At 44.0% G+C, this 144,179-nt stretch overlaps 2 protein-coding genes across 4 annotated transcripts; both read right to left on the reverse strand.

The window, feature by feature from the left end:
* Window positions 1–9,408: 9,408 nt before the first annotated feature.
* Window positions 9,409–112,280, reverse strand: LOC106591138 (receptor-type tyrosine-protein phosphatase H). 3 transcript variants are annotated; one of them, XM_082978576.1, is made up of 11 exons: window positions 112,215–112,280; window positions 100,800–100,890; window positions 95,157–95,426; window positions 85,008–85,277; window positions 84,183–84,452; window positions 73,666–73,935; window positions 72,927–73,010; window positions 11,313–11,438; window positions 11,082–11,224; window positions 10,152–10,246; window positions 9,409–9,962 (listed from the first exon to the last, which is right to left on the reverse strand). In XM_082978576.1, exons 1-11 carry the CDS (start codon window positions 112,215–112,217, stop codon window positions 9,818–9,820), a joined length of 1,767 nt encoding a protein of 588 aa, XP_082834702.1. In that variant the 5' UTR covers window positions 112,218–112,280; the 3' UTR covers window positions 9,409–9,817. The 3 variants fall into 3 exon arrangements, with proteins under 3 accessions (XP_082834702.1, XP_082834701.1, XP_082834703.1); XM_082978575.1 differs by lacking the exons at window positions 9,409–9,962; window positions 10,152–10,246; window positions 11,082–11,224; window positions 11,313–11,438 and adding exons at window positions 60,345–61,281; window positions 66,981–67,090; window positions 67,187–67,326; window positions 72,455–72,847; XM_082978577.1 differs by lacking the exons at window positions 9,409–9,962; window positions 10,152–10,246; window positions 11,082–11,224; window positions 11,313–11,438; window positions 85,008–85,277 and adding exons at window positions 60,345–61,281; window positions 66,981–67,090; window positions 67,187–67,326; window positions 72,455–72,847.
* On the reverse strand, window positions 40,161–45,249 carry LOC106590986 (uncharacterized). The gene is made up of 7 exons (XM_045712282.2): window positions 45,109–45,249; window positions 44,578–44,653; window positions 44,359–44,460; window positions 43,413–44,273; window positions 43,154–43,296; window positions 41,896–41,990; window positions 40,161–41,478 (listed from the first exon to the last, which is right to left on the reverse strand). Exons 2-7 carry the CDS (start codon window positions 44,636–44,638, stop codon window positions 41,331–41,333), a joined length of 1,410 nt encoding a protein of 469 aa, XP_045568238.1. The 5' UTR covers window positions 44,639–44,653; window positions 45,109–45,249; the 3' UTR covers window positions 40,161–41,330.
* Window positions 112,281–144,179: the final 31,899 nt, after the last annotated feature.

Below are 144,179 nucleotides of genomic sequence, written 5' to 3' on the forward strand. Positions count from 1 at the left end.
TGGTTACTACTCTTGCCCAGAAACAAGAATATGCATATTATTAGTAGATTTGGATAGAAAATATTCTAAAGTTTCTAAAACTGTTTGAATGGTGTCTGTGAGTATAACAGAACTCATATGGCAGCCAAAAACCTGAGAAGATTACAAGCAGGAAGTGGCCTGTCTGACAATTTGTGGTCCAACTGTTGCATCTCTATCAAAATTACAGTATCTTTGGGGTTACGTGACATGTTCTAAGGCTTCCATTGGCTCTCTGAAGGCGCCAGAAAGTGGATTGGGGTGTCTGCTGTCTCTGGGCAAGGTACAGGAACTCTGTTTGAGAGTGGTCTGCCTGGTGGCTCAGAGCCTGGAAATGCACGGTCACGAGAGATCACCATGTTTTTCTTTCCCTATTTGAATGAATACAACGTTGTCCGGTTGGAATATTATCGCTATTTTACGAGAAAAATCGCATAACAATTGATTTTAAACAGCGTTTGACATGCTTCTAAATACGGTAAAGGAACATTTTGAAATTTTTGGTCACGGAGCTATTTGAATATAACTATGGATTATTTGGAACCAAAACAACATTTGTTGTTGAAGTAGAAGTCCTGGGAGTGCATTCTGACGAAGAACAGCAAAGGTAATCCAATTTTTCTAATAGTAATTCTGAGTTTACTGAGCCTCGACGTTGGCGAGTGTCTAAATAGCTAGCCGTGATGGCCGAGCTATGTACTCAGAATATTGCAAAATGTGCTTTTGCCGAAAAGCTATTTTAAAATCTGACACCGCGATTGCATAAAATAATTGTTATGTATTTTGTGAACGCTTATGCTGAGTAATTTAGTAAATTCACCGGAAGTTTTCGGTGTGTATGCTAGTTCTGAACATCACATGCTAATGTAAAAAGCTGGTTTTTGATATAAATATGAACTTGATTGAACAAAACATGCATGTATTGTATAACATAATGTCCTAGGAGTGTCATCTGATGAAGATCATCAAAGGTTAGTGCTGCATTTAGCTGTGTTTTGGGTTTTTGTGACATATATGCATGCTTTGAAAATGGCTATGTGATTATTTCTGGCTGGGTACTCTCCTGACATAATCTAATGTTTTGCTTTCGCTGTAAAGCCTTTTTGAAATTGGATAATGTGGTTGGATTAAAGAGAGTCTTATCTTTCAAATGGTGTAAAATAGTCATATGTTTGAGAAATTGAAGTTATAGCATTTTTAAGGTTTTTGTATTTTGTGCCACGGTCTTCCACTGGCTGTTGAATAGAGTGGGACGCTCACGTCCCACGTTTCCCATAGAAGTTAACCTCTCTAGGGTATGTCGTCCCACCTACTGAAATAATCAGACACCCATTTTTCAAGCTAGCATATAATGTCACATAAACCCAAACCACAGCTAAATGCAGCACTAACCTTTGATGATCTTCATCAGATGACACTCCTAGGACATTATGTTATACAATACATGCATGTTTTGTTCAATCAAGTTCATATTTATATCAAAAACCAGCTTTTTACATTAGCATGTGACGTTCAGAACTAGCATACCCACCGCAAACTTCCGGTGAATTTACTAAATTACTCAGCATAAGCGTTTACTCAGCATAAGCGTTCACATTTTGCAATATTCTGAGTAGATAGCTCGCCATCACGGGCTAGCTATTTTGACACCCACCAAGTTTGGCCCTCACCAAACTCCGATTTACTATAAGAAAAATTGGATTACCTTTGCTGTTCTTCGTCAGAATGCACTCCCAGGACTTCTACTTCAATAACAAATGTTGGTTTGGTTCAAAATAATCCATAATTATGTTCAAATATCCTCTGTTTTGTTCGTGCATTCAAGACACTATCCGAAGGGTGACAAAGGGTGACGCGCCCGATGAGTTTCGTGACAAAAAAATTCTAAATATTCCATTACCGTACTTCGAAGCATGTCAACCGCTGTTTAAAATCAATTTTTATGCGATTTTTCTCATAAAAAAAGCGATAATATTCAGACCGGGAAACCCTGTTTTCGTTCAAAGACGAAAAAATAAAAACATGGTGTCGGCTCGTGCACGCTCCCCCAGTCTCATTGTTCTCTGATCGACCACTATCCAAATGCGCTACTGTTTTTCAGCCATGGCCTGCAAAGTCATCATTCAACGTTTTGCCGCCTTCTGAGAGCCTATGGGAGCCGTAGGAAGTGTCACGTTACAGCAGAGATCCTCAGTTTTCAATAAAGAGAGTGTAGAAGGCCAAGAAATGGTCAGAGAGGGCACTTCCTGTAAGGAATCTTCTCAGGTTTTTGCCTGCCATATGAGTTCTGTTATACTCACAGACACCATTCAAACAGTTTTAGAAACTTTAGGGTGTTTTCTATCCAAAGCCAATAATTATATGCATATTCTAGTTTCTGGGCAGTAGTAATAACCAGATTAAATCGGGTACGTTTTTTATCCGGCCGTGCAAATACTGCCCCCTACCCTAGAGAGGTTAACAACAGTATTGACTACTTCACGATTGCATTGGGCAGACATAAAACAAAGCTTTCATTGAAAGGAGGGGAGGCTATGCTTGGTTTCTAATCAAATAAAACGAAATGGGGATTTGTTTTTGTATGTTTCTAAATATGAAGTATACAGGCACCAAAAGCACATTAGGCAACTATTGTTCCATGTGCATATGGGCAGTTTGAGTCACGGCGGGATAGAATGCGTTTCTACTGTCAAAATTCATGACATAACTAACTGCATCACCGCTAAAACCAGCTTTTGGTTGGTTTTTGGTTGGTCTTCGGTTGGAAAATGCCAGTACGCCAGTTTTTAAATGAGGAAATTGCAAACTAACGTGGGTTTGACACTAGCGCCGTCTTAACGCCGGCCAAAAATAGAGCATTAACATCCTAAGAACCGTTTTTGGACCGTTGGTTAACTGTAATATCTGTGTTTTTGCATTGATTGGTTGTGTCACGTCCTGACCAGTAAAGGGGTTATTTGTTATTATAGTTTGGTCAGGACGTGGCAGGGGGTATTTGTTTCATATGGTTTTGAGTGTGGCTTTATGTAGAGGGGCGTTTTATTTATGTTTCCGGGGGTTTTTGGTTTAGTTCTATGTTGTACAGTTCTATGTCTGTTTCTAGGGTGTTTATTTCTATGTTTAGTATTTGGGATTGGGGCCTTCAATTGGAGGCAGCTGGTTATCGTTGCCTCTGATTGAAGGTCCTATAATTAGGAGTTTGTTTGTTTTGGGGATTGTGGGAGATTGTTCTTTGTACTGCTGTGTGAGCATACAAGACTGTTTGTCGTCCGTTCATCGGTTTCTTGTTTTGTTTTCGTGTTAAATAAAATGAGCATTCACATACCCTCTGCATTTTGGTCCATCCATTGTGACGACCGTGACAGGTTGATTAATTTTATGCTACACAATGATAAATAACATAATATTTCCTAAACTAATCCAATCTGTTAGTAATTGTATTTATTGTACCTATTACTGAGATGGTTGTTCCAGTTAAGATTATTGAGGTAGTCTCAGTATTCAATCTTCATTACCCTGGCAGTCATTCTGAATGCAGGTTGCGTGTGAATAATAACCCCACTTGTTGGATTTCCTAACTCTGGTTGTATTCTAATTCGAATTACACATCACTTTGCAAGCCAGCATAATGTGACTTGCAGGCCTGATGTGGCTTGTAAACCAGGAAATTCCAAACACCACTGTGTCAGGGTATAACTAGGCCCTCGAAAGGCCTTATATACTGTATGTAATATATTGTCATAAATAATACAAATTGTACGGCTAATATGGATTGTGAGTGCTGTTATCAGTGATTTTCAACGTGGCCATGTGCAATGCCAAGCATCGGGTGGAGTGGTGTAAAGCTTGCCGACATTGGACTCTGGAGCAGTGGAAACGTGTTCTCTGGAGTGATGAATCACGCTTCACCATCTGGCAGTCTGACGGACAAATCTGGGTTTGGGGATGCAAGGAGAATGCTACCTGCCCCAATGCATAGTGCTAATTGTAAAGTTTGATGGAGGAGGAACAATTTTCTTTACTGTTTGAGCAAGACAATGCCCCCATGCACAAAGCGAGGTCCATTCAGAAATGTTTTGTCGAGATCGGTGTGGAAGAAATTGACTGGCCTGCACAGAGCCCTGACCTCAACCCCATCGAACACCCTTGGGATGAATTGGAACTCCAACTGCGAGCCAGGCCTAATCACCCAACATCAGTGCCTGACCTCACTAATGCTCTTGTGGCAGAATGGAAGCAAGTCCCTGCAGCAAAGTTCCAACATCTATTGGAAAGCGTTCCCAGAAGTGTCTGACACACAGGAGTTTGGTAGCAAGTCCTCAAAGTATGAGTGAAATCACTGCCCTTTTAACCAAATTAAAGTGGAAATGCACCCCCAACCTGAACAAACATTTCTTAGCACATTTCTAGTAAAGATAAAATACAGGAACACACACCCAGATTCTAATCTAATCAATTTGAATGTTCTGACCAGATAACAGGGATGTTCCTGATAACCAGTCTACCCAACATACAATTTCAATCCAGTCACTTTAAAAATACATCAACCAGAAAACATACAATTGAATAAATATCCAAATGTGCAGCTCTTTAAAAAACCAAATGCAACAATTTGATTCACACAGTAATATACATTTTATCAATTAAAGTTTTCATGAGTCATTACACCTCTCCTGGCATCAGTGACCCCAGGACTTCTGTGGAAATGTCTCTTCCCTGAAACCTGGTCTCAGTGCATTTTGTATTATTCTTTATCTAAATCCGTGACACTCCATTTAGTATGATATGTTAGGTATGGATAAGTAATATAGATGGTTACTTAAGGCATAAACTAAAATAGGGTGGTTGGTTAGTGTGGATAGGTAGGCAATCATCTAGCAACCCAAAGGTTTGGATTTGGACAACTTTAGCATTTTCATCATGGACAACATTTGCATTTTAGCTAATTGGCAACTTTTCATCTATTTTCATCTACTTACTACATTTTAGCTACTTTGCAACTACTTTGCATGTTAGCTAACCCTTCCCCTGACCCTAAACGTTTTAGCTAACCCTTACCCTAACCTTAACCCTTTTAGCTAACCCTTCTCGTAACCCTATCATTAACCTTAATTTCAGCTAACCCTTCCCCTAACCTTAACCCTTTTAGCTAACCCTTCACCTGACCCTAACCTTAACCCTTTTAGCTAAACCTTCCCCTAACCTTAACCCTTTCAGCAAACCATTCACCTAACCTTAACCTTTTAACCCAACATTCTGTAAAAGGGAAAAGTTAATGAAACACTAACTATCACACCATTGAATCTGAGAAATGGTTCAGTCAAAACAAACAATAACTCACTATTAATGTATAGCAAACTTGCAGTAGACAAACGAGACTATGACCCCAGTACAGAAACTCCAGAGGGTATCTTCCCCCACAGAAAATGTTCTGAATGACAGAGTATTATAACAGATATTTGTGGCTTTTCTCTGGTTGTAAGGGTTTAGTTGCTATATTGATCTGTAAGAAACATTATTTACTGCAGTACTCTCACCTGTTAAAGTGTGTGTTTCCATCTGTGTGCATTGATTGATAGTTTAATATTTAACACAAACACCATCATCCCTTTTCCTGGGCTTGTTGGCATACATTTTTTTTTATTTATCCATTATTTTACCAGGTAAGTTGACTGAGAACACATTTTCATTTGCAGCAACAACCTGGGGAATAGTTACAGGGGATGAAGGAGCCAATTGGAAACTGGGGATTATTAGGTGACCATGATGATTGTGGGCCAGATTGGGAATTTAGCCAGGACACCAGGGTTAACACACCTACTCTTACAATAAGTAACATGGGATCTTTAATGGCCTCAGAGAGTCAGGACACCCATTTAATGTCCCATCCGAAAGACAGCATCCTACACAGGGCAATGTCCCCAATCACTGCCCTGGGGCATTGGGATATTTTACTTTAGACCAGAGGAAAGAGTGCCACCTACTGGCCCTCCGACACCACTTCCAGCAGCATCTGGTCTCCCATCCAGGGACTGACCAGGACCAACCCTGCTTAGCTTCAGAAACAAGCCAATAGTGAGATGCAGAGTGGTATGCTCCCAGACATGTATGTGTCATCATCAATATCCAGTCTGCGTTGTTGGATTCTCCACTTCCTCTCCACCTGCATTTGCATAGATCGTTGTTTCTATGTATTTCTTATGTAAATAATTGAGCTTGACTTAGCTTAACCAGTACTAAGTGTTAGGTTCTAAAAGAGTAAAGACTCGACGGACGATTAGTAAATCTCAAACCAAGTTTATTCCCCCACTGGGTCAGACAGCTGAACAGACCAAGACATACTATTCCCACAAACACTGGTATTTAACCCTCCCTCCTATGCTGAGTCTCCTCCTTACACATCTGAACAGCCAATACACCTCTGTTGCTAGACAGGACATGAGTATTATCTGTTCTTCCTCACTTCATCGGACCTGACCTCGGCCCAAATTCCTCACTCCTCCCCAACTCACGGTGGTCCTGTTGACTTGTATCAGACTGTGGTTCTTCTCCTTCCAATAGGATTCCTGAAGTCTAACAATAACATTTTCTGACAGACTGTACATGTTCTGCATTCCCCTCTCTCCCTCAGTGATATGAATAAGGATGTTTCATATTTTCAAGTTTAGAACCCATCATAAGAAACCAATGGGATAGTCCCAAAAGTGCAAACTCTGCGCAACTGTCAACAGAATACTGTTATTGAGTAAAATATATTTAAAACACTTAGTTCTACATCTCTAAAACCGATTGTCCTGTACATATTCTGCCCCCCAATCAAGTATATTCAGTATTTGACATAGCTATGTACTTTGGCCGTAGCCATGAAGTGCTTTGAAAGGCTGGTAATGGCTCACATCAACACCATTATCCCAGAAACCCTGGACCCACTCCAATTTGCATACCTCCCAAATAGATCCACAGATGATGCAATCTCCAATGCACTCCACACTGCCCATCACCAACAAACTAGAATGGTCCAAACACACCAAGACAGTCGTGAAGAGGGCACGACAAAGCCTATTCCCCCTCAGGAAACTAAAAAGATTTGGCATGGGTCCTCAGATCCTCAAAAGGTTCTACAGCTGCAACATCGAGAGCATTCTGACTGGTTGCATCACTGCCTGGTACGGCAATTGCTCTGCCTCCGACCGCAAGGCACTACAGAGGGTAGTGTGTACGGCCCAGTACATCACTGGGGCTAAGCTGCCTTCCATCCAGGACCTCTACACCAGGCAGTGTCAGAGGAAGGCCCTAAAAATTGTCAAAGACCCCAGTGATAGACTCATAGACTGTTCTCTCTACTACCGCATGGAAAGCTGTACCGGAGTGCCAAGTCTAGGACAAAAAGGCTTCTCAACAGTTTTTACCCCCAAGCCATAAGACTCCTGAACAGGTAATCAAATGGCTACCCGGACTATTTGCATTGTGTGCCACCCCCTCCCCCGCCCAACCCCACTTTTACGCTGCTGCTACTCTCTGTTTATCATATATACATAGTCACTTTAACTATACATTCATGTACCTCAACTGGCCTGACCAACCAGTGCCCCCACACATTGGCTAACTGGGCTACCTGCATTTTGTCCCGCCACCCACCACCCGCCAACCCCTCTTTTATGCTACTGCTACTCTCTATTTGTCATATATGCATAGTCACTTTAACCATATCTACATGTACATACTACTTCAATCAGCCCGACTAACCGGTGCCTGAATGTAGCCTCGCTACTGTTATTTTTCACTGTTTTTATTTCTTTACTTACCTATTGTTCAACAAATACCTTTTTTGCACTGTTGGTTAGAGCTTGTAAGTAAGCATTTCATTGTAAGGTTGTAAGTAAGCATTTCATTGTAAGGTTCATTGTACCTGTTGTATTTGGCTCACGTGACAAATAAACTTTGATTTGGCCCAGTTGTGGTTCCACCTGCTAAGTCCCCAAGAAACACTAACACATTACAACATAATCAGACAGTGCACAACATTATCATATCTGGTGACATGGAGAAAATACATCTTACCAGTCCTTTAGAGTTGGAGAAAAAAAACATACTTTTTTGTATATTGGTGTTTGTCAAAAGGAAGATAAATTGTACTGAGTGAGGAAGAAATGTAATATTGGAGTAAATTGTCCTTCTGGGTCAGTAGCCTACACTGGGTGTAATATTGGAGTAAGTGTCCTTGTGTGTCAGTAGCCTGCACTGGGTGTAATATTGGAGTAAGTGTCCTTGTGGGCCAGTAGCCTACACTGGGTGTAATATTGGAGTAAGTGTCCTTGTGGGCCAGTAGCCTACACTGGGTGTAATATTGGAGTAAAGTGTCCTTGTGGGCCAGTAGCCTACACTAGGTGTAATATTGGAGTAAAGCATTTTTTATCTCTAAAACCCATTGTCCTGTCCTGTATGTATTCTGTCTGCCCAATCAATCATACTCATTATTTGACATAGCTATGTACTTTGACCCAGTTGTGGTTCCATCTGCTCAGTCCCCCCAAACACATTCCAAAATAATCAGATAATGCATAAAATGATAATTTCTGGTGAAATTGAGAAAATACATTTTACATTTTATAGTCTTTGAGGGTGGAAACTGGATGAATCCAAATATGATATATTGGTTTGTAAATAAGACGAGGGTAACAAAATGTACTGAGTGATCACAAAATGTAAGACTGGAGTTGTTTCCTCATGTGTTATTAAAGATCAAACAAGCCCACATTCTGTCAACATCAGTATAGACATTACCTTATTTGGACAAACAATTATGAACTAATAATAACTAATATACCACTGGACGAAAGGTTCAGATACAAGGTAACATGTGGTTAATTTGGGCTTCTCCAGAAAACGTGTGGGTGGTTGGAATCAGGAAGTATGAGGAACTAAAGTTCAGTCAACTGAAAGTTCATGTTACAGAATATTGCAGATTTTTAAATGTGAATATGTTATCCAACAGGAGTATTGTGTTGCTGGTTGGGCAGTTTGCACTTTTGGGACTATCCCATTGGTTCCTTTGTACTGGGTAAGCTAAGTGAAAAATATATGCTAACATTACCAGAGAGGTCAAAGACCAAACTGATCCTAGATCAGCATTCTTATTACTCTGGGACGCTTTGTGAATACATGCTCTGGTCACATGTCCATGCATGACACAACACATCTAGTGGTCAATTATGGTACTGCTGTAACTTTACTGATAAGGAATATTTTCTATCTATTAACTAAAATGTTTTTACTGTGCTATGTCAACTAATAACTGACACCATTTAGAAGAAACACACTGGAGTTACTATTAGTACGTTACAACACTTAGTAATACAGTATACCAGACAAGTAAATTAGATACCTGGATCACAGTATATAGATGTATTTAATCAGTAGAATGAACACATGGTACATATGGAACAGAATGGAAGCAAACATAGAACACGGCTGCATTTGAAATGTATTGATAGCTGTAAAAACTTCAATGAAAACAGTATCTTGTTAAATTGTTATGTGCACACCATAATGGTAAAAATTGTAAATATGGTAAAGACATTTTTTTATTAACCAGAGTTAGAGCCAACTAGACCACAGTTCCACTCCCCAGGGCCTGATGAATGGTGGACAAACTCCACATAGACATGGTCTCTTTAAAGACATCAAATACGTCTTTCAATGTAGTTACAAATAGAAACAAAAACAGGTTCAGCCTAACACAGGGAAAACCAGTTCAACTCTATAAGATAGGGAATTACATTTAGCTATTATAATTAGACTACGGGGTGAACGGTTTTTCACACACCCAGTATTTTGGAATAGCACATGGTGCAAACTTCCAACTCTTCAATGGGTCTGATGCCGTCTGTGAGATCTCAACACACTCGTCATGCATGTTATTTGGTTCCCCTTCCATCCAATAGCTATAAACAACACAGAGAATCAGAGTTGAAAATCATCCAATACAACAGAGAATATTAACCTAGTCCCCAGGCTCAGTTGTTACCATTCGACAGAGGGAGAGGGAGAGCTGGCTGAGGACGAGATTATCAGACTGTAAAAAGTCATTTATTACAACAGAAAAAAAAATCCTCCAGAACCTGTTCACTCACGTAGGTTTAAATAGTGTTATGCCAATCCACTCCCAGATTCCGTCTTTTTTATATGTACCAATCCAGACATTCTTCTTAAATCCATGGATAAATATCTATAATAGAATTTTAGAAGAAAAACAATGGCCATCATTTAATCTCCACAGCAGAGAAACACTTTTACATGTTATAAATAATAGTAGAGGTAGTATAGTAGTAGAAGTAGTCTAATAGTAGTAGTAGTAGTAGTAGTAGTAGTAGTAGTAGTAGTAGTATAATGTACTCAGCCTGGTAACTAGAAATACAAGGGGATTTAGGATGTTTGAAAAGGTCCTAAGTACTTCCCTTTATTCCTTCCTCGGCGCTCACAATGTTTTTTATTTTTATTTTGCCGAGCACTGGTGCAAACTCATGATGCCCAGAAGCGTGCTCAGACCACACAGACCAAGCACTCTGCTCTGACGACTGCACCATGGCAGTTCACAATGATCTAGCAAGCTGGGAGAGTACTTGACGGAAACAGCCCATAGCCCTAACCCCGAACCATTTGAGTTGTTTCTGTTTCAACCCTGTTACCACACAGAATGAACCCTGTAACCACACAGAATTAACCCTGTAACCACACAGAATTAACCCTGTAACCACACAGATATAACACTGTAACCACACAGAATGAATGCGTCAAAACTAGACTTTCATCCAGATTAGGTCGAATTTCAAAGTGAGACTATTAGATCAAGTTTCAGCCTCAGCTACTTCACTGTAGTATAATTAGAGATATCTCAAGCACACTTGCTTTGCTGACAGGAAGTATATTTTATAAATTGACAGTGACATGAACATTGGTGATACAATCGGTTACACATGTTGAATACTAGTCAGAGAAGTAGAGAATAATCATAATAATAATGAAAAGTAGTATTATAGTATTACTAATGTATTATCTATTACCTGTTCTTCTCTGCTGTTTATAATAACATCATCTGCACCCATTGCTCTGCATGCCTTCTGACCTCCCCCACCTGTGTCCATCGTGGAGGAGACAAAGTAACAGCTGGTGCCAAACTTCCACCATCCATCCAGACAGGGTTTCTCTGAGATAAACACAACAGAGCAGCAGGCATTTAAAAGTATGAATTAAAATTATACTTCTAAAATAAGAAAATTAAAGACTGCACTCACCATAGAACCAAAGCCTGGTCTGTAACTGGTCTCTCTCAGTGGTCCTGGTATTTAGACTATTCTGTAGCTGGTCTCTCTCTTCAGTCAGGGTGTTGTAACTGGTCTGTAGCTGGTCTCTTTCTGCATCTGTAAAAGGGAAAAGTCAATCAAATTGTGTAACAGTCAAAACATTGACTACAATTATTTTTAATACATTTTTTCACTTACAGGAATCCCACAGGCCTATGATCACAGCCAGTAGAACACACACTGCAGCAACTCTGGAGGGTCTCTTCCACCACTGAAAATGTACTGAATAACAAGTTATTAAAGTCAGATCTTTGGTAATGTGTTAATGTGTTTTACTTGTATCATCAGTGCTTTATTTGAGCTGGATCCTGCGGGAACAGGATCCGGCACCTCTCTGTTTTGGACTGATGTGTTCCAGAACCTATTTGGTCGGATCCGCTACTTCTCATGGCATGAAAAATTATTGTTACTGATTGCAACGTAAAAATTCGAATTAAAGCGCTCAAAGTTAATTTGAGTTTCTTCCTCGTTAATTCTCCTGCCCCCTAATAAAAAATGTAATGTAAAAACGTAGATTTTCAGCCCGTGCCTGATTTTCTGAGAATACTAAACTTTTCACTACTTTATTACACATTACGCTGTTATTTATAACCCGATATGGATCAAAATACCTTAAAATTAAAGCTGACAACCTCAAAGTCATGATTTTAAATCCAAACTTTTGGAGCATAGAGCCAAAAGAAGAAAACATGCTTGACAGTGAAGCAATAACTACGGAGGGCACAGTACAGAAGGTACTGTAGGTAGGGGTAAGGTAGAGGCAGGTAGTCTCAATATTAACAGAGGGTACTGTAGGTAGGGGTAAGGTAACAACAGGTAGTCTCAATATTAACAGAGGGTACTGTAGGTAGGGGTAAGGTAACAACAGGTAGTCTCAATATTAACAGAGGGTACTGTAGGTAGGGGTAAGGTAACAACAGGTAGTCTCAATATTAACAGAGGGTACTGTAGGTAGGGGTAAGGTAACAACAGGTAGTCTCAATATTAACAGAGGGTACTGTAGGTAGAGGTAAGGTAGAGGCAGGTAGTCTCAATATTAACAGAGGGTACTGTAGGTAGGGGTAAGGTAGAGGCAGGTAGTCTCAATATTAACAGAGGGTACTGTAGGTAGGGGTAAGGTAACAACAGGTAGTCTCAATATTAACAGAGGGTACTGTAGGTAGGGGTAAGGTAGAGGCAGGTAGTCTCAATATTAACAGAGGGTACTGTAGGGAGGGGTAAGGTAACAACAGGTAGTCTCAATATTAACAGAGGGTACTGTAGGTAGGGGTAAGGTAGAGGCAGGTAGTCTCAATATTAACAGAGGGTACTGTAGGTAGGGGTAAGGTAACAACAGGTAGTCTCAATATTAACAGAGAGTACTGTAGGTAGGGGTAAGGTAACAACAGGTAGTCTCAATATTAACAGAGGGTACTGTAGGTAGGGGTAAGGTAACAACAGGTAGTCTCAATATTAACAGAGGGTACTGTAGGTAGGGGTAAGGTAGAGGCAGGCAGCCTCGAGGTTACAGTGTTGGGCCAGTAACCGAAAGGTTGCAGGTTTGAATACCGGAGCGGACAAGGTGAAAAATCTGTTGTGCCCTTGAACAAGGCACTTCATCCTAATTGCTCCAGGAGCGCTGTATGTTGGAGCCATTGTGATCATTGTCAAGAAGTCACACCCATCCCACTGGAGTTAGAAGTTCAGTAGTGAGAAAGTTTAGACTATATTAGAAATAATTACGCTCAAATTGAAAATCATCAAATTATCGAGGATTTCTCTCCCTCTTTAACGAGGAGGAAAAGTAGAATAGTAGTCAAAGATAATGTACCTTTACATCCCATGCTGACACATCCATTATGATTACTTCAGTCATTTGATAACTAGTTAAAATGTAATATACTTTGACACCAAACAATACTTTAGTAGGGTACTTCCTTACTTGTGGTGAGGGTTGTTGACACCAGTTGACTTTTCTTTCCATTTTCCAGCACAGTACAGACAGTGACAGAGTACTTAGTATCACGTTGCAGGTCAGAGAGAGTGATGCTGTGTGAAGATGTGGTAGTGATGTGTGGTTCTGTCCCTGGACAGTGGTAGGAGATCTGGTAATGATGTTGGGTTTGGTCCAATCCTGGTGGCTGGCTCCAGCTGACAGCAGCTGATGTGGTGTCCACTGAGTCAACAGTCAGCTGGTATAGAGCAGGAAGTACTAAGGGAAAATACATTATTGTCAGGGTTACAGTTTAACTCCAGAAATATATTACAGGAGGAAAAGTAGAAAAGGCCAGCTTCCTTTTGATATGGAAAGAAATAAGCTAAAAAAATATATAAGTCACACAACAGAAGTAGGATTTGTAAAAGTAACACAAATTTTGAGTTTCTGTATTCATTTAGCAACGTTCGCTGCTGCCGCTGCTAAATTGTTGATGAAACACCAATTTCTTAACATACAAAATAAAAACAACGATTTGCAGTTATAAATCCTCTCCTCAACAACAACGTGTTTTAAACACTGTACTACTGATAAAGTTAAAGCAAGCAGAGGCTGATCAACTCATTGACGTAATGACTGACACTAATGGAGAAAGCATGAATTCAGACACTACAAAACATTTATGAATTTCAGCAACAAACTTCATGATGACATCTGGGAATTCACCATCATATATTTCTCATCAGGGAGATACTGGACCTTTACATCCCATCCTGACACATCATTACGATTCGTTTATAGCTTTTTTGATCACTAGTTACGGTTTGATAATATATTAAGTCTGGTGTCAAACTTGACGTATTTTACTTCCTTACCTGTGGTGAGGGTTGTTGACACCAGTTGACTTTGCTTTCCATTTTCCAGCACAGTGCAGACAGTGACAGAGTACTGAGTACCACGTTGCAGGTCAGAGAGAGTGATGCTGTGTGAGGACGTGGTAGTGATGTGTGGTTCTGTCCCTGGACAGCGGTAGGAGATCTGGTAATGATGTTGGGTTTGGTCCAATCCTGGTGGCTGGCTCCAGCTAACAGCAGCTGATGTGGTGTCCACTGAGTCAACAGTCAGCTGGTCTGGAGCAGGAAGTACTAAGGGAAAATACATTATTGTTAGTGTTACAGTTTAACTCCAGAAATATACTACAGGAAGAAAAGTAGAATAGTAGACAAAGTAGAAAAGGCTGCTTGTAATTCCTTGAGATATGGGAAGAAACAAGCTAAAAACAGACGTCACAACAGAAGTTGGATTGGAAAAGTAACAAAAATGAAGGGTTTCTGCTATATTCATTTAGTAACGGTGCTGTCCCGCTGCACGATTGTTGCCGCCACACCAAAAATAAATGTATAAATGAAAAGAATGTTGTAATTATAAATCCTCTACACAATAGCAAAGTGTTTATACTGTACTACTGATAAAGTTAAAGCAAGCAGAGGCAGATCAACTCCTTGACATAATGACTCACAGGAATGGAAGAAAGCCTTGGGTTTATCTATCCATTTCGAGGTTTACTAGGTTGGGCGCTCTGATTGGAGTCACCTCGTTATTCAGTATGTGTTACAACTGTGCTGACCCTTCTGGTGTTTAAAAGCCGCTGGCCCAGCTGGTATTTAAGAGCCGCTGGCCCAGCTGGTATTTAAGAGCCGCTGGCCCATGATGGTATTTAAGAGCCGCTGGCCCAGCTGGTATTTAAGAGCCGCTGGCCCAGCTGGTATTTAAGAGCCGCTGGCCCAGCTGGTATTTAAGAGCCGCTGGCCCTGATGGTATTTAAGAGCCGCTGGCCCTGATGGTATTTAAGAGCCGCTGGCCCTGATGGTATTTAAGAGCCGCTGGCCCTGATGGTATTTAAGAGCCGCTGGCCCAGCTGCTGGTATTTAAGAGCCGCTGGCCCTGATGGTATTTAAGAGCCGCTGGCCCTGATGGTATTTAAGAGCCGCTGGCCCAGCTGCTGGTATTTAAGAGCCGCTGGCCCAGCTGCTGGTATTTAAGAGCCGCTGGCCCAGCTGCTGGTATTTAAGAGCCGCTGGCCCAGCTGCTGGTATTTAAGAGCCGCTGGCCCAGCTGCTGGTATTTAAGAGCCGCTGGCCCAGCTGGTATTTAAGAGCCGCTGGTCCTGCTGGTATTTAAGAGCTGCTGGTACTGCTGGTATTTAAGAGCTGCTGGTCCAGTGCATCAGATGGAGGGATGTTGGGAGACCTACACCTCATGTTAGGGTGGACACGGGTTTTAGACAGAAACTCCTGTTTATTTAGCTCCATTTCCTTTTTACTCCAGATCCTAAGTTGATGTGGGTTTTTCTTTTAGTTTGTCTTTTCAGAGGTAAACCTTAGTGGGCATCCATGGTGGGTGTCTTTAGAACCCCTTACTAGTGGCTTTGCCATCTTTCAGTGGGAACCCCCATTGTGCCTTTTAGAACCCCTTACTAGTGGCTTTGCCATATTTCAGTGGGAACCCCCATTGTGTCTTTTAGAACCCCTTACTAGTGGCTTTGCCATCTTTCAGTGGGAACCCCCATGGTGTCTTTAGAACCCCTTACTAGTGGCTTTGCCATCTTTCAGTGGGAACCCCCATGCTGTCTTTCAGAACCCCTTACTAGTGGCTTTGCCATCTTTCAGTGGGAACCCCCATGCTGTCTTTCAGAACCCCTTACTAGTGGCTTTGCCATCTTTCATTGGGAACCCCCATGGTGTCTTTAGAACCTCTTACTAGTGGCTTTGCCATCTTTCAGTGGGAACCCCCATGCTGTCTTTAGAACCCCTTACTAGTGGCTTTGCCATCTTTCAGTGGGAACCCCCATGGTGTCTTTAGAACCCCTTACTAGTGGCTTTGCCATCTTTCAGTGGGAACCCCCATGGTGTCTTTCAGAACCCCTTACTAGTGGCTTTGCCATCTTTCAGTGGGAACCCCCATGGTGTCTTTAGAGCCCCTTACTAGTGGCTTTGCCATCTTTCAGTGGAAACCCCCATGGTGTCTTTAGAACCCCTTACTAGTGGCTTTGCCATCTTTCAGTGGAAACCCCCATGGTGTCTTTAGAACCCCTTACTAGTGGCTTTGCCATCTTTCAGTGGGAACCCCCATGGTGTCTTTCAGAACCCCTTACTAGTGGCTTTGCCATCTTTCAGTGGGAACCCCCATGGTGTCTTTCAGAACCCCTTACTAGTGGCTTTGCCATCTTTCAGTGGGAACCCCCATGGTGTCTTTCAGAACCCTTTTTGAAACCCTTTCTGTATTTGGTTGTTGAAGTGATTATCTTTGTTAGTTCCCTTTTCTGGGAGCAATGACATTGTGTTTGTCTTTTGGGAACGTAAAACTGACACATCCATTATGATTTCTTAATTTGCATTAGTCATTTTGATAACTAGTCAAAGTTTTGCACCAGACATAATAATTAAGTAGGGTACTTCCTTACTTGTGGTGAGGGTTGTTGACACCAGTTGACTTTTCTTTCCATTTTTCAGCACAGTGCAGACAGAGACAGAGTACTGAGTACCACATTGCAGGTCAGAGAGAGTGATGCTGTGTGAAGATGTGGTAGTGATGTGTGGTTCTGTCCCTGGACAGTGGTAGGAGATCTGGTAATGATGTTGGGTTTGGTCCAATCCTGGTGGCTGGCTCCAGCTGACAGCAGCTGATGTGGTGTCCACTGAGTCAACAGTCAGCTGGTCTGGAGCAGGAAGTACTAAGGGAAAATACATTATTGTCAGGGCTACAGTTTAACTCCAGAAATAAACAACCGGAAGATAAGTAGAATAGTAGTCGAAAATTAGAAAAGGCTGCTTGCAATTCCTTTAGATATGGGAGGAAATAAAAACAGGAGTCACAACAGAAGTTTAGGGGTTTCTGCTGTATGGTGCTGCACCGCCGCCAGATTGTTGCCGCCACACCAATTTTTTTAAAAAATATAAATGAAAAGAATGTTGTGATTATATATCCTCTCCACAATAACAACTATTTAACACTGCACTACTGATAAAGTTAAAGCAAGCAGAGGCAGATCAACAGCTTGACATAATGACTCACAGGAATTGGGAGCAAGCAGTAATTCAAATATTATGAAAAAGGTTTAATGATTTAAGCATCAAACTGCATGATGAGATCTGGGGAATTCACCATCATATATTTAACACCAGGGAAGATACTGTACCTTTACATCCCATGCTGATACATACATTATGATTAGTTAAATTAAATAAGTATGTTGTCTAGTTATTATAATGATTAAAGCAGGGTACTTACCTGTGGTGAGGGTTGTTGACACCAGTTTACTTTTCTTTCCATTCTTCAGCACAGTGCAGACAGTGACAGAGTACTGAGTACCACATTGCAGGTCAGAGAGAGTGATGCTGTGTGAAGATGTGGTAGTGATGTGAGGTTTTGTCCCTGGACAGTGGTAGGAGATCTGGTAATGATGTTGGGTTTGGTCCAATCCTGGTGGCTGGCTCCAGCTAACAGCAGCTGATGTGGTGTCCACTGAGTCAACATTCAGCTGGTCTGTAACAGGAAGTACTAAGGGAAAATACATTATTGTCAGGGTGTCACGACTCCCACCGAAGGTGGCTCCCCCTCCTGCTCGGGTGGCGCTCGGCAATCGTCGTCACCGGCCTACTAGCTGCCACTGATTCCCTTTTGTTTTCCCCCTTTCCGTTATTGTTTGCACCTGTTCTGTGTTGGGTTGATTAGCGGGGCTATATTTTTTTATTTATTTATTTCACCTTTATTTAACCTGGTAGGCAATTTGAGAACAAGTTCTCATTTACAATTGCGACCTGGCCAAGATAAAGCAAAGCAGTTCGACAACACTATTAGCCAGTAGGCCCACCTGCTCTTTGTGCGTGATTGTTATTGTATTGCTTGTGTACACGCTGTTGGTGTTTTGCGCTCTTGCATGTTTTTGCGCCGACTGTGTTTGTCCCCTGTGTTTGGGTCACTTTGTTTTGTGTGCGCTCATATTGCTATTTGGGGTGGCTTGTGTTTTCGCCGTTGGGCTCATTAAAAGCCATTACCCTATATCGCTGCTTCCTGCGTCTGATTCCTCTCCCACAACGCTCAAGCCTTACACAGGGCTATAGTTTAACTCTAGAAATATATTACAGGAGGTTGAAAAGGCAGGCTTGCAATTTCTTTTGATATGGGAAGAAACAAGCTAAAAAAAATAGAAGTCACACAACAACAAAAAGCAATGTTTAAAATCCAAAAACAAGGAGTGGATACCAAAAGTTGTTTTCAACTGATTTCAGAAGAAATAGGGAATTATTTAAGAAAAGTGCAAAGATGCCAATATATTTGGCAGCAACTTTATATCAATTAAAATAATGCTGTGATAAATCCTCTGCACAATAATATTATAATTTTAAACAATTTCATGGCATTTTAAGATATTTCAAGGCACGTTATATTTATACTGTAGATGCCGTTGTCTAATAAGGAGAGGGCTGCACGGCACAGACTAAAGATTAACGCAGATCCAGTTGCTAGGAAGGAAAGACTAGCCAGAAGAAAAGCAAGGTATTGTTTTCATGGTTTCATGCTACTGTCAGCAACAGAATAGGATATAATAGGATATAAAGCTGGGTGGATAACACTTAACATTAAGTTGCACTATTGCACTGTAGTTAATGTTTTACTGAACTGCAGTTAACGTTTAACTAATGGATTATATCAGTTAACATAATATTACACACACACACACAATTATGGATTAAAAATGGATCATGATTTATATCAGTTAATACCTACTTCACAAATACACTAGATATACAAAAGTATGTAGACACCCCTTCAAATTAGTGGATTTGGCTATTTCAGCCACACCCGTTGCTGACAGATGTATAAAATCAAGCACAAAGCCATGCAATCTCCATAGACAAAAATTGGCAGTAGAATGGCCTTACCGGAGAGCTCAGTGACTTTCAATGTGGCATTGTCATAGGATGCCACCTTTCCAACAAGCCAGTTCGTCACATTTCTGCCCAGCTAGAGCTGCCCCGGTCAACTGTAAGTGCTGCTATTGTGAAGTGGAAAATTCTATGAGCAACAACAGCTCAGCCACGAAGTGGTAGGCCACTCACTACTGAGTTCCAAACTGCCTCTGGTAGCAACGTCCGCACAAAAACAGTTCATCGGGAGCTTCATGAAATGGGTTTCCATAGCCGAACAGCCGCACACAAGCCTAAGATCACCATGCGCAATGCCAAGCATCGGCTGGAGTGGTGTAAAGCTCGCCGCCATTGGACTCTGGAAGAGTGGAAACACGTTCACCATCTGGCAGTCCGACGGACGAATCTGGGTTTAGCAGATGCGAGGAGAACGCTGTCTGCCCCAATGCATCATGCCAACTGTACAGTTTGGTGGAGGAGGAATAATGGTCTGGGGCTGTTTTCATGGTTCAGGCCAGGCCCCTTAGTTACAGTAGTGGGAAATCTTAACGCTAGAGCATACAATGACGTTCTAGACGATTCTGTGCTTCCAACTTTGTGGCAACAGTTTGGGGAAGGCCCCTTTCCTGCTTCAGGATGACAATGTCTCCGTGCCAAAGTGAGGTCCATAAAGAAATGGTTTGTCGAGATCTTGTGGAAGAACTTGACTGGCCTGCACAAAGCCATGACCTCAACCCCATTGAACACCTTTGGGATGAATTGGAAAGCGAACCGGGAGCCAGGCCTAATCGCCCAACATCAGGACACGACCTCACAAATTCTCTTGTGGCTGAATGGAAGCAGGTGTCACAAAAGGTGCCGTGTTGAATAGACCAAACTGCAGCGGGAATATGGATGCTCATGTTTTAATTCAAAAAAGGAGTAAAGCATCCACTGGAAAAAACAATACACACGACAGGAACAGTCTTACAGGCATACAAAAACGCAGTGCAAGAACAACTACCCACAACCCCAAAGAAAAACACACACCACTATATAGAACTCCCAATCAAAGGCAACTCAACACACCTGCGTTCAAATGGGAGTCTAATCACCAACACAAACCCCTTAACATACAAAAAACCTGCCACATCCTGACCCAAAACTGATACCATACCTCCCTCTGCTGGTCAGGACGTGACAGCAGGTCCCCGCAGCAATGTTCCAACATCTAGTGGAAAGCCTTCCTAGAAGAGTGGAGGCTCTTACAGCAGCAAAATGGGGACCAACTCCATATTAATGCCAATGATTTTGGAATGAAATGTTCGATGAGCAGGTGTCCACATACTTTTGGTCATGTAGTGTATATAATACATACATTTGTTTAAGTTAATGATGAATGCAAAAGAGAACCTGATCATTCAGAATTCATGTTCAAAGTGAAGTTTACTGATGTATGTAATGCTGCATTTAAATTCTTAGTCTACTTGCGAGAGCTAAAAAGTTATTTTAGCCAAATATAAAAAGTAGGCAACAACACCAGCTTTGTTTAAAGCATAGACCTATGATATGATGGAAAAACATTTCTTATCCCAGACCATTATTGTCCTTGTTTTTTCTCCTTATATCCTATTGATACATTCATAAAAGTATATTTTACGTGTAAAGGCTAATAAGCATACTGTCCTCCTTCACGTCACACACAGGTGAGGCGACGGTCGTTTTCCTTGTCATGGAGTAATAACAAATGTTAGACTTTGACCCTGTTGCAATGTATGTTGTCATGGTTACCCAACTGCTACAGCAAATAGACAGTGCAAAATACATTTCTCCTGTGGAATGCCCTGCTTTTATTTTGTCACACAACCCAAGCCTAAGCTATTTTCTGTAATTAGCTCATCATTACCTTGTAAATAATTACATTGTTATCAGTTTCTTTTCCAGTAATAATGAATACAATGAACTTAAACATTGTTTAGAAAGTTGCTTTTAGTTGCCTGGCTTGCTGGATTGACATATGTTATACTGAACAAACATATAAATGCAGCTCACAACAATTTCAAAGATTTTACTGCTTTAAAAAAGAGGTAGTGGTGTGAATCAGAAAACCTGTCCGTATCTGGTCTCACAACCATTTGCCTCATGCAGCCAACACATCTCCTTTGCATAGAGTTGATCAGGCTATTGATTGTGGCCTGTGGAATGTTGTGCCACTCCTCTTCAATGGCTGTGTGAAGTTACTGGATATTGGTGGGAACTAGAACACGCTGTCGTTCATATCGATCTAGACCATCCCAAACTGCTCACTGGGTGACATGTCTGGTGAGTATGCAGGCCATGGAACAACTGGGACATTTTCAGCTTCCAGGAATTGTGTTCAGATCCTTGTGACATGGGGCTGTGCATTATCATGATGAAACATGAGGTGATAGTGGCGGATGAATGGCACGAGAATGGGCCTCAGAATCTCGTCAGTGTATCTCTGTGCATTCAAAATGCCATTGATAAAATGCAGTGGTGATCGTTGTCCATAGCTAATGCCTGCCCATACCATAACCCCACTGCCACCATGCAGATTTTGTTCACGACTTTTACATCAGCAAGCCGTTCTCGCACACAAAACCTACACACTGTCTGCCATCTGCCCGGCACAGTTGAAACCGGGATTCATCCGTGAAGAGCACACTTCTCCAGCATGCCTGTGGCCATTGAAGGTGAGCATTTGCCCACTGAAGTCTATTACGACGGCGAACTGTAGACAGGTCAAGACCCTGGTGAGGACGATGCGCACGTGGATGAGCTTCCCTGAGATGAGAGAAATTATTTAGTTGTGCAAACCCACACGTGGTCTGTGGTTGTGAGGCCGGTTGGATGAACTGCCAAATTCTCTGAAACAACGTCGGAGGTGTCTTATGGTAGAGGAATGAACATAAAATTCTCTGGCAACAGTTCTGGTGGACATTGCTGCAGTCAGTGTGCCAATTGCACGCATCTTCAAAACTTGAGACATCTGTGGGATTATGTTGTTTGACACAACTGTACATTTGAGTGGCCTTTTATTGTCCCCAGCACACTACATTTTGCTTTTATATTTTTGTTCAGTCTAAATTCATTTTTAAAATACAGCAGTTTTTGTGTTTTATATTTTTTCATAACGGCAAGGACAAGTTTAATGTCATATGACAATATAATGTTCATTATGTCACTGTGAAAACTGGCTCCAGACATGTCGATAGACCAACTGTAAACCAGCCTATACTTATAACCTTTAAATAGTTTAGAAATGCTTATTAATAAAACATTTATGACAGTGTTACCAAGTCATATGTTATTGAAAGTGGAGTATGTCGTGGTAAATATTTACATTTTAGTCATTTAGCAGACATGAGGTGTAAGGCCAATGAATGGAGCTGGTATGAAGAACTTTAACAGGAGACAATACCTTGGGATGTTTCCCTGTTTCTTCCTGAGAATCCCTCCTCTGGTTTCGACTCATCTCTGACTTGTTTCAGTGGCTTTTCCTCTTCACAGTTCTATAAAAAGTAGAATTCACAGGTTAACATGTTTAGTACATTATGATGTTGAAAATACAACTCCAGGTCTCTTGAGAATAAAGCACAACAGGTTCAGAATTAGGGATATTGTCACGACTTCCACCGAAGTCGGCTCCCGTCCTTGTTCGGTCGGCGTTCGGCGGTCGACGTCACCGGCTTTCTAGCCATCGCCGCTCCATGTTTCATTGTTCTATTTGTTTTGTCTTGTTCCCCGCACACCTGGTTTATATTCCCCAATCACACTGCATATATATATTCCTTTGTTACCCCCGTGTCTTTGTGTGGAATTGTATTGTGTTACGTGTTTGTCTGACGCGCCAGGCTGATTTCCCAGTTCCGTCTTTAATTCACGACGTATGTTTATATGGTGAACCATTGCTTTTGGTACTGTTTTCGCACTTTGCACTTATTGCCATTTGGCTGGAGGATTTGACGCAGTTGCGTCCGTCTGTTTTGTTTGCTCCTGCCTAAATAAAGTGTGCGCTTGTTCACAACTCTCTGCACCTGACTTCGCCACCAGTACGCACACCCGTGACAGAATTCCACACTCGCTATGGAGTCAGCAGGAGTAGATACCCCGGTCAGAGGAGTCGAGGAGTGCGTCCGAGAACACTCGGCTATGCTGCAACATCTCCGTGCCACGATGGATCGCGTTGTCCAGACCATGGACCACTGGGAGAGACAGGAAGTCTCTCCAGCGCCTCGACCAGTGCAACCGGGGTTACCTCTATCCGTCCCTCCTGAATCCAGTCCCAGTGGGATGCGTCACCCCTGGTGAGTCTGCACCACTCTTATCCAGAATCCTTTGTTGTCCACCTGTTTGTTTTCCCACAATCCCAGCATAAGGCGCTCGTCGATACAGGTGCGGCTGGGAATTTTAATCGACAGATCGTTCGCCCTTAGTTTAGGGATCCCCATTGTTCCTGTGGTTAGACCTTTCCCGGTACACGCTCTGGATAGTCGACCATTAGAGTCCAGGTAGACTACACTGGGTGTAATATTGGAGTAAATTGTCGTTGTGTGTCAGTAGCCTACACTGGGTGTAATATTGGAGTAAAATGTCGTTGTGTGTGTCAGTAGACTGCACTGGGTGTAATATTGGGGTAAAGTGTCCTTGTGGGCCAGTAGCCTACACTGGGTGTAATTGTAACGTAGAGAGGGGACCAAAGCGCAGCGTGTTGATTGCTCATGATGAATATTTATTTTAACTCAGAACAATAAAGAAAAAATAACAAAGAGAAAACGAAAGTGCACAGTTCTGTCAGATACATAAACTAAACAGAAGACAACTACCCACAAACACAGGTGGAAAAAAACCCTACTTAAGTATGATCTCCAATTAGAGACAACGAGGACCTGCTGCCTCTAATTGGGGATCATCCCCCCCCCCCAAAAAGAAATCTAGATCCTAAACATAGATAAACAAAACATAGAAAAACACAAAACACGCCCTGTCACGTCTGACCTACTCTACCATAGAAAATAACATCTTACTATGGTCAGGACGTGACAGTAACCCCCCCCTCCCCAAAGGTGCAGACTCCGAATGCCACTAAAAAACTAAAACAGAGGGTAGGGTAGGTAACTCCTGTCTATGGCGGCTCTAGTGCAGTCCACATAACCTTATCCTCCAGCAGAGGAAGCGGCTCCGGTGCGTAACCCCCGCTCCACCCTCTGCTTTAGTACCACCGGACCGTGGATCGTCGTCAAAGGAACCGGACTGTAGATCATGGCTGGAGGTTCTGGGCTGCAGGCCGTCGCTGAAGACTCTGGGCTGTCTCAGGAAGCTCCGGGCTGCAGGCCGTCGCTGGAGGCTCCGGACTGGGGAGCGTCGCTGGAGGCTCCGTGCCATGGATCATCACTACAGGCTCCGCGCCATGGATCATCACTACAGGCTCCGCGCCATGGATCATCACTACAGGCTCCGCGCCATGGATCATCACAACAGGCTGCGCGCCATGGATCATCACAACAGGCTCCGCGCCATGGATCATCACTACAGGCTCTGCGCCATGGATTATCACTGGAGGCTTCGTGCCATGGATAATCTCTACAGGCTCCGGGCCATGGATTATTCCTACAGGCTCTGGGCCATGGATTATCCCTAAAGGCTCCGGGCCATGGATCATCACTGGAGGCTTTGTGCCATGGATCATCACTACAGGCTTCGGACCATAGATCATCACTGGAGGCTTCTTTCGTGGAGCTGGAATAGGTCTCACCGGACTAGGGAACATCGCTGGAGGCTCCGGACTGGGAAACGTCGCTGAGAGTTCTGGACTAGGGAACGTTGCTGGAGGCCAGGTGCGCAGAGCAGGCACAGGGTATACTGGGCCATGGAGGCGCACTGGAGGTCTGGAGCTTATTGCTGGCACAACCCGTCCTGGCTGGATAAGCCCCGTAGCCCGGCAAGCGCGGGGCGTTGTAACAGGTCGCACAGGTTTGTGCTGGCGAACTGGGGGTACCGTGCGTAGAGCTGGCGCAGGATAACCTGGGCCGAAGAGACGCACCGGAGACCAGGAACGCTGAGCAGGCACAATACTTCCTAGATGAATGCCAACTCTAGCACGGCAACTGTGGGGAGCTTGCACCGAGCGCACTGGGCTGTAGCTGCGCAATGGCAATACAGTGCGCATCCCCGCACAACACCGTGCTTGCTCGATCACTCGCCCCCCACGGTAAGCATGGGGAGTTGGCTCAGGTCTCCACCCTGACTCTGCCAATATCCCCGTGTGCCCCCCCAAAAAACATTTTGGGGCTGCCCCTTGTGCTTGCCTCCACCTGTTCCCATGGAAGGCGATCCCATCCAGCTTGGATCTCCTCCCACGTCCAGGATCCCTTGCCGTCCAGAATTTCTTCCCAGGTCCATTCCTGATCACGCTGCTTGGTCCTTTGGTGGTGGGTAGTTCTGTAACGGCTGTCGTAGAAAGTAGACCAAGGTGCAGCGTGTCGAGTGCTCATGATGATTTTTTTTTTTATTACTCAGAACACTAAAGAAAAAATAACAAAACGAAAGTGCACAGTTCTGTCAGGTACATAAACTAACCAGAAGACAACTACCCACAAACACAGGTGGAAAAAAACCCTACTTAACCTCTATGGGCTAGGTGGGACGCTTGCGTCCCACCTACTCAACAGCCAGTGTAATCCCGTGGCGCGTTATTCAAATTCCTCAAAAATGCAAAAACTTCAATTTTTCAAACATATGACTATTTTACACCATTTTAAAGACCAGACTCTCGTTAATCTAACCACACTGTCCGATTTCAAAAAGACTTTACAACGAAAGCAAAACATTAGATTATGTCAGCAGACTACCCAGCCAGAAATAATCAGACACCCATTTTTCAAGCTAGCATATAATGTCACATAAACCCAAACCACAGCTAAATGTAGCACTAACCTTTGATGATCTTCATCAGATGACAACCCTAGGACATTATGTTATACAATACATGCATGTTTTGTTCAATCAAGTTCATATTTATATCAAAAACCAGCTTTTTACATTAGCATGTGACTAGCATGTGACTAGCATTCCCACCGAACACTGCCGGTGAATGTACTAAATTACTCACGATAAACGTTCACAAAAAGCATAACAATTATTTTAAGAATTATAGATACAGAACTCCTCTATGCACTCGATATGTCCGATTTTAAAATAGCTTTTCGGTGAAAGCACATTTTGCAATATTCTCAGTAGATAGCCCGGCATCACAGGGCTAGCTATTTAGACACCCAGCAAGTTTAGCACTCACCAAAGTCAGATTTACGATAAGAAAAATGTTATTACCTTTGCTGTCTTCGTCAGAATGCACTCCCAGGACTTCTACTTCAATAACAAATGTTGGTTTGGTTCAAAATAATCCATTGTTATATCCAAATAGCGGCGTTTTGTTCGTGCGTTCAAGACACTATCCGAAAGGGTAAATAAGGGTGACGAGCATGGCGCAATTCGTGACAAAAAAATTCTAAATATTCCATTACCGTACTTCGAAGCATGTCAACCGCTGTTTAAAATCCATTTTTATGCAATTTTTCTCATAAAAAAGCGATAATATTCCGACCAGGAATCTGCGTTTAGGTTAACAGACGAAAGAAAATAAAGCATGGGGTCGACTCGGGCACGCGCCTAAGCCCATAGTACTCTGATCGGCCACTTGCCAAAAGCGATAATGTGTTTCAGCCAGAGGCTGCCTCGATATCGTTCAGCTTTTCCCGGGCTCTGAGAGCCTATGGGAGCCGTAGGAAGTGTCACGTTAGAGCAAAAATCCTCAGTCTTCAATAAAAAGAGCCAAGATGAAACACAACTTGTCAGACAGGCCACTTCCTGCATGGAATCTTCTCAGGTTTTGGCCTGCCATATGAGTTCTGTTATACTCATAGACACCATTCAAACAGTTTTAGAAAGTTTAGGGTGTTTTCTATCCAAAGCCAATTATATTCATATTCTAGTTACTGGGCAGGAGTAGTAACCAGATTAAATCGGGTACGTTTTTTATCCGGCCGTGTCAATACTGCCCCCTAGCCCTAACAGGTTATGTATGATCTCCAATTAGAGACAACGAGGACCAGCTGCCTCTAATTGGAGATCATCCCAAAAAACAACATAGAAATAGAAAACTAGATCCTAAACATAGATATACAAAACATAGAAAAACACAAAACACCCCCTGTCACACCCTGACCTACTCTACCATAGAAAATAACATCTTACTATGGTCAGGACGTGACAGTAATATTGGAGTAAAGTGTCCTTGTGGGCCCGTAGTCTACACTGGGTGTAATATTGGAGTAAAGTGTACTTGTGGGCCAGTAGCTTACACTGGGTGTAATATTGGAGTAAATTGTCCTTCTGGGTCAGTAGCCTACACTGGGTGTAATATTGGAGTAAAGTGTCCTTGTGGGCCAGTAGCCTACACTGGGTGTAATATTGGAGTAAAGCATTTTTTATCTCTAAAACCCATTGTCCTGTCCTGTCCTGTATTCTGTCTGCCCAATCAATCATACTCATTATTTGACATAGCTATGTACTTTGACCCAGTTTTGGTTCCACCTGCTCAGTCCCCCAGAACCACGAACACATTCCAAAATAATCAGATAATGCATAAAATGATCATATCTGGTGAAATTGAGAAAATACATTTTACATTTTATAGTCTTTGAGGGTGTAAATTGGATGAATACAAATATGATATATTGGTTTGTAAATAAGACGAGGGTAACACAATGTACTGAGTGATCACGAAATGTAAGACTGGAGTTGTTTCCTCATGTGTTATTAAAGACCAAACAAGCCCACATTCTGTCAACATCAGGATAGCCATTACCTTATTTGGACAAACAATTATGAACTAATAATAACTAATATACCACTGGACGAAAGGTTCAGATACAAGGTAACATGTGGTTAATTTAGGTTTATCCAGAAAACGTGTGGGTGGTTGGAAACAGGCAGTATGAGGAACTAAAGTTCAGTCAACTGAAAGTTCATGTTCCAGAATACTGCACAGATTTTTAAATGTGAATAGTTTATCCAACATGAGTATTGTGTTGCTGGTTGGGCAGAGTTTGCACTTTTGGGACTATCCCATTGGTTCCTTTGTACTGGGTAAGCTAAGTAAAGAAAAAATATGAGCATTACCAGAGACAGGTCAAAGACCAAACTGATCCTAGATCAGCACTCTTACTCTGGGATGCTTTGTGAATACAGGCTCTGGTCACGTCCATGGATGGCACAACCCATTTAGTGGTCAATTCTGGTACTGATTTAACTTTAGTTAATAGACAGAAAATAGTCCTTATCAGTAAAGTGTTTTTACTGTGCTATGACAACTATTAACTGACACCATTTAGAAGGACAACACTGGAGTTACTATTAGTACATTACAACACTTAGTAATACAGTATACCTGACAAGTAAATTACATACCTGGATCACAGTATATACATGTATTTAATCAGTAGAATGAACACATGATACATATGGAACAGAATGTAAGCAAACATAGAACATAGCTGCATTTCAAATGTATTGATAGCTGTAAAAACTTGAATTGTAAAAATTGTTATGTGCACACCATAATGGTAAAAATTGTAAATATGGTAAAGAAAAAAATATATAAACCACTGTTTAAAGCCTACTAGACCACAGTTCCTCTCCCCTGGGCCTGATGAATGGTGGACACACTACACATAGCTCTGTTGTCTTTAATATATTGATATTTCAACCCTAGCCTACTAGACCACAGTTCCTCTCCCCTGGGCCTGATGAATGGTGAACACACTCCACATAGCTCTGGTGTCTTTAAATATACTGCTCAAAAAAATAAAGGGAACACTTAAACAACACAATGTAACTCCAAGTCAATCACACTTCTGTGAAATCAAACTGTCCACTTAGGAAGCAACACTGATTGACAATAAATTTCACATGCTGTTGTGCAAATGGAATAGACAACAGGTGGCAATTATAGGCAATAAGCAAGACACCCCCAATAAAGGAGTGGTTCAGCAGGTGGTGACCACAGACCACTTCTCAGTTCTTATGCTTCCTGGCTGATGTTTTGGTCACTTTTGAATGCTGGCGGTGCTTTCACTCTAGTGGTAGCATGAGACGGAGTCTACAACCCACACAAGTGGCTCAGGTAGTGCAGCTCATCCAGGATGTCACATCAATGCGAGCTGTGGCAAGAAGGTTTGCTGTGTCTGTCAGCGTAGTGTCCAGAGCATGGAGGCGCTACCAGGAGACAGGCCAGTACATCAGGAGACGTGGAGGAGGCCGTAGGAGGGCAACAACCCAGCAGCAGGACCGCTACCTCCGCCTTTGTGCAAGGAGGAGCAGGAGGAGCACTGCCAGAGCCCTGCAAAATGACCTCCAGCAGGCCACAAATGTGCATGTGTCTGCTCAAATCGTCAGAAACAGCCCAACACCATGCAGGACGTTTGGCATTTGCCAGAGAACACCAAGATTGGCAAATTCGCCACTGGCGCCCTGTGCTCTTCACAGATGAAAGCAGGTTCACACTGAGCACGTGACAGACGTGACAGAGTCTGGAGACGCCGTGGAGAACGTTCTGCTGCCTGCAACATCCTCCAGCATGTCCGGTTTGGCGGTGGGTCAGTCATGGTGAGGGGTGACATTTCTTTTTTAGGACATTACATCAAAGTTGGATCAGCCTGTAGTGTGGTTTTCCACTTTAATTTTGAGTGTGACTCCAAATCCAGACCTCCATGGGTTGATAAATTGGATTTCCATTGATTATTTTTGTGTGATTTTGTTGTCAGCACATTCAACTATGTAAAGAAAAAAGTATTTAATAAGATTATTTCTTTCATTCAGATCTAGGATGTGTTGTTTAAGTGTTCCCTTTATATTTTTGAGCAGTGTACATTAATACATCTTTCAATGTAGTTTTTACATTTTGTTTATTTAAAAAAATATTTATTACAAAAAACACAAGGAAGGGGTAACATTAAAGTATTAGAACATGAAGGACAAACAATACAGCATCAAGACACTATCAGACATATATCAGTCTTTCCACAACAGAGCCATCCTTATGTGTGAGGGTGTGTGTGCATGATAGTGATATAAAATATATCTCATAGTTTCCTTTTTCATGATCACAATCTTGTGAAACCTGAACCCTCCAAGATCCCTCCCGGAAGAAAAAATTAAAAATACAATTAATTCCATTCCCCACCCCCAAGAACGCGCCAACAACCAAGAGAATGAACTAAAGAGAAAAAAGGAAAAAACTGAAGAAAACAGCAAACAATGCTAAAAAATATAACAAAGTAATACATTTAAAACAAAGGACATCAAGGACAACTGAAATCATAACAGCAATGCCAACTGTTACATGTACGTATGTGTTCTTGTATGTGTTTATTTGAATGAGAGTGTGTGTATATGCATGTGTACAAACACCTGAACGGCATCAGCCTCAGGCAAACTGGCATTAGTTGTAAAAACACTGCCACTTAGTGTCATTCAAATGTACTTTTATTATGTTTTATTTTGACTTTTCTTTTTCCTTTATCTTCTGACCATCATTCTCTCTCTCACACAGCAACTCCACTCCCACTTGTCTCCAATTCCACATACCAACCCTCAGCTTCCCTCAGCTCATCCCATCTATCTCTGCTGGCCACCAACTTTCACACAAAAAATGGAAAACAAACTTGCAGTCCCAGCCGTAAAGGCTAACCGTGTCGTGGAATCCTTACCTGGAGGGCAGTTAGTTTTCCCCGGGTGATGCGTTGTGCAGACCTCACTACCCTCTGGGGAGCCTTACGGTTATGGGCAGAGCAGTTGCCATACCAGGCGGTGATACAGCCCGACAGGATGCTCTCGATTGTGCATCTGTAAACGTTTGTGAGGGTTTTTGGTGACAAAAGCTGAATTTCTTCAGCCTCCTGAGGTTGAAGAGGCGCTGCTGCACCTTCTTCACCACGCTGTCTGTGTGGGTGGACCATTTCAGTTTGTCTGTGATGTGTACACCGAGGAACTTAAAACTTTCCACCCTCTCCACTACTGTCCCGTCGATGTGGATAGGGGGCTGCTCCCTCTGCTGTTTCCTGAAGTCCACAATCATCTCCTTTGTTTTGTTGACATTGAGTGTGAGGTTATTTTTCTGACACCACACTCCGAGGGCCCTCACCTCCTCCCTGTAGGCCGTCTCGTCGTTGTTGGTAATCAAGCCTACCACTGTAGTGTCGTCTGCAAACTTGATGATTGAGTTGGAGGCGTGCATGGCCACGCAGTCGTAGGTGAACAGGGAGTACAGGAGAGGGCTGAGAACGCACCCTTGTGGGGCCCCAGTGTTGAGGATCAGCGGGGTGGAGATGTTGTTACCTACACTCACCACCTGGGGGCGGCCCGTCAGGAAGTCCAGGACCCAGTTGCACAGGGTGGGATCGAGACCCAGGGTCTCGAGCTTTATGACGAGTTTGGAGGGTACTATGGTGTTAAATGCTGAGCTGTAGTCGATGAACAGCATTCTTACATAGGTATTCCTCTTGTCCAGATGGGTTAGGGCAGTGTGATTGCGATTGCGTCGTCTGTGGACCTATTGGAGTGGGTCTAGGGTGTCAGGTAGGGTGGAGGTGATATGGTCCTTGACTAGTCTCTCAAAGCACTTCATGATGATGGAAGTGAGTGCTACGGGGCGGTAGTCATTTAGCTCAGTTACCTTTGCTTTCTTGAGAACAGGAACAATGGTGGCCCTCTTGAAGCATGTGGGAACAGCAGACTGGGATAAGGATTGATTGAATATGTCCATAAACACACCAGCCAGCTGGTCTGCGCCTGCTCTGAGGACGCGGCTGGGGATGCCATCTGGGCCTGCAGCCTTGCGAGGGTTAACACGTTTAAATGTTTTACTCACGTTGGCTGCAGTGAAGGAGAGCCCGCAGGTTTTGGTAGCGGGCCATGTCAGTGGCCTGTATTGTCCTCAAAGCGAGCAAAGAACTTGTTCAGTCTGTCTGGGAGCAGACATCGTGGTCCGCGATGGGGCTGGTTTTTCGTTTGAAGTCCGTGATTGACTGTAGACTCTGCCGCATACCTCTCATGTCTGAGCCGTTGAATTGTTGCTCCCAGCCTATAGACAGAAACTAAAACAGGAAGCACCCGCGTTCAGGTCTGTTCAACGCTGGTCTGACCAATCGGATTCCACGCTTCAAGATTGCGTCGATCATGTGGACTGGGATATGTTCCGCATAGCGTCGGATAACAACATAGATGTATACGCTGATTCTAAAGCGCGAACCACTGCTTTTAATCATGGCAAGGTGACCGGAAACAAGACCGAATACAAATAGTGTAGCTATTCCCTCCGCAAGGCAATCAAACAAGCTAAGCATCAGTATAGAGACAAAGGTGCAACAAAATGGAGTCGTGGTCAGCTTTTCCGAAAGGAGGGCGGGGGAGGGCCATATATGCATCACGGAAGTTAGAATAACAATGATCTAAGGTTTTGCCAGCCCGGGGTCGCGCAATCGATATGCTGATAGAATTTAGGTAGCCTTGTTTTCAGATTAGCCTTGTTAAAATCCCCAGCTACAATAAATGTAGCCTCAGGTTATTTGGTTTCCAGTTAACATAGAGTCGAATTAAGTTCTTTCAGGGCCATCGATGTGTCTGCTTGGGGGGGAATATACACGACTGTGATTATGATTGAAGAGAATTCTCTTGGTAGATAATGCGGTCGGCATTTGATTGTGAGGAATTCTAAGTCAGGTGAACAAAAGGACTTGAGTTCCTGTATGTTGTTATCACACCACGTCTCGTTAATCATAAGGTATACACCCCCGCCCTTCTTCTTACCAGAGAGATGCTTGTTTCTGTCAGCGTGATGTGTGAAGAAACCAGGTGGCTGAACCGACTCCGATAGCGTGTCTCGAGTGAGCCATGTTTCCGTGAAACAAAGAACGTTACAGTCTCTTATGTCTCTCTGGAAGGCTTTAAAGGGTATGTGTCTGTCGCCAGGTCTCAAACCAATGAAACACTTATAGGAGACTGGAGCCACGCCTGAGGCAGAGTTTTCCACCACAATCAACAAAACACCAAATGATGGAATTTCTCATGGAAGAAAGGTGTCGCATCTAGAGGTCGACCGATTAATCAGAATGGCCGATTAATTAGGGCTGATTTCAAGTTTTCATAACAATCGGAAATCGGTATTTTTTTACGGCGATTTGGCCGAATGTTTTTTTTATTTTTTTATTTTTTTAGACCTTTATTTAACTAGGCAAGTTAGTTAAGGACACATTCTTATTTTCAATGATGGCCTAGGAACGGTGCGTTAACTGCCTTGTTCAGGGGCAGAACGACAGATTTTTACCTTGTCAGCTCGGGGATTCAATCTTGCAATCTTATGGTTAACTAGTCCAATGCTCTAACCACCTGCTTTACATTGCACTCCACGAGGAGCCTGACTGTTACGTGAATGCAGTAAGAAGCCAAGGTAAATTGCTAGCTAGCCTTAAACTTATCTTATAAAAAACAATCAATCATAATCACTAGTTAACTACACATGATTGATGATATTACTAGTTTATCTAGCCTGTCCTGCGTTGCATATAATCGCTTAGGTACACGTTGCTCCAACCATAAACATCAATGCCTTTCTTAACCTCTCTGGCGCAGGTGAGACGAATTCGTCCCACCTACGTAACAGCCACCTGAATTCAGTGGCGCGATTTTTGAATCGTTTGAAATACTATTACTTCAATTTCTCAAACATATGACTATTTTACAGCTATTTAAAGACAAGACTCTCCTTAATCTAACCACACTGTCCGATTTCAAAAAGGCTTTACAACGAAAGCAAAACATTAGATTATGTCAGGAGAGTGCCCAGCCAGAAATAATCAGACACCCATTTTTCAAGCTAGCATATAATGTCACAAAAACCCAAACCACAGCTAAATGCAGCACTAACCTTTTATGATCTTCATCAGATGACACACCTAGGACATTATGTTATACAATACATGCATGTCTGTTCAATCAAGTTCATATTTATATCAAAAAACAGCTTTTTACATTAGCATCTGACGTTCAGAAAAAGCATACCCCCCGCAAACTTCCGGGGAATTTACTAACAGTTTGCTAAATTACTCACGATAAACGTTCACAAAAAGCATAACAATTATTTTAAGAATTATAGATACATTACTCCTCTATGCACTCGATATGTCCGATTTTAAAATAGCTTTTCGGATGAAGCACATTTTGCAATATTCTAAGTACATAGCCCAGCCATCACGGCTAGCTATTTAGACACCCGGCAAGATTAGCCTTCACCAAAATCATATTTCCTATAAGAAAAATGTTCTTACCTTTCCTGTTCTTCGTCAGAATGCACTCCCAGGACTTCTACTTCAATAACAAATGTAGGTTTGGTCCCAAATAATCCATCGTTATATCCAAATATCCTCTGTTTTGTTCGTGCGTTCTAGACACTATGCGAATGGTAAATAACGGTCGTGCGCATGGCGCATGGCGTGACAAAAAATGTCTAAATATTCCATTACCGTACTTCGAAGCATGTCAACCGCTGTTTAAAACCAATTTTTATGCCATTTATCTCGTAGAAAAGCGATAATATTCCGACCGGGAATCTGCAATGAGCCTAAACAGCCGAATGAAATTTCTCCACGGGGGCGAATCGTGCACGCGCCTCATTCAATGGTCCTCTGATCGGCCACTTGGAAAAGGGGATCATCTGTTTCAGCCAGAGGCCGCCTCGTATCGTTCAGGTTTTTCCCGGATTCTGAGAGCCTATTGGAGCCCTAGGAATTGTCACGTTACAGCTAAGATCCTTACTCTTCAATAAACAGATGCAAGACGCACGACTCCTTGTCAGACAGGCCACTTCCTGCATGAAACCTTGTCAGGTTTTTGCCTGCCATAGGAGTTCTGTTATACTCACAGACACCATTCAAACAGTTTTAGAAACTTTAGGGTGTTTTCTATCCAAACCTGAACAATAATATGCATATTCTAGCTTCTGAGTTGGTGTAGGAGGCAGTTAAAAATGGGCACATAGTTTTTCCAAAATTCTCAATACTGCCCCCTAGCCCTAATTAAAATCGATACACAAGTATATATTTTTAAACCTGCATATTTAGTTAATATTGCCTGCTAACATGAATTTCTTTTAACTAGGGAAAATGTGTCACTTCTCTTGCAAACAGAGTCAGGGTATATGCAGCAGTTTGGGCCGCCTGGCTCGTTGCGAACTGTGAACACTATTTCTTCCTAACAAAGACAGCCGACTTCGCCAAACGGGGATGATTTAACCTGTTGGGGATAGGGGGCAGTATTTGCACGGCCGGATAAAAAACGTACCCGATTTAATCTGGTTACTACTCCTGCCCAGTAACTAGAATATGCATATAATTGTTTGATTTGGATAGAAAAAACCCTAAAGTTTCCAAAACTGTTTGAATGGTGTCTGTGAGTATAACAGAACTCATTTGGCAGGCCAAAACCTGAGAAGATTCCAAACAGGAAGCGCTCTCTCTGACCATTTCATGGCCTTCTTGATCATCTCTAACCAAAACAGGGGATCTCTGGCATGACATGACATTTTCTAACGCTCCCATAGGCTCTCAGAAGGCGCCAGAAAGATGAATGGTGGCTTTGCAGGCCCTGGCTGAAAAAACATTAGCGCATTTTGATAGTGGTCAATCAGAGGACAATGAGACTGGAAGCGCGTGCACGAGCCGACACCATGTTTACTTTCTCTATCTTTGAACGAAAACAACGACTCCCGGTCGGAATATTATCGCTTTTTTACGAGAAAAATAGCATAAAAATTGATTTTAAACAGCGGTTGACATGCTTCGAAGTACGGTAATGGAATATTTAGAATTTTTTTGTCACGAAACGCGTCGGGCGCGTAACCCTTTGTCACCCTTGGATAGTGTCTTAAACGCACGAACAAAACGCCGCTATTTGGATATAACTATGGATTATTTGGGACCAAACCAACATTTGTTATTGAAGTAGAAGTCCTGGGAGTGCATTCTGACGAAGAACAGCAAAGGTAATCAAACTTTTCTAATAGTAAATCGGAGTTTTATGTGAACGTTTATCGTGAGTAATTTAGTAAATTCAACGGAAGTGTTCGGTGGGAATGCTAGTCACATGCTAGTCACATGCTAATGTAAAAAGCTGGTTTTTGATATAAATATGAACTTGATTGAACAAAACATGCATGTATTGTATAACATAATGTCCTAGGATTGTCATCTGATGAAGATCATCAAAGGTTAGTGCTGCATTTAGCTGTGGTTTAGATTTATGTGACATTATATGCTAGCTTGAAAAATGGGTGTCTGATTATTTCTGGCTGGGTACTCTGCTGACATAATCTAATGTTTTGCTTTCGTTGTAAAGCCTTTTTGAAATCGGACAGTGTGGTTAGATTAACCTGTTATGGCTAGGGGGCAGTATTTTCACGGCTGGATAAAAAACGTACCCGATTTAATCTGGTTACTACTCCTGCCCAGTAACTAGAATATGCATATAATTATTGGCTTTGGATAGAAAACACCCTAAAGTTTCTAAAACTGTTTGAATGGTGTCTGTGAGTATAACAGAACTCATATGGCAGGCCAAAATCTGAGAAGGTTTCATTCCGGAAGTGGCCTGTCTGACAAGGTGTCGTTCTTCTTGTCTCTATTTATTGAAGAGTGAGGATCTTAGCTGTCCCTTGACACTTCCTACGGCTGCCATAGGTTCTCAGAAGGCGGCAAAAAGCGGAATCGTGGCTTTGCAGGCTCTGGCTGAAACAAAGTAGCGCGTTTGGGTAGTGGCTGGTTACAGTACTGTGAGACTCAGGCTCGTGCCCGCGTCGACCGAAAGGTTTGTTTTCATTCCTCTGTTTAGCTAAATGGACATTCCCGGTCGGAATATTATCGCTTTTTTACGAGAAAAATGGCATAAAAATGGATTTTTAACAGCGGTTGACATGCTTCGAAGTACGGTAATGGAATATTTAGATTTTTTTTGTCACGAATTGCGCCATGTGCACGACCCTTCTTTACCATTCGGATAGTGTCTGGGACGCACGAACAAAACGCCGCTATTCGGATATAACGATGGATTATTTTGGACCAAACCAACATTTGTTATTGAAGTAGCAGTCCTGGGAGTGCATTCTGACGAAGACAACAAAAGGTAATCAAACTTTTATAATAGTAAATCTGATTTTGGTGAAGGCTAAACCTGCCGGGTGTCTAAATAGCTAGCCCTGTGATGCCGGGCTATCTACTGAGAATATTTCAAAATGTGCTTTCACCGAAAAGCAATTTTAAAATCGGGCATATCGAGTGCATAGAGGAGTTCTGTATCTATAATTCTTAAAATAATTGTTATGCTTTTTGTGAACGTTTATCGTGAGTAATTTAGTAAATTTTTTGTAAATTCACCGGAAGTTTGCGGGGGGAATGCTAGTTCTGAACGTCACATGCTAATGTAAAAAGCTGGTTTTTGATATAAATATGAACTTGATTGAACAAAACATGCATGTATTGTATAACATAATGTCCTAGGTGTGTCATCTGATGAAGATCATCAAAGTTTAGTGCTGCATTTAGCTGTCTTCTGGGTTTTTGTGACATTATATGCTAGCTTCAAAAATGGGTGTCTGATTATTTCTGGCTGGGTACTCTGCTGACATAATCTAATGTTTTGCTTTCGTTGTAAAGCCTTTTTGAAATCGGACAGTGTGGTTCGATTAACGAGAGTCTGGTCTTTAAAATGGTGTAAAATAGTCATATGTTTGAGATATTGAAGTAATAGCATTTCTAAGGTATTTGAATAACGCGCCACAGGATTCCACTGGCTGTTTCGTGGACATTCTGGACGGGGCACTGTCGCCGGACACTCTGGACGGGCCACTGTCGCTGGACACTCTGGACGGGGCACTGTTGTCGGAAGCTCTGGACGGGGACTGCGCACTGAAGGCCTGATGCGTGGGGCTGGCTTAGGAGGCGCCAGACTCGGGACTCGCACCACAGTGCTAGTGCGAGGAGCAGGAGCAGGACGAGCTGGACTGGGCTGACGCACTGGAGGCCTGGTGCGTGGGGCTGGTACTGGAGGTACCAGACTGGAGACACGCACCCCAAGGCTAGTGCGAGGAGCGGGAACAGGACGTACTGGACTGGGCAGACAAACTGGAGGCCTGGTGCGTGGTGCTGGCTTTGGAGGCGCCAGACTAGAGACACGCACCTCAGGGCTAGTGCGAGGAGCAGGAACTGGATACTCCGGGCCATGAGTAGGCACTGGAGGTCTGGAGCGCACCGCCTGCACAACCCGTCCTGGCTGGATGGCAACAGTAGCCCTGCACGAGCGGAGTGCTGGCACAGGGCGAACTGGGCTGTGCAGAGGCCTGATGGCTGCCGTGCGTAGAGCAGGCGTTGGGTAGCCTGGGCCTAGGAGGCGCACTGGTGGCCAGAAATGCTGCGCAGGCATCCTCCTTCCAGGCTGGATGCCCACTCTAGCACGGCACTTGCGAGGGGCTGGGATCGCTCCCACCGGACTGTGCATGCGCATGGGCGAGATCGTGCGCACTTCCGCATAGACCGGCGCTCTTCTGATCCGCTGCTCCCCATAATAAGCACGGGGAGTTGGCTCAGGTCTACTGCCTGCCCTAGCCAATCTCCCCGTGTGCCCCCCCCCAAAAAATTATTGGGGCTGCGTCTCAGGCTTCCTTGCGAGCGGTGTCCCAGCATAGCGTTTTCTGTCCTCTCCAGCCTTCCTCCATGGTCCCTCTCCCGCTAGTATCTGCTCCCAAGTCCAAAACTCCTTATAGCTCTGCTGCTGCTCCTTCCTCCGATGCTTGGTCCGTTTGTGGTGGGTAGTTCTGTCACGGGTGTCATAGGGATTGGACCAAAATGCAGCGGGAACGTATAAACTCATCTTCTTAATTTATTTAAAGAAGGAAAAACACAAGAAACACGTATACAAAAACAACAAATGACACTAAACAGTCCTGTCAGGTGCACAGACACAAAACAGGAGACAACTACCCACAAATCCAATAGAAATACACCCCTCTTAAATAGGACCTTCAATTAGAAGCAACAAGGAGCAGCTTCTTCCAATTGAAGGTCAACCCAATAAACACCACATAGAAATAGACATACTAGAACTAACATAGAAAAACATAACACAGAACATTTCCCAACAAACCCCGAAACACTCTAAACAAACACCCCCTGGACGTGACAATACAGATCCAGACCTGATGGACACCGTTGATACATTCAATCCTGAGGAGCCGGAACTTCATGAGACTATATTCAATGTTTAGAGACTGTTTATTCAATATTTAGAGACTGTTTATTCAATGAAGATCATGATAAACAATCCTGAACAGAAGAGTTATGATTGTGTAGTATTAAACAGCCATCGATGAGTAGAAGATGTATATACATGTAATGGTTTGATTAAGTATGGTTTTATTTTCTAATAAAAAAGTGAAGCATCAGTGTGTAACATTTAGTTATAGGGTAGATTTGTTAATATTGAAATACTTGGATGTAGGCCTAGGATGGTCATTGATGTGTATCGAAGGAAAATACATGTATTGATTTTGTTTATTTTTATGTAACATTTGTGTTTACCATAGAGTTGGATGAATCAGTGTGAATTATTGAGTCATTAAGGGTGGATTGTTGCATGAGATTTCTGCTTGAGTGTAAATGATTAAATAATTCTATCCTGAATTTAGGGAAATGGTCTATATAGCCTGTAGAACGAGTAACTAATAGGGTTAAGCATAAGTCTCAGGAGATTGACAAGGATGAGAGAGGAATTGGGGGCTGTGTGTGTCACAAATGTTGAAGCCGTGTTGAAGAGACCAAACTGCATGCGGAATGTGGATACTCATCTTTTAATATAATTAAGTAAGGTATACACAGAAAACAATAAACACTCACGACAGGCTAACAGGCTACTTACGAACAAAACTAATAGCAGTGTTAACTCAACCACCCACAACCCCAAGTGACAAACATACTCCTAATTATATGACTCCCAATCAGGAACAACGAAAACCAGCTGTCCCTGATCGGGAGCCACACAGACCCACATAGAAACACAACACCCAGAACACACATACACAGACATACTCTGCCACGTCCTGACCAAAAACGACATAACAACACCCTCTGCTGGTCAGGACGTGACAGTGTGTGTCACGACTTCTACCGAAGTTGATGCCCCTCCTTGTTCGGGTGGTGTTCGGCGATCGACGTCACCTGCCTTTGATCAGTTTTTCATTTTCCATTGGTTTTGTCTGGTCTCTTTACACACCTGTTTCATATCCCAGTAATTACATGTTGTGTATTTAACCCTCTGCTTCCCCTCATTTCTCTGTGGGTGATTGTTTGTTTGTTATGTACGTGTTGTTTCTGTATCGGTGTGCGACGGGTTATTGTTTTACCCAGATTATTTTTCTACGTTGGTTTTGGAAATAAATACTCAATTTTTAACCACTCTGTTTTCTCCTGCGCCTGACTTCCCTGCCACCTACATACACGGACTATGACAGTGGGTTTGTTTAAACATCAAGAACTGTTAAACTGTGGTTAACCTGACCTAGCTTGAACCCTCCAGATTTCCCTAATCTCAGAGTACTAAAAATGTCGGCAGGATCAGGAGTTACGGTTTTGAGAGTTCTGAGGAAGAGGACAATTAACTCTTGATGTTAGTGTGTAATGTGTGTACGTAAGTGAGGAGCCTGGTATATAATGATGTTCTGTAAAATAGACGGCAGAACGTTCTCTGAATAAACTGCACAAGACCTTTTGCAGAAAGCTGAGTCCTTGCCTAATTATTATTAACCCAGTGTCTTACAAAACTTGGGGATTAGTCAAGGCTTATTGATTGGTAATTAATAGCATTGGGATTCGAAAATTCCCGTAACAGACATGAATACATCTTTCAATGTAGTTACAAATAGAAACAAAAACAGGTTCAGCCTAACACAGTGAAAACCAGTTCAACTCCATAAGATATGGGCATACATTAGCTATTATAATTAGACTACGGTGTGAATGGTTTTTCACACACCCAGTAACTTGAAGTACATGTTGCAGCCTTCCAACTCTTCAGTGGGTCTGATGCCGTCTGTGAGATCTCAACACAAGTCACCTTGTCATTCAAGTTATTTGGTTCCCCTTCCATCCAATAGCTATAAACAACACAGAGAATCAAAGTTGAAAATCATCCAATACAACATAGAGAATCAGACGGTTAACCTAGTCCCCAGGATCAGTTGTTACCATTCTACATAGAGAATCAGACAGTTAACCTAGTCCCCAGGATCAGTTGTTACCATTCTACATAGAGAATCAGATAGTTAACCTAGTCCCCAGGATCAGTTGTTACCATTCTACATAGAGAATCAGACAGTTAACCTAGTCCCCAGGATCAGTTGTTACCATTCTACAGAGAGAACCAGGCAGTTAACCTAGTCCCCAGGCTCAGTTGTTACCATTCTACAGAGGGAGAGAGAGAGGTAGCTGAGGATGAGATTATCTGACTGTAAAAAGTCATTTATTACAGCATAAAAATGAGTGTAAAAGTCCTCCAGAACCTGTTCACTCACGTAGGTTTAAATGGTGTGTTGTCAACCCACTGCCAGATTCCATCTTTTTTAAGTGCACCAATCCAGACATTCTTCTTAAATCCATGGATAAATATCTATAATATAATTATTGGAGAAAAACAATGGTCAATAGTTAATCTCCACAGCAGAGAAACACTTTTACATTTTATAATTAATAGTAGTAGTAGTCTAATAGTAGTAGTAGTAGTAGTAGTATAATGTAGTCAGCCTGGTCACTAGAAATACAAGGTGATTTAGGATTCTTGAAAAGGTCCTGAGTACTTCCATATATTCCTTCCTCAGTGCTCACTAAAACAATACCAAACTGTTGCAGAACACTGGTGCAAACTCATGATGCCCAGAGGGCTCAGACCACACAGACCAAGCACTCTGCTCTGATGACTGCACCACGGCAGTTCACAATGCTCTAGCAAGCTGGGAGAGTACTTGACGGAAACAGAGCGTTGTGTTTAATCATTTTTGTTTTAAGCCTTCCCCAACCCATAGCCCAAACCTTAACCCCTAACCGTAACCCTTTGAATTGTTTTGGTTTTAATCCTGTAACCACACAGAATTAAACCTGTTACCACACAGAATTAACCCTGTTACCACACAGAATGAACACTGTTACCACACAGAATTAACCCTGTAACCATCCAGAATTAACCCTGTAACCACACAGAATTAACACTGTAACCACGCAGAATTAACCCTGTAACCACACAGAATTAAACCTGTTAGCACACAGAATTAACACTGTTACCACACAGAATTAACCCTGTAACCACACAGAATTAAACCTGTAACCACACAGAATTAAACCCTGTTACCACACAGAATTAACCCTGTAACCACACAGAATTAACCCTGTTACCACACAGAATTAACACTGTAACCACACAGAATTAACCCTGTAACCACACAGAATTAACCCTGTAGTCACACAGAATTAACCCTGTAACCACGCTGAATGAATGCATAAAAAATAGACTTTCATCCAGATTAGGTTGAATTTCGAAGTGAAACTATTAGATCAAGTTGCAGCCTCAGCTACTTTACTGTAGTATAATTAGAGATATCATCTCAAGCACACTTGTTTGCTGACAGGAAGTATTTTTTTAAATAAATTGACAGTGACATGAACATTAGTGATACAATTGGTTACACATTTTGAATACTAGTCAGAGAAGTAGATAATAATAATAATAATAATAATGAAAAAGTAGTATTATAGTATTACTAATGTATTATCTATTACCTGTTCTTCTCTGCTGTTTATAATAACATCATCTGCACCCATTGCTCTGCACGCCTTCTGACCTCCCCCGCCTGTGTCCATCGTGGAGGAGACAAAGTAACAGCTGGTGCCAAACTTCCACCATCCGTCCAGACAGGGTTTCTCTGAAATAAACTCAACAGAGCAGCAGGCATTTAAAAGTCTACAAATATATTGCATCTCTTCTAAGTATGAAATAAAATTTTACTTTTAAATTAAGAAAATTAAAGACTGCACTCACGATAGAACCTAAGCCTGTTCTGTAGCTGGTCTCTCTCAGAGGCCGTGGTATTTAGACTGTTCTGTAACTGGTCTCTCTCAGTGGTCCTGGTATTTAGACTGTTCTGTAACTGGTCTCTCTCAGTGGTCCTGGTATTTAGACTGTTCTGTAACTGGTCTCTCTCAGTGGTCCTGGTATTTAGACTGTTCTGTAACTGGTCTTTCTCTGTGGTCCTGGTATTTAGATTATTCTGCAACTGGTCTCTCTCCCGAGCTATTGTGGTGAGAGTATTCTGCAACTGGTCTTTCGCCTTAGTTTTGGTTGTGAGACTATTCTGTAGCTGTTTTTTCTCTGTTGTCCTGGTATTTAGACTATTCTGCAACTGGTCTCTCTCTGTAGTCCTGGTATTTAGACTATTCTGCAACTGGTCTCTCTCCCGAGTTATTGTGGTGAGAATATTCTGCAACTGTTCCTTCTCCTTGGTTTTGGTTGTGAGACTATTCTGTAGCAGATTTTTCTCTGTGGTCCTGATATTTAGACTATTCTGCAACTGGTCTCTCTCTTTGGTCCTTGAGTTAAGACTATTCTGTAATTGCTCCCTTTCAGCAGTCATAACTTTAAGACTATTTTGCTGCTGGTCCCTGTCTTTGGTCCTTGTGGTGAGACTATTATGTAGCTGGTCTCTCTCTTTAGTCAGGGTGTTGTAACTGTTCTGTAGCTGGTCTCTCTCTTTAGTCAAGGTGTTGTAACTGCTCTGTAGCTGGTCTCCCTCTTTTGTCAAGTTATTATAACTGGTTGGTTGCTGATCTCCTTCTTTAGTCAGAAGGGTGTAACTGTCCTGTTGGTCTCTCTCTGTTGAGCAGTGATGATCAATGACACCATCTGTAAAAGGGAAAAGTTGATCAATTATTCAAATATGTGTAACTATCACACCATTGAAGTTTACAAAACAACATTATAAACTTACAGTAGACAGACAGGCCTATGATCCCAGCCAATAGGAGAACACACAGCAGCCCCAGACACACTGCAGCAACTCCAGAGGGTCTCTTCCACCACTGAAAATTATCTGAATCACAGGGAAATATCATGTAAGAGATTTGAACTCATTCTGGTGTTGATAAAATACTTATATCATCCAGGATGTTAAGGAACAAAAGCTGTGAGTTTGTACTTGAATTGATACCTGAAAATGTAACACTGGGCTTGTTGGGAGACGTGTCATCATCAATGTCCATGGTCTGCATTGTTGGATTTTCCACCTGTGTTTGTATAGATTGTCTCTTACATTTCTAGAAGTCAAATGCTATATTTTCCTCTGTTACTTCAGCTCTAGTGTAGGTTTGTATAGATTGTCTCTTACATTTCTAGAAGTCAAATGCTATATTTTCCTCTGTTACTTCAGCTCTAGTGTAGGTTTGTATCTGTGTCTTAAGTATCATCAAGTCAAATACTTGAGGTCACTTGACTTAGCTTACCCAGTACAAAGGAAACAATAGGATAGTCCCAAGCGCAAACTCTACCCAACTAGCAACACATGCACAGTGGTCAAGCTAAATCAAGCACACTTCAGTATTTGACATAGTTATGTACTTTTGCCCAGTTAGGGTTCACCTGCTTCGTCCCCCAGAGACACTAACATATTACATAAGAATGAGACAATAAACACACCTCATAAAATGATGATATCTGGTGTAATATGGAAAATAAATCTTACCACAGTCTTTGAGAGTTAAAAACGGATGCATTCAAAATGTTATATTGGTTTGTTAAGACGAACTTAACGAGATGTACTAAATGAGGATGAAATGTAAGATCGGAGGAACGTGTCCACATGTTTTTTATAGTCTGAATGACCCCACCTTTCGTGTCAACATCAGCATATCCTTTAAATTATTTGTCCAAACAAGTCAAACTGAAAGTTCAAGCTACAGAATGCTGCATGGTACTGTTTCATTTCCCCTCTCTCTCAAGCACATAAACTATAGGGGTCAAAGGTAAACTTTAGGTTAAAATGAATGGTTGAATGTTCAGCTACTCCAAAATTCTAAAGCGTAGAACACTTGGAAGGCTGAATATCAAAATGTGTCTATGCCTTATTTAACCTATTGTAGGGTTGATTGCTTAATTTACAGCGACTTGGTAGCCTATTCTAGGGTTGTTAGCTTAATTTAGAGTTGCTCGTTAGCGTAATTTACATTTCTGGTGGGTTGATTTGTATCTAAAAGCGGGAGCCCTGCCAGTAAGGCCGGTGAGCAAGTCTGCTGTCTCACTGTCCAAATCATTTTGGAGAGCCACCTGCCTGCTGATTGCTTGTTGCTAACTAGGTAGCTAGCCTGTTGTAGAGCCACCTGCCTGCTGAATGTTGTTGCTAACTGGTTAGCTAGCCTGTTGTAGAGCCACCTGCCTGCTGAATGTTGTTGCTAACTAGGTAGCTAGCCTGTTGGAGAGCCACCTGCCTGCTGAGTGCTTGTTGCCAACTGGGTAGCTAGCCTGTTGTAGAGCCACCTGCCTGCTGAGTGCTTGTTGCTAACTGGGTAGCTAGCCTGTTGTAGAGCCACCTGCCTGCTGAATGTTGTTGCTAACTGAGTAGCTAGCCTGTTGGAGAGCCACCTGCCTGCTGGGTGCTTGTTGCTAACTGGGTAGCTAGCCTGTTGTAGAGCCACCTGCCTGCTGAATGTTGTTGCTAACTAGGTAGCTAGCCTGTTGTAGAGCCACCTGCCTGCTGAATGTTGTTGCTAACTGGGTAGCTAGCCTGTTGTAGAGCCACCTGCCTGTTAAGTGCTTGTTGCTAACTAGGTAGCTAGCCTGTTGTAAGGCCTTGTAGGTCCTACTGGTTTACAATAAACTGTATAGGACTTTAAGAAGTCACATGGTACCACTGTGGAGTGTTAGGTGGATTCCTTCTTAATACCCTGACACAGCTCCTCTACTTCTCCTTTTCTCACACCAAACTTTCATATTTTCATCTTTCACTTTCCTTTCTTTTTCTTTCTAGTTTCTGTAGAATATTTGGAAGTATGTAAAATCTAAAGAAAGTGCTGCATCAACAGTCTCAAGTCAGGGCCCATATTTATCAAATGTCTTAGTGTAGGAGTGCTGATCTAGGATCTGTTTATCCTTTTTATCATAATGAATAAGGCCATGTGGACAGGGAGGACTTGAACCCAGGTCAGTATTCCTGAGATCGTTGATCTCTAGTTACATTTGCTTTGCATTGAGTCCAGGTTTGGGTTTATTTCACTGAAGAAGATTCCCTGCACTGTCATTCACACAGACCACATTATTTCACAAAATATTTATTTGAAAGTACGGTATAGACACATTTTGGCATTGAGCCTTTCAAGTTTTCTAACATTAGGTACTTTTGGAGTAGCAGAATATTCAACCATTCATAACCCCAGGTTTGGTGCTTGAGAGACAGGGTTGTGAAACACTTCAGTGCCGCAGTCTGCAACTTGAACTTTCAGTTGGACTTGAGCTTGACTGTAAACTTTAGTAACACTTCATGCCTGTTTCCAACCACCCACACGTTCTGTTGTTGTCACATGTTGTATCTGAACCTACCAGACTGTGGTACATCAGTTCATTATTGTTTGGCCAATCTTAATAATGCTCCATTACTACTATTGTGGTGTTTGTCTTAACAACAAGCCAATATAACATATATGGATGAATGCATTTTCACTCTCAAAGACCTTGATAAGATTTATTTTCTTCATTTCACATGATATGATCATTTAATGGATTGTCTGATTGTAATGTGTTAGTGGTTCTGGGGGACTGAGCAGGGGGTGATAAAATAACATGCCAGTTGGGTTGAAAATAAATAATCCAACTAGAGTGATGAAGACCGTGGATATTGATGATGACATGTATGCTGACAAGCCCAGAAAAATGGATGGTGTTAGTGTTACATTTTCTGGTTTCAATGCAAGTACAGACAGACGTAAAGACAGAAATACACGCACACACACACAGACACTTTCTCATTTCATAAGTGGAATGAACACGTGGTCCATATACAACGGCTGTCATTTAAATGTATTGATATCTGTAAAAACTAAATGAAAACAATACGTGGTTAAATTGTTATCACACCATAATGGTAAATATTGATATTTCAACATGCTATACATGACGTCAGAGCTCAGGGTCTCACAGTTCTGTGACAGCCAGCTGTTCTGAAATTGACCCCAACTGCTTATTAAATGGATCTAAATTTCCCATTTGAGTCTTATGTACCATTTCAAAGATAGTTTTTTGTACATTTTATAAAAGTACAGACTCAAAGTTTCAAAATGGTATATCATAAACTGCAGTTGAGGGACACATAAGGAAGTTATGCTTGTGATAAACGTATTCCATGTTGTAGACAAGTACCAGAAAATATATATAATTTGATTAAAGATGTATGCTGTACTACTAAGTGTTGTAATGTACTAATGCTATAGTTACATCAGTGTTTCAGTTAAATGTTGACAAAGCACAGTTTGAAAAAAAGGACAGATTGAACAGATAGATACCAATGATTTATATAAACCCCGAATTACATGTATTTAAGTATTTCTTTGTTGTAGTGGGGACAGTAACATTAGTACTCTCTAAAACATATTTTAAGAAATGTTTTTATATAGATGGGTTAGCTGACAACTTCACTAAAACAATGTGTGTGCCTCCATGGGACAGAAGTCAGACTATAGTCTCCCTAAAGAGTGTGGTGGCTAATTTCTGCATTACCAAATGAGGAGTTACAAACACACCAGTCCGAGTTAAACTACATCTTTAATACTTAAGATACTTTTGCAAAAGTACTTGACCTTCAATAATGCACTCTCTCGAATGAACCAGGAAGGTGATTACACAATGGCTACAGGGATCCTTAGTAACAGATACTTACAGATACTTAGTAACAGTTCACAAAGGTTAAGTTTTGTATGACAGATATCCATAAAACACATCAGACAGTAACTGCTATGTCAACCTGGTTCATTGTATAGCCCAGTATCTGGTCCCCCTAGAACCGTCCCTCACGGGTACGGTATAGAACAGAACCATTAGCTCATGTCCTCTGGAATGCTTTTTAGGCATTCTTATCAAATTACATCATAAATCTCCTTTGTCAGTGCTATCTCATAGTGGCCCATCCTCAGTAAAACACCTCTTGTTCCCACTCCTGGACAGGCTCACTGAGAGTGAGCCTCTAAGCCGTATATTATCACAGGATAAGTACGAGATCTAAGAGAGGACATACAAGGGTCCATTTACTGCCATATTCCTCCCCACAATAAAGAAAAGGAGGGAGTGACTTGCTCACGGACATTGTGGAGACAAGTCATTGGTTCCCCATTAATCACGCCATCCCTTCACATGGTTTAAGAAATAGGTTAAGACACATTCCCATGATGACAAGTCTGACCTCTCCCCTCTCTGGGCCCCAAGTGTCTGAGCCCCAGCTAAGGGAGACGTGCAACTGAAAAGACACCAGAGTCCAATGGACACTTTCTAATGACAAGTACCTCAAATAAGCATATTATACTAATAAAACATCTTAATTTTCTATGTTACCCAACTAATTCTGATTCGTCCACGACATTAGCATGAAGAAAGCCCAATACACACTGTTCCTATTGGACGGTTGAGTAACAGAGATTCTAGAAAACATTAGTATTTTTGGCACACTTGTCTCTGGAGGAAAAAGGTGACATTGTTGCACTGCTTTAAAAATATCAGGGTTTATTCTCAGATGTGCCAACTCAGACAAATGTACTAGAGCATGATATTGACGATGTGGACTCTGCCCCAATCAAACAACATGTCTATTGAGTGAACCCTGAAAAGAGAGAGAAGCTCCGCAGTGAGGAATAGTTCATGCTTGAGCACGGCATTTCACAACATGGCAACAGTCCGTGGAATTCACCCTGTATATATTCGGATGGGTCTCTGCTGTTTTGTTCCGATTTTTGGAAACTCGATGCCGTTAGTAAGTCTGACTCGTACCCTTTGCCCAGGGTCGATGATTGTGTGGACCGTGTTGGCTCCGCTAAATACGTTAAAGAGTTCGATCTGCTGAAGGGTATTGGCAGGTCTCTCTAACTCAGAGCGCCAAAGATTTGTCTGCTTTTGTCACTCCTGGTGGTTTGTTTTCCTACCTTTGTCTTCTGTTCAGGTTATGAAATGCTAAGACCCCTTTGGTCTCTGCACCGGTGCCAGCTGCTGCAGATTTCATTGTCCATTTGCTTTGTACACTGATGCCAGCAATGTAGGACCAGGGGCTGTGCTCCTACAGAAAGATGATAACAATGTTCAGCACCCTGTGGGGCACTTTTCAAAGAAATGGGCCTCATATCACAAACACTACTAAACTATTGAGAAGGAGATGTTGGCTTTAGTACTGGCTCTTCAGAACTGTATCGTCTCTACCACTATGGTTGTCTATACCATCATAACCCTCTACAACTATGGTACATGTAAATGTAAATGTGGTCTATACCCATCATAACCCTCTACCACTATGGTGGTCTATACCATCATAACCCTCTACCACTATGGTACATGTAAATGTAAATGTGGTCTATACCCATCATAACCCTCTACCACTATGGTGGTCTATACCATCATAACCCTCTACAACTATGGTACATGTAAATGTAAATGTGGTCTATACCCATCATAACCCTCTACCACTATGGTTGTCTATACCATCATAACCCTCTACCACTATGGTACATGTAAATGTAAATGTGGTCTATACCCATCATAACCCTCTACCACTATGGTGGTCTATACCATCATAACCCTCTACCACTATGGTTGTCTATACCCATCATAACCCTCTACCACTATGGTTGTCTATACCATCATAACCCTCTACCCTTATGGTGGTCTATACCATCACAACCCTCTACCACTATGGTGGTCTATACCATCATAACCCTCTACCACTATGGTGGTCTATACCCATCATAACCCTCTACAACTATGGTGGTCTATACTGATCATAACCCTTTACCACTATGGTGGGCTATACTGATCATAACTCTCTACCACTATGGTGGTCTATACCATCATAATCCTCTACCCTTATGGTGGTCTATACCATCATAACCCTCTACCACTATGGTGGTCTATACCTATCATAACCCTCTACCACTATGGTGGTCTATTCCCATCATAACCCTCTACCACTATGGTGGTCTATACCATCATAACCCTCTACCACTATGGTGGTCTATACCCATCATAACCCTCTACAACTATGGTGGTCTATACTGATCATAACCCTCTACCACTATGGTGGTCTATACCCATCATAACCCTCTACCATTATGGTGGTCTATACCTATCATAACCCTCTACCACTATGGTTGTCTATACCATCATAACCCTCTACCACTATGGTGGTCTATACCTATCATAACCCTCTACCACTATGGTTGTCTATACCATCATAACCCTCTACCACTATGGTGGTCTATACCTATCATAACCCTCTACCACTATGGTGGTCTATACCTATCATAACCCTCTACCACTATGGTGGTCTATACCATCATAACCCTCTACCACTATGGTGGTCTATACCATCATAACCCTCTACCACTGTGGTGGTCTATACCTATCATAACCCTCTACCACTATGGTGGTCTATACCCATCATAACACTCTACCACTATGGTGGTCTATACCGATCATAACCCTCTACAACTATGGTGGTCTATACCATCATAACCCTCAACCCTTATGGTGGTCCATACCATCATAACCCTCTACCACTATGGTGGTCTATACCCATCATAACCCTCTACAACTATGGTGGTCTATACCATCATAACCCTCTACCACTATGGTGGTCTATACCATCATAACCCTCTACCACTATGGTGGTCTATACCTATCATAACCCTCTACCACTATGGTGGTCTATACCATCATAACCCTCTACAACTATGGTGGTCTATACCCATCATAACACTCTACAACTATGGTGGTCTATACCCATCATAACCCTCTACAACTATGGTTGTCTATACCCATCATAACCCTCTACCCCGATGGTGGTCTATACCATCATAACCCTCTACCACTATGGTGGTCTATACCCATCATAACACTCTACCACTATGGTGGTCTATACCCATCATAACCCTCTACCACTATGGTGGTCTATACCATCATAACCCTCTACAACTATGGTGGTCTATACCCATCATAACACTCTACAACTATGGTGGTCTATACCCATCATAACCCTCTAACACTATGGTGGTCTATACCCATCATAACCCATCATAACCCTCTACCCCTATGGTGGTCTATACCATCATAACCCTCTACAACTATGGTGGTCTATACCCATCATAACCCTCTACCACTATGGTGGTCTATGCCCATCATAACCCTCTACCACTATGGTGGTCTTTACTCATAACACTATGGTAGTCTATACTCATCATAACACTATGGTAGTCTATACTCATCATAACACTATGGTAGTCTATACTCATCATAACACTATGGTAGTCTATACTCATCATAACACTATGGTAGTCTATACTCATCATAACACTATGGTAGTCTATACTCATCATAACACTATGGTGGTCTTTACCCATAATATCCCTCTCGTTTTCCTGCAAAAGACGAGCTCCACGAACCGCTGACTCCTTTGCTGCAGTCTCATATTGCAGGAGTTTCCCCTTGAAATCAGACATGTCTGCAATAAGGACAACTTGGTTGGTTGCTGGTTGTCTTTCAAGGGTGTTCAGTCAATATGTTCTGTGTTTTGTGTTTAGCCAGTGTGTAGCCCTGGCTCACTACTTATTTTGACTGCACGTTTTGCCGTTTTGGAGATCAGTTTTGTTTTGATTGAGAGTCATAGAAACATACGTGATTTTACCTCTGTCAAAACGTATGAGTTTTAAACAACTATATATTTACAAAAAAAATTAAGATTATATAAAACAAATGGTCTGTTTTGTCTTGTATTTAGGCGTTGACAGCCAGTAGTCATCATGTTTATATTGAAGGAAGCAACACATTTAAATGCAACACATTTAAATGTATCCTATTGTGAGATGGAAGTTACCTCCAAACTTAAGGGGGACGGTGTTGCAGGCTTTGGTTTTTCCATTTCTATTTTCAGGTTGGATGTTAGCACATTTAGCACTCAGGGCGCACCGATTGGTGTCAGCTCATTAGTCAGTATGTGTTACACCTTCTTTGTCTATGGTATATTGCGATCACACAATTTAATGTGCTTCCCGTCACCTACTATGCGGGATGGAAACAGGACTCCTCTGAAAAAAAAGGAACTACCAAAAAATGTATAAATAAAACAACTTTTCTGTTAAAAATAAATTAATAAAACAGATCTGATCCCTACACAGGCTCAAAGGCAACCTGGGAGGGAGGGTCTTCCGGTGCCAGTACCCCTTGCAAGTCTTTCAATGTAAAATCCTTGAGACCCTAAAACTTTTTAAAAACTTTTCCGCTGCAGCCACAATAATGTCTAGTTTCTTCGACTTCTTTGAGACTTGTGGTATACAGTTTATAACTGTGGCAATGAACGCAACAAAGTCCACCTTTTTCACCTTTGTCTGGCAGCAGACATTTACTACAGGCTGTGGTGTATCCACTACCATCTCTTCACTAGCATCATTTGTTTTCTCAATTATTTTAGTCGCCTCCGTGTAGGAGATTCGATTGACCGCTCTAACTTTTGCCAACTCAATCTCCTTCACCCTTACAGGACACTCCAGGAACCAGGATCATGATCTCCACCATAATTGCAACACTGTTTTCCTTCCACTCACCGTTCTTCAGTATACTCTGTTCATCTGCACACACTAGAAACATAGCCAAATCCTTTACAGTTCTTACTCTGCAGTGGTTTGGGGAGGAAAGCTCTTACAGTGTATCTTTTAACCAAGCTTCACATGAGTAGGTATTTGTTCTTTATCAAAAAACAATAGGACCGACAGACCTTCTTTTTCTCCATTCACCCAGCGGGTCAGACGCCGGGCACCAACCACACCAGGAATTCTCTTCAGGTATTCAACCTGAACATCCGTCATAACCCCTGAGATGACTCCTTTGACCGAAGTTCAAAACACAGGCCCACTGCAATCTTCCTCTTCTCTTCAGAAATACAATTAATCATAATGAGACCCCTCCTGATCACTCTGACAGACTCCACTTTTCGAACTCAGCATCCACTTCCGCCATCTTCCTCTCCACAATCCTCTGCTCGGAGACTTCAGAGAGCCATGTGTTACTCCTGTGCTGGCTTGTCCATCTCATTAGTCGAAGGTGTTGGCCCAGGTGATATTTAAGAGTGACTGGCCCAGTGCTCCAGTTGTGTTGAGATGTGGAGGGTCAACCCCTTTAGTTGCTGCCCACTATTTGATTTTTACAAAACATTGCTTTGTCTGATCTTCCCTGTTTTGCTCCACTTTTTGGTTTGCTTCTTGTCTTTCAGTTTGTTGTGGGTTTTATTTTGTTTTCCTGTTCTTGGGCAAATTTAGTGGTCGCTCATGGTGGGTGTCTTTTAGGTCCCAGTTGTTGTTACTAGTCAACTCCCAGTGGACAACCCCATGAACGTCTTTCAGAACCCCTCCTAAAATCCCACCTGTTTCTTTTTGGTTGTGGTCAGCGACTGGCTGTTATTTCCACCTTCTGTTTGAGCTACATTATTTGGTTCTTGCTGGAGAAAATAAAAGTGGCTGTGATTCTGGATGGCCAGATTGCTAGCAAGAATGACAAACTGCCATGTGTTTCATTTTATTATTGATACTGTGTTTTGTTTTGAGGTGTTTTGACTGATATCACATCAATACTAATATGGCTAAAATTCACTAGCTGTCTAATCAACAAATGTAACAGTGTATTTGAGACAACAAGGGCTCATTGTTCAAATGTATTTATATTCAAACATTGGAGATTAAATATACCTTACGTGCTGTCAATAATCTAAGCCAACCCTGTCAGTTATGCCCCATTGTTGCTCATAGATTCTTTTGTTAAACAACATACCCTTCTGTTTTAATATGTTCATGTTCATTTAATAATGTCACAAGTGTCGAAGAGATGAGACCAAGGCACAGCGGGTACCGGAATACTCATACTTTAATTTATTATTTAAAGTGAGTGACGAAAAAAACAAGAAACAGAACGACAGCTAACAGATTTGCAGGCTAGACAAACAGCAGTGCAAATACAACTACCCACAAAAACCCAAACCAAACACACACCTATATATAGGACTCTCAATCAGAGGCAACTAGAAACACCTGCCTCCAATTGAGAGTCCAACACCCAAACCTAAACATAGAAAAACTAAACTAGACAGAACGTAGAAATACATACAAAACACAAACCCTCTGCCACGTCCTGACCAAAACTAATACAATTACTCCCTCTGCTGGTCAGGACGTGACAGTACCCCCCCCTAAAGAGTCAGACCCCGAATGCACCTAAAAGAAAAGACAAAAATAACCCAAACAACAAAAAATATCCCCTAAACTAAAGGGAGGGAAGGGGGGTGGCCCTCCCCAACCCACCTATATTGGAGGCTGCTCAGGTGCGGGACATGGACCCCGCTCCACCCTCGGCGTCGCCCACTTAGGTGGCGCCCCTGGCCGCGTCGGAGGACTGGTGGGCGACCCTGACTTCGCCCGGCTGGCGGGCGGCGATGGCTGCGCCCGGCTGGCGGGTGTCCCTTGCTGCGCCCGGCTGGCAGACGACACTGGCTGCGCTCGGCTTGCGGGCCACTCTGGCAGATCCGGCACGGCGGGCCACTCTGGCAGATCCGGCACGGCGGGCCACTCTGGCAGATCCGGCACGGCGGGCCATTCTGGCAGCTCCGGGCAGGCGGGCCACTCTGGCAGCTCCGGCCTGACGGGCGGCTCTGGCGACTCCTGACTGGCGGGCGGCTCTGGCGACTCCTGACTGGCGGGCGGCTCTGGCGACTCCTGACTGGCGGGCGGCTCTGGCGACTCCTGACTGGCGGGCGGCTCTGGCGACTCCTGACTGGCGGGCGGCTCTGGCAACTCCTGACTGGTGGGCGGCTCTGGCGGCACCAGACTGGCGAGGCTGGGCTGACGCACTAGATGCCTGATGCGTGGGGCTGGTACAGGATGTGCTGGGGGGGGGCTGGTACAGGGGAGCGGGAACAGGCCGAGTCAGACTGGGCTGACGCACCTCAGGGCTAGTGCGGGGAGCTGGCCTGGGGCTCCATCCTTGCACCGCCAAACTGCCCTTGTGCCCCCCCCAAAAAAATTATTGGGGCTGCCTCTCGGGTTCCCTTACCAGCCGTGTTCCCCGGTCCTCGCCAGATATCCTCCGCTGCTTGGTCCTGGTATGGTGGGTAGTTCTGTCACAAGTGTCGAAGAGATGAGACCAAGGCGCAGTGGGTACCGGAATACTCATACTTTAATTTATTATTTAAAGTGAGTAACGAAAAAAACAAGAAACAGAACGACAGCTAACAGATTTGCAGGCTAGACAAACAGCAGTGCAAATACAACTACCCACAAAAACCCAAACCAAACACACACCTATATATAGGACTCTCAATCAGAGGCAACTAGAAACACCTGCCTCCAATTGAGAGTCCAACACCCAAACCTAAACATAGAAAAACTAAACTAGACAGAACGTAGAAATACATACAAAACACAAACCCTCTGCCACGTCCTGACCAAAACTAATACAATTACTCCCTCTGCTGGTCAGGACGTGAAAAATAACATTTAATACAATTTTAATGTGTCTAATATTTATTTATTTTTATTTTATTTAACCTTTCAGTTAATAACAAATTGTTATTTACAATGACGGCCTACCTCCGGCCAAACCTGGACAATGCTGGGCCAATTGTGCGCCGGCCCTATGGGACTCCAAATTACAGCCGGATGTAACACAGCTTAATATAATATCAAATCAAAGTTTATTTGTCACGTATGCCGAATACAACAGGTGTAGACCTTACAGTGAAATGCTTACTTACAGGCCCTATCCAACAGTGCAAATGTTAAGTAAAAGATTAAAGTAAAGAATTAAAGATAAGTAAAAAATTAAAACAACAGTAAAAAGACAATGAAAATAGCAGTAGCGAGGCTATATACAGTAGCGAGGCTATAACGATAGCGAGGCTATTTCCAGGCACAGGTTAGTCGGGCTAGTTGAGGTATTATGTACCTACAGGTATGGTTAAAGTGACTATGCATATATGATCAACAGAGAGTAGCAGTAGTGTAAAAGAGGGGTTGGCGGGTGGCGGAACACAATGCAGATAGTCTGGGTAGTCAATGTGCGGGGGCACCGGTTAGTCGGGCTAATTGAGGTAGTATGTACATGAATGTATAGTTAAAGTCACTATGCATATATGATAACAGAGAGTAGAAGCAGCATAAAGAGGGGTTGGGGGGGGACACACACAATGCAAATAGTCCAGGTAGCCATTTGATACCTGTTCAGAAGTGTTATGGCTTGGGGGTAAAAACTGTTGAGAAGCCTTTTGGTCCCAGACTTGGCGCTCCGGTACCGCTTGCCATGCGGTAGTAGAGAGAACAGTCTATGACTGGGGTGGCGGGAGTCTTTGACAATTTTTAGGGCCTTCTTCTGACACTGCCTGGTGTAGAGGTCCTGGATGGCAGGCAGCTTAGCCCCAGTGCCTTGTGGTCGGAGGCCGAGCAGTTGCCATACCATGCAGTGATGCAACCAGTCAGGATGCTCTCGATGTTGCAGCTGTAGAACCTTTTGAGGATCTGAGGACCAATGCCAAATCTTTTTAGTTTCCTGAGGGGGAATAGGCTTTGTCGTGCCCTCTTCACGACTGTCTTGGTGTGTTTGGACCATTCTAGTTTGTTGGTGATGTGGACACCAAGGAACTTGAAGTTCTCAACCTGCTCCACTACAGCCCCGTCGATGAGAATGGGGGCGTGCTAGGTCTTCCTTTTCCTGTAGTCCACAATCATCTCCTTAGTCTTGGTTACGTTGAGGGATAGGTTGTTATTCTGGCACCACCCGGCCAGGTCTCTAAACTTGTCAAATGAATGTAGACATTAATAAATGCATTTCTGTATCTTCCAAAGTCTTTAAAATGGAGTAGCACCAAAATGAATGTGCAGAGGCTTTAAAACAGCCCCCTCTTTCAGTTGTCTAGGGTTAATACATATCATTGATAGAAACTGGTCTTTATCAGGATAGTCACAGCAGTACAATAATTGACCAGTAGATGGTGGTCTTAGTACGTCATCTGTGGACATGTGACCAGACCAAGGGGACTGTTCAGCAGGATGCAACGTTTAGGAACTGAAATATAGTATGTAGTAAAAAACATGCTTCTCTGACCTGTAGAATAAAGAATCATGTTCGCTTTATTGATGGCATTTCCATCTGCAACTTTTGACCAAGTCTGGCTTCTGAATGTGGCCAGAGGCTCTTTCACTATAGTTTCCCTCTTCCTGTCTCCTCCCCTACATCTGCACTGATTGGCTTCACAGGTGAAAACAATATGGTGGAAGGAAGCTCATCATTAGGTTGGTTTAACTTTCACCTGGTCAGCTCTTTCAGATCAGTGGAGGAGAGGACAGATGTTTAGATGACTGAGAAAGAGCCATAGTGTATTGGGTTAGTGTAGTGATGTTGAATTAGCACAGGCTGTAGCTCTTCTAGGCCAGTCATGCTTAGTCACACGGAATGGATGTTTATTGGTGGAACCTTAAGTTTGGAGGACCGGCTTGTAATGGCTGGTGCAGAATTTGTGGAATGGAATCAAATACATCAAAGGTGTAACGGTCGTCGTAATGGATGGACGAAGGCGCAGCGGGTTGAGTGCTCATATTTAACTTTTAATGAACACTTAATAAACAAAAACCAGCCGACAAACAGTCTTGCAGGCAACACAGCTATGCAAAGAACAACCTCCCACAAATCCCATGACAAACACATTCCTATTTATAGGACCTTCAATCAGAGGCAACGAAAGACAGCTGCCTCCAATTGAAGGCCCCAACCCCAATTACCTACACATAGAAATGACTAGACAGAACATAGAAATACACTAACATAGAACAATGACAAAAACCCCGGAATACATAAACCAAACACCCCTCTACATACACACACACCCCGAACCATATAAAACAAATACCCCCTGCCACGTCCTGACCAAACTATAATAACAAATAACACCTTTACTGGTCAGGACGTGACAAAAGGCATGGTTTCTGTGTATTTGATGCCATTCTATTTGCTCTGTTCCAGCCATTATTACAAGCCATCCCCCCCAACAGCCTCAAATGATTTATACGCTTTTACATGAATCTCATGCATTCTGTCAATCACATGGGGCGGCAGGTAGCCTAGTGGTTAGAGCGTTGGACTAGTAACCGAAAGATGCAAGATTGAATCCCTGAGCTGACAAGGTAAAAATCTGTCGTTCTGCCCCTGAACAATGCAGTTAACCCACTGTTCCATTGAAAATAATTTGTTCTTAACTGACTTGCCTAGTTAAATAAAGTTAAATAAATAAAACATGCACACAGACACAACTTTGATAACTGGAGGCTTTTACATGAATCATACATGAATCTCATGCATTCTCTGTCTCACACACACCATGCTTAAGGCTGTCTCTCTGATAACTGGAGGTCATTCCACCTGTCCTATTGTAGTCAGTGATTAGTTACACTTGTTATTAGTAAAAAAAAACATAGAGACTGTTTTGATAAATGATGGTTATGATCCAACCCTTAATTCTGGTGTTGTCAGCACAAACAGGAAGTTAACAAGATATTAGTTAAAATGTAAACAGTAACATTCACTCTCTGTACTTAAGTGGTAGAGAGGTGTCTTGTCCTTCTAGATTCCATGTTAATATTAGATAAAGTATAAAACAGAGAGGTGTCTTGTCCTTCTAGATTCCATGTTAATATTAGATAAAGTATAAAACAGAGAGGTGTTGTCACGCCCTGACCTGAGAGAGCCATTTTATGTCTCTATTTAGGTTTGGTCAGGGTGTGATTTGGGTGGGCATTCTATGTCCTTTTTTCTATGTTTTTGTATTTCTTTGTTTTGGCCTGGTATGGCTCTCAATCAGGGACAGCTGTACACCGTTGTCGCTGATAGGGAGCCATACTTAGGCAGCCTGTTTTCCCTTGGGCTTTTGTGGGTAGTTGTTTTCTGTCTTGTGTTTTCACCTGGCAGAACTGTTGACTTTCGTTTTCTTGTGTTATTTAAAGTGATTCATTAAAGTTAATATGAGCACTTACCACGCTGCTGCATCTTGGTCCCCTCTGTCAGACGATCGTTACAGGTGTCTTGTCCTTCTAGATTCCATGTTAATATTAGATAAAGTATAAAACAGAGAGGTGTCTTGTCCTTCTAGATTCCATGTTAATATTAGATAAAGTATAAAACAGAGAGGTGTCTTGTCCTTCTAGATTCCATGTTAATATTAGATAAAGTATAAAACAGAGAGGTGTCTTGTCCTTCTAGATTCCATGTTAATATTAGATCAAGTATAAAACAGAGAGGTGTCTTGTCCTTCTAGATTCCATGTTAATATTAGATAAAGTATAAAACAGAGAGGTGTCTTGTCCTTCTAGATTCCATGTTAATATTAGATAAAGTATAAAACAGAGAGGTGTCTTGTCCTTCTAGATTCCATGTTAATATTAGATCAAGTATAAAACAGAGAGGTGTCTTGTCCTTCTAGATTCCATGTTAATATTAGACAAGTATAAAACAGAGAGGTGTCTTGTCCTTCTAGATTCCATGTTAATATTAGATCAAGTATAAAACAGAGAGGTGTCTTGTCCTTCTAGATTCCATGTTAATATTAGATAAAGTATAAAACAGAGAGGTGTCTTGTCCTTCTAGATTCCATTTTAGATAAAACAGAGTAGGGAGAACAATAATGTAGAGTACAATAATAGACAGGAAATGTCTTTAATCTCAGTTGAATGATTTATTGAATAAGCAGGAAGTACACATTGTTTATGTTCAGAATAATAAAAGCACAAGAAGCAAACATACTGTATACCTGATAAACATATACAGTCATTTTAAATGTATTTAGATGTGTAAAACTTAACAGTAATTGATTGACAGTGGCTATTGAATGATATTATACCCCTATTCTACACCTCATTGTTTGACATATGAATAAATTATTGTGTGTCAGCTTGTGGAGCGGACATTTTTATTTATTTATTTTTATTTCACCTTTATTTAACCAGGTAGGCAAGTTGAGAACAAGTTCTCATTTACAATTGCGACCTGGCCAAGATAAAGCAAAGCAGTTCAACAACATACAAAAACACAGAGTTACACATGGAGTAAAACAACATACAATCAATGATGCAGTACAACAACAAAAAAAGACTATATACAATGTGAGCAAATGATGTGAGATAAGGGAGGTAAAGGCAAAAAAAAAATGAGTCGGTCATGATTGGTTACTCATGGTCACGTGATGAGGTAGCCCCGCATGCGACTCAAAATCAGTATGAGCTTTCCTCTCAGCCCAAAATTGAATTTCCTATTTGTCTAATTAAGACGTTGGTTTCTCCTGCGTGAGACTCTACTTCACATAACTGTCTTTTTGTGTGTGTGTGTGTTTGTATGCGTTTCTCTCCTACCTGTAGTTCAGAGTACAATTCTATCAAATCCCACCAGTCTTCAGACAATCATTAACATACAGTAGAGAGTTAATTAATCAGCAGTGCAGAGAAAGTACTTATGAGAAGCCTATTTCTCACAGATCCATTTTTGTGAAAAGGAACAATCATAATCCCTCCATACTCCATGGCCTGGGGATATGTAATAGATTTCCCCACAGTTCTGGTCTGTACCACCACCAGGCTCTCCACTCCACCAATACCTGCAGTAAAAACAACACATAGTTAGACTGACCACTTTCTCTGAACCTAGAGTATGAACAACACAGAATGAGTCCAACTCCTCCCACTGTGGTCAGTGTGATTACGGATCAGTAGTCTCTTACCTTGCGGTGGTCAGTGTTATTAGAGCAGTAGTCTCTTACCTTGGGGTGGTCAGTGTTATTAGAGCAGTAGTCTCTTACTTTGGGGTGGTCAGTGTTATTAGAGGAGTAGTCTCTTACTTTGGGGTGGTCAGTGTTATTATAGAGCAGTAGTCTCTTACCTTGGGGTGGTCAGTGTTATTAGAGCAGTAGTCTCTTACCTTGGGGTGGTCAGTGTTATTAGAGCAGTAGTCTCTTACCTTGGGGTGGTCAGTGTTATTTTAGAGCAGTAGTCTCTTACTTGGGGTGGTCAGTGTTATTATAGATCAGTAGTCTCTTACCTTGGGGTGGTCAGTGTTATTATAGAGCAGTAGTCTCTTACCTTGGGGTGGTCAGTGTTATTATAGAGCAGTAGTCTCTTACCTTGGGGTGGTCAGTGTTATTATAGTACAGTAGTCTCTTACCTTGGGGTGGTCAATGTTATTATAGAGCAGTAGTCTCTTGCCTTGTGGTGGTCAGTGTTATTAGATCAGTAGTATCTTACCTTGCGGTGGTCAGTGTTATTATAGTACAGTAGTCTCTTACCTTGCGGTGGTCAGTGTTATAGTACAGTAGTCTCTTACCTTGCGGTGGTCAGTGTTATTATACAGCAGTATTCTCTTACCTTGGGGTGGTGAGTGTTATTACAGCAGTAGTCTCTTACCTTGCGGTGGTCAGTTATTATAGTACAGTAGTCTCTTACCTTGCGGTGGTCAGTGTTATTAGATCAGTAGTCTCTTACCTTGAGGTGGTCAGTGTTATTATAGTACAGTAGTCTCTTACCTTGCGGTGGTCAGTGTTATTATAGTACAGTAGTCTCTTACCTTGCGGTGGTCAGTGTTATTAGAGCAGTAGTCTCTTACCTTGGGGTGGTCAGTGTTATTAGAGCAGTAGTCTCTTACCTTGCGGTGGTCAGTGTTATTATAGTACAGTAGTCTCTTACCTTGGGGTGGTCAGTGTTATTAGAGCAGTAGTCTCTTACCTTGAGGTGGTCAGTGTTATTATAGAGCAATAGTCTCTTACCTTGGGGTGGTCAGTGTTATTAGAGCAGTAGTCTCTTACTTTGGGGTGGTCAGTGTTATTATAGAGCAGTAGTCTCTTACCTTGGGGTGGTCAGTGTTATTATAGAGCAGTAGTCTCTTACCTTGGGGTGGTCAGTGTTATTATACAGCAGTAGTCTCTTACCTTGGGGTGGTCAGTGTTATTATACAGTACAGTAGTCTCTTACCTTGCGGTGGTCAGTGTTATTATAGTACAGTAGTCTCTTACCTTGGGGTGGTCAGTGTTATTACAGCAGTAGTCTCTTACCTTGGGGTGGTCAGTGTTATTAGAGCAGTAGTCTCTTACTTTGGGGTGGTCAGTGTTATTAGAGGAGTAGTCTCTTACTTTGGGGTGGTCAGTGTTATTATAGAGCAGTAGTCTCTTACCTTGGGGTGGTCAGTGTTATTAGAGCAGTAGTCTCTTACCTTGGGGTGGTCAGTGTTATTAGAGCAGTAGTCTCTTACCTTGGGGTGGTCAGTGTTATTTTAGAGCAGTAGTCTCTTACTTGGGGTGGTCAGTGTTATTATAGATCAGTAGTCTCTTACCTTGGGGTGGTCAGTGTTATTATAGAGCAGTAGTCTCTTACCTTGGGGTGGTCAGTGTTATTATAGAGCAGTAGTCTCTTACCTTGGGGTGGTCAGTGTTATTATAGTACAGTAGTCTCTTACCTTGGGGTGGTCAATAATATTATAGAGCAGTAGTCTCTTGCCTTGTGGTGGTCAGTGTTATTAGATCAGTAGTATCTTACCTTGCGGTGGTCAGTGTTATTATAGTACAGTAGTCTCTTACCTTGCGGTGGTCAGTGTTATAGTACAGTAGTCTCTTACCTTGCGGTGGTCAGTGTTATTATACAGCAGTATTCTCTTACCTTGGGGTGGTGAGTGTTATTACAGCAGTAGTCTCTTACCTTGCGGTGGTCAGTTATTATAGTACAGTAGTCTCTTACCTTGCGGTGGTCAGTGTTATTAGATCAGTAGTCTCTTACCTTGAGGTGGTCAGTGTTATTATAGTACAGTAGTCTCTTACCTTGCGGTGGTCAGTGTTATTATAGTACAGTAGTCTCTTACCTTGCGGTGGTCAGTGTTATTATAGAGCAGTAGTCTCTTACCTTGGGGTGGTCAGTGTTATTATAGTACAGTAGTCTCTTACCTTGGGGTGGTCAATAATATTATAGAGCAGTAGTCTCTTGCCTTGTGGTGGTCAGTGTTATTAGATCAGTAGTATCTTACCTTGCGGTGGTCAGTGTTATTATAGTACAGTAGTCTCTTACCTTGCGGTGGTCAGTGTTATAGTACAGTAGTCTCTTACCTTGCGGTGGTCAGTGTTATTATACAGCAGTATTCTCTTACCTTGGGGTGGTGAGTGTTATTACAGCAGTAGTCTCTTACCTTGCGGTGGTCAGTTATTATAGTACAGTAGTCTCTTACCTTGCGGTGGTCAGTGTTATTAGATCAGTAGTCTCTTACCTTGAGGTGGTCAGTGTTATTATAGTACAGTAGTCTCTTACCTTGCGGTGGTCAGTGTTATTATAGTACAGTAGTCTCTTACCTTGCGGTGGTCAGTGTTATTAGAGCAGTAGTCTCTTACCTTGGGGTGGTCAGTGTTATTAGAGCAGTAGTCTCTTACCTTGCGGTGGTCAGTGTTATTATAGTACAGTAGTCTCTTACCTTGGGGTGGTCAGTGTTATTAGAGCAGTAGTCTCTTACCTTGGGGTGGTCAGTGTTATTATAGAGCAATAGTCTCTTACCTTGGGGTGGTCAGTGTTATTAGAGCAGTAGTCTCTTACTTTGGGGTGGTCAGTGTTATTATAGAGCAGTAGTCTCTTACCTTGGGGTGGTCAGTGTTATTATAGAGCAGTAGTCTCTTACCTTGGGGTGGTCAGTGTTATTATACAGCAGTAGTCTCTTACCTTGGGGTGGTCAGTGTTATTATACAGTACAGTAGTCTCTTAACTTGCGGTGGTCAGTGTTATTATAGTACAGCTAGTCTCTTACCTTGGGGTGGTCAGTGTTATTAGAGCAGTAGTCTCTTACCTTGGGGTGATCAGTGTTATTAGAGCAGTAGTCTCTTACCTTGGGGTGGTCAGTGTTATTAGAGCAGTAGTCTCTTACCTTGGGGTGACCAGTGTTATTAGAGCAGTAGTCTCTTACCTTGGGGTGGTCAGTGTTATTAGAGCAGTAGTCTCTTACCTTGGGGTGATCAGTGTTATTAGAGCAGTAGTCTCTTACTTTGGGGTGGTCAGTGTTATTAGAGCAGTAGTCTCTTACTTTGGGGTGGTCAGTGTTATTATAGAGCAGTAGTCTCTTACCTTGGGGTGGTCAGTGTTATTATACAGCAGTAGTCTCTTACCTTGGGGTGGTCAGTGTTATTATAGTACAGTAGTCTCTTACCTTGTGGTAGTCAGTGTTATTAGATCAGTAGTCTCTTACCTTGCGGTGGTCAGTGTTATTATAGTACAGTAGTCTCTTACCTTGCGGTGGTCAGTGTTATTATACAGCAGTAGTCTCTTACCTTGGGGTGGTGAGTGTTATTACAGCAGTAGTCTCTTACCTTGCGGTGGTCAGTGTTATTATAGAGCAGTAGTCTCTTACCTTGGGGTGGTCAGTGTTATTAGAGCAGTATTCTCTTACCTTGGGGTGGTCAGTGTTATTAGATCAGTAGTCTCTTACCTTGATGTGGTCAGTGTTATTATAGTACAGTAGTCTCTTACCTTGCGGTGGTCAGTGTTATTAGAGCAGTAGTCTCTTAACATGCGGTGGTCAGTGTTATTATAGTACAGTAGTCTCTTACCTTGCGGTGGTCAGTGTTATAGTACAGTAGTCTCTTAACATGCGGTGGTCAGTGTTATTATAGTACAGTAGTCTCTTACCTTGCGGTGGTCAGTGTTATTAGAGAAGTAGTCTCTTACCTTGTGGTGGTCAGTGTTATTAGAGCAGTAGTCTCTTACTTTGGGGTGGTCAATGTTATTATAGAGCAGTAGTCTGTTACCTTGCGGTGGTCAGTGTTATTATACAGCAGTATTCTCTTACCTTGGGGTGGTGAGTGTTATTAGAGCAGTAGTCTCTTACCTTGGGGTGGTCAGTGTTATTAGAGCAGTAGTCTCTTACCTTGTGGTGGTCAATGTTATTATAGTACAGTAGTCTCTTACCTTGCGGTGGTCAGTGTTATTATAGTACAGTAGTCTCTTACGTTGCGGTGGTCAGTGTTATTAGAGCAGTAGTCTCTTACCTTGCGGTGGTCAGTGTTATTATAGTACAGTAGTCTCTTACCTTGCGGTGGTCAGTGTTATTATAGTACAGTAGTCTCTTACGTTGCGGTGGTCAGTGTTATTAGAGCAGTAGTCTCTTACCTTGCGGTGGTCAGTGTTATTATAGTACAGTAGTCTCTTACCTTGCGGTGGTCAGTGTTATTAGAGCAGTAGTCTCTTACCTTGGGGTGGTCAGTGTTATTATAGTACAGTAGTCTCTTGCCTTGGGGGGGGTCAGTGTTATTATAGATCAGTAGTCTCTTACCTTGGAGTGGTCAGTGTTATTATACAGCAGTAGTCTCTTACCTTGGGATGGTCAGTGTTATTATAGAGCAGTAGTCTCTTACCTTGCGGTGGTCAGTGTTATTATAGAGTAGTAGTCTCTTACCTTGTGGTGGTCAGTGTTATTAGAGCAGTAGTCTCTTACTTTGGGGTGGTCAATGTTATTATAGTACAGTAGTCTCTTACCTTGCGGTGGTCAGTGTTATTATAGTACAGTAGTCTCTTACCTTGTGGTGGTCAGTGTTATTATAGTACAGTAGTCTCTTACCTTGCGGTGGTCAGTGTTATAGTACAGTAGTCTCTTACCTTGCGGTGGTCAGTGTTATTAGAGCAGTAGTCTCTTACCTTGTGGTGGTCAGTGTTATTAGAGCAGTAGTCTCTTACTTTGGGGTGGTCAATGTTATTATAGAGCAGTAGTCTGTTACCTTGCGGTGGTCAGTGTTATTATACAGCAGTATTCTCTTACCTTGGGGTGGTGAGTGTTATTAGAGCAGTAGTCTCTTACCTTGCGGTGGTCAGTGTTATTATAGTACAGTAGTCTCTTACCTTGCGGTGGTCAGTGTTATTATAGTACAGTAGTCTCTTACGTTGCGGTGGTCAGTGTTATTAGAGCAGTAGTCTCTTACCTTGCGGTGGTCAGTGTTATTATAGTACAGTAGTCTCTTACCTTGCGGTGGTCAGTGTTATTAGAGCAGTAGTCTCTTACCTTGGGGTGGTCAGTGTTATTATAGTACAGTAGTCTCTTGCCTTGGGGGGGTCAGTGTTATTATACAGCAGTAGTCTCTTACCTTGGGATGGTCAGTGTTATTATAGAGCAGTAGTCTCTTACCTTGCGGTGGTCAGTGTTATTATAGAGCAGTAGTCTCTTACCTTGTGGTGGTCAGTGTTATTAGAGCAGTAGTCTCTTACCTTGGGGTGGTCAGTGTTATTATAGAGCAGTAGTCTCTTACCTTGTGATGGTCAGTGTTATTATACAGCAGTAGTCTCTTACTTTTGGATGGTCAGTGGGGTTCCGTCCACCCATTTCCAGGTCCCCTCAGTAACAGAGTCAGCCAGACCAATCCAGGCAAAAATGAGTGATTCTAACCCTTTGATGAATGTCTGTTGTGGCACAGAAAACACATTGTTAATAATACATGATGGACTAATAAATAAAGTAGCTCTCTCTGTCTCTCTCTCTCTCTCTCTCCCTCTCACCTGTTCCTCTTCACTGTTAATGATCACCAGATCTGCTCCTCTCTCCAGACAGTCCTGTCTACTCTCCTCCCAGGATTTCCCCTCAGTAGAGATGTAGTAACAGCTGCAGCCAAACCTTCTCCATCCTTCAGGACAGGACCCTAGAAGTTTGACATTTACCATATTTGACACTTGAATGTAATGAAAAATAAGAAAAACATGACACAGATAAAGCTAATGAACCCTTCCAATGAGCTGATTGAGATTCCACCTTGCAGCTTTAGGAAATAATGAATATGTTCTGGTGATTTCCCACAGCAGTCGTTTGTGTGAATTGCCTGTTTGCCTTTAGCTGTTACACTGAACAAAAATATAAACTCAACATGCAACCATTTCAAAGATTTTACTTAGTTTCAGTTCATATAAGGAAATCAGTCAATTTAAATTAATGAATTAGGCCCTAATGTATGGATTTCATATGACTGGGAATACAGATATGCATCTGTTGGTCTCAGACACCTTAAAACCTGTTAAGGTATAGGGGGCAGTATTTTCACGGCCGGATGAAAAGCCTGCCCATAGTAAACTGCCTAATACTTGGGCCCAGAGTCAAATATTTGCATATTATTAGTAGATTTGGATAGAAAACACTCTGACGTTTCTAAAACTGTTTGAATGATGTCTGTGAGTATAACAGAACTCATACGGCAGGCAAAACCTGAGAAATATCCAACCAGGAAGTGGGAGATCTGACACTTGTAATCTTTCAAACCATTGCTTATGAAACTACAGTGTCTGTGGGGTCATTGTGCACTTCCTAAGGCTTCCACTTGATGTCAACAGTCTTTAGAAAGTTGTTCGAGGCTTCTATGATGAATTTTCAGGGAATAACAGCCGGTTCAAACAGTGGACTGTCTGAGGTCATGTAGTCACTTCATGCGCATTCACGCATTGGCTAGCATTTTTATTTTTCTTCTGTAATGAATACGCTATTGTCCGGTTGGAATATTATCAACTTTTTATGTTAAAAACACACTAAGGGTTGATTGTAAACATCGTTTGACATGTTTCTACAAACGGGAATAGAACTTTTGAGCTTTTCGTCTATTGAATTGCGCTCCCGCATCGTGCCTTTGGAATAGTGTTCTGGATGCGCCAACAAAACGGAGGTATTTGGACATAAATTATGGACTTTATCAAACTAATGAAAATTTCTTGTGGAAGTGGGAGTCCTGCGAGTGTATTCCGCCGAAGATCATCAAAGGTAAGGAAAGATTTATAACACTAATCTAGAATTTTATTGATGCCATGACTTGACGGGTAGCTGTATAGCTTGCATTGATGGCTGAGTTCTGTACTCAGAATATTGAACAATGTGCTTTCGCTGAAAAGCTATTTTAAAATCTGACACAGCGGTTGCATTAAGGAATAGTATATCTATAATTCTTAAATAATTGTTATATATTTTGTCAAAGTTTATGATGAGTATTTCTGTAAATGAATGTGCACATTCACCGGAAGTTTTGGGAGGCAAACATTTTCTGAACATCACGTGCCAATGTAAAAAGTTTTTTTTTGATATAAATATGAACTTGATCGAACAAAACATACATGTATTGTGTAACATGATGTCCTATGAGTGTCATCTGATGAAGATCGTCAAAGGTTAGTGCTTAATTTTAGCTGTATTTCTGGGTTTTGTGACGCCTCTCCTTGCTAGGAAAATGGCTGTGTGGCTTTTCTTGTTTAGGTGGTGTGCTAACATAATCTAATGCTTTGCTTTCGCTGTAAAGCCTTTTTGAAATCAGACAATGTGGTTGCATTAAGGAGAAGTGTATCTTTAAAATGGTGCAAAATAGTCGTATGTTTGAGAAAATTGAATTATGAGATTTCTGATGTTTTGAATTTCGCACCCTGCTATCCCATTGGCTGTTGGCTAGGGGTCCCGCTGGCGGAATGGGGTTCCGCTGGCGGAACGGGGTTCCGCTGGCGGAACGTCTTAAAGGTAGGGGTGTGGATCAGAATACCACCATTTGTCTCATGCAGCGTGAGACATCTCCTTCACATAGAGTTGATCAACCTGATTGTGTCCTGTGGAATGTTGTCCCACTCCACTTCAATGGCTGTGAAAACTTGATGGATATTGGCGGGAACTGGAACACGCTGTTGTACATGTCAATCCAGAGCATATCAGACATGCTCAATAGGTGACATGTCTGGTGAGTATTCAGGCCATGGAAGAACTGGGACATTTTCAGCTTCCAGGAAATGTGTACAGATCCTTGCTACATGCAGATGAGCTTCCCTGAGACGATTTCTGACAGTTTGTGCAGAAATTCATTGGTTGTACAAACACATAGTTTCCTCAGCTGTCCGGGTGGCAGGTGAATTTGTCAGATGTGGAGGTCCTGAGCTGGCGTGGTTACACATGGTCTGCAGTTGTGAGGCCGGTCGGACGTACTGCCAAATTCTCTAAAATGACGTTGGAGGTGGCTTAATGTAGAGAAATTAACATAAAATTCTCTGGCAGCAGCTCGGGTCGACATTATTGGATTCACCATACATATTGCATGCTTCCTCAACTTGAGACATTGATGGCATTGTGTTGTAGACAAAACTGCACATTTTAGAGTGGTCTCTTATTGTCCCCAGCACAAGGTGCACCTGTGTAATTATCATGCTGTTTAATCAGCTTCTTATGCCACACCTGTCAGGTGGATGGACTATCTTGGAAAAAGAGATATGCTCACTAACAGAGAAGTAAACAAATTTGTGCACAACATTTGAGCTGTTTGTGCATATGTAACATTTCTGGGATATTTTATTTCAGCTCATGAGACCAACACTTTACATGTTGTCATTTATATTTTTGTTCAGTGACATTTTCAAGTTAAACATAACTTTGCAACTATTATTTATTCCCACATTGAATATGTAGGTAGCTTTGCATGAGCCTTGTCTTGTGAGAGGCCAGAACAGCTCATTGGATCTAGTCTCCTGCTCCTGTTTCTGTAGTGTGAGGCAGCTTGATGTACAAGTAAACACTTCCAATGTATCTGACATCTCTAGTCTCTTCTAGAATTACTAATTATAAAACTGGGTCAATGAATTACATTACACTTCAGATCCCCCCAGTTTCTACACAGATCGGAAAATGCCCCTTACATGTGGAACAATTTACAAAAAACTATTAGAATTGATGGTCAAAAAATTGATTTCTGATCTTTTAAATGTTAACTGTGATTGTTTTTCTTAAGGCGTATATGTATTGTGTCTGTGTAGTTGTGCATACAGTGGCAAGAAAAAGTATGTAAAACCTTTGGAATTACCTGGATATCTACATAAATTGGTCATCAAATTTGATCTGATCTTCATCTAAGTCACAACAATAGACAAACACAGTGTGCTTAAACTAATAACACACAAATTATTGTATTGATATTGAATACATAATTTAAACATTCACAGTGCTGGTTGGAACAAGTATATGAACTCCTGAGCTAATAACTTCTCCAAAAGCTAATTGGATTCAGGAGTCAGATAACCTGGAGTCCAATCGATGAGATGAGATTGGAGATGTTGGTTAGAGCTGCCCTGCCCTATAAAAAAAACTCACAAAATTTGAGTTTGCTATTCACAAGAAGCATTGCCTGATGTGAACCATGCCTCGAACAAAAGAGATCTCAGAAGACCTAAGATTAAGAATTGTTGACTTGCATAAAGCTGGAAAGGGTTACAAAAGTATCTCTAAAAGCCTTGATGTTCATCAGTCCACGTTAAGACAAATTGTCTATAAATGGAGAAATTTCAGTGCTGTTGCTACTCTGCCTAGGAGTGGCCATCCTGCAAAGATGACTGCAAGAGCACAGAGCAGAATGCTCAATGAGGTTAAGAAGAATCCTAGAGTGTCAGCTAAAGACTTACAGAAATCTCTGGAACATGCTAACATCTCTGTTAACGAGTCTACGATACATAAAACACTGAACAAGAATGGTGTTCATGGGAGGACAGTTTGCACGTCGGAAGTTTGCAAAAGTGCACCTGGATGTTCCACAGCAAAAATATTCTGTGGACAGATTAAACTAAAGTTGAATTGTTTGGAAGGAACACACACTATGTGTAGAGAAAAAGGCACAGCACCAACATCAAAACCCCATTCCAACTTTAAAGTATGATGGAGGGAACATCATGGTTTGTGGCTGCTTTATCGCCTCAGGGCCTGGACAGCTTGCTATCGCCAATGGAAAAAATGAATTCCCAAGTTTATCAAAACATTTTGCAGGAGAATGTAAGGTTATCTGTCCGCCAATTGAAGCTCAACAGAAGTTGATGCAACAAGACAATAACCCAAAACACAGAAGTCAATCAACAACCGAAAGGCTTCAACAGAAAATACGCTTTCTAGAGTGGCCCAGTCAGTCCTGAGGAATGGTCCAAAATTCCTCCTGACCATTGTGCAGGTCTGATCCGCAACTACAGAAAACGTTTGGTTGAGGTTATTGCTGCCAAAGAAGGGTCAACCAGTTATTAAATCCAAGGGTTCACATACTTTTTCCATCCTGCACTGTGAATGTTTACACAGTGTTCAATAAAGACATAAATGTATAATTGTGTGTTAAAAGTTTAAGCAGACTGTGTTTGTCTATTGTTGTGACCTAGATGAAGAACAGGTCAAATGTTAGGACCAATTTATGCAGGAAGCCATGTAATTCCGAAGGGTTCACATACTTTTTCTTTCCACTGTATGTGTGTTTTTATTTGTATTGAAAACAGGGCTCTACTGCAAATGAGACCTTGGTCCTAGTTGATCCTGTTTAAATAAAAAAATGTTTTATAAAATACACCCGCTGGACACTAGTCTATCGTAGGACCTTACCTCTAATTTATCTCCTTAATGCTGAGTGCCAAGCAGACACTCATTGGGTAACATTTTTACAGCCTTTCATATGACTCGGTAGGGGATCGACCTCCCAAACATCCAATCTCAGGGTGGACACTAACCACAAGGCCACTGGTGAATTCTAAAAGATGCCACAGTGAATGATAAGATGTAGAACTACATTATATATATATAAAACTTCCTTGACTGACAAAACAAAATCTGAGGGAGTTCTAGGTAGGTGGTTCTGATGACCTCCTGTGGCATGTCTTGAGCGCCCCAGCAAAACACAGTTCCTGTAATTTGTTACTGTTCCTAATGGCCACAGTTAGCGCTGACAATACTTCTTGAGTATGATTGGGTGTGCAATAACAGGTCAACTACCAAAACGTTGGGGGGGCTGTCCTTACCGTTGATCTTCCAGTTCAGTCTATCTGTCTCCTTCTGTAGCTGGTCACGCTCCATAGTTGTAGTGTTCAGACTCTTCATCAACGTGTCTCTCTCAGTGGTCCTGGTATTTAGACTATTCTGTAGCTGGTCTCTCTCAGTGGTCCTGGTATTTAGACTATTCTGTAACCGGTCTCTCTCAGTGGTCCTGGTATTTAGTCTATTCTGTAGCTGGTCTCTCTCAGTGGTCCTGGTATTTAGACTGTTCTGTAACTGGTCTCTCTCAGTGGTCCTGGTATTTAGACTATTCTGTAACCGGTCTCTCTCAGTGGTCCTGGTATTTAGTCTATTCTGTAGCTGGTCTCTCTCAGTGGTCCTGGTATTTAGACTATTCTGTAACCGGTCTCTTTCTATATCTGTAAAAGGGAAAAGTCCATCAAAATGTGTAACAGTCAAAACATTGACTTCAAATTTTTATTTTATTTTTTCACTTACAGGAATCCCACAGGCCTATGATGACAGCCAGTAGAACACACACTACAGCAACACTGGAGGGTCTCTTCCACCACTGAAAATGTACTGAATCACAAGTTATTAAAGTCAGATAATTGGTAATGTGTTTTACTGTATCAATGTTTTATTTGAGCTGGATCCTGCAGAAACAGGAACAGCACCTCTGTTTTGGACTGATGGATTCCAGAACCTATTTGTTTGGATCCGCTACCTTTATTGGCATGAAAAATAATTGTTACTGTTTGCAATGTAAAAATGTGAATTACAGCGCTCAAAGTTAATTTGAGTTTCCTCAATATTAACAGAGGGTACTGTAGGTAGGGGTAAGGTAACAACAGGTAGTCTCAATATTAACAGAGGGTACTGTAGGTAGGGGTAAGGTAACAACAGGTAGTCTCAATATTAACAGAGGGTACTGTAGGTAGGGGTAAGGTAGAGGCAGGTAGCCTCAATATTAACAGAGGGTACTGTAGGGAGGGGTAAGGTAACAACAGGTAGTCTCAATATTAACAGAGGGTACTGTAGGTAGGGGTAAGGTAACAACAGGTAGTCTCAATATTAACAGAGGGTACTGTAGGTAGGGGTAAGGTAACAACAGGTAGTCTCAATATTAACAGAGGGTACTGTAGGTAGGGGTAAGGTAGAGGCAGGTAGTCATTTTGATAACTAAAATTGAATAAACTTTGACACTAAACAATACTTAAGTAGGGTAATTCCTTACTTGTGGTGAGGGTTGTTGACACCAGTTTACTTTGCTTTCCATTTTCCAGCACAGTGCAGACAGTAACAGAGTACTGAGTACCACATTGCAGGTCAGAGAGAGTGATGCTGTGTGAAGATGTGGTAGTGATGTGTGGTTCTGTCCCTGGACAGTGGTAGGAGATCTGGTAATGATGTTGGGTTTGGTCCAATCCTGGTGGCTGGCTCCAGCTAACAGCAGCTGATGTGGAGTCCACTGAGTCAACAGTCAGCTGGTCTGGAGCAGGAAGTACTAAGGGAAAATACATTATTATCAGTGCTACAATTTAACTCCAGAAATAAACTACAGGAGGAAAAGTAGAATAGTAGTAATAAAGTAGAAAAGGCTGCTTGCAATTCCTTTAGATATGGAAAGAAATAAGCTAAAAACAGACGTCACAAAACAGAAGTTGGATTTGTAAAGTAACAAAAATGAAGGGTTTCTGCTATATTCATTTAGTAACGGTGCTGTCCCGCTGCACGATTGTTGCCGCCACACCAAAAATAAATATAAATGAAAAGAATGTTGTCATTCTAAATCCTCTCCACAACAACAAAGTTAACACTGAAGTACTGATAAAGTTGAAGCAAGCAGAGGCAGATTAACTCCTTGATATAATGACTCACAGGAATGGAAGAAAGCAAGAATTCAGATACTGTATTATAAACAAAGTTGACTGAATCAGCACCAAACTGCATTATGAGATCTGGGGAATTCACCATCATATATTTCTCATCAGGGAAGATACTGGACCTTTACATCCCATGCTGACTGTTACGGGTTTCGGTTCTGTTAGGGGTTTCGGTTCCTCTATCCATTTAGAGGTTCACTAGGTTTTGCGCTCTGATTGGAGTCACCTCGTTAGTCAGTATGTGTTACAGCTGTGCTGGTCCAGCTGGTATTTAAGAGCCGCTGGCCATGATGGTATTTAAGAGCCGCTGGCCCAGCTGGTATTTAAGAGCCGCTGGCCATGATGGTATTTAAGAGCCGCTGGCCCAGCTGGTATTTAAGAGCCGCTGGCCCAGCTGGTATTTAAGAGCCGCTGGCCCTGCTGGTATTTAAGAGCCGCTGGCCCTGCTGGTATTTAAAGTAGCTGGCCCTGCTGGTATTTAAGAGCCGCTGGCATTTAAGAGCCGCTGGCATTTAAGAGCCGCTGGCCCTGCTGGTATTTAAGAGCCGCTGGCCCTGCTGGTATTTAAGAGCCGCTGGCCCTGCTGGTATTTAAGAGCCGCTGGCCCTGCTGGTATTTAAGAGCCGCTGGCCCTGCTGGTATTTAAGAGCCGCTGGCCCTGCTGGTATTTAAGTGCCGCTGGCCCTGCTGGTATTTAAGTGCCGCTGGCCCTGCTGGTATTTAAGTGCCGCTGGCCCTGCTGGTATTTAAGTGCCGCTGGCCCTGCTGGTATTTAAGAGCTACTGGTCCTGCTGGTATTTAAGAGCTACTGGTCCTGCTGGTATTTAAGAGCTACTGGTCCTGCTGGTATTTAAGTGCTGCTGGCCCTGCTGGTATTTAAGAGCTACTGGTCCTGCTGGTATTTAAGAGCTGCTGGCCCTGCTGGAAACACTCAATAATGTTCAGACAACAGAATGACTAACTTGGATATCCACGGTCACACTAAGGCCATCAGTGCAAAATGAGCTGTCATGGTGGGGGGGGGGGACAGTTACAGACCGACTGTCTCCACACGATCTCATGCAGGCTCAGTTAAAGGATGCGGCTGTATCGAGAATCTTGGAACTGAAAAGTCAAAAGGACTAAGCCTAAACCAGCAGAATGTCAACAAGAGTCATACAAAGTCAAACAGTTACTGCAAGAGTGGAACAGGCTCCATGTCTCACCAGATGGATTATTACAAAGGAAAACAGCAAACAGGACATAAGTTGTGGTACCAAGTCAGTATAGAACACTGATTTACAAGTACTTACACACTGAAATGGCCCATCTAGGAACAGAAAGAGTGTTGAACTTAGCAAGAGAACACTTTTATTGGCCGCGCATGCAACATGACATTGAACACTTTATCACCAAAGTGTGTAAGTGTATCAAACAAAATAAACCCAGTGTAATAACTAGGGTCCCAATGCAACATGTTTGAGCTACAGCTCCTTTCCAGATGATTTCAATTGACTATTTGCATTTGGAGAACAGCAGAGGGGGCTACGAGTATATTTGAGTTATTTTAGATAACTTTACAAAATGTGCACAAGCCTACCCCACCAGAAATAAGTCAGGGAAAACTGCAGCAAAAAAGCTTTTTGATTATTTTTTCCCAAAGTTTGGCTTTGTGTCAAAAATCCATCATGATCAGGGAAGAGAGTTTGAAAACCAGTTATTCAGAGCCTTGCAGAACTGTACAGGAATAGCCAATTCCAGAACCTCTCCATATCATCCACAGTGGATTCCGGTGGAGAGATTTAACCGTACACTGTTTAATGTTGCGCACACTAGATGAAGAGAAAAAGGCCAACTGGGGTGATAATCTGAACAAGGTCATTCATGCATATAATTGTACCACCAGTGATGCTACTGGGTTCTCACTGTATTTCCTGCTATTTGGAATGGCTTCACTGCTACCTGTTGACCTTGTTTTTGGGTTCGAGATGAAGGAACAGGAGAAATCATACCAGGATTATGCTAAGAAGTGGCAGCAACAGATGGCGGACGCCTATGACATGGCCATTAGAAACATGGAGAAATCAACAGCAAAGGGAAAAGCCTACTACAATCGGAAGAAAAGGAGTTCGGTTCTGGTCTCAGGGGATCGTGTACTGGTGAGGAACATGTCAGAACGTGGGGGGCTGGGAAAGCTAAGATCACACTGGGAGGACCAAATACATGTGTTGGTAACCAGGAAAGGTGATGGCAGCCCTGTCTATGAGGTCAAACCCGAGAGGGGTACAGGCAGGGCCCGGTTCTGCATCGCAATATGCTCATGTCATGTAATTCCCTACCATTTGAGGAACCTGTTGAAACACCCAGTAGAGGTCTGTGGAGAAGGGAATCACCCCAGCAAAAGCAGCAAAATGGGGATAGCGCTGAGTCAGAGCTCAGATGAGGATTCTTATCCAGTTTTTATCAATAGGCCATGTGGGGATGAAGAGAGCAGACAGAGTAGCACACAGCTAGTATCAGATAATAGTGAGGAACGGGGTCAGACTGATAGAAACTTCACTGTGAAGGAGTGCCAGCCAGTCCTCAGAGAGAGCCCGGAGAGGACAGGGGTAAATATGGAAACAGCTGAGGGCTCAGAGACTCAATCATCTCATGATGAAGTGGACACTGATTCATTGGGGTCACCCATGACCTTGCCCCGCCGTTCAGCCCGGCAGAGGAGGCCCAGAGACATTCTAACCTATAACACTTTATGGCTGCCAAGCTCTTATCAGGATACATTTACATTTACATTTAAGTCATTTAGCAGACGCTCTTATCCAGAGCGACTTACAAATTGGTGCATTCACCTTATGATATCCAGTGGAACAACCACTTTACAATAGTGCATCTAAATCTTTTAAGGGGGGGGGGGGGGGGTTAGAAGGATTACTTTATCCTATCCTAGGTATTCCTTAAAGAGGTGGGGTTTCAGGTGTCTCCGGAAGGTGGTGATTGACTCTATATAATGACGAGATGCTCATGTCTCCGCCCTAACAATGGACGTTGTTGTCCCAAAGGCGGGAAGGGTGGCGGCAAGCTTAGGTCCAAAATAAGCCCATAGAAATGCATTGGGCTTATTTTGTGCAGATTTTGGTGAGATAGAAACCTCTCGCTTCGCCTCTTCCTCTTTGTTTACACACACACACACCAAGCCTCTAACCTGCCACTCACAGCAACAAAGATGGGAGATCACTTCTTCCTCTGACAAGCGGTTTCAACTCGCTATTTGCATTTGAGGTTTAGTCCAACATAATTGGTCATATAGACACCGAAACAAATGGAGACAATATTTTACTGTAATAGAGGAAAAGTGAACCTCTCTAACGAGACCCTTTTATTTTTCAACTACTGAAATTGCGCTCAGCAGAAACTACTTAAACGGGAGCATCAATGAACATTGCTTCTGGAAAATGAATGCGCGGTTTGTTGCGTGCAGTGTTGTGGTACCACTAGCTGCATTTTAGCCAATGCCTGTTATACTAGCTGTCTATTCTGTTTAATAAATGTGCAATAAACATAAAACACTATTTTTAATAAGGAATTGGCAACTCGTTCTTAGAAATAAACTAGGCCCCTTCATTTCAACATCTGAACAAAGTGGACAGGCTAATATGCTGTTTAAACAGTTGGGGAGACACACAGAAGTGTGTTCATAACAATTCAACTGCTCTGCCTTGTTAGGTAGCAAATAGATCAAAATTATTGTCTAAACTTGACATATACAGATTAGCTGGCTACTCACTAGCACATGACCTTTAGATTGTTTGAGACCTGTGTTAGTTTTCTAAAACACCTGCAACAAGAAGTTAGTCATTATTAGTGAATGTGCATTATGCATAGTTTTGGTTAAATTTGTAACAAAAAGGGCATTTTCATAGAGTGACTTGAAAGCCAGATCAGTGACTATTGCAAAAAAGACAGGTTAAACTATTTTGCTAAAATTATTGCAAGGTATTATGGTTGTGGAAGGCTTATATTTAGCTTGGGTATCATTTCACAGGCCCTGAATTAATTTAGATTATTGCTGACTGTTTGAAATGCAGTGTATTTGACATTTTAATTGTACAGCAAAGCTTATTTAGAGAACATTAAAGTCGAGATATTGTGAATCGTCTGAAAGTTTAAAAGAAATAAAAATTATCTAGATTATTTTTAGGCCGTATCGCCTAGCTCTAAACAGTTTATTCAAAGACCTATTTTGTGTCACTCTGTTCACTCTATAGGTAGAAGCAGATTATCTGCACTGAACAAAAATATAAACGCAAAGTGTTGGTCCCATGTTTTATGAGCTGAAATACAAGATTGCTGAAATGTTACAGACGCACATAAGCTTATTTCTCAAGTTTTGTGTGCAAATTTGTTGACGTCCCTGTTAGTGAGCATTTCTCCTTTGCCAAGGTAATCCATCCACCTGACAGTTGTGGCATAGCTGATTAAAACAGAATGATCATTACACAGGTGCACCTTGTGATGGGGACAATAAAAGGCTATTCTAAAATGTGCTGTTTTGTCACACAACACAATGTCACAGATATCTCAGGTTTTGAGCGAGCATGCAATTGATATGCTGACTGCAGGAATGTCCACCAGAGCTGTTGCCAGAGAATGGTATGTTCATTCCTCACCCATATGCCGCCTCCAATGTCATTTTAGAGAATTTGGCAGTACGTCCAACCGGCCTCAACCGCAGACCACTTGTATGGTGTTGTGTGGGAGAGCGGTTTGCTATTGTGAACAGAGTGCCCCATGGTGGGTTTATGGGCAGGCATAAGCTACGAACAACGAACACAATTGCATTTTATCGATGGCAGTTTGAATGCTCAGAGATACTGTGATGAGATCCTGAGGGCCCATTCAACCACCGGCATTGCATGTTTCAGCATAATAATGTACAGCCCCAAGTCACAAGGATCTGTACACAATTCCTGTAAGCTGAAAATGTCCCTGTTCTTCCATGGCCTGCACACTCACCAGACATTTCACACATTGAGCATGTTTGGGATGCTCTGGATTGATGTGTACGACAGTGTGTTCCAGTTCCTGCCAATATCCAGCAACTTCGCACAACCTTTTTGAAGAGGAGTGTGACAACATCCCACAGGCCACAATCAACAGCTTGATCAACTCTGTGAAGGAGATGTTTCACGCTGCATGATACCAACTAGATATGTTCAGATTTGTATATATTTTCTCGTTTACCTTTACTAATCACAGTGTGATGTTAACTGGGGGTTGCGTTTTGCCCATAAAGGAAGACTGGACATGTCTAGATATTTATATGGCTGTTAGGCCAGTGTTCTCCATTGTTCTCATGACCAGAACTAACATCATCTGTATGTTTTAAAGGCAGTGAAATGTTTGGGACAACATTTAGTTTTTGCAGGGGGTGGTGTAAAGAGCTTAATACAGTTGTATTCCAGCCACTAGGGGGCACTCTGGTGAAGCCCATGGGAAATAAAGAAATATAGTATAAGTGAATTGGGGAGAGGAAGAATAAGAAACAAAAAAAGGGCTGTAAACTGCTGTTACATGTGCTGACATGATTAAAAGTGAAGTAAACCGTACCTTTCGCGTTGTAGTTTATATTATCAGCTCATAGAAAGGGTACTGTAGGTAGGGGTAAGGTAGAGGCTGGTAGCCTCAATATTAACAGAGAGTACTGTAGGTAGGGGTAAGGTAACAACAGGTAGCCTCAATATTAACAGAGGGTACTGTAGGTAGGGGTAAGGTAGAGGCAGGTAGTCTCAATATTAACAGAAGGTACTGTAGGTAGGGGTAAGGTAACAACAGGTAGTCTCAATAATAACAGAGGGTACTGTAGGTAGGGTAGGGTAACAACAGGTAGTCTCAATATTAACAGAGGGCACTGTAGGTAGGGGTAAGGTAACAACAGGTAGTCTCAATATTAACAGAGGGTACTGTAGGTAGGGGTAAGGTACAACAGGTAGTCTCAATATTAACAGAGGGTACTGTAGGTAGGGGTAAGGTAACAACAGGTAGTCTCAATATTAACAGAGGGTACTGTAGGTAGGGGTAAGGTAACAACAGGTAGTCTCAATATTAACAGAGGGTACTGTAGGTAGGGGTAAGGTAGAGGCAGGTAGTCTCAATATTAACAGAGGGTACTGTAGGTAGGGGTAAGGTAACAACAGGTAGTCTCAATATTAACAGAGGGTACTGTAGGTAGGGGCAAGGTACAACAGGTAGTCTCAATATTAACAGAGGGTACTGTAGGTAGGGGTAAGGTAACAACAGGTAGTCTCAATATTAACAGAGGGTACTGTAGGTATGGGTAAGGTAGAGGCAGGTAGCCTCAATATTAACAGAGGGTACTGTAGGTAGGGGTAAGGTAGAGGCAGGTAGCCTTGAGGTTACAGTGCTGGGCCAGAAACCGAAAGGTTGCAGGTTTGAGTACCGGAGCGGACAAGGTGAAAAATATGTTGTGCCCTTGAACAAGGCACTTCATCCTAATTGCTCCAGGGGCGCTGTACGTTGGAGCCATTGTGATCATTGTCAAGAAGTCACACCCATCCCACTGGAGTTAGAAGTTCAGAGTGAGAAAGTTTAGACTATATAGAAATAATTACCCTCAAATTGAAAATCATCAAATGACGAGGATTTCTACCCTCTTTAACGGGAGGAAAAGTAGAATAGTAGTCAAAGATAATGTACCTTTACATCCCATGCTGACACATCCATTATGATTACTTCAGTCATTTGATAACTAGTTAAAATGTAATATACTTTGACACCAAACAATACTTTAGTAGGGTACTTCCTTACCTGTGGTGAGGGTTGTTGACACCAGTTGACTTTTCTTTCCATTTTCCAGCACAGTGCAGACAGTGACAGTGACAGGGCTATAGTTTAACTCCAGAAATAAACTACAGGAAGAAAAGTAGAATAGTAGTCGTAAAGTAGAAAAGGCTGCTTGCAATTCATTTAGATATGAGAATAAATAAGCTAAAAACAGACGTCACACAACAGAAGTTGGATTGGTAAAGTAACAAAAATGAAGGGTTTCTGCTATATTCATTTAGTAACGGTGCTGTCCCGCTGCACGATTGTTGCCGCCACACCAAAAATAAATATAAATGAAAAGAATGTTGTCATTCTAAATCCTCACCACAACAACAAAGTTAACACTGTAGTACTGATAAAGTTAAAGCAAGCAGAGGCAGATTAACTCCTTGATATAATGACTCACAGGAATGGAAGAAAGCAAGAATTCAGATACTGTATTATAAACAAAGTTGAATGATTTCAGCACCAAACTGCATGATGAGATCTGGGGAATTCACCATCATATATTTCTCATCAGGGAAGATACTGGACCTTTACATCCCATGCTGACTGTTACGGGTTTCGGTTCTGTTAGGGGTTTCGGTTCCTCTATCCATTTAGAGGTTCACTAGGTTTTGCGCTCTGATTGGAGTCACCTCGTTAGTCAGTATGTGTTCCTGCTGGTATTTAAGAGCCGCTGGTCCTGCTGGTATTTAAGAGCTACTGGTCCTACTGTTATTTAAGAGCCACTGGTCCTGCTGTTATTTAAGAGCTGCTGGTCCTGCTGTTATTTAAGAGCTGCTGGTCCTGCTGTTATTTAAGAGCTGCTGGTCCTGCTGTTATTTAAGAGCTGCTGGTCCTGCTGTTATTTAAGAGCTGCTGGTCCTGCTGTTATTTAAGAGCTGCTGGTCCTGCTGTTATTTAAGAGCTGCTGGTCCTGCTGTTATTTAAGAGCCGCTGGTCCTGCTGTTATTTAAGAGCTGCTGGTCCTGCTGTTATTTAAGAGCTGCTGGTCCTGCTGTTATTTAAGAGCCGCTGGTCCTGCTGTTATTTAAGAGCTGCTGGTCCTGCTGTTATTTAAGAGCTACTGGTCCTACTGTTATTTAAGAGCCGCTGGTCCTGCTGTTATTTAAGAGCTGCTGGTCCTGCTGTTATTTAAGAGCCGCTGGTCCTGCTGTTATTTAAGAGCCGCTGGTCCTACTGTTATTTAAGAGCCGCTGGTCCTGCTGTTATTTAAGAGCCACTGGTCCTACTGTTATTTAAGAGCCGCTGGTCCTGCTGTTATTTAAGAGCCACTGGTCCTACTGTTATTTAAGAGCCGCTGGTCCTACTGTTATTTAAGAGCCGCTGGTCCTGCTGTTATTTAAGAGCTACTGGTCCTACTGTTATTTAAGAGCCGCTGGTCCTGCTGTTATTTAAGAGCTGCTGGTCCTGCTGTTATTTAAGAGCCGCTGGTCCTGCTGTTATTTAAGAGCCACTGGTCCTGCTGTTATTTAAGAGCTGCTGGTCCTACTGTTATTTAAGAGCTGCTGGTCCTGCTGTTATTTAAGAGCTGCTGGTCCTGCTGTTATTTAAGAGCTGCTGGTCCTGCTGTTATTTAAGAGCCACTGGTCCTGCTGTTATTTAAGAGCTGCTGGTACTGCTGGTATTTAAGAGCTGCTGGTCCAGTGCATCAGATGGAGGGATGTTGGGAGACCTACACCTCATTTTAGGGTTGTCATGGCATTTAGACAGAAACTCCTGTTTATTTAGCTCCATTTCCTTTTACTCCAGATCCTGAGTTGGTGTCAGGTCCCCTTTCTAGTGGCTTTGCCATCTTTCAGTGGGAACCCCCATGGTGTGTTTAGAACCCCTTACTAGTGGCTTTGCCATCTTTCAGTGGGAACCCCCATGGTGTCTTTAGAACCCCTTACTAGTGGCTTTGCCATCTTTCAGTGGGAACCCCCATGGTGTCTTTAGAACCCCTTACTAGTGGCTTTGCCATCTTTCAGTGGGAACCCCCATGGTGTCTTTAGAACCCCTTACTAGTGGCTTTGCCATCTTTCAGTGGGAACCCCCATGGTGTCTTTAGAACCCCTTACTAGTGGCTTTGCCATCTTTCAGTGGGAACCCCCATGGTGTCTTTAGAACCCCTTACTAGTGGCTTTGCCATCTTTCAGTGGGAACCCCCATGGTGTCTTTAGAACCCCTTACTAGTGGCTTTGCCATCTTTCAGTGGGAACCCCCATGGTGTCTTTAGAACCCCTTACTAGTGGCTTTGCCATCTTTCAGTGGGAACCCCCATGGTGTCTTTAGAACCCCTTACTAGTGGCTTTGCCATCTTTCAGTGGGAACCCCCATGGTGTCTTTAGAACCCCTTACTAGTGGCTTTGCCATCTTTCAGTGGGAACCCCCATGGTGTCTTTAGAACCCCTTACTAGTGGCTTTGCCATCTTTCAGTGGGAGCCCCCATGCTGTCTTTCAGAACCCCTTACTAGTGGCTTTGCCATCTTTCAGTGGGAACCCCCCATGGTGTCTTTAGAACCCCTTACTAGTGGCTTTGCCATCTTTCAGTGGAAACCCCCATGGTGTCTTTCAGAACTCCTTACTAGTGGCTTTGCCATCTTTCAGTGGGAACCCCCATGGTGTCTTTAGAACCCCTTACTAGTGGCTTTGCCATCTTTCAGTGGAAACCCCCATGGTGTCTTTAGAACCCCTTACTAGTGGCTTTGCCATCTTTCAGTGGAAACCCCCATGGTGTCTTTAGAACCCCTTACTAGTGGCTTTGCCATCTTTCAGTGGGAACCCCCATGGTGTCTTTAGAACCCCTTACTAGTGGCTTTGCCATCTTTCAGTGGGAACCCCCATGGTGTCTTTCAGAACCCTTTTTGAAACCCTTTCTGTATTTGGTTGTTGAAGTGATTATCTTTGTTAGTTCCCTTTTCTGGGAGCGATGACATTGTGTTTGTCTTTTGGGAACGTAAAACTGACACATCCATTATGATTTGTTAATTTACATTAGTCTTTTTGATACCTAGTCAAAGTTTTACACCAGACATAATAATTAAGTAGGGTACTGCCTTACTTGTGGTGAGGGTTGTTGACACCAGTTTACTTTTCTTTCCATTTTCCAGCACAGTACAGACAGTGACAGAGTACTGAGTACCACCTTGCAGGTCAGAGAGAGTGATGCTGTGTGAAGAGGTGGTAGTGATGTGTGGTTCTGTCCCTGGACAGTGGTAGGAGATCTGGTAATGATGTTGGGTTTGGTCCAATCCTGGTGGCTGGCTCCAGCTAACAGCAGCTGATGTGGTGTCCACTGAGTCAACAGTCAGCTGGTCTGGAGCAGGAAGTACTAAGGGAAAATACATTATTGTCAGGGCTACAGTTTAACTCCAGAAATAAACAACCGGAAGATAAGTAGAATAGTAGTCGAAAATTAGAAAAGGCTGCTTGCAATTCCTTTAGATATGGGAGGAAATAAAAACAGGAGTCACAACAGAAGTTTAGGGGTTTCTGCTGTATGGTGCTGCACCGCCGCCAGATTGTTGCCGCCACACCAATTTTTTTTAAATATAAATGAAAAGAATGTTGTGATTATATATCCTCTCCACAATAACAACTATTTAACACTGCACTACTGATAAAGTTAGAGCAACCAGAGGCAGATCCACAGCTTGACATAATGACTCACAGGAATTGGGAGCAAGCAGTAATTGAAATATTATGAAAAAGGTTTAATCATTTAAGCATCAAACTGCATGATGAGATCTGGGGAATTCACCATCATATATTTCACACCAGGGAAGATACTGTACCTTTACATCCCATGCTGATACATTCATTATGATTAGTTAAATTAAATAAGTATGTTGTCTAGTTATTATAATGATTAAAGCAGGGTACTTACCTGTGGTGAGGGTTGTTGACACCAGTTTACTTTTCTTTCCATTCTTCAGCACAGTGCAGACAGTGACAGAGTACTGAGTACCACATTGCAGGTCAGAGAGAGTGATGCTGTGTGAAGATGTGGTATTGATGTGTGGTTCTGTCCCTGGACAGTGGAAGGAGATCTGGTAATGATGTTGGGTTTGGTCCATTCCTGGTGGCTGGCTCCAGCTAACAGCAGCTGATGTGGTGTCCACTGAGTCAACAGTCAGCTGGTCTGGAGCAGAGGGTACTAAGGGAAAATATATTATTGGTAGTGCAGCTACAGTTTTACTCCAGAAATAAATTACAGGAGGAAAAGTAGTCAAAGTAGAACATTCCTTTTGATGTGGGCAGAAGTAAACTAAAAACAGAAGTCATATACATTACAAAACAGCTTCTGTTGTAACAAGAATGAAGATTTTCTGCTATATTCATTAATTTATATAAATTAAAATAATGTAATTATAAATCCTCACCACAATAACAAAGTGTTTAACACTGTACTACTGATAAAGTTAAAGCAAGCAGAGGCAGAACAACTCCTTGACATAATGACTCACAGGAATGGAAGAAAGCATGAATTCAGATACTGTTTTATAAACAACTGTAACCCTCTCACCACAGGCTCAGATAAATCAATCCAGTGAGTATGGTGAAACGGACACTCAGTATATAATGAACCTGGTAACTATGACTTAAGGAAAAACCAGAGACCAGGGTTCCTACCTACAGATATAATGGTTATATAGAAAATAATGAATGATAGCGTAGTGCGACTGCTCGCTTTTTGGAGCGAGCAGTCGCACTACGCTTCGCTCCACAGGTAATATTACACTTCACTACATTACAACGGCTTGATTTGTTTGATCTGAGCAATTCTTCTTAGCTAGCTACATTGCCGTCTTTGTATCAAAGATAATTGTGTAGTTTGGAGTAATTGAGTAATTATCGAGGCTAGCTATCTTCGTCCTCCTAACGTAGTCAACACTGCTAGCTAGCTAGTCATCACTGCTAGCTAGCCAACTTCTACCGACTAGCAGCACTGTAGTAACTATTACATTACAACGTAACGACTTGATTAGTGTGGTGTTAGTGTTAGTTAGCCAGCTACATAGTTGTCTTTGCTGTCTCTGTATCTAAGATAATTGTGTAGTTTGAGTAATTATCGAGGTGAGCTAGCCAGCCGCGACGCGGCGCCAGACTTAGTCAACACACCTAGTCATCATTAACCCACTGCTAGCTAGCCAACCGTTACCGACTAGTAGCGCTGTAGATACTAATACTTTACAACGGAACGATTTGACTAGTGCAGTGTTAGCTAGCTAGCTACTTAGCTGTCTTTGTCATAACTTGATAAGGAACGTCTTGATTAGTGTTATGTTAGCTAGCTAGCTACAAAGTTGCTTGTATCATGACAAGGTGTAGTACTGAAACTATCGAGGTTACCTAGCCAGCTACACGTTCAAAGTCAACAACGCAGCCACTGCTAGCTAGCCTACGCCACCAGCCAGCAGTACTGTATCATTTTAGTCAATAAGATTTTTGCAACGTAAGCTTAACTTTCTGAACATTCGAAACGTGTAGTCCACTTGTCATTCCAATCTCCTTTGCATTAGCGTAGCCTCTTCTGTAGCTTGTCTACTATGTGTCTGTCTATCCCTGTTCTCTCCCCTCTGCACAGGCCATACAAACGCTCCACACCGCATGGCCGCTGCCACTCTAACCTGGTGGTCCCAGCGCGCACGACCCACGTGGAGTTCCAGGTCTCCGGCAGCCTCTGGAACTGCCGGTCTGCGGCCAACAAGGCTGACTTCATCTCAGCCTATGCTACCCTCCAGTCCCTAGACTTCCTGGCGCTGACGGAAACATGGATTACCACAGATAACACTGCTACTCCTACTGCTCTGTCCTCGTCTGACTACGTGTTCTCGCATACCCCTAGAGCATCGAGCCAGCGGGGTGGTGGCACTGGAATCCTCATCTCTCCCAAGTGGACATTCTCTCTTTCTCCCCTGACCCATCTGTCTATCTCCTCATTTGAATTCCATGCTGTCACAGTTACCAGCCCTTTCAAGCTTAACCTGTTAGGGCTAGGGGGCAGCATTGACACGGCTGGATAAAAAACATACCCGATTTAATCTGGTTACCACTCCTACCCAGTAACTAGAATATGCATATACTTATTAAATATGGATAGAAAACACCCTAAATTTTCTAAAACTGTTTGAATGGTGTCTGTGAGTATAACAGAACTCAAATGGCAGGTCAAAACCTGAGAGATTCCTTTACAGGAAGTGGCCTGTCTGACCATTTGTTGAACTTCTTTTCCATCTCTATCATTTACTAAGGATCTCTGCTCTAACGTGACACTTCCCACGTCGTCCATAGGCGCTCAGAGCCCGGGAAAAAACAGAATGTCGTCATTCCAGCCCCAGGCTGAAACACATTATCGCCTTTCTCAAGTGGCCGATCAAGAGACACTGGCTTATGCGCGTGACCCCGACCGCCCCCGCCTTTGGGATTTTTTCCTCTGTTTGCCGAAAAGGAGATTCCCTGTCGGAATATTATCGCTTTTCTACGAGAAAAATGTAGTAAAAATTGATTTTAAACAGCGGTTGACATGCTTCGAAGTACGGTAATGGAATACTTAGAATTTTATTGTCACGAATTGCGCCATGCGCGTGACACTTCTTTACTATTTCGGATAGTGTCTGGAACGCACGAACAAAACGCCGCTATTCGGATATAACGATGGATTATTTTGGACCAAACCAACATTTGTTATTGAAGTAGCAGTCCTGGGTGTGTATTCTGACGAAGACAACAAAAGGTAATGAAATTTTATAATAGTAAATATGATTATGGTGAGTGCTAAACTTGCCGGGTGTCTAAATAGCGAGCCCGTGATGCCTGGGCTATGTACTTAGAATATTGCAAAATGTGCTTTCACCAAAAAGCTATTTTAAAATCGGACATATCGAGTGCATAGAGGAGGTCTGTATCTATAATTCTTAAAATAATTGTTATGCTTTTTGTGAACGTTTATCGTGAGTAATTTAGTAAAATGTTAGCGAATTCCCCGGAAGTTTGCGGGGGGTATGCTAGTTCTGAACGTCACATGCTAATGTAAAAAGCTGGTTTTTGATATAAATATGAACTTGATTGAACAAAACATGCATGTATTGTATAACATAATGTCCTAGGGTTGTCATCTGATGAAGATCATCAAAGGTGAGTGCTGCATTTAGCTGTCTTCTGGGTTTTGGTGACATTATATGCTGGCTTGAAAAATGGGTGTCTGATTATTTCTGGCTTGGTACTCTGCTGACATAATCTAATGTTTTGCTTTCGTTGAAAAGCCTTTTTGAAATCGGACAGTGTGGTTAGATTAACGAGAGTCTTGTCTTTAAATGGCTGTAAAATAGTCATATGTTTGAGAAATTGAAGTAATAGGATTTTTAAGGTTTTGAAAATCGCGCCACAGGATAGCAGTGGCTGTTACGTAGGTGGGACGAATTCGTCCCGCCTAGCCTAGAGAGGTTAACATCCTTATCATTTATCGCCCTCCAGGTTCCCTTGGAGAGTTCATCAATGAGCTTGACGCCTTGATAAGTTCCTTTCCTGAGGATGGCTCACCCCTCACAGTTCTGGGTGACTTTAACCTCCCCACGTCTACCTTTGACTCATTCCTCTCTGCCTCCTTCTTTCCACTCCTCTCCTCTTTCGACCTCACCCTCTCACCTTCCCCCCCTACTCACAAGGCAGGCAATACGCTTGACCTCATCTTTACTAGATGCTGTTCTTCCACTAATCTCATTGCAACTCCCCTCCAAGTCTCCGACCACTACCTTGTATCCTTTTCCCTCTCGCTCTCATCCAACACTTCTCACTCTGCCCCTACTCGGATGGTATTGCGCCGTCCCAACCTTCGCTCTCTCTCTCCCGCTACTCTCTCCTCTTCCATCCTATCATCTCTTCCCTCTGCTCAAACCTTCTCCAACCTATCTCCTGATTCTGCCTCCTCAACCCTCCTCTCCTCCCTCTCTGCATCCTTTGATTTCCTCTGTCCCCTATCCTCCAGGCCGGCTCGGTCCTCCCCTCCTGCTCCGTGGCTCGACGACTCACTGCGAGCTCACAGAACAGGGCTCCGGGCAGCCGAGCGGAAATGGAGGAAAACTCGCCTCCCTGCGGACCTGGCATCCTTTCACTCCCTCCTCTCTACATTTTCCTCTTCTGTCTCTGCTGCTAAAGCCACTTTCTACCACTCTAAACTCCAAGCATCTGCCTCTAACCCTAGGAAGCTCTTTGCTACCTTCTCCTCCCTCCTGAATCCTCCTCCCCCTCCCCCCCATCCTCCCTCTCTGCAGATGACTTTGTCAACCATTTTGAAAAGAAGGTTGACGACATCCGATCCTCGTTTGCTAAGTCAAACGACACCGCTGGTCCTGCTCACACTGCCCTACCCTGTGCTTTGACCTCTTTCTCCCCTCTCTCTCCAGATGAAATCTCGCGTCTTGTGACGGCCGGCCGCCCAACAACCTGCCCACTTGACCCTATCCCCTCCTCTCTTCTCCAGACCATTTCCGGAGACCTTCTCCCCTACCTCACCTCGCTCATCAACTCATCCTTGACCGCTGGCTACGTCCCTTCCGTCTTCAAGAGAGCGAGAGTTGCACCCCTTCTGAAAAAACCTACACTCGATCCCTCCGATGTCAACAACTACAGACCAGTATCCCTTCTCTCCTTTCTCTCCAAAACTCTTGAACGTGCCGTCCTTGGCCAGCTCTCTTGCTATCTCTCTCAGAATGACCTTCTTGATCCTAATCAGTCAGGTTTCAAGACTGGGCATTCAACTGAGACTGCTCTTCTCTGTGTCACGGAGGCTCTCCGCACTGCTAAAGCTAACTCTCTCTCCTCTGCTCTCATCCTTCTAGACCTATCTGCTGCCTTTGATACCGTGAACCATCAGATCCTCCTCTCCACCCTCTCCGAGCTGGGCATCTCCGGCGCAGCCCACGCTTGGATTGCGTCCTACCTGACAGGTCGCTCCTACCAGGTGGCGTGGCGAGAATCTGGCTCCGCACCACGTGCTCTCACCACTGGTGTCCCCCAGGGCTCTGTTCTAGGCCCACTCCTATTCTCGCTATACACCAAGTCACTTGGCTCTGTCATATCCTCACATGGTCTCTCATATCATTGCTATGCAGATGACACACAACTAATCTTCTCCTTTCCCCCTTCTGACAACCAGGTGGCGAATCGCATCTCTGCATGTCTGGCAGACATATCAGTGTGGATGACGGATCACCACCTCAAGCTGAACCTCGGCAAGACGGAGCTGCTCTTCCTCCCGGGGAAGGACTGCCCGTTCCATGATCTCGCCATCACGGTTGACAACTCCCTTGTGTCCTCCTCCCAGAGTGCTAAGAGCCTCGGCGTGACCCTGGACAACACCCTGTCGTTCTCCACTAACATCAAGGCGGTGACCCGATCCTGTAGGTTCATGCTCTACAACATTCGCAGAGTACGACCCTGCCTCACACAGGAAGCGGCGCAGGTCCTAATCCAGGCACTTGTCATCTCCCGTCTGGATTACTGCAACTCGTTGTTGGCTGGGCTCCCTGCCTGTGCCATTAAACCCCTACAACTCATCCAGAACGCCGCAGCCCGTCTGGTGTTCAACCTTCCCAAGTTCTCTCACGTCACCCCGCTCCTCCGCTCTCTCCACTGGCTTCCAGTCGAAGCTCGCATCCACTACAAGACCATGGTGCTTGCCTACGGAGCTGTGAGGGGAACGGCACCTCCGTACCTTCAGGCTCTGATCAGGCCCTACACCCAAACAAGGGCACTGCGTTCATCCACCTCTGGCCTGCTCGCCTCCCTACCTCTGAGGAAGCACAGTTCCCGCTCAGCCCAGTCAAAACTGTTCGCTGCTCTGGCACCCCAATGGTGGAACAAGCTCCCTCACGACGCCAGGACAGCGGAGTCAATCACCACCTTCCGGAGACACCTGAAACCTCACCTCTTTAAGGAATACCTGGGATAGGATAAAGTAATCCTTCTAACCCCCCCTTAAAAGATTTAGATGCACTATTGTAAAGTGGTTGTTCCACTGGATATTATAAGGTGAATGCACCAATTTGTAAGTCGCTCTGGATAAGAGCGTCTGCTAAATGACTTAAATGTAAATGTAAATGTAATACACTTTCATTCAATCTGCAATACACATGACACCATATCATTTTAAAACTGACTAAACCTAAACCCGGGTGCTAAACTGAAAATATTCGATCGGCGCCATTGGAGCTAAGCAGTTAATCATGGTTTCACAGAAACCCGTTGAAACCAACAGTTCCAAGGCTGTGACCTATTTATTATCCAATTCAACGAAGCCCTCAAATTCTCTCAGACCAAACCGTCTTCTCCAGCTCCCGATCCGACAAACCCAAACTAGCTGCCGAAGCATCTGGAACCTTTGTTAATCCAGCCAAGCAGCAAGCGAATTGAGATGATTCTCTCGCTAAAATATGAAACTATAAATCTTATTTTGTTAAGGTGAGTAAAGTAGAGTGCAGTTAAACCCAATTCGAGGAAAAAAATATGTTTAGTACACAAAACGTCTTCCCACTTCACATGAGCATCTTCTTCTTATTCTATGGCATAATGTAGTTTGCAACAATTTCATGTGCATTCTGCCACCTACTGTGGGGGTGAATAACAATTCCCCTAAAAAAGGAAATCACGTGGGTAAAAATAAATCAAATATCATACAAACTATCAAAAAATATAAATAAATAATAATTTACTAAACAAAATCAACCTGCTTTTCTGTGAAATAATGAATTCTAAACATGTCCCTACACAGGCTCAAAAGACTCCTGTGAAGGCGTTGTAACGGTTGTCGTAAGGAGAGGACCAAAACGCAGCGGGAATATGTACACTCATCTTCTTTTAATAGGACAAAGAAGGAAAACCAAAACAAACACGTATACAAAAACACAACGACGATTAACAGAGGGGGTATTTGAGGGGGTAAGGCATGAAGCTATAAGGCATGAAAACAAGCTCCCTAAATGTGACTCTCAATCAGCAACAACGATGTACAGCTGTTCGTGATAGAGAGCCATACCAGGCCAACACAGAAATACAAAACTAGAACAGCCCCCTAGAAATACAAACACAAGAACATACCCAACACCCCGGAACACATAAATCAAACACCCCTCTACATACATACACACCCCCAACCACTTAAATCAAATACCCCCTCTATATCGACACATACACCAATAAACCCCAGAAACACTCTACACAAACTAACCCTCTATAAACATATACACAAAACCATGAAAAACAAATACCCTCTGCCACGTCCTGACCAAACTACAATAACAAATAGGCCCTTTACTGGTCAGGACGTGACAGTACCCCCCCCCAAAAGTGCAGACCCCGGATGCACCTCACAAAAAAAACATCTACGAAATAAATCCCCCCAAACTAAAGGGAGGGTGGCTGCCGTCACCCCCGCTGAATGCTCAGGGCTATGATTCGTCGCTGGAGACATCGGGCTGATGCGCGTCGCTGGAGACCTCGGGCTGATGAGCGTAGCTGGAGACCTCGGGCTGATGAGCGTAGCTGGAGACCTCGGGCTGATGAGCTTTGCTGAAGGCTCAGGGCTGAAGAGCGTAGCTGAAGGCTCAGGGCTGTAGAGCGTAGCTGAAGGCTCAGGGCTGTAGAGCGTAGCTGAAGGCTCAGGACTGTAGGGCGTCTCTGGGAGCTCCGGACTGTAGGGCGTCTCTGGGAGCTCCGGACTGTAGGGCGTCTCTGGGAGCTCCGGACTGTAGGGCGTCTCTGGGAGCTCCGGACTGTAGGGCGTCTCTGGGAGCTCCGGACTGTAGGGCGACTCTGGGAGCTCCGGACTGTAGGGCGTCTCTGGGAGCTCCGGACTGTAGGGCGACTCTGGGAGCTCCGGACTGTAGGGCGTCTCTGGGAGCTCCGGACTGTAGGGCGACTCTGGGAGCTCCGGACTGTAGGGCGTCTCTGGGAGCTCCGGACTGTAGGGCGACTCTGGGAGCTCCGGACTGTAGGGCGACTCTGGGAGCTCCGGACTGTAGGGCGACTCTGGGAGCTCCGGACTGTAGGGCGACTCTGGGAGCTCCGGACTGTAGGGCGACTCTGGGAGCTCCGGACTGTAGGCCGTCTCACTCGGTTCCGGACTGTAGGCCTTCTCACTCGGTTCCGGACTGTAGGCCGTCTCACTCGGTTCCGGACTGTAGGCCGTCTCACTCGGTTCCGGACTGTAGGCCGTCTCACTCGGTTCCGGACAGTGGGCCGTCTCACTCGGTTCCGGACAGTGGGCCGTCTCACTCTGTTCCGGACAGTGGGCCGTCTCTCTTGGTTCCGGACTGTGGGCCGTCTCTCTACGGGGCACTATCGCCGGACACTCTGGACGAGGCACTGTTGCCGGACACTCTGGACGAGGCACTGTTGCCGGAAGTTCTGGACGAGGCACTGTTGCCGTGTTTTTGTATACGTGTGTTTGTTTTGGTTTTCCTTCTTTGTCCTAATAAAAGAAGATGAGTGTACATATTCCCGCTGCGTTTTGGTCCACTTCATACGATGACCGTTACAGGCGTGACATTTCCTATCGACAACAGTCCTATTTCGAAGTCCAGCTTCTTGGACTTCTTAGACACTTGTGCTGTACGATTAATCACTGTGGCTATAAATGCAACAAAATTCACTTTCTTCACAATGAGTGTATCCAGATCCCTCGATTGTCTTAATACACTATCAACTGGTTGCATTGCGTCCACCGACATATTGTAACATGGTTACCTCTTACCCCTTTGACTCTCTTCACCGCCTCCACATAGCAAATCTGCTGCACATCCCTGACCTTTGACACCTCGGCCTCCTTCACCCTAACAGGGCACGCAAGGAAGTCCGGAGTATGATCCCCACCACAGTTGCAACAGTTTCAATTGACAGATTCTTCAAAACCATACTTCTCCCGTCTGCAAACATTTGACACGTGACCATTTTCCCACAATGTAATGGTTTGGACACAAATGCCCTCACTGTACACCTCACATATCCAAGCTTCACATGTTCAGGTAGTCTCCTCAAACAACAATAGTATGGATAGGCTTGTCTCCTTCCACCATTTACCATACGGATCAGGCGACATGCACTGTCCACTCCTGTGATTTTCTGACTAAGGTACTCGTCAAATACGCAGTCCAACAAGAAATGCATTATTGGACCAGACCACAAAAACATCTCTCTCCCATCTTCCTTCTCTTATTCAGCGACAACAGAAAAACCTGTGAAACCCTCTGCACACCACCCATAGTCCATCTTGATTGGCCCTAACGATCAAACACCCTTGACACCCTTGTTGCACCCTCGACAACTACTATGATTATTATTATTTGACCATGCTGGTCATTTATGAACATTTTAACATCTTGACCATGTTCTGTTATAATATCCACCCGGCACAGCCAGAAGAGGACTGGCCACCCCTCATAGCCTGGTTCCTCTCTAGGTTTCTTCCTAGGTTTTTGCCTTTCTAGGGAGTTTTTCCTAGGGAGTTTTTCCTAGCCACCGTGCTTCTTTCACATGCATTGCTTGCTGTTTGGGGTTTTAGGCTGGGTTTCTGTACAGCACTTTGAGATATCAGCTGATGTACGAAGGGCTATATAAATACATTTGATTTGATTTCACGTGAACAGAAACTGTCCCAACATATTTAAAGTAACAGTATATAATAATTTAACCAACTTGTGCCCAACAGTGAAGGCTTAAGTAAAACATAGAGTTTATGAAAATAAAACAAATCTGATTAAATGTATATAACGTATACAAACTATACATCCACATTATTACGTAAATCATATTTCTAAATACATGTTTTAACAGGGTGTTGCACAACCTTTATGGATTTCAACACCAAACTGCATTATGAGATCTAGGGAATTCACCATCATATATTTGTGTACCTTTATATCCCATGCTGACACACATCCATTATGATTAGTTAATTTATATGAGTCATTTTGATTACTAGTCAAAGCTTAATTAACTTTGACACAAGAAATAACACTTAAGTAGGGTACTTCCTTACCTGTGGTGAATGTTGTTAACACCAGTTGACTTTGCTTTCCATTTTCCAGCACAGTGCAGACAGTGACTGAGTATTCAGTACCAGGTTTCAGGCCAGAGAGAGTGATGCTGTGTGAAGACGTGGTAGTGATGTGTCGTTCTGTCCCTGGACAGCGGTAGGAGATCTGGTAATGATGTTTGGTTTGGTTCAATCCTGGTGGCTGGCTCCAGCTAACAGCAGCTGATGTGGTCTCCACGGAATCAACATTCAGCTGGTCTGGAGCAGGAAGTACTAAGGGAAAATACATTATTGTCAGGGCTATAGTTTAACTCTAGAAATATATTACAGGAGGTTGAAAAGGCCAGCTTGCAATTTCTTTTGATATGGTAAGAAACAAGCTAAAGAAAATAGAAGTCACACAACAACAAGTTGTTCTACAATGTTTAAAATCCAATAACAAGGTGTGGATACCAAAAGTTGTTTTCAACTTATTTCAGAAGAAATAGGGAATTATTTAAGAAAAGTGCAAAGAGGCCAATATATTTGGCAGCAACTTTAAATCAATTAAGATAATGCTGTGATAAATCCTCTGCACAATAATATTATAATTTTAAACAATTTCATGGTATTTTAAGGTATTTCAAGGCACGTTATCTTTATACTGTAGATGCCGTTGTCTAATAAGGAGAGGGCTGCACGGCACAGACAAAAGATTAACGTAGATCCAGTTGCTAGGGAGGAAAGACTAGCCAGAAGAAAAGGAAGGTATTGTTTTCATGGTTTCATGCTACTGTCAGCAACAGAATAGGATATAATAGGATATAAAGCTGGGTGGATAACACTTAACATTAAGTTGCACTATTGCACTGTAGTTAATGTTTTACTGAACTGCAGTTAACGTATAACTAATGGATTATATTAGTTAACAAAATATTACACACACACACACAATTATGGATTAAAAATGGATCATGATTTATATTAGTTAATACCTACTTCACAAATACACTAGATATACAAAAGTATGTAGACACCCCTTCAAATTAGTGGATTTGGCTATTTCAGCCACACCCGTTGCTGACAGATGTATAAAATCAAGCACAAAGCCATGCAATCTCCATAGACAAACATTGGCAGTAGAATGGCCTTACCAGAGAGCTCAGTGACATTCAATGTGGCATTGTCATAGGATGCCACCTTTCCAACAAGCCAGTTTGTGGAATTTCTGCCCTGCTAGAGCTGCCCCGGTCAACTGTAAGTGCTGCTATTGTGAAGTGGAAAGTCTATGAGCAACAACAGCTCAGCCACGAAGTGGTAGGCCACTCACTACCGAGTTCCAAACTGCCTCTGGTAGCAACGTCCGCACAATAACAGTTCGTCGGGAGCTTCATGAAATGGGTTTCCATAGCCGAACAGCCGCACACAAGCCTAAGAGCCGGCTGGAGTGGTGTAAAGCTCGCCTCCATTGGACTCTGGAAGAGGGGAAACACGTTCTCTGGAGTGATGAATCACGCTTCACCATCTGGCAGTCCGATGGACGATTCTGGGTTTAGCAGATGCCAGGAGAACGCTACCTGCCTCAATGCATAGTGCCAACTGTACAGTTTGGTGGAGGCTAGGCCCCTGTCGTGTCTTTGGGCACCATTAAACTGAAGACATGTTTATCAAATAACTCCCTGTAAGTATTTTTACGCGATTAAACTGATTCATCGTTTAACTGTAATTAACTAGGAGATCGGGGCACCAAGGAAAATATTCAGATTACAAAGTTATAATTTTCCTAATATAACTTTCCTATATTATAACATTATATATTATATTATATTATAGTATCTGACCAATTATCTTCTGGTTTAAATGGTGTATTTTACCTCGCTCCAGTCTCATTCTAAACGTCGTAAATTGTTGTTATCTGCACGAACCCAGTCTTCACTAAGTCATCCATACATCAATTGTCTTAAAATCATTTATTTACTAAACTAAGTAATTCACAGAAAGCATACAAACAGTTATTGTTACAAAGAAATGGTAGAGTAATGTGCCCTAGTGGGCTAAACCGGCATGGCGGCTTGTTAAACAAAGGGTGATACAGGGCAGCTGAGGAGGCACAACAGAGTTGATAAATATTAACAATTGATATGCTAATCCTTTGCACATGAACGCTCCCTCATTCGGAAACAATTGCAATCAATATATATATATTTACGCTCAGTGTGTCGTCGGGATCCTTGTTGGAGAGTTTTTGTCCTGTTGGAGAGTTTTTGTCTGCGTTCTCTCTCTCTCGGTTAGAATGGATCTTTCAAAGCGACATCCGTTCATGTCGTTATAGAATGGATGTTTCGTCGGTCTTCGCGTTCAATGATACCGAATTTCTAGCTGCAGACTATTAATTAATATCAAAGACTTGTTATTATTCTGTCGGTATCGATAGTCTAAAAGTTTAACCACGTGGTATGGTTAAAGTTCAGTAGAGGAATGCATGGTCAAACCTATTGGCCAACTTGTAATGGAGTGGAGGCCTGGTCTTAAGAAAGAAATTCTGCGTGGGGGTTTTATGCTGAACATAGAAAAGCTGTCACATGACGCCTTGTCCTGTCTGTGTCCCTGGGGGCGTGCCGATGACTGAGTTAAGCTTTGTACAGAAACACAATTCTCTCACATTAACATCAGTACATAGCATCTCAAAATATTCCAAATAGCTTTAATCTTATTAAATAATTTTATACAACCATTAGATGTAAGTCTCATCGCTGAGGCTAGTATATAAACCTTAGTATGGTAATATGGCCATATTGTCTCTAATGAGCCTCACAAAATTGTACCAAGGGAACCAGTTCGTAGCTGGATTCTTCACCAATCTTTTATACCTTCTCCAGAACATCAATGTCATTCGGTTCTCCAATTCTGTGAGGTGGAAGAATTATTTGTTCTCTCCATGAAAACACTCTGTCTCTTCATACTGGGGCCATGAGGCAGGACATTCTCCTTTGGAATTTTACGATCGCCTTCACACAGCCTTGTGTCAGAAGTATAGAGGTCGGGGGATGGTGCATAGAAAACCCAGAGGGCAACGTCATGACACCCCTTAGTTCCAGTAGTGGGAAATCTTAACGCTACAGCATACAATGACATTCTAGACGATTCTGTGCTTCCAACTTTGTGGCAACAGTTTGGGGAAGGCCTTTTCCTGTTTCAGGATGACAATGTCCCCGTACACAAAGCGAGGTCCATACAGAAATGGAAATCGAGAATGTGTTGAAGAACTTGACTGGCCTGAACTTGACTGGCCTGCACAGAGCCCTGACCTCAACCCCATGGAACATCTTTGGGATGAATTGGAAAGCCAACTGCGAGCCAGGCCTAATCACCCAACACCAGGGCCCGACCTCACTTATGCTCTTGTGGCTGAATGAAAGCAAGTCCTCGCAGCAATGTTCCAACATCTAGTGAAAAGCCTTCCGAGAAGAGTGGAGGCTATTTAAGCAGCAAAACATATTAATGCCAATGATTTTGGAATTAAATGTTCGATGAGCAGATGTCCACATACTGTTGGTCATGTAGCGTTTATAATACATTAGTTTGTTTAAGTTAATGATGAATGCAAAAGAGAACCTGATCATTCAGAATTCATGTTCAAAGGGAAGTTTACTGATGTATGTAATGCTGCATTTAAATTCTTAGTCTGCTTGCGATAGCAAAAAAGTTATTTTAGCCAAATATAAAAAGCAGGCAACAACACCAGCCTGTTTAAAGCATAGACCTATGATATGATGGAAAAAAATGTTTTATCCCAGAGCATTATTGTCCTTGTTTTTTCTCCTTATATCCTACTGATACATTCATAAAAGTATATTTTACGTGTAAAGGCTAATAAGCATACTGTCCTCCTTCACGTCACACACAGGTGAGGCGACGGTCGTTTTCCTTGTCATGGAGTAATAACAAATGTTAGACTTTGACCCTGTTGCAATGTATGTTGTCATGGTTACCCAACTGCTACAGCAAATAGACAGTGCAAAATACATTTCTCCTGTGGAATGCCCTGCTTTTATTTTGTCACACAACCCAAGCCTGAGCTATTTTCTGTAATTAGTTCACCATTACATTGTAAATAATTACATTGTTATGAGTTTCTTTTCCAGTAATAATGAATACAAACATTAAAAGTTATTAATGAACATAAACATTGTTTAGAAAGTTGCTTTTAGTTGCCTGGCTTGCTGGATTGACATATATTATACTGAACAAACATATGACTGCAGCACGCAACAATTTCAAAGATTTTACCGCTTTAAAAAAAAGGTAGCGGTGTGAATCAGAAAACCTGTCCGTATCTGGTCTCACAACCATTTGCCTCATGCAGCCAACACATCTCCTTTGCATAGAGTTGATCAGGCTGTTGATTGTGGCCTATGGTATGTTGTCCCACTCCTCTTCAATGGCTGTGCGAAGTTACTGGATATTGGTGGGAACTGGAACATGCTGTCGTACATGTCGACCCAGAGCATCCCAAACATGCTCACTGGGTGACATGTCTGGTGAGTATGCAGGCCATGAAAGAACTGGGACATTTTCAGCTTCCAGGAATTGTGTTCAGATCCTTGTGACATGGGGCCGTGCATTATCATGATGAAACATGAGGTGATGGTGGCAGATGAATGGCACGAGAATGGGCCTCAGAATCTCGTCAGTGTATCTCTGTGCATTCAAAATGCCATTGATAAAATGTAGTGGTGTTCGTTGTTCATAGCTTATGCCTGCCCATACCATAACCCCACTGCCACCATGCAGATTTTGTTCACGACTTTTACATCAGCAAGCCGTTCTCGCACACAAAACCTACACGCTGTCTGCCATCTGCCCGGCACAGTTGAAACCGGGATTCATCTGTGAAGAGCACACTTCTCCAGCGTGCCTGTGGCCATCGAAGGTGAGCATTTGCCCACTGAAGTCGATTACGACGGCGAACTGCAGTCAGGTCAAGACCCTGGTGAGGACGATGCGCACGCGGATGAGCTTCCCTGAGATGGTTTATGAAGAAATGATTTGGTTGTGCAAACCCACACGTGGTCTGTGGTTGTGAGGCCGGTTGGGCTGCCAAATTCTCTGAAACAACGTCGGAGGCGTCTTATGGTAGAGGAATGAACATAAAATTCTCTGGCAACAGTTCTGGTGGACATTGCTGCAGTCAGTGTGCCAATTGCACACTCCCTCAAAACTTCAGACATCTGTGGGATTATTTTGTTTGACACAACTGTACATTTTCGAGTGGCCTTTTATTGTCCCCAGCACACTATACATGTTGCATTTATATTTTTGTTCAGTGTAAATTCATTTTTAAAATACAGCAGTTTTTGTGTTTTATACTTTTTCATAACGGCAAGGACAAGTTTAATGTCATACGACAATATAATGTTCATTATGTCACTGTGAAAACTGGCTCCAGACATGTCGATAGACCAACTGTAAACCAGCCTATACTTATAACCTATAAATAGTTTAGAAATGCTTATTAATAAATCATTTATGACAGTGTTACCAAGTCATATGTTATTGAAAGTGGAGTATGTCGTGGTAAATATTTACATTTCAGTCATTTAGCAGACATGAGGTGTAAGGCCAATGAATGGAGCTGGTATGAAGAACTTTAACAGGAGACAATACCTTGGGATGTTTCCCGGTTTCCTCCTGAGAACCCCTCCTCTGGTTTCGACTCATCTCTGACTTGTTTCAGTGGCTTTTCCTCTTCACAGTTCTATAAAAAGTAGAATTCACAGGTTAACATGTTTAATACATTATGATGTTGAATCTACAACTCTAGGTCTGTTGAGAATAAAGCACAACAGGATCAGAATTAGGGATATTGTCACGAGTTCCACCGAAGTCGGCTCCCCTCCTTGTTCGGTCGGCGTTCGGCGGTCGACGTCACCGGCTTTCTAGCCATCGCCGCTCCATGTTTCATTGTTCTATTTGTTTTGTCTTGTTCCCCGCACACCTGGTTTATATTCCCCAATCACACTGCATATATATATTCCTTTGTTCCCCCCCGTGTCTTTGTGTGGAATTGTTTTGTGTTACGTGTTTGTGTGACGCACCAGGCTGATTTCCCAGTTCCGTGTTTAATTCACGAAGTATGTTTATATGGTGAACCATTGCTTTTGGTACTGTTTTCGCGCTTTGCACTTATTGCCATTTGGCTGGAGGTTTTGACGCAGTTGCGTCCATCTGTTTTGTTTGCTCCTGCCTAAATAAAGTGTGCGCTTGTTCACAACTCTCTGCACCTGACTTCGCCACCAGTACGCACACCCGTGACAGAATTCCACACCCGCTATGGAGTCAGCAGGAGCAGATACCCCGGTCAGAGGAGTCGAGGAGCGTGTCCGAGAACACTCGGCTATGCTGCAACATCTCCGTGCCACGATGGATCGCGTTGTCCAGACCATGGACCGCTGGGAGAGACAGGAAGTCTCTCCAGCGCCTCGACCAGCGCAACCGGGGTTACCTCTATCCGTCCCTCCTGAATCCAGTCCCAGTGGGATGCGTCTCTCCTTTCCCAGGGAGTATGATGGGACGGCAGCACGGTGTCAGGGGTTCCTATTACAACTGGACCTATACCTGGCCACCGTTCACCCAGCTCCTTCGGGAAGGGAGAGGGTGTCTGCCCTCGTCTCGTGCCTCTCGGGGAGAGCTCTGGAGTGGGCAAACGCCATGTGGGGAGAAGGAGATGCGGAGTTGGACCATTTTGAGGAGTACACCAGCCGCTTCCGGGCCGTCTTCGACCATCCGCCCGAAGGTAGAGCGGCGGGGGAACGGCTCTTCCACTTGAGGCAGGGGATGAGGAGTGCCCTTATCGACCACTTCCGATGCAGCCTGCACGAGGACGTCCGACGGGAGTTGGCCTGCAGCGATGCCACCTTCATTTTTGACCAACTGGTGAATCTGTCCATCCGGTTGGATAACCTGCTGGTCACCCGCGGACGTCCAGAGAGGGCTCTGTCGGTTCCATCTTCCATCACCCCCGCTCCGGTGACAATGGAGCTGGGAGGGGCTGCGCTTAGGGAGGCTGGAGGAGGGGCCTTAACGTGCACCATCTGTGGCCGCAGAGGGCATACTAGCGGTCGGTGCCGGGTTGGTTCCTCTGGGAGTCGAGGTAGCAGGCAGGGCACTCTGGCGTCACCCCAGGTGAGTCTGCACCACTCTCATCCAGAGTCCTCTGTTGTCCACCTGTTTGTTTTCCCGCAATCCCAGCATAAGGCGCTCGTCAATTCAGGTGCGGCTGGGAATTTTAATCGACAGATCGTTCGCCCTTAGTTTAGGGATCCCCATTGTTCCTGTGGTTAGACCTTTCCCGGTAGACGCTCTGGATAGTCGACCATTAGGGTCCTGGTAGCCTACACTGGGTGTAATATTGGAGTAAATTGTCGTTGTGTGGCAGTAGCCTGCACTGGGTGTAATATTGGAGTAAAATGTCTTTGTGGGCCAGTAGCCGATACTGGGTGTAATATTAGAGTAAATTGTCGTTGTGTGTCAGTAGCCTACACTGGGTGTAATATTGGAGTAAAGTGTATTTGTGGGCCAGTAGCCTACACTGGGTGTGATATTAGAGTAAGTGTCCTTGTGGGCCAGTAGCCTACACTGGGTGTAATATTGGAGTAAATTGTCGTTGTGTGTGTCAGTAGCCTGCACTGGGTGTAATATTGGGGTAAAGTGTCCTTGTGGGCCAGTAGCCTACACTGGGTGTAATTGTAACGGCTGTCGTAGAGAGGGGACCAAAGCGCAGCGTGTTGATTGCTCATGAAGAATATTTATTTTAACTCAGAACAATAAAGAAAAAATAACAAAGAGAAAAGGAAAGCGCACAGTTCTGTCAGGTACAGAAAACTAAACAGAAGACAACTACCCACAAACACAGGTGGAAAAACCCCTACTTAAGTATGATCTCCAATTAGAGACAATGAGGACCAGCTGCCTCTATTTGGAGATCATCCCAAAAAACAACAACATAGAAATCTAGATCCTAAACATAGATATACAAAACATAGAAAAACACAATACACCCCGTCATGCCCTGACCTACTCTACCATAGAAAATAACATCTTACTATTGTTTGCTCGTGACAGTAACCCCCCCCCCCCAAAGGTGCAGACTCCGATTGCCACAACAAAAAAAAAACAGAGGATAGGTTGGGTAACTCCTGTCTATGGCGGCTCTAGTGCAGTCCACATAACCTTATCCTCCAGCAGAGGAGGCGGCTCCGGTGCGTAACCCCCGCTCCACACTCTGGTTTAGTACCACCGGACCGTGGATCGTCATCAAAGGAACCGGACTGTAGATCATGGCTGGAGGTTCTGGGCTGCAGGCCATCGCTGAAGACTCCGGGCCGTCTCAGGAAGCTCCGGACTGCAGGCCGTCGCTGGAGGCTCCGGACTGGGGAGCGTCGCTGGAGGCTCCGCGCCATGGATCATCACTACAGGCTCCGCGCCATGGATCATCACTAAAGGCTCCGCGCCATGGATCATAACTAAAGGCTCCACGCCATGGATCATCACTAAAGGCTCCGCGCCATGGATCCTCACTGGAGGCTTTGTGCCATGGATCATCACTGGAGGCTTTGTGCCATGGATCATCACTGGTGGCTCCGGGCCATGGATTATCACTGGAGGCTTTGTGCCATGGATCATCTCTACAGGCTTCGTGCCATGGATTATCCCTACAGGCTCCGGGCCATGGATCATCACTGGAGGCTTCGTGCCATGGATCATCACTACAGGCTTCGGACCATAGATCATCACTGGAGGCTTCTTTCGTGGAGCTGGAATAGGTCTCACCGGACTAGGGAACGTCGCTGGAGGCTCCGGACTGGGAAACATAGCTGAGAGCTCTGGACTAGGGAACGTCGCTGGAGGCCGGGTGCGCAGAGCAGGCACAGGGTATACTGGGCCATGGAGGCGCACTGGAGGTCTGGAGCTTATTACTGGCACAACCCATCCTGGCTGGATAAGCCCCGTAGCCGGCAAGCGCGGGGCGTTGTAACAGGTCGCACAGGTTTGTGCTGGCGAACTGGGGGTACCGTGCGTAGAGCTGGCACAGGATAACCTGGGCCGAAGAGACGCACCGGAGACCAGGAACACTGAGCAGGCACAATCCTTCCTAGATGAATGCCAACTCTAGCACGGCAACTGTGGGGAGCTTGCACCGAGCGCACCGGGCTATAGCTGCACACTGGCGACACAGTGCGCATCCCCGCATAACACCATGCTTGCTCGATCACTCGCCCCCCCACGGTAAGCATGGGGAGTTGGCTCAGGTCTCCACCCTGACTCTGCCAATATCCCCGTGTGCCCCCCCAAAAAACATTTTGGGGCTGCCTCTTGTGCTTGCCTTGTTGCCAGGCTAGTTCCTCCTCTTCTCGAAAAAATAACAAAACGAAAGTGCACAGTTCTGTCAGGTACATAAACTAAACAGAAGACAACTACCCACAAACACAGGTGGAAAAAAACCCTACTTAAGTATGATCTCCAATTAGAGACAACGAGGACCAGCTGCCTCTAATTGGAGATCATCCCAAAAAACAACAGAAATAGAAAACTTGATCCTAAACATAGATATACAAAACATAGAAAAACCCAAAACACCCCGTCACGCCCTGACCTACTCTACCATAGAAAATAACATCTTACTATGGTCAGGACGTGACAGTAATATTGGAGTAAAGTGTCCTTGTGGGCCAGTAGCCTACACTGGGTGTAATATTGGAGTAAAGTGTACTTGTGGGCCAGTAGCCTACACTGGGTGTATTATAGGAGTAAAGTGTCCTTGTGGGTCAGTAGCCTACACTGGGTGTAATATTGGAGTAAAGTGTACTTGTGGGCCAGTAGCCTACACTGGGTGTAATATTGGAGTAAAGTGTACTTGTGGGCCAGTAGCCTACACTGGGTGTGATATTGGAGTAAGTGTCCTTGTGGGCCAATAGCCTACATTGGGTGTAATATTGGAGTAAAGTGTCCTTGTGGGCCAGTAGCCTACACTAGGTGTAATATTGGAGTAAAGCATTTTTTATCTCTAAAACCCATTGTCCTGTCCTGTATGTATTCTGTCCTCCCCAATCAATCATACTCATTATTTGACATAGCTATGTACTTTGACCCAGTTGTGGTTCCACCTGCTCAGTCCCCCAGAACCACGAACACATTCCAAAATAATCAGATAATGCATAAAATGATCATATCTGGTGAAATTGAGAAAATACATTTTACATTTTATAGTCTTTGAGGGTGTAAACTGGATGAATACAAATATGATATATTGGTTTGTAAATAAGACGAGGGTAACACAATGTACTGAGAGATCACGAAATGTAAGACTGGAGTTGTTTCCTCATGTGTTATTAAAGACCAAACAAGCCCACATTCTGTCAACATCAGGATAGCCATTACCTTATTTGGACAAACAATTATGAACTAATAATAACTAATATACCACTGGACGAAAGGTTCAGATACAAGGTAACATGTGGTTAATTTAGGTTTATCCAGAAAACGTGTGGGTGGTTGGAAACAGGCAGTATGAGGAACTAAAGTTCAGTCAACTGAAAGTTCATGTTCCAGAATAGTGCACAGATTTTTAAATGTGAATAGTTTATCCAACAGGAGTATTGTGTTGCTGGTTGGGCAGAGTTTACACTTTTGGGACTATCCCATTGGTTCCTTTGTACTGGGTAAGCTAAGTAAAGAAAAAATATGAGCATTACCAGAGAGAGGTCAAAGACCAAACTGATCCTAGATCAGCACTCTTACTCTGGGATGCTTTGTGAATACAGGCTCTGGTCACATGTCCATGGATGGCACAATCCATCTAGTGGTCAATTCTGGTACTGCTTTAACTTTAGTTAATAGACAGAAAATAGTCCTTATCAGTAAAGTGTTTTTACTGTGCTATGACAACTATTAACTGACACAATTTAGAAGGAAAACACTGGAGTTACTATTAGTACATTACAACACTTAGTAATACAGTATACCTGACAAGTAAATGACATACCTGGATCCCAGTATATAGATGTATTTAATCAGTAGAATGAACACATGGTACATATGGAACAGAATGGAAGCAAACATAGAACACGGCTGCATTTCAAATGTATTGATAGCTGTAAAAACTTAAATGAAAACAGTATCTTGTTAACTTGTTATGTGCACACCATAATGGTAAAAATTGTAAATATGGTAAAGAAAAAAATATAGAAACAACAGTTAGAGCCTACTAGACCACAGTTCCTCTCCCCTGGGCCTGATGAATGGTGAACACATAGCTCTGGTCTCTTTAAATACATTAATACATCGTTCAATGTAGTTTTTTAAATTTTGTTTGTTTTTTTAAATATTTATTACAAAAAACACAAGGAAGGGGTAACATTAAAGTATTAGAACATGAAGGACAAACAATACAGCATCAAGACACTATCAGACATGTATCAGTCTTTCCACAACAGAGCCATCCTTATGTGTGAGGGTGTGTGTGCATGATAGTGATATAAAATATATCTCATAGTTTCCTTTTTCATGATCACAATCTTGTGAAACCTGAACCCTCCAAGATCCCTCCCGGAAGAAAAAATTAAAAATACAATTAATTCCATTCCCCACCCCCAAGAACGCGCCAACAACCAAGAGAATGAACTAAAGAGAAAAAAGGAAAAAACTGAAGAAAACAGCAAACAATGCTAAAAAATATAACAAAGTAATACATTTAAAACAAAGGACATCAAGGACAACTGAAATCATAACAGCAATGCCAACTGTTACATGTATGTATGTGTTCTTGTATGTGTTTATTTGAATGAGAGTGTGTGTATATGCATGTGTACAAACACCTGAACGGCATCAGCCTCAGGCAAACTGGCATTAGTTGTAAAAACACTGCCACTTAGTGTCATTCAAATGTACTTTTATTATGTTTTATTTTGACTTTTCTGTTTCCTTTATCTTCTGACCATCATTCTCTCTCTCACACAGCAACTCCACTCCCACTTGTCTCCAATTCTACATACCAACCCTCAGCTTCCCTCAGCTCATCCCATCTATCTCTGCTGGCCACCCACTTCGTGTTTCTACGCAACACATATCTTTCAATTATGCTGTGATGTTTAACATACAATTTCTATCTAATCGAATAGAATCAACAGATTGCGTGTTGAAGATTAATATACTAATACCCTTAGTAAAAGTATTTGTGATTGACTGACCCAGTCTCTCCAGATCTCCTAACAGTACTATTTCTAGGGTCAATTTTAGATCAATGCTATGCATTTTCAGCCATTCCTGAACCTGACACCAGAAACAGGCTACCTGATGGCAATACCAAAATAAATGGTCTATTTATTCTGTATTCTCACAACAAAATCTGCAGAGCTTCGATGATTTTATGCCCCAAATATTCAACATTTTGTTGGTGGCAAGAATTCTACATAATAATTTTAGCTGAAAAGCGCGAAGTCTTGAATCTTGCGTTGTTTTATATATCAACTCATACACCCTGTACCATGGAATCGGTACACCAAAAATCTCTTCCCAACTATTTTGCAATCTGTATGGCACAGTTGTCAACATCCTGGTCCTCAAATGAAACTGGTATACTTTCCTCTTTACGCTATTTTTATTCCGCCGGCAGTTTTGATCCTTTATATTGGGCAGACAGACCAGTTCCGTACCTCCTCCCGCTGCCACCCGCCTCCTCCATTTTTGGGGCAATGCTGTAATCAATTGGTTGTACTCTTGGATTGAGTAGACCTTCCCGTACAATTCTGATAACTCCATGAAGGACATAACTCTACCACTACAATTTACAATATCATTTAACAAAATACCCTTTTCAAACATCTTTCCCATAAATACAGGTATTTTATCAATCAGCACATTTGAGTTCAGCCGTAATATTTGTTGTATCTTTTCAGGGGGATGAAATTGAAATTGTAGCCAGCTCTGCAATGCTTGTTTGAAAAAGACTGATATTTTGAAAAAAGTATCATTTTCAATTAATCTAAAATGAGACATGGCAATCTGCACAAAGGCAAAAAGGCCATTTTTAAACAATGGATGAGCTTTTCTTATTAATCTACTTGAGAACCATTTAGGGTTCAAGTAAAACTTTTGAATAAATTAAGCTTTTAGAGATATATATTATATTTAATCATCTCAACCCACCCAATTCATATTCATTATACAGATAGGCTCGTTTTATTTTGTCTGGTTTAGCGTCCCAGATAAAGCGAAATATTTTTTGCTCATATGATTTGAAAAATGATTCATCAGGAGTAGGCAGCACCATAAGTAAGTGAGTAAACTGAGATATGACTAAGGAGTTAATCAGGGCAATTTTTCCATAAATAGACAGGTATTTACCTCTCCATGATTGCAGGATCTTGTCTATTTTTACAAGTTTTCTATTGAAATTCATTGTGGAGAGCTTATTTATATATTTTGTGATATGAATACCGAGTATGTCTACTTCACCATCAGCCCCATTTTATAGGTAAGCTGCAGGGTAATGTAAAAGTTGTATTTTTTAAGGATCCAATATGTAATATTGTACACTTATCATAATTAGGTTTTAGTCCAGAGAGTACAGAAAAGTTATCTAGATCTTTAATGAGACATTGCAGGGATCTAGCTTGCGAACTTAACATAAAACTTGAGTCATCGGCATAAACAAAAGAAATCACGTTCGAATATAACACTGTCGGTGCCGTCACACATTGAAACAATAGTTCTGTTGATACTGTACCTGACCTAACTTTCATCATCCTCAGAACTTTATTATACAACCATGAGTAATGAAACTAGATAAAACAGTAGCTACATGTCTTGTAAGGGTAGCCTAGGCTATCTTCTCTATGAAACATATTTTTACTTTTGGAAATTTGGTACATTTTCTCTATAATTTAGCATAGAGTGGGACATACAGATATGACATACAGTGGGACATACAGATATGACATACAGATATGTCACGGTCCCTCCTCTGCAGTGCAGGGGCGGTTCCTCCTGCAGGCAGAGGAGGGTCGTTAGTGATTGGAGCCACCTGGGCTCAGGGTATTTAAACTGCTTCACTAACCTCTCGCTCTCTCTCTCTCTCTGCTCCTCCAGGTATGATCCTGTTTTGTTTGTTCCTTTGTAGTTTTACATAGTTTCCACTCAGTCATATTCACACACACAGATTCATGCATCCATGCACTTTACATACACCCTACATTATGACATTTCCACACCTCATTCCTTTTTCTTTGTTTAAAGTTAGTAGTTTTTTGGTTTACAATAAAGAACCTTTTGATTGGCCTATTCCTGTTGTTCATGTCCCCTCATTTTTGCCACAGGCTATGAGCCGGCCTGTGACAGATATGACATACAGATATGAGTGGGACATGCAGATATGAGTGGGACATGCAGATATGAGTGGGACATACAGATATGAGTGGGACATACAGATATGAGTGGGACATGCAGATATGAGTGGGACATACTGTGGGACATAGTGTACAGACTAACAACATGAATCATGGACAAATAGATAAAACTGAGTGTTTATATTTATGTAGATTTAGACCATTGTTTTCCCACCAAAGAAATTATGACACTTCCTGAATGTGGTGTCATTTTAGGAAAGGGTGGTTTTCTTAAATGGAGATTTACAACAAACTAACAGGGTGGAAATTGATATCAGGGACACAGTGAACATCTTAAACACAATAATAATTAATACAATAATACAAATAAATTAACTAGGACTATAAAATTAATGAAGTAACTTCTTGTGGAAGTTGATGACAAACACCCCGGGATATGGCAAAAACAACTACATCCACCGAAGAAAAGTGTTCATAATACATACAATTCCCTTTCAAGATCCATATTTTTGTGTTTTTAAGAACACCGGACCATATATTTAAAGCCTTTTGGAATCCACAATTTAAACTAAAATAAGTGATATTTCCTGGAGACAGAAAACGCAACGCATTGTAGAAATGACCCAGGCCTAGGCTGGACACCAATCCGCCCGTCATGGCTAGATGGGATACAGTTTATGTATAATTGCCATCAAAGATGTATCCCTTCTAGGGCAAACTTCCCAACCTGCCCCAACCATAGAGCATGATAGAGGCCTCTAGTGGCCAAAAATCTGTTAGAATGGCAGTGCCATTTTTATTTATTTTTTCCTTTATTTAACTAGGAAAGTCAGTTAAGAACAACTTATTTACAATGACAGCCTAGGAATAGTGGGTTAACTGCCTTGTTCAGGGGCAGAACAACAGATTTTTACCTTGTCGGTTTGAGCCACCAACCTCTCAGTTACTGGCCCAACACTCTAACACCTAGGCTACCTGCCATTCCATTGAGGGATGCCATCATATTAATGTAGTTAACTGGGTGGGACTTCCAACTTCACTGGCTGAAGAAGAAAATGTTCTACTTTAAAATGGAGATGGCCTTATCGGTGCTGTCCATGATATCAGCGATGATAAATGGCATAGATACGAAGATGAGTCCTCTATCTCCATGGTCCCAACTTAAATATAGATGGCAGTGTTTACCATTTTTTTCACATCCATTTTGTCCGGGTTGACTGGGAGCACCTGCTACGGGAAGTCATAGGCCATGTCTGAAATCTGTATTGTCAACTAATTACTAAAACTACACATTGTACTAATCGTACTACATTCTATTTAGAACGTACTGTTTAGTAAAAATTAATGCAGTAAGTAACATTATTAATACTAGGCTCACCATTCATTTGGGTACACTTCCTCAAGTGTGGAGCTTAATCTACCAAAGCCTAAATTAGTATAAAATCATGGCATTTAAAGCACTCGATTTTTGAAATGTTACATTCTTTTCCAAATTTCACAAAACTCCCTATTTTCACATGCGTTTAATTAGCAGGCATATTAGGTAAGTATGGGTATACGGACAGCACACTGTAAAAATGTCATGAAACTCAATTAGGCCTATAGCGCACTCAATGACATTACCGCCTATCAAAGTTGGGAAGAAATAAACTGTATACTGTTAGGGTTTAACAACTATTTGTTTGCATAACCAATATAATACAACTATTTAAACCTATATAATAAAATTGGTTGTGGTGCATAACTTATGAATACTAATGCTAAACATAAGAGGTTTATATTGTATTAACATAGATTGAGCAACATATGGACATGACTAACTGGAGGGTTGCTGGCTAGTAGTGTAGGCTGAGTAGACTCGTGCACACACACACACACAATGCCTGGTTGTGGGGCCGCTCAAGGACAGGTGTACGGGAGGGGCTGGTAGAATGGAAGATAGCTGTAGCACAAAAGCAGAAACTGTCCTAACTGTAGCATAAAAACAGACACTGTCCTTGGGTGTCTGACTCTCGGGTACACACACGAAGATAAGCTAGAAGACAACTATGCTTGGCAACAAAGATGCGTCTAGAGGCTGGGACCAGCCTGCACGCCAACGATAGGCTGGAGTAAGTCTAAACCACACCCAAGCCTCTACTATGACAGGCCCTCAGGGAGAGGGAACTACGTCTGTCAAGAAGTATTTAAGGAAGAACTTATGATGTCATTTCAGTTCTCTGTTTGCCCTGCGAGGTGTTACAGTGAACCCGTATATACGAAGATTGCATTTACCATTTATTCTGCTTGACTAATTCTATTAATAAACAGCTGAAAATATATTCAGTAGCCTAGTGTTAAATTTTGTTCTGATACCAGAATTGAATTGACGCAGCCCTTACAAAACACACGAGTGTCTATTGTTTCTTTCAACATAAGAATGTATTATTTTTGGATAAATATATGAATATATCGGCTTAATAGAATACATCTCAGCGTCAGATCGCTTTGTAAAAGAGAATACCTTTCGTAGACTTGTGCGCCCCCCGCCATACTGGGCCTAGTTAGGTATTTACCTGCCGTTTATTAGAAATAAGTTGAAAATCGGGCTTATTATCTTCACATTTCGTTGGGATATATAAGAATTGACTCCTAAATGATATTACACCTGACTTAAATAATTAAAATATGAACCTACCATTTCTCTTGCTGTCGAGCAGACTCACTAGAAGCCACAGTAAAGAGTTGTCGAATTTACTTTCAGTTTCTTACCGGAAAGAACTTCGACCCGCCATCCCTTTTGGCATATGCCGCAAACTGTATTTAAATATTTATTCTCCATTAAAATATTTGATCAAGTTGAAATGTATTCAACTCGTGGTTAAATGCTGGTAACACACAAAAAAACAGAGACCAGAAAACAACATACAGTCTTCTTATTAGCTTTTTTGTCATCCCCGTGACAATTGTAATCACCCCTTTTTCCTCTAGGTGGAAGCAGAGGACTTTGTGGAGCTGATGGTCCTAAATTGTTTTCAGAAGGAACAGACCTACAATTCATTATGTTCATTGCATTTATGATAAAAAGAGATTGGTCACAGAGATTAAATTACAGAATTCATTTTCTCTCAAGCTGCTCTTTCTACACCTTTCTTCTTCTCTCTTTCATCTCTCTCTCTCCCTCATCCTAGTTTCTATTCCCTCTCTATTTGTTCATACTTATTGCAGTTTATTTGGGAACAATCACCACAATTAAAAATAATGTTCATTCAAAGAGTTGTATTTATTTTTTATGTGTTCATTTATTTTCCTATAAACAATTGTTATTTAATGATAACTTGTGTACATCTTTCTTCGTTGAATGTTTAGCAGATGAATCGAGATATGTTTCATGCATTTTTACAGAGGGTAGTGCGTATGGCCCAGTACATCACTTGGGCCAAGCTTCCTGACATCCAGGACCTCGATACAAGGCAGTGTCAGAGGAAGGTGGCAGGTAGCCTAGTGGTTAGAGTGTTGGATTAGTAATCAGAAGGTTGCAGGATCAAATCCCTGACCTGACAAGGTACAAATCTGTATTTATGCCCCTGAACTAGGCAGTTAATCCACTCTTCCTAGGCTGTCATTTAAAATAAGAATGTGTTTTTAACTGTCTTGCCTAGTTAAATAAAGGTAAAATGAAATAAAAGGCCCAAAAAATTGCCGAAGACTCCAGCCACCCTAGTCATAGACTGTTCTCTCTGCTACCACACTGCAAGCGATACTGGAGCACCAAGTCTAGGTCCAAAAGCATTCTTAACAGCTTCTACCCTCAAGCCATAATACTCCTGGACAGCTATTCAAATGGCTACCTGGACTATTTGCATTGTCCCCCCACACCCCCATTTTTACACTGCTGCTACTCTCTGTTTAAAACCTATGCATAGTCACTTTTCCTCTACCTACATGTACATATTATTTCAATTACCTTGACTAACCGGTGCCCCCACACATTGAATCTGTACCAAAACCACCAGTATATAGCCTCGCTGCTGTTATTTTATTGTTGCTCCTTAGATATTATTTTTTTTTCTATTTTTCTTATTTTTTACATCAGTTTGTTTTAGTAAATACTTGCTTAACATTTTTTGGGGTTAAAACTGCATTGTTGGTCAAGGGCTTGTAAATAAGTTCTACACCTGTTGTATTCGACGCATGTGACAAATAACATTTGATTTGATTTAAACTGTCTAAATTTCTATTGCCCCATACCACTCACACCTGTAGCCATGAAATGCTTTGAAAGACTGGTCATGGCTCACATTAACACCAACATCCCAGAAACACTGGATCCACTCCAGTTTGCATTCCGCCTCAACAGATCTGCATTGTACTCCACACTGCTCTTTGCCACCTGAACTAAAGGAAAACCTAAATGAGAATGCTGTTCATCGACTACAGCTCATCATTCAACATCATAGGTCATCAATAAACTAAGGACCCTGGGATTAAACACCTCCCTCTGCAACTGGATCCTGGACTTCCTGACGGGTGGTGAGGGTAGGCAACAACACATCCGTCACACTGACCCTCAACATGGGGGCCCCTCAGGGGTGCTTGCTTAGTCCCTTCCTGAACTCCCTGTTCACCCACAACTGTGTGGCTGTGCATGACTCCAACACTATCATTAAGTTTGCAGTTTGCAGACGACATGACGGTGGTAGGCCTGATCACAGACGACGATGAAACAGGGAGGAAGTCAGAGACCTGGCTGTGTGGTGCTAGGACAACAAATCAAATACAAATCAAATCAAATGTAGTGGTCACATACACATTTTTAGCAGATGTTATTGCGGGTGTAGTGAAATGCCTGTGTTTCTGGCTCCAACAGTGCAGTAATATCTAACAATTCACAACAATAAACACAATACACACAAATCTAAAAGTAAAATAATGGAATTAAGGAATATACAACAACAACCTCTCCCTCAACGTCAGCAAGACGTTGAGGTGTCCACATCGGTGTCCACATCACTAATGGATTATCGTGGTCCACACACACCAACAGTCGTGAAGAGGGCACAACAATGCCCCTTTCTGCTGAGGAGGCTGAAAATATTTGGCATGGGCCTTCAGATCCTCAAGAAGTTCTGCAGATGTACCATTGAGAGCATTTTGACTGGCTGCATCACCGCTTGTTATGGCAACTGCTTGGCATCTGACCTCAAGGTGCTACAGAAAATCTACAGAAAATCATCAGACCGTCTTCTGATCTGCATGTGGGGAAAGGGGATAGCTACTAAGTTGAAAAACTGAATGCGTTCTTCCGCTTTTAACCCAACTGAATCAGAGAGGTGCGTGGGACTGCCTTAATCAACATCCATGTCATCGGCACCCAGGGAGCAGATGTTGTTGGGGGGTTAACTGCCTTTCGGTTACTGGCCCAGCGTTCTTAACCACTAGACTAGCTGTCGTCTCTAGTGTGTTACTGGCCCAGCGTTCTTAACCGCTAGACTAGCTGTCGTCTCTAGTGTGTTACTGGCCCAACGTTCCTAACCACTAGACTAGCTGTCGTCTCCAGTGTGTTACTGGCCCAACGTTCCTAACCACTAGACTAGCTGTTAGACTAGCTGTCATCTCTAGTGTGTTACTGGCCCAACGTTCCTAACCACTAGACTAGCTGTCGTCTCTAGTGTGTTACTGGCCCAACGTTCCTAACCACTAGACTAGCTGTCGTCTCTAGTGTGTTACTGGCCCAACGTTCCTAACCACTAGACTAGCTGTCGTCTCTAGTGTGTAACTGGCCCAACGTTCCTAACCACTAGACTAGCTGTCGTCTCTAGTGTGTTACTGGCCCAACGTTCTTAACCACTAGACTAGCTGTCATCTCTAGTGTGTTACTGGCCCAGCGTTCTTAACCACTAGACTAGCTGTCGTCTCTAGTGTGTTGCTAGCCCAACGTTCCTAACCACTAGACTAGCTGTCATCTCTAGTGTGTTACTGGCCCAATGTTCCTAACCACTAGACTAGCTGTCGTCTCTAGTGTGTTACTGGCCCAACGTTCCTAACCACTAGACTAGCTGTCGTCTCTAGTGTGTTACTGGCCCAACGTTCCTAACCGCTAGACTAGCTGTTAGACTAGCTGTCGTCTCTAGTGTGTTAGTGGCCCAGCGTTCCTAACCACTAGACTAGCTCTTAGACTAGCTGTCGTCTCTAGTGTCTTACTGGCCCAACGTTCCTAACCACTAGACTAGCTGTCGTCTCTAGTGTGTTACTGGCCCAGCGTTCCTAACCACTAGACTAGCTGTCGTCTCTAGTGTGTTACTGGCCTAACGTTCCTAACCACTAGACTAGCTGTCGTCTCTAGTGTGTTACTGGCCCAACGTTCTTAACCGCTAGACTAGCTGTTAGACTAGCTGTCATCTCTAGTGTGTTACTGGCCCAGCGTTCTTAAACACTAGACTAGCTGTTAGACTAGCTGTATTCTCTAGTGTATTACTGGCCCAGCGTTCTTAACCGCTAGACTAGCTGTCGTCTCTAGTGTGTTACTGGCCCAACATTCCTAACCACTAGACTACCTGTTAGACTAGCTGTCGTCTCTAGTGTGTTACTGGCCCAACGTTCCTAACCACTAGACTAGCTGTCGTCTCTAGTGTGTTACTGGCCCAGCGTTCTTAACCACTAGACTAGCTGTCGTCTCTAGTGTGTTACTGGCCCAGCGTTCCTAACCACTAGACTAGCTGTCGTCTCTAGTGTGTTACTGGCCCAACGTTCCTAACCACTAGACTAGCTGTTAGACTAGCTGTCGTCTCTAGTGTGTTACTGGCCCAACGTTCCTAACCACTAGACTACCTGTCGTCTCTAGTGTGTTACTGGCCCAACGTTCCTAACCACTAGACTAGCTGTCGTCTCTAGTGTGTTACTGGCCCAGCGTTCTTAACCACTAGACTAGCTGTCGTCTCTAGTGTGTTACTGGCCCAGCGTTCCTAACCACTAGACTAGCTGTCGTCTCTAGTGTGTTACTGGCCCAACGTTCCTAACCACTAGACTAGCTGTTAGACTAGCTGTCGTCTCTAGTGTGTTACTGGCCCAACGTTCCTAACCACTAGACTACCTGTCGTCTCTAGTGTGTTACTGGCCCAACGTTCCTAACCACTAGACTAGCTGTCGACTCTAGTGTGTTACTGGCCCAACGTTCCTAACCACTAGACTAGCTGTCGTCTCCAGTGTGTTACTGGCCCAACGTTCCTAACCACTAGACTAGCTGTCGTCTCTAGTGTGTTACTGGCCCAGCGTTCCTAACCACTAGACTAGCTGTTAGACTAGCTGTCATCTCTAGTGTGTTACTGGCCCAGCGTTCTTAACCGCTAGACTAGCTGTCGTCTCTAGTGTGTTACTGGCCCAACGTTCCTAACCACTAGACTACCTGTTAGACTAGCTGTCGTCTCTAGTGTGTTACTGGCCCAACGTTCCTAACCACTAGACTAGCTGTCGTCTCTAGTGTGTTACTGGCCCAGCGTTCTTAACCACTAGACTAGCTGTCGTCTCTAGTGTGTTACTGGCCCAGCGTTCCTAACCACTAGACTAGCTGTCGTCTCTAGTGTGTTACTGGCCCAACGTTCCTAACCACTAGACTAGCTGTTAGACTAGCTGTCGTCTCTAGTGTGTTACTGGCCCAACGTTCCTAACCACTAGACTACCTGTCGTCTCTAGTGTGTTACTGGCCCAACGTTCCTAACCACTAGACTAGCTGTCGACTCTAGTGTGTTACTGGCCCAACGTTCCTAACCACTAGACTAGCTGTCGTCTCCAGTGTGTTACTGGCCCAACGTTCCTAACCACTAGACTAGCTGTCGTCTCTAGTGTGTTACTGGCCCAGCGTTCCTAACCACTAGACTAGCTGTTAGACTAGCTGTCATCTCTAGTGTGTTACTGGCCCAGCGTTCTTAACCGCTAGACTAGCTGTCGTCTCTAGTGTGTTACTGGCCCAACGTTCCTAACCACTAGACTAGCAGTCGTCTCCAGTGTGTTACTGGCCCAACGTTCCTAACCACTAGACTAGCTGTTAGACTAGCTGTCATCTCTAGTGTGTTACTGGCCCAACGTTCCTAACCACTAGACTAGCTGTCGTCTCTAGTGTGTTACTGGCCCAACGTTCCTAACCACTAGACTAGCTGTCGTCTCTAGTGTGTTACTGGCCCAACGTTCCTGACCACTAGATTAGCTGTCGTCTCTAGTGTGTAACTGGCCCAACGTTCCTAACCACTAGACTAGCTGTCGTCTCTAGTATGTTACTGGCCCAACGTTCTTAACCACTAGACTAGCTGTCATCTCTAGTGTGTTACTGGCCCAGCGTTCTTAACCACTAGACTAGCTGTCGTCTCTAGTGTGTTACTAGCCCAACGTTCCTAACCACTAGACTAGCTGTCATCTCTAGTGTGTTACTGGCCCAATGTTCCTAACCACTAGACTAGCTGTCGTCTCTAGTGTGTTACTGGCCCAACGTTCCTAACCACTAGACTAGCTGTCGTCTCTAGTGTGTTACTGGCCCAACGTTCCTAACCGCTAGACTAGCTGTTAGACTAGCTGTCGTCTCTAGTGTGTTAGTGGCCCAGCGTTCCTAACCACTAGACTAGCTGTTAGACTAGCTGTCGTCTCTAGTGTCTTACTGGCCCAACGTTCCTAACCACTAGACTAGCTGTCGTCTCTAGTGTGTTACTGGCCCAGCGTTCCTAACCACTAGACTAGCTGTCGTCTCTAGTGTGTTACTGGCCTAACGTTCCTAACCACTAGACTAGCTGTCGTCTCTAGGGTGTACTGGCCCAACGTTCTTAACCGCTAGACTAGCTGTTAGACTAGCTGTCATCTCTAGTGTGTTACTGGCCCAGCGTTCTTAAACACTAGACTAGCTGTTAGACTAGCTGTATTCTCTAGTGTGTTACTGGCCCAGCGTTCTTAACCGCTAGACTAGCTGTCGTCTCTAGTGTGTTACTGGCCCAACATTCCTAACCGCTAGACTAGCTGTTAGACTAGCTGTCATCTCTAGTGTGTTACTGGCCCAGCGTTCTTAAACACTAGACTAGCTGTTAGACTAGCTGTATTCTCTAGTGTGTTACTGGCCCAGCGTTCTTAACCGCTAGACTAGCTGTCGTCTCTAGTGTGTTACTGGCCCAGCGTTCTTAACCACTAGACTAGCTGTCGTCTCTAGTGTGTTACTGGCCCAGCGTTCCTAACCACTAGACTAGCTGTCGTCTCTAGTGTGTTACTGGCCCAACGTTCCTAACCACTAGACTAGCTGTTAGACTAGCTGTCATCTCTAGTGTGTTACTGGCCCAGCGTTCCTAACCACTAGACTAGCTGTCGTCTCTAGTGTGTTACTGGCCCAACGTTCCTAACCACTAGGCTACCTGTCGTCTCTAGTGTGTTACTGGCCCAACGTTCCTAACCGCTAGACTAGCTGTTAGACTAGCTGTCGTCTCTAGTGTGTTAGTGGCCCAGCGTTCCTAACCACTAGACTAGCTGTTAGACTAGCTGTCGTCTCTAGTGTCTTACTGGCCCAACGTTCCTAACCACTAGACTAGCTGTCGTCTCTAGTGTGTTACTGGCCCAGCGTTCCTAACCACTAGACTAGCTGTCGTCTCTAGTGTGTTACTGGCCTAACGTTCCTAACCACTAGACTAGCTGTCGTCTCTAGGGTGTACTGGCCCAACGTTCTTAACCGCTAGACTAGCTGTTAGACTAGCTGTCATCTCTAGTGTGTTACTGGCCCAGCGTTCTTAAACACTAGACTAGCTGTTAGACTAGCTGTATTCTCTAGTGTGTTACTGGCCCAGCGTTCTTAACCGCTAGACTAGCTGTCGTCTCTAGTGTGTTACTGGCCCAACATTCCTAACCACTAGACTACCTGTTAGACTAGCTGTCGTCTCTAGTGTGTTACTGGCCCAACGTTCCTAACCACTAGACTAGCTGTCGTCTCTAGTGTGTTACTGGCCCAGCGTTCTTAACCACTAGACTAGCTGTCGTCTCTAGTGTGTTACTGGCCCAGCGTTCCTAACCACTAGACTAGCTGTCGTCTCTAGTGTGTTACTGGCCCAACGTTCCTAACCACTAGACTAGCTGTTAGACTAGCTGTCATCTCTAGTGTGTTACTGGCCCAGCGTTCCTAACCACTAGACTAGCTGTCGTCTCTAGTGTGTTACTGGCCCAACGTTCCTAACCACTAGGCTACCTGTCGTCTCTAGTGTGTTACTGGCCCAACGTTCCTAACCACTAGACTAGCTGTCGTCTCTAGTGTGTTACTGGCCCAACGTTCCTAACCACTAGACTAGCTGTCAAATCAAATCAAATCAAATTTATTTTTATATAGCCCTTCGTACATCAGCTGATATTCTCAAAGTGCTGTACAGAAACCCAGCCTAAAACCCCAAACAGCAAGCAAAGCATGTGAAAGAAGCACGGTGGCTAGGAAAAACTCCCTAGGAAAAACTCCCTAGAAAGGCCAAAAACCTAGGAAGAAACCTAGAGAGGAACCAGGCTATGAGGGGTGGCCAGTCCTCTTCTGGCTGTGCAGGGTGGATATTAAAACAGAACATGGTCAAAATGTTAAAATGTTAAAATGTTCATAAATGACCAGCATGGTCAAATAATAATAATCATAGTAGTTGTCGAGGGTGCAACAAGCACGTCCGGTGAACAGGTCAGGGTTCCATAGCCGCAGGCAGAACAGTTGAAACTGGAGCAGCAGCACGGCCAGGTGGACTGGGGACAGCAAGGAGTCATCATACCAGGTAGTCCTGAGGCATGGTCCTAGGGCTCAGGTCCTCCGAGAGAAAGACAGAAAGAGAGAAAGAGAGAATTAGAGAGAGCATATTTAAATACACACAGGACACCGGATAAGACAAGAGAAATACTCCAGATGTAACAGACTGACCCTAGCCCCCCGACACATAAACTACTGCAGCATAAATACTGGAGGCTGAGACAGGAGGGATCAGAAGACACTGTGGCCCCATCCGATGATACCCCCGGACAGGGCCAAACAGGCAGGATATAACCCCACCCACTTTGCCAAAGCACAGCCCCCACACCACTAGAGGGATGTCTCCAACCACCAACTTACCGTCCTAAGACAAGGCCGAGTATAGCCCACAACGATCTCCGCCATGGCACAACCCAAGGGGGGCCAGTAACAGTAACTGTCGTCTCCAGTGTGTTAATTGCCCAACGTTCCTAACCACTAGACTAGCTGTCGTCTCTAGTGTGTTACTGGCCCAGCGTTCCTAACCACTAGACTAGCTGTTAGACTAGCTGTCATCTCTAGTGTGTTACTGGCCCAACGTTCCTAACCACTAGACTACCTGTCGTCTCTAGTGTGTTACTGGCCCAGCGTTCCTAACCACTAGACTAGCTGTTAGACTATCCGTCATCTCTAGTGTGTTACTGGCCCAGTGTTCCTAACCACTAGACTAGCTGTCGTCTCTAGTGTGTTACTGGCCCAACGTTCCTAACCACTAGACTACCTGTCGTCTCTAGTGTGTTACTGAACCAACGTTCCTAACCACTAGACTAGCTGTCGTCTCTAGTGTGTTACTGGCCTAACGTTCCTAACTGCTAGACTACCTGTCGTCTCTAGTGTGTTACTGGCCTAACGTTCCTAACCGCTAGACTAGCTGTTGTCTCTAGTGTGTTACTGGCCCAGCGTTCCTAACCACTAGACTAGCTGTTAGACTAGCTGTCATCTCTAGTGTGTTACTCGCCCAACGTTCCTAACCACTAGACTAGCTTTCGTCTCTAGTGTGTTACTGGCCCAACGTTCCTAACCACTAGACTAGCTGTTAGACTAGCTGTCGTCTCTAGTGTCTTACTGGCCCAACGTTCCTAACCACTAGACTAGCTGTCGTCTCTAGTGTGTTACTGGCCCAGCGTTCCTAACCACTAGACTAGCTGTCGTCTCTAGTGTGTTACTGGCCTAACGTTCCTAACCACTAGACTAGCTGTCGTCTCTAGGGTGTACTGGCCCAACGTTCTTAACCGCTAGACTAGCTGTTAGACTAGCTGTCATCTCTAGTGTGTTACTGGCCCAGCGTTCTTAAACACTAGACTAGCTGTTAGACTAGCTGTATTCTCTAGTGTGTTACTGGCCCAGCGTTCTTAACCGCTAGACTAGCTGTCGTCTCTAGTGTGTTACTGGCCCAACATTCCTAACCACTAGACTACCTGTTAGACTAGCTGTCGTCTCTAGTGTGTTACTGGCCCAACGTTCCTAACCACTAGACTAGCTGTCGTCTCTAGTGTGTTACTGGCCCAGCGTTCTTAACCACTAGACTAGCTGTCGTCTCTAGTGTGTTACTGGCCCAGCGTTCCTAACCACTAGACTAGCTGTCGTCTCTAGTGTGTTACTGGCCCAACGTTCCTAACCACTAGACTAGCTGTTAGACTAGCTGTCATCTCTAGTGTGTTACTGGCCCAGCGTTCCTAACCACTAGACTAGCTGTCGTCTCTAGTGTGTTACTGGCCCAACGTTCCTAACCACTAGGCTACCTGTCGTCTCTAGTGTGTTACTGGCCCAACGTTCCTAACCACTAGACTAGCTGTCGTCTCTAGTGTGTTACTGGCCCAACGTTCCTAACCACTAGACTAGCTGTCGTCTCCAGTGTGTTACTGGCCCAACGTTCCTAACCACTAGACTAGCTGTCGTCTCTAGTGTGTTACTGGCCCAGCGTTCCTAACCACTAGACTAGCTGTTAGACTAGCTGTCATCTCTAGTGTGTTACTGGCCCAACGTTCCTAACCACTAGACTACCTGTCGTCTCTAGTGTGTTACTGGCCCAGCGTTCCTAACCACTAGACTAGCTGTTAGACTATCCGTCATCTCTAGTGTGTTACTGGCCCAGTGTTCCTAACCACTAGACTAGCTGTCGTCTCTAGTGTGTTACTGGCCCAACGTTCCTAACCACTAGACTACCTGTCGTCTCTAGTGTGTTACTGGCCCAACGTTCCTAACCACTAGACTAGCTGTCGTCTCTAGTGTGTTACTGGCCTAACGTTCCTAACTGCTAGACTACCTGTCGTCTCTAGTGTGTTACTGGCCTAACGTTCCTAACCGCTAGACTAGCTGTTGTCTCTAGTGTGTTACTGGCCCAGCGTTCCTAACCACTAGACTAGCTGTTAGACTAGCTGTCATCTCTAGTGTGTTACTGGCCCAACGTTCCTAACCACTAGACTAGCTTTCGTCTCTAGTGTGTTACTGGCCCAACGTTCCTAACCACTAGACTAGCTGTTAGACTAGCTGTCATCTCTAGTGTGTTACTTGCCCAACGTTCCTAACCACTAGACTAGCTGTCGTCTCTAGTGTGTTACTGGCCCAACGTTCCTAACCACTAGACTACCTGTCGTCTCTAGTGTGTTACTGGCCCAACGTTCCTAACCACTAGACTAGCTGTCGACTCTAGTGTGTTACTGGCCCAACGTTCCTAACCACTAGACTAGCTGTCGTCTCCAGTGTGTTACTGGCCCAACGTTCCTAACCACTAGACTAGCTGTCGTCTCTAGTGTGTTACTGGCCCAGCGTTCCTAACCACTAGACTAGCTGTTAGACTAGCTGTCATCTCTAGTGTGTTACTGGCCCAGCGTTCTTAACCGCTAGACTAGCTGTCGTCTCTAGTGTGTTACTGGCCCAACGTTCCTAACCACTAGACTAGCTGTCGTCTCCAGTGTGTTACTGGCCCAACGTTCCTAACCACTAGAGTAGCTGTTAGACTAGCTGTCATCTCTAGTGTGTTACTGGCCCAACGTTCCTAACCACTAGACTAGCTGTCGTCTCTAGTGTGTTACTGGCCCAACGTTCCTAACCACTAGACTAGCTGTCGTCTCTAGTGTGTTACTGGCCCAACGTTCCTGACCACTAGACTAGCTGTCGTCTCTAGTGTGTAACTGGCCCAACGTTCCTAACCACTAGACTAGCTGTCGTCTCTAGTGTGTTACTGGCCCAACGTTCTTAACCACTAGACTAGCTGTCATCTCTAGTGTGTTACTGGCCCAGCGTTCTTAACCACTAGACTAGCTGTCGTCTCTAGTGTGTTACTAGCCCAACGTTCCTAACCACTAGACTAGCTGTCATCTCTAGTGTGTTACTGGCCCAATGTTCCTAACCACTAGACTAGCTGTCGTCTCTAGTGTGTTACTGGCCCAACGTTCCTAACCACTAGACTAGCTGTCGTCTCTAGTGTGTTACTGGCCCAACGTTCCTAACCGCTAGACTAGCTGTTAGACTAGCTGTCGTCTCTAGTGTGTTAGTGGCCCAGCGTTCCTAACCACTAGACTAGCTGTTAGACTAGCTGTCGTCTCTAGTGTGTTACTGGCCTAACGTTCCTAACTGCTAGACTACCTGTCGTCTCTAGTGTGTTACTGGCCTAACGTTCCTAACCGCTAGACTAGCTGTTGTCTCTAGTGTGTTACTGGCCCAGCGTTCCTAACCACTAGACTAGCTGTTAGACTAGCTGTCATCTCTAGTGTGTTACTGGCCCAACGTTCCTAACCACTAGACTAGCTTTCGTCTCTAGTGTGTTACTGGCCCAACGTTCCTAACCACTAGACTAGCTGTTAGACTAGCTGTCATCTCTAGTGTGTTACTTGCCCAACGTTCCTAACCACTAGACTAGCTGTCGTCTCTAGTGTGTTACTGGCCCAACGTTCCTAACCACTAGACTACCTGTCGTCTCTAGTGTGTTACTGGCCCAACGTTCCTAACCACTAGACTAGCTGTCGACTCTAGTGTGTTACTGGCCCAACGTTCATAACCACTAGACTAGCTGTCGTCTCCAGTGTGTTACTGGCCCAACGTTCCTAACCACTAGACTAGCTGTCGTCTCTAGTGTGTTACTGGCCCAGCGTTCCTAACCACTAGACTAGCTGTTAGACTAGCTGTCATCTCTAGTGTGTTACTGGCCCAGCGTTCTTAACCGCTAGACTAGCTGTCGTCTCTAGTGTGTTACTGGCCCAACGTTCCTAACCACTAGACTAGCTGTCGTCTCCAGTGTGTTACTGGCCCAACGTTCCAAACCACTAGACTAGCTGTTAGACTAGCTGTCATCTCTAGTGTGTTACTGGCCCAACGTTCCTAACCACTAGACTAGCTGTCGTCTCTAGTGTGTTACTGGCCCAACGTTCCTAACCACTAGACTAGCTGTCGTCTCTAGTGTGTTACTGGCCCAACGTTCCTGACCACTAGACTAGCTGTCGTCTCTAGTGTGTAACTGGCCCAACGTTCCTAACCACTAGACTAGCTGTCGTCTCTAGTGTGTTACTGGCCCAACGTTCTTAACCACTAGACTAGCTGTCATCTCTAGTGTGTTACTGGCCCAGCGTTCTTAACCACTAGACTAGCTGTCGTCTCTAGTGTGTTACTAGCCCAACGTTCCTAACCACTAGACTAGCTGTCATCTCTAGTGTGTTACTGGCCCAATGTTCCTAACCACTAGACTAGCTGTCGTCTCTAGTGTGTTACTGGCCCAACGTTCCTAACCACTAGACTAGCTGTCGTCTCTAGTGTGTTACTGGCCCAACGTTCCTAACCGCTAGACTAGCTGTTAGACTAGCTGTCGTCTCTAGTGTGTTAGTGGCCCAGCGTTCCTAACCACTAGACTAGCTGTTAGACTAGCTGTCGTCTCTAGTGTCTTACTGGCCCAACGTTCCTAACCACTAGACTAGCTGTCGTCTCTAGTGTGTTACTGGCCCAACGTTCCTAACCACTAGACTACCTGTCGTCTCTAGTGTGTTACTGGCCCAACGTTCCTAACCACTAGACTAGCTGTCGACTCTAGTGTGTTACTGGCCCAACGTTCCTAACCACTAGACTAGCTGTCGTCTCCAGTGTGTTACTGGCCCAACGTTCCTAACCACTAGACTAGCTGTCGTCTCTAGTGTGTTACTGGCCCAGCGTTCCTAACCACTAGACTAGCTGTTAGACTAGCTGTCATCTCTAGTGTGTTACTGGCCCAGCGTTCTTAACCGCTAGACTAGCTGTCGTCTCTAGTGTGTTACTGGCCCAACGTTCCTAACCACTAGACTAGCTGTCGTCTCCAGTGTGTTACTGGCCCAACGTTCCTAACCACTAGAGTAGCTGTTAGACTAGCTGTCATCTCTAGTGTGTTACTGGCCCAACGTTCCTAACCACTAGACTAGCTGTCGTCTCTAGTGTGTTACTGGCCCAACGTTCCTAACCACTAGACTAGCTGTCGTCTCTAGTGTGTTACTGGCCCAACGTTCCTGACCACTAGACTAGCTGTCGTCTCTAGTGTGTAACTGGCCCAACGTTCCTAACCACTAGACTAGCTGTCGTCTCTAGTGTGTTACTGGCCCAACGTTCTTAACCACTAGACTAGCTGTCATCTCTAGTGTGTTACTGGCCCAGCGTTCTTAACCACTAGACTAGCTGTCGTCTCTAGTGTGTTACTAGCCCAACGTTCCTAACCACTAGACTAGCTGTCATCTCTAGTGTGTTACTGGCCCAATGTTCCTAACCACTAGACTAGCTGTCGTCTCTAGTGTGTTACTGGCCCAACGTTCCTAACCACTAGACTAGCTGTCGTCTCTAGTGTGTTACTGGCCCAACGTTCCTAACCGCTAGACTAGCTGTTAGACTAGCTGTCGTCTCTAGTGTGTTAGTGGCCCAGCGTTCCTAACCACTAGACTAGCTGTTAGACTAGCTGTCGTCTCTAGTGTGTTACTGGCCTAACGTTCCTAACTGCTAGACTACCTGTCGTCTCTAGTGTGTTACTGGCCTAACGTTCCTAACCGCTAGACTAGCTGTTGTCTCTAGTGTGTTACTGGCCCAGCGTTCCTAACCACTAGACTAGCTGTTAGACTAGCTGTCATCTCTAGTGTGTTACTGGCCCAACGTTCCTAACCACTAGACTAGCTTTCGTCTCTAGTGTGTTACTGGCCCAACGTTCCTAACCACTAGACTAGCTGTTAGACTAGCTGTCATCTCTAGTGTGTTACTTGCCCAACGTTCCTAACCACTAGACTAGCTGTCGTCTCTAGTGTGTTACTGGCCCAACGTTCCTAACCACTAGACTACCTGTCGTCTCTAGTGTGTTACTGGCCCAACGTTCCTAACCACTAGACTAGCTGTCGACTCTAGTGTGTTACTGGCCCAACGTTCCTAACCACTAGACTAGCTGTCGTCTCCAGTGTGTTACTGGCCCAACGTTCCTAACCACTAGACTAGCTGTCGTCTCTAGTGTGTTACTGGCCCAGCGTTCCTAACCACTAGACTAGCTGTTAGACTAGCTGTCATCTCTAGTGTGTTACTGGCCCAACGTTCCTAACCACTAGACTACCTGTCGTCTCTAGTGTGTTACTGGCCCAGCGTTCCTAACCACTAGACTAGCTGTTAGACTAGCTGTCATCTCTAGTGTGTTACTGGCCCAGTGTTCCTAACCACTAGACTAGCTGTCGTCTCTAGTGTGTTACTGGCCCAACGTTCCTAACCACTAGACTACCTGTCGTCTCTAGTGTGTTACTGGCCTAACGTTCCTAACCGCTAGACTAGCTGTTGTCTCTAGTGTGTTACTGGCCCAGCGTTCCTAACCACTAGACTAGCTGTTAGACTAGCTGTCATCTCTAGTGTGTTACTGGCCCAACGTTCCTAACCACTAGACTAGCTTTCGTCTCTAGTGTGTTACTGGCCCAACGTTCCTAACCACTAGACTAGCTGTTAGACTAGCTGTCATCTCTAGTGTGTTACTTGCCCAACGTTCCTAACCACTAGACTAGCTGTCGTCTCTAGTGTGTTACTGGCCCAACGTTCCTAACCACTAGACCAGCTGTTAGACTAGCTGTCGTCTCTAGTGTGTTACTGGCCCAACGTTCCTAACTGCTAGACTAGCTGTTGTCTCTAGTGTGTTACTGGCCCAACGTTCCTAACCACTAGACTAGCTGTTAGACTAGCTGTCATCTCTAGTGTGTTACTGGCCCAACGTTCCTAACCACTAGACTAGCTGTCGTCTCTAGTGTGTTACTGGCCCAACGTTCCTAACCACTAGACTAGCTGTCGTCTCTAGTGTGTTACTGGCCCAACGTTCCTGACCACTAGACTAGCTGTCGTCTCTAGTGTGTAACTGGCCCAACGTTCCTAACCACTAGACTAGCTGTCGTCTCTAGTGTGTTACTGGCCCAACGTTCTTAACCACTAGACTAGCTGTCATCTCTAGTGTGTTACTGGCCCAGCGTTCCTAACCACTAGACTAGCTGTTAGACTAGCTGTCATCTCTAGTGTGTTACTGGCCCAGTGTTCCTAACCACTAGACTAGCTGTCGTCTCTAGTGTGTTACTGGCCCAACGTTCCTAACCACTAGACTACCTGTCGTCTCTAGTGTGTTACTGGCCTAACGTTCCTAACCGCTAGACTAGCTGTTGTCTCTAGTGTGTTACTGGCCCAGCGTTCCTAACCACTAGACTAGCTGTTAGACTAGCTGTCATCTCTAGTGTGTTACTGGCCCAACGTTCCTAACCACTAGACTAGCTTTCGTCTCTAGTGTGTTACTGGCCCAACGTTCCTAACCACTAGACTAGCTGTTAGACTAGCTGTCATCTCTAGTGTGTTACTTGCCCAACGTTCCTAACCACTAGACTAGCTGTCGTCTCTAGTGTGTTACTGGCCCAACGTTCCTAACCACTAGACCAGCTGTTAGACTAGCTGTCGTCTCTAGTGTGTTACTGGCCCAACGTTCCTAACTGCTAGACTAGCTGTTGTCTCTAGTGTGTTACTGGCCCAACGTTCCTAACCACTAGACTAGCTGTTAGACTAGCTGTCATCTCTAGTGTGTTACTGGCCCAACGTTCCTAACCACTAGACTAGCTGTCGTCTCTAGTGTGTTACTGGCCCAACGTTCCTAACCACTAGACTAGCTGTCGTCTCTAGTGTGTTACTGGCCCAACGTTCCTGACCACTAGACTAGCTGTCGTCTCTAGTGTGTAACTGGCCCAACGTTCCTAACCACTAGACTAGCTGTCGTCTCTAGTGTGTTACTGGCCCAACGTTCTTAACCACTAGACTAGCTGTCATCTCTAGTGTGTTACTGGCCCAGCGTTCTTAACCACTAGACTAGCTGTCGTCTCTAGTGTGTTACTAGCCCAACGTTCCTAACCACTAGACTAGCTGTCATCTCTAGTGTGTTACTGGCCCAATGTTCCTAACCACTAGACTAGCTGTCGTCTCTAGTGTGTTACTGGCCCAACGTTCCTAACCACTAGACTAGCTGTCGTCTCTAGTGTGTTACTGGCCCAACGTTCCTAACCACTAGACTAGCTGTCATCTCTAGTGTGTTACTGGCCCAGCGTTCTTAACCACTAGACTAGCTGTCGTCTCTAGTGTGTTACTAGCCCAACGTTCCTAACCACTAGACTAGCTGTCATCTCTAGTGTGTTACTGGCCCAATGTTCCTAACCACTAGACTAGCTGTCGTCTCTAGTGTGTTACTGGCCCAACGTTCCTAACCACTAGACTAGCTGTCGTCTCTAGTGTGTTACTGGCCCAACGTTCCTAACCGCTAGACTAGCTGTTAGACTAGCTGTCGTCTCTAGTGTGTTAGTGGCCCAGCGTTCCTAACCACTAGACTAGCTGTTAGACTAGCTGTCGTCTCTAGTGTCTTACTGGCCCAACGTTCCTAACCACTAGACTAGCTGTCGTCTCTAGTGTGTTACTGGCCCAGCGTTCCTAACCACTAGACTAGCTGTCGTCTCTAGTGTGTTACTGGCCTAACGTTCCTAACCACTAGACTAGCTGTCGTCTCTAGGGTGTACTGGCCCAACGTTCTTAACCGCTAGACTAGCTGTTAGACTAGCTGTCATCTCTAGTGTGTTACTGGCCCAGCGTTCTTAAACACTAGACTAGCTGTTAGACTAGCTGTATTCTCTAGTGTGTTACTGGCCCAGCGTTCTTAACCGCTAGACTAGCTGTCGTCTCTAGTGTGTTACTGGCCCAACATTCCTAACCACTAGACTACCTGTTAGACTAGCTGTCGTCTCTAGTGTGTTACTGGCCCAACGTTCCTAACCACTAGACTAGCTGTCGTCTCTAGTGTGTTACTGGCCCAGCGTTCTTAACCACTAGACTAGCTGTCGTCTCTAGTGTGTTACTGGCCCAGCGTTCCTAACCACTAGACTAGCTGTCGTCTCTAGTGTGTTACTGGCCCAACGTTCCTAACCACTAGACTAGCTGTTAGACTAGCTGTCATCTCTAGTGTGTTACTGGCCCAGCGTTCCTAACCACTAGACTAGCTGTCGTCTCTAGTGTGTTACTGGCCCAACGTTCCTAACCACTAGGCTACCTGTCGTCTCTAGTGTGTTACTGGCCCAACGTTCCTAACCACTAGACTAGCTGTCGTCTCTAGTGTGTTACTGGCCCAACGTTCCTAACCACTAGACTAGCTGTCGTCTCCAGTGTGTTACTGGCCCATCGTTCCTAACCACTAGACTAGCTGTCGTCTCTAGTGTGTTACTGGCCCAGCATTCCTAACCACTAGACTAGCTGTTAGACTAGCTGTCATCTCTAGTGTGTTACTGGCCCAACGTTCCTAACCACTAGACTACCTGTCGTCTCTAGTGTGTTACTGGCCCAGCGTTCCTAACCACTAGACTAGCTGTTAGACTATCCGTCATCTCTAGTGTGTTACTGGCCCAGTGTTCCTAACCACTAGACTAGCTGTCGTCTCTAGTGTGTTACTGGCCCAACGTTCCTAACCACTAGACTACCTGTCGTCTCTAGTGTGTTACTGGCCCAACGTTCCTAACCACTAGACTAGCTGTCGTCTCTAGTGTGTTACTGGCCTAACGTTCCTAACTGCTAGACTAGCTGTCGTCTCTAGTGTGTTACTGGCCCAACGTTCCTAACCACTAGACTACCTGTCGTCTCTAGTGTGTTACTGGCCTAACGTTCCTAACCGCTAGACTAGCTGTTGTCTCTAGTGTGTTACTGGCCCAGCGTTCCTAACCACTAGACTAGCTGTTAGACTAGCTGTCATCTCTAGTGTGTTACTGGCCCAACGTTCCTAACCACTAGACTAGCTGTTAGACTAGCTGTCATCTCTAGTGTGTTACTTGCCCAACGTTCCTAACCACTAGACTAGCTGTCGTCTCTAGTGTGTTACTGGCCCAACGTTCCTAACCACTAGACCAGCTGTTAGACTAGCTGTCGTCTCTAGTGTGTTACTGGCCCAGCGTTCCTAACCACTAGACTAGCTGTCGTCTCTAGTGTGTTACTGGCCCAACGTTCCTAACCACTAGACTAGCTGTTAGACTAGCTGTCATCTCTAGTGTGTTACTGGCCCAGCGTTCCTAACCACTAGACTAGCTGTCGTCTCTAGTGTGTTACTGGCCCAACGTTCCTAACCACTAGGCTACCTGTCGTCTCTAGTGTGTTACTGGCCCAACGTTCCTAACCACTAGACTAGCTGTCGTCTCTAGTGTGTTACTGGCCCAACGTTCCTAACCACTAGACTAGCTGTCGTCTCCAGTGTGTTACTGGCCCAACGTTCCTAACCACTAGACTAGCTGTCGTCTCTAGTGTGTTACTGGCCCAGCGTTCCTAACCACTAGACTAGCTGTTAGACTAGCTGTCATCTCTAGTGTGTTACTGGCCCAACGTTCCTAACCACTAGACTACCTGTCGTCTCTAGTGTGTTACTGGCCCAGCGTTCCTAACCACTAGACTAGCTGTTAGACTAGCTGTCATCTCTAGTGTGTTACTGGCCCAGTGTTCCTAACCACTAGACTAGCTGTCGTCTCTAGTGTGTTACTGGCCCAACGTTCCTAACCACTAGACTACCTGTCGTCTCTAGTGTGTTACTGGCCTAACGTTCCTAACCGCTAGACTAGCTGTTGTCTCTAGTGTGTTACTGGCCCAGCGTTCCTAACCACTAGACTAGCTGTTAGACTAGCTGTCATCTCTAGTGTGTTACTGGCCCAACGTTCCTAACCACTAGACTAGCTTTCGTCTCTAGTGTGTTACTGGCCCAACGTTCCTAACCACTAGACTAGCTGTTAGACTAGCTGTCATCTCTAGTGTGTTACTTGCCCAACGTTCCTAACCACTAGACTAGCTGTCGTCTCTAGTGTGTTACTGGCCCAACGTTCCTAACCACTAGACAAGCTGTTAGACTAGCTGTCGTCTCTAGTGTGTTACTGGCCCAGCGTTCCTAACCACTAGACTAGCTGTCGTCTCTAGTGTGTTACTGGCCCAACGTTCCTAACCACTAGACTAGCTGTTAGACTAGCTGTCATCTCTAGTGTGTTACTGGCCCAGCGTTCCTAACCACTAGACTAGCTGTCGTCTCATTTGTGTTACTGGCCCAACGTTCCTAACCACTAGGCTACCTGTCGTCTCTAGTGTGTTACTGGCCCAACGTTCCTAACCACTAGACTAGCTGTCGTCTCTAGTGTGTTACTGGCCCAACGTTCCTAACCACTAGACTAGCTAACGTCTCCAGTGTGTTACTGGCCCAACGTTCCTAACCACTAGACTAGCTGTCGTCTCTAGTGTGTTACTGGCCCAGCGTTCCTAACCACTAGACTAGCTGTTAGACTAGCTGTCATCTCTAGTGTGTTACTGGCCCAACGTTCCTAACCACTAGACTACCTGTCGTCTCTAGTGTGTTACTGGCCCAGCGTTCCTAACCACTAGACTAGCTGTTAGACTAGCTGTCATCTCTAGTGTGTTACTGGCCCAGTGTTCCTAACCACTAGACTAGCTGTCGTCTCTAGTGTGTTACTGGCCCAACGTTCCTAACCACTAGACTACCTGTCGTCTCTAGTGTGTTACTGGCCCAACGTTCCTAACCACTAGACTAGCTGTCGTCTCTAGTGTGTTACTGGCCTAACGTTCCTAACTGCTAGACTAGCTGTCGTCTCTAGTGTGTTACTGGCCCAACGTTCCTAACCACTAGACTACCTGTCGTCTCTAGTGTGTTACTGGCCTAACGTTCCTAACCGCTAGACTAGCTGTTGTCTCTAGTGTGTTACTGGCCCAGCGTTCCTAACCACTAGACTAGCTGTTAGACTAGCTGTCATCTCTAGTGTGTTACTGGCCCAACGTTCCTAACCACTAGACTAGCTTTCGTCTCTAGTGTGTTACTGGCCCAACGTTCCTAACCACTAGACTAGCTGTTAGACTAGCTGTCATCTCTAGTGTGTTACTTGCCCAACGTTCCTAACCACTAGACTAGCTGTCGTCTCTAGTGTGTTACTGGCCCAACGTTCCTAACCACTAGACCAGCTGTTAGACTAGCTGTCGTCTCTAGTGTGTTACTGGCCCAACGTTCCTAACTGCTAGACTAGCTGTTGTCTCTAGTGTGTTACTGGCCCAACGTTCCTAACCGCTAGACTAGCTGTCGTCTCTAGTGTGTTACTGGCCCAACGTTCCTAACCACTAGACTAGCTGTTAGACTAGCTTCATCTCTAGTGTGTTACTGGCCTAACGTTCCTAACCACTAGACTAGCTGTCGTCTCTAGTGTGTTACTGGCCCAGCATTCCTAACCACTAGACTAGCTGTTACACTAGCTGTCATCTCTAGTGTGATACTGGCCCAACGTTCCTAACCACTAGACTAGCTGTCGTCTCTAGTGTGTTACTGGCCCAACGTTCCTAACCACTAGACTAGCTGTTTGACTAGCTGTCATCTCTAGTGTGTTACTGGCCCAGCGTTCCTAACCACTAGACTAGCTGTCGTCTCTAGTGTGTTACTGCCCCAATGTTCCTAACCACTAGACTAGCTGTCGTCTCTAGTGTGTTACTGGCCCAACGTTCCTAACCACTAGACTAGCTGTCGTCTCTAGTGTGTTACTGGCCCAACGTTCCTAACCACTAGACTAGCTGTCGTCTCCAGTGTGTTACTGGCCCAACGTTCCTAACCACTAGACTAGCTGTCATCTCTAGTGTGTTACTGGCCCAACATTCCTAACCACTAGACTAGCTGTTAGACTAGCTGTCATCTCTAGTGTGTTACTGCCCCAATGTTCCTAACCACTAGACTAGCTGTCGTCTCTAGTGTGTTACTGGCCCAACGTTCCTAACCACTAGACTAGCTGTCGTCTCCAGTGTGTTACTGGCCCAACGTTCCTAACCACTAGACTAGCTGTCATCTCTAGTGTGTTACTGGGTAAACGTTCCTAACCACTAGACTAGCTGTCGTCTCTAGTGTGTTACTGGCCCAACGTTCCTAACCACTAGACTAGCTGTCATCTCTAGTGTGTTACTGGCCCAACGTTCCTAACCACTAGACTAGCTGTCGTCTCTAGTGTGTTACCGTCCCAACATTCCTAACCACTAGACTAGCTGTCATCTCTAGTGTGTTACTGGCACAACGTTCCTAACCACTAGACTAGCTGTCATCTCTAGTGTGTTACTGGCCCAACGTTCCTAACCACTAGACTAGCTGTTAGACTAGCTGTCATCTCTAGTGTGTTACTGGCCCAACGTTCCTAACCACTAGGCTACCTGTCGTCTCTAGTGTGTTACTGGCCCAACGTTCCTAACCACTAGACTAGCTGTCGTCTCTAGTGTGTTACTGGCCCAACGTTCCTAACCACTAGACTAGCTGTCGTCTCCAGTGTGTTACTGGCCCAACGTTCCTAACCACTAGACTAGCTGTCGTCTCTAGTGTGTTACTGGCCCAGCGTTCCTAACCACTAGACTAGCTGTTAGACTAGCTGTCATCTCTAGTGTGTTACTGGCCCAACGTTCCTAACCACTAGACTACCTGTCGTCTCTAGTGTGTTACTGGCCCAGCGTTCCTAACCACTAGACTAGCTGTTAGACTAGCTGTCATCTCTAGTGTGTTACTGGCCCAGTGTTCCTAACCACTAGACTAGCTGTCGTCTCTAGTGTGTTACTGGCCCAACGTTCCTAACCACTAGACTACCTGTCGTCTCTAGTGTGTTACTGGCCTAACGTTCCTAACCGCTAGACTAGCTGTTGTCTCTAGTGTGTTACTGGCCCAGCGTTCCTAACCACTAGACTAGCTGTTAGACTAGCTGTCATCTCTAGTGTGTTACTGGCCCAACGTTCCTAACCACTAGACTAGCTTTCGTCTCTAGTGTGTTACTGGCCCAACGTTCCTAACCACTAGACTAGCTGTTAGACTAGCTGTCATCTCTAGTGTGTTACTTGCCCAACGTTCCTAACCACTAGACTAGCTGTCGTCTCTAGTGTGTTACTGGCCCAACGTTCCTAACCACTAGACAAGCTGTTAGACTAGCTGTCGTCTCTAGTGTGTTACTGGCCCAGCGTTCCTAACCACTAGACTAGCTGTCGTCTCTAGTGTGTTACTGGCCCAACGTTCCTAACCACTAGACTAGCTGTTAGACTAGCTGTCATCTCTAGTGTGTTACTGGCCCAGCGTTCCTAACCACTAGACTAGCTGTCGTCTCATTTGTGTTACTGGCCCAACGTTCCTAACCACTAGGCTACCTGTCGTCTCTAGTGTGTTACTGGCCCAACGTTCCTAACCACTAGACTAGCTGTCGTCTCTAGTGTGTTACTGGCCCAACGTTCCTAACCACTAGACTAGCTAACGTCTCCAGTGTGTTACTGGCCCAACGTTCCTAACCACTAGACTAGCTGTCGTCTCTAGTGTGTTACTGGCCCAGCGTTCCTAACCACTAGACTAGCTGTTAGACTAGCTGTCATCTCTAGTGTGTTACTGGCCCAACGTTCCTAACCACTAGACTACCTGTCGTCTCTAGTGTGTTACTGGCCCAGCGTTCCTAACCACTAGACTAGCTGTTAGACTAGCTGTCATCTCTAGTGTGTTACTGGCCCAGTGTTCCTAACCACTAGACTAGCTGTCGTCTCTAGTGTGTTACTGGCCCAACGTTCCTAACCACTAGACTACCTGTCGTCTCTAGTGTGTTACTGGCCCAACGTTCCTAACCACTAGACTAGCTGTCGTCTCTAGTGTGTTACTGGCCTAACGTTCCTAACTGCTAGACTAGCTGTCGTCTCTAGTGTGTTACTGGCCCAACGTTCCTAACCACTAGACTACCTGTCGTCTCTAGTGTGTTACTGGCCTAACGTTCCTAACCGCTAGACTAGCTGTTGTCTCTAGTGTGTTACTGGCCCAGCGTTCCTAACCACTAGACTAGCTGTTAGACTAGCTGTCATCTCTAGTGTGTTACTGGCCCAACGTTCCTAACCACTAGACTAGCTTTCGTCTCTAGTGTGTTACTGGCCCAACGTTCCTAACCACTAGACTAGCTGTTAGACTAGCTGTCATCTCTAGTGTGTTACTTGCCCAACGTTCCTAACCACTAGACTAGCTGTCGTCTCTAGTGTGTTACTGGCCCAACGTTCCTAACCACTAGACCAGCTGTTAGACTAGCTGTCGTCTCTAGTGTGTTACTGGCCCAACGTTCCTAACTGCTAGACTAGCTGTTGTCTCTAGTGTGTTACTGGCCCAACGTTCCTAACCGCTAGACTAGCTGTCTCTCTAGTGTGTTACTGGCCCAACGTTCCTAACCACTAGACTAGCTGTCGTCTCTAGTGTGTTACTGGCCTAACGTTCCTAACTGCTAGACTAGCTGTCGTCTCTAGTGTGTTACTGGCCCAACGTTCCTAACCACTAGACTACCTGTCGTCTCTAGTGTGTTACTGGCCTAACGTTCCTAACCGCTAGACTAGCTGTTGTCTCTAGTGTGTTACTGGCCCAGCGTTCCTAACCACTAGACTAGCTGTTAGACTAGCTGTCATCTCTAGTGTGTTACTGGCCCAACGTTCCTAACCACTAGACTAGCTTTCGTCTCTAGTGTGTTACTGGCCCAACGTTCCTAACCACTAGACTAGCTGTTAGACTAGCTGTCATCTCTAGTGTGTTACTTGCCCAACGTTCCTAACCACTAGACTAGCTGTCGTCTCTAGTGTGTTACTGGCCCAACGTTCCTAACCACTAGACCAGCTGTTAGACTAGCTGTCGTCTCTAGTGTGTTACTGGCCCAACGTTCCTAACTGCTAGACTAGCTGTTGTCTCTAGTGTGTTACTGGCCCAACGTTCCTAACCGCTAGACTAGCTGTCGTCTCTAGTGTGTTACTGGCCCAACGTTCCTAACCACTAGACTAGCTGTTAGACTAGCTTCATCTCTAGTGTGTTACTGGCCTAACGTTCCTAACCACTAGACTAGCTGTCGTCTCTAGTGTGTTACTGGCCCAGCATTCCTAACCACTAGACTAGCTGTTACACTAGCTGTCATCTCTAGTGTGATACTGGCCCAACGTTCCTAACCACTAGACTAGCTGTCGTCTCTAGTGTGTTACTGGCCCAACGTTCCTAACCACTAGACTAGCTGTTAGACTAGCTGTCATCTCTAGTGTGTTACTGGCCCAGCGTTCCTAACCACTAGACTAGCTGTCGTCTCTAGTGTGTTACTGCCCCAATGTTCCTAACCACTAGACTAGCTGTCGTCTCTAGTGTGTTACTGGCCCAACGTTCCTAACCACTAGACTAGCTGTCGTCTCTAGTGTGTTACTGGCCCAACGTTCCTAACCACTAGACTAGCTGTCGTCTCCAGTGTGTTACTGGCCCAACGTTCCTAACCACTAGACTAGCTGTCATCTCTAGTGTGTTACTGGCCCAACATTCCTAACCACTAGACTAGCTGTTAGACTAGCTGTCATCTCTAGTGTGTTACTGCCCCAATGTTCCTAACCACTAGACTAGCTGTCGTCTCTAGTGTGTTACTGGCCCAACGTTCCTAACCACTAGACTAGCTGTCGTCTCCAGTGTGTTACTGGCCCAACGTTCCTAACCACTAGACTAGCTGTCATCTCTAGTGTGTTACTGGGTAAACGTTCCTAACCACTAGACTAGCTGTCGTCTCTAGTGTGTTACTGGCCCAACGTTCCTAACCACTAGACTAGCTGTCATCTCTAGTGTGTTACTGGCCCAACGTTCCTAACCACTAGACTAGCTGTCGTCTCTAGTGTGTTACCGTCCCAACATTCCTAACCACTAGACTAGCTGTCATCTCTAGTGTGTTACTGGCACAACGTTCCTAACCACTAGACTAGCTGTCATCTCTAGTGTGTTACTGGCCCAACGTTCCTAACCACTAGACTAGCTGTTAGACTAGCTGTCATCTCTAGTGTGTTACTGGCCCAACGTTCCTAACCACTAGACTAGCTGTCGTCTCTAGTGTGTTACTGACCCAACGTTCCTAACCACTAGACTAGCTTTTAGACTAGCTGTCGTCTCTAGAGTGTTACTGGCCCAACGTTCCTAACCACTAGACTAGCTGTCGTCTCTAGTGTGTTACTGGCCCAACGTTCCTAACCACTAGACTAGCTGTCGTCTCCAGTGTGTTACTGGCCCAACGTTCCTAACTGCTAGACTAGCTGTTGTCTCTAGTGTGTTACTGGCCCAACGTTCCTAACCGCTAGACTAGCTGTCGTCTCTAGTGTGTTACTGGCCCAACGTTCCTAACCACTAGACCAGCTGTTGTCTCTAGTGTGTTACTGGCCCAACGTTCCTAACCACTAGACTAGCTGTTAGACTAGCTGTCATCTCTAGTGTGTTACTGGCCCAACGTTCCTAACTGCTAGACTAGCTGTCGTCTCTAGTGTGTTACTGGCCTAACGTTCCTAACCACTAGACTACCTGTCGTCTCTAGTGTGTTACTGGACCAACGTTCCTAACCGCTAGACTAGCTGTCGTCTCTAGTGTGTTACTGGCCCAACGTTCCTAACCGCTAGACTAGCTGTCGTCTCTAGTGTGTTACTGGCCCAACGTTCCTAACCACTAGACTAGCTGTTAGACTAGCTGTCATCTCTAGTGTGTTACTGGCCTAACGTTCCTAACCACTAGACTAGCTGTCGTCTCTAGTGTGTTACTGGCCCAGCATTCCTAACCACTAGACTAGCTGTTACACTAGCTGTCATCTCTAGTGTGATACTGGCCCAACGTTCCTAACCACTAGACTAGCAGTCGTCTCTAGTGTGTTACTGGCCCAACGTTCCTAACCACTAGACAAGCTGTTAGACTAGCTGTCATCTCTAGTGTGTTACTGGCCCGGCGTTCCTAACCACTAGACTAGCTGTCTTCTCTAGTGTGTTACTGCCCCAATGTTCCTAACCACTAGACTAGTTGTCGTCTCTAGTGTGTTACTGGCCCAACGTTCCTAACCACTAGACTAGCTGTCGTCTCTAGTGTGTTACTGGCCCAACGTTCCTAACCACTAGACTAGCTGTCGTCTCCAGTGTGTTACTGGCCCAACGTTCCTAACCACTAGACTAGCTGTCATCTCTAGTGTGTTACTGGGTAAACGTTCCTAACCACTAGACTAGCTGTCGTCTCTAGTGTGTTACTGGCCCAACGTTCCTAACCACTAGACTAGCTGTCATCTCTAGTGTGTTACTGGCCCAACGTTCCTAACCACTAGACTAGCTGTCGTCTCTAGTGTGTTACTGGCCCAACATTCCTAACCACTAGACTAGCTGTCATCTCTAGTGTGTTACTGGCACAACGTTCCTAACCACTAGACTAGCTGTCATCTCTAGTGTGTTACTGGCCCAACGTTCCTAACCACTAGACTAGCTGTTAGACTAGCTGTCATCTCTAGTGTGTCACTGGCCCAACGTTCCTAACCACTAGACTAGCTGTCGTCTCTAGTGTGTTACTGACCCAACGTTCCTAACCACTAGACTAGCTTTTAGACTAGCTGTCGTCTCTAGTGTGTTACTGGCCCAACGTTCCTAACCACTAGACTAGCTGTCGTCTCTAGTGTGTTACTGGCCCAACGTTCCTAACCACTAGACTAGCTGTCGTCTCCAGTGTGTTACTGGCCCAACGTTCCTAACCACTAGACTACCTGTTAGACTAGCTGTCGTCTCTAGTGTGTTACTGGCCCAAAGTTCCTAACTGCTAGACTAGCTGTCGTCTCTAGTGTGTTACTGGCCCAACGTTCCTAACCGCTAGACTAGCTGTCGTCTCTAGTGTGTTACTGGCCCAACGTTCCTAACCTCTAGACTAGCTGTCGTCTCTAGTGTGTTACTGGCCCAACGTTCCTAACCACTAGACTAGCTGTCGTCTCTAGTGTGTTACTGGCCCAACGTTCCTAACCACTAGACTAGCTGTTAGACTAGCTGTCATCTCTAGTGTGTTACTGGCCCAACGTTCCTAACTGCTAGACTAGCTGTCGTCTCTAGTGTGTTACTGGCCCAACGTTCCTAACCACTAGACTAGCTGTCTTCTCTAGTGTGTTACTGGCCCAACGTTCCTAACCACTAGACTAGCTGTCGTCTCTAGTGTGTTACTGGCCCAATGTTCCTAACCGCTAGACTAGCTGTTAGACTAGCTGTCATCTATAGTGTGTTACTGCCCCAATGTTCCTAACCACTAGACTAGCTGTCGTCTCTAGTGTGTTACTGGCCCAACGTTCCTAACCGCTAGACTAGCTGTCATCTCTAGTGTGTTACTGCCCCAATGTTCCTAACCACTAGACTAGCTGTCGTCTCTAGTGTGTTACTGGCCCAACGTTCCTAACCACTAGACTAGCTGTCGTCTCTAGTGTGTTACTGGCCCAACGTTCCTAACCACTAGACTAGCTGTCGTCTCCAGTGTGTTACTGGCCCAACGTTCCTAACCACTAGACTAGCTGTCATCTCTAGTGTGTTACTGGCCCAACATTCCTAACCACTAGACTAGCTGTTAGACTAGCTGTCATCTCTAGTGTGTTACTGCCCCAATGTTCCTAACCACTAGACTAGCTGTCGTCTCTAGTGTGTTACTGGCCCAACGTTCCTAACCACTAGACTAGCTGTCATCTCTAGTGTGTTACTGGCCCAACGTTCCTAACCACTAGACTAGCTGTCGTCTCTAGTGTGTTACTGGCCCAACGTTCCTAACCACTAGACTAGCTGTCATCTCTAGTGTGTTACTGGCCCAACGTTCCTAACCACTAGACTAGCTGTCGTCTCTAGTGTGTTACAGGCCCAACGTTCCTAACCACTAGACTAGCTGTTAGACTAGCTGTCATCTCTAGTGTGTTACTGGCCCAACGTTCCTAACCACTAGACTAGCTGTTAGACTAGCTGTCGTCTCTGGTGTGTTACTGGCCCAACGTTCCTAACCACTAGACTAGCTGTCATCTCTAGTGTGTTACTGGCCCAACGTTCCTAACCACTAGACTAGCTGTCGTCTCCAGTGTGTTACTGGCCCAACGTTCCTAACCACTAGACTACCTGTGATACTAGCTGTCGTCTCTAGTGTGTTACTGGCCCAACGTTCCTAACTGCTAGACTAGCTGTCGTCTCTAGTGTGTTACTGGCCCAACGTTCCTAACCGCTAGACTAGCTGTCGTCTCTAGTGTGTTACTGGCCCAACGTTCCTAACCACTTGACTAGCTGTCGTCTCTAGTGTGTTACTGGCCCAACATTCCTAACCACTAGACTAGCTGTTAGACTAGCTGTCGTCTCTAGTGTGTTACTGGCCCAACGTTCCTAACCACTAGACTAGCTGTCGTCTCTAGTGTGTTACTGGCCCAACGTTCCTAACCACTAGACTAGCTGTCGTCTCCAGTGGGTTACTGGCCCAACGTTCCTAACCACTAGACTAGCTGTTAGACTAGCTGTCATCTCTAGTGTGTTACTGCCCCAATGTTCCTAACCACTAGACTAGCTGTCGTCTCTAGTGTGTTACTGGCCCAACGTTCCTAACCACTAGACTAGCTGTCGTCTCCAGTGTGTTACTGGCCCAACGTTCCTAACCACTAGACTAGCTGTTAGACTAGCTGTCATCTCTAGTGTGTTACTGGCCCGGCGTTCCTAACCACTAGACTAGCTGTCTTCTCTAGTGTGTTACTGCCCCAATGTTCCTAACCACTAGACTAGTTGTCGTCTCTAGTGTGTTACTGGCCCAACGTTCCTAACCACTAGACTAGCTGTCGTCTCTAGTGTGTTACTGGCCCAACGTTCCTAACCACTAGACTAGCTGTTAGACTAGCTGTCATCTCTAGTGTGTTACTGGCCCAACGTTCCTAACCACTAGACTAGCTTTCGTCTCTAGTGTGTTACTGGCCCAACGTTCCTAACCACTAGACTAGCTGTTAGACTAGCTGTCATCTCTAGTGTGTTACTTGCCCAACGTTCCTAACCACTAGACTAGCTGTCGTCTCTAGTGTGTTACTGGCCCAACGTTCCTAACCACTAGACAAGCTGTTAGACTAGCTGTCGTCTCTAGTGTGTTACTGGCCCAGCGTTCCTAACCACTAGACTAGCTGTCGTCTCTAGTGTGTTACTGGCCCAACGTTCCTAACCACTAGACTAGCTGTTAGACTAGCTGTCATCTCTAGTGTGTTACTGGCCCAGCGTTCCTAACCACTAGACTAGCTGTCGTCTCATTTGTGTTACTGGCCCAACGTTCCTAACCACTAGGCTACCTGTCGTCTCTAGTGTGTTACTGGCCCAACGTTCCTAACCACTAGACTAGCTGTCGTCTCTAGTGTGTTACTGGCCCAACGTTCCTAACCACTAGACTAGCTAACGTCTCCAGTGTGTTACTGGCCCAACGTTCCTAACCACTAGACTAGCTGTCGTCTCTAGTGTGTTACTGGCCCAGCGTTCCTAACCACTAGACTAGCTGTTAGACTAGCTGTCATCTCTAGTGTGTTACTGGCCCAACGTTCCTAACCACTAGACTACCTGTCGTCTCTAGTGTGTTACTGGCCCAGCGTTCCTAACCACTAGACTAGCTGTTAGACTAGCTGTCATTTCTAGTGTGTTACTGGCCCAGTGTTCCTAACCACTAGACTAGCTGTCGTCTCTAGTGTGTTACTGGCCCAACGTTCCTAACCACTAGACTACCTGTCGTCTCTAGTGTGTTACTGGCCCAACGTTCCTAACCACTAGACTAGCTGTCGTCTCTAGTGTGTTACTGGCCTAACGTTCCTAACTGCTAGACTAGCTGTCGTCTCTAGTGTGTTACTGGCCCAACGTTCCTAACCACTAGACTACCTGTCGTCTCTAGTGTGTTACTGGCCTAACGTTCCTAACCGCTAGACTAGCTGTTGTCTCTAGTGTGTTACTGGCCCAGCGTTCCTAACCACTAGACTAGCTGTTAGACTAGCTGTCATCTCTAGTGTGTTACTGGCCCAACGTTCCTAACCACTAGACTAGCTTTCGTCTCTAGTGTGTTACTGGCCCAACGTTCCTAACCACTAGACTAGCTGTTAGACTAGCTGTCATCTCTAGTGTGTTACTTGCCCAACGTTCCTAACCACTAGACTAGCTGTCGTCTCTAGTGTGTTACTGGCCCAACGTTCCTAACCACTAGACCAGCTGTTAGACTAGCTGTCGTCTCTAGTGTGTTACTGGCCCAACGTTCCTAACTGCTAGACTAGCTGTTGTCTCTAGTGTGTTACTGGCCCAACGTTCCTAACCGCTAGACTAGCTGTCGTCTCTAGTGTGTTACTGGCCCAACGTTCCTAACCACTAGACTAGCTGTTAGACTAGCTTCATCTCTAGTGTGTTACTGGCCTAACGTTCCTAACCACTAGACTAGCTGTCGTCTCTAGTGTGTTACTGGCCCAGCATTCCTAACCACTAGACTAGCTGTTACACTAGCTGTCATCTCTAGTGTGATACTGGCCCAACGTTCCTAACCACTAGACTAGCTGTCGTCTCTAGTGTGTTACTGGCCCAACGTTCCTAACCACTAGACTAGCTGTTAGACTAGCTGTCATCTCTAGTGTGTTACTGGCCCAGCGTTCCTAACCACTAGACTAGCTGTCGTCTCTAGTGTGTTACTGCCCCAATGTTCCTAACCACTAGACTAGCTGTCGTCTCTAGTGTGTTACTGGCCCAACGTTCCTAACCACTAGACTAGCTGTCGTCTCTAGTGTGTTACTGGCCCAACGTTCCTAACCACTAGACTAGCTGTCGTCTCCAGTGTGTTACTGGCCCAACGTTCCTAACCACTAGACTAGCTGTCATCTCTAGTGTGTTACTGGCCCAACATTCCTAACCACTAGACTAGCTGTTAGACTAGCTGTCATCTCTAGTGTGTTACTGCCCCAATGTTCCTAACCACTAGACTAGCTGTCGTCTCTAGTGTGTTACTGGCCCAACGTTCCTAACCACTAGACTAGCTGTCGTCTCCAGTGTGTTACTGGCCCAACGTTCCTAACCACTAGACTAGCTGTCATCTCTAGTGTGTTACTGGGTAAACGTTCCTAACCACTAGACTAGCTGTCGTCTCTAGTGTGTTACTGGCCCAACGTTCCTAACCACTAGACTAGCTGTCATCTCTAGTGTGTTACTGGCCCAACGTTCCTAACCACTAGACTAGCTGTCGTCTCTAGTGTGTTACCGTCCCAACATTCCTAACCACTAGACTAGCTGTCATCTCTAGTGTGTTACTGGCACAACGTTCCTAACCACTAGACTAGCTGTCATCTCTAGTGTGTTACTGGCCCAACGTTCCTAACCACTAGACTAGCTGTTAGACTAGCTGTCATCTCTAGTGTGTTACTGGCCCAACGTTCCTAACCACTAGACTAGCTGTCGTCTCTAGTGTGTTACTGACCCAACGTTCCTAACCACTAGACTAGCTTTTAGACTAGCTGTCGTCTCTAGAGTGTTACTGGCCCAACGTTCCTAACCACTAGACTAGCTGTCGTCTCTAGTGTGTTACTGGCCCAA

This window comes from Salmo salar, chromosome 08 (genome assembly GCF_965601325.2).
Source record: "Salmo salar chromosome 08, fSalSal1, whole genome shotgun sequence".
In the NCBI taxonomy this organism is placed as follows: Eukaryota; Metazoa; Chordata; class Actinopteri; order Salmoniformes; family Salmonidae; genus Salmo; species Salmo salar.

Coding starts and splice junctions, on each gene's coding strand:
- LOC106591138 (XM_082978575.1), bottom strand. Junction 95,427..100,799: donor AAACCGGGAAACATCCCAAG/GTATTGTCTCCT, acceptor ATTTTCCCTTAG/TACTTCCTGCTCCAGACCAG. Junction 73,936..84,182: donor GTCAACAACCCTCACCACAA/GTAAGGCAGTAC, acceptor ATTTTCCCTTAG/TACTTCCTGCTCCAGACCAG.
- LOC106590986 (XM_045712282.2), bottom strand. CDS start 44,638: ATGCAGACCATGGACATTGATGATGACACGTCTCCCAACAAGCCCAGT. Junction 41,991..43,153: donor TAAACAGCAGAGAAGAACAG/GTAATAGATAAT, acceptor ATTATATTATAG/ATATTTATCCATGGATTTAA. Junction 41,479..41,895: donor AACACACCATTTAAACCTAC/GTGAGTGAACAG, acceptor TGTTGTTTATAG/CTATTGGATGGAAGGGGAAC.